General features: G+C 45.8%; 2 protein-coding genes across 2 annotated transcripts; one reads left to right on the forward strand and one right to left on the reverse strand.

The window, feature by feature from the left end:
* The first annotated feature begins 18,863 nt into the window (after positions 1–18,863).
* On the forward strand, positions 18,864–55,658 carry LOC104379846 (store-operated calcium entry regulator STIMATE). The gene is made up of 8 exons (XM_086610828.1): positions 18,864–18,972; positions 33,440–33,488; positions 34,440–34,535; positions 36,587–36,708; positions 46,526–46,638; positions 47,737–47,820; positions 48,961–49,077; positions 55,545–55,658. The coding sequence occupies exons 1-8, from the start codon at positions 18,864–18,866 to the stop codon at positions 55,656–55,658; spliced, it is 804 nt and encodes a 267-aa protein (XP_086466954.1).
* A 5,240-nt stretch (positions 55,659–60,898) lies between these two features.
* Positions 60,899–112,494, reverse strand: ITIH5 (inter-alpha-trypsin inhibitor heavy chain 5). Its single transcript, XM_086610276.1, has 14 exons — positions 112,375–112,494; positions 108,236–108,280; positions 104,096–104,259; positions 102,770–102,877; positions 100,514–100,764; positions 91,139–91,308; positions 90,451–90,567; positions 72,735–72,906; positions 69,702–70,011; positions 66,427–66,980; positions 65,996–66,046; positions 64,905–65,021; positions 62,504–62,881; positions 60,899–61,197 (listed from the first exon to the last, which is right to left on the reverse strand). Exons 1-14 carry the CDS (start codon positions 112,492–112,494, stop codon positions 60,899–60,901), a joined length of 2,856 nt encoding a protein of 951 aa, XP_086466402.1.
* Positions 112,495–114,380: the final 1,886 nt, after the last annotated feature.

A 114,380-nucleotide genomic window follows, 5' to 3' on the forward strand; every position in this document is an offset into this window, starting at 1 on the left:
GTATGTCTTTGCCTGGAAGAGCTGTCTAGACAACAAGATTAAGCTAGACGGCCAGCTTCTCCTGGCTAACACTCAGTAAGAGTCCCCCAGTGTCATTGTAGTGCCTATAAGGTGAGGTTTTGGTTTGGAGTGGACTCAAGCCCCCTGTCCCTATGCTGCAATCCTTTGCTGTGTATCTGTGAGTCCAAGATTGCCAGAAGGAGTGAGTTACAAGAAGAAAAGCCAATGATATTTCAGTTCCATTGTGATGAACAAGTTCCTCTTATTTCTCCCTGTGTTCCATTTTTTTCATCCCTGTTTAATTCTTCAATAAAGCACAATTTATGTCTAATTTCAGGAATTTGAGTCAGTTCTGAACCTCGCTGCCCAATATTATTTCTCCCCTGTGCTGACTTGCGGATATCTGTGATTGCAAGCAGATGTCTTCTGGCCTTTGGAAATTCCTGGGCATTCAGAGGTTTGTGCTTCAGTTATAACAACGAGAAGTGAAGAGGTGGGAGGACAAGAACATATGTTCTATGTCAGCATTAAGTTAACAGGTCACCTACTACAACAGTGGCTTTTTATTAGGGCGAGGGTGAAAGCAGAAGAAATGGAAGAAGAAGAAGAAAGTAGAAACACCAGTTAGGGTGAGTCTGAAATAAGCATTGAATTCAAGAATAATGAATGGTATGTAATGGTATGTAATAACAGACCTATTCCCAGGCAAAGAGGAAAAAAAATCTGTTTTGAGACTCTACCTTAAGCTATATCAAGAGCTAAGATCTCAGCAGAGGTCATGTGGGGACAGATGGCAAAAGTCACTAGGCACAGATCTGCTTGCAAAAAATTAGGTTTCCAGCCTGTAGAGTTACTATTCTGGTGCAACGAGTAAAATTTAGGTCAGTCAAAGCCTTGTTTTCAACTGCATGTACCACAGGAAGGTGGTTGGAAAACTTCACCCCTTCACTGATGCAGCACCATCAGAAAAACTTTGATAGAACAGACCTGGTCTCAGACACATACATAGCGACAGGGGATTTGTAAATCACTCTGACAAACGTGAATTTTCTATCACTTTTTGCTATTAAAAGAGCTTCTTGCTCTGTTACGCTGTGGTAAGTATGTTCAGGTTTTTCCTTCTGAACCAACTATGGGAAAAAACACCTTGTGAAGTTTATGAAAAGCCTATGGGCATCTTTCCATGGGTGAGCATGTGCAAGCTCAAGGACCTAATTATGGTCCTGAATGAACCACTCTGGCAATAAACCTGATTTACCTACAGACACTTTTCAGCTTCCAAGAGCCGTATGTCAAAGCAGTCCCTAAATAGAATAAACTTTACTCAGCTTCCCCAGGGAGCAAACACTGGATCAGAAAATCAATGTCTGTTTGTCACCAACTGGCAGAGCCCAGAAGCGTTTGCTGGAGAGCAGTGAGTGTTGGTACAGAACCGCTTACCTATTGCATGGTTGTCTTCAAGCAAAGGTCCCTCGTGGCTTAGATAGGACGTTGAGAAGAAAATACTACATCTTCCTTGTTCAAATACCAAGCAAATAAATAAATAAAAGAAATTCTCATTAGAAACACCTCATCATATTGTAAAATAAGCATTTCAGTTCTGAGGGAAGCTTTGTTTTTGTCCTTCTTTCACAATGAAGGGAAAGACATCCTCTGCCTCAAGGTTTTACCCATCCTTTCTAGCCTTGGACAATTCATCTATTCCTGGAAGCTGTGTAGAGCTCCAGGAACTGTATGACCAAGGCTCCCACCGAAGCGTAGAGGAGGCCACCGCCCTCACTCCGAAAGCAGTGCTATTTCCCACGCTGTGAGAGATCATGGCCATCTAATATTGAACACCTCATTGGAGCAGAGAATGAAAAGCTACTGAAGGAAGAGGAAGCAGATGAGATGCACAGATATAAGAGCTGGAGCAACAATACAAGCTGAAGTTGCGAAGTGGTTCAAGTCCTGTTTTTCAGAGAGTCTAACCAAAATACATCAGGGACGTGGGTCTGCAGTGCAAACAGGCAGCTGCTGGAAAGGAATGGACTGGGACTGCTAGTCAAAGAAAAAGCAGAGCACAGGCTGTGGTTCTTCTCAACTAAATACAGCCATTTAGGAGTAAGGTGTCTAGGTCCAGCGGAGGGAGATCACACTGACAGCAATTCATCTCACTATTTCAGACAGCAGGATTAAGAGGAGATGAATCTTCTTTAAAGAACTCTATTTCCCTCTGTGGGTGCTGGAGAGAGCTCAGATAGCTAACTTAGACAACAGTCTAACTTTGGACAGCTAAATTTGACTGAGACAAATCCTAACCCACCGATACCGGGCTCTGAGTGAGAGAAGAGTACTTAACAGTCTTGGACATCAAAAAAACCCAGAGCAAAGGTGCTGCAGTCTCCTTAGGGGCACCAAGTGAATGTACTGAGCCTTCTTTGTTATAACTGCCACCGCCTTAGCTCTCTCTTTTCTTATTTGCATTTTTTCAGCTTTGATTTGGCATCAAATTTTTCAGCAGAATCAACATTTTTTAATCATGATAGGTTCTTGGTGGTAATACTCTTTTCAGAGGGAAATTGGTCTTTAAATATGTATATATATACACACCCCTATATTTCAAGTTTAACTTTCTCTATGTAGATGTTATCTACACCCTTCCCAGGATGCCCTTACGTTGTTTTAACTCCTTCAATGAGAATTAGGGTAGGATTCAATCGATCAAATGCAGCTACCCAAGGATTATGTCTCTAATTTAAGATTGTGGTCCAGGCTCCTATAGTAGTCAGTAGAGAGAGATGGACACTTACAGAGGGCAGTTCAGATCCCATCTGCCTCAGGGTAGGTGGACTGCATGGTGAGAGTGCTCCTTTCTCCCCTTGCAAGTCTAAGCTGGTTGTCCACAGGCAAGGTTAGGTGAGATAGATGGTACCTCTAATATTTGTGCATCGTTGATCTGAATATAGGTATTCTATTACCTGCAGGACTTCCACTTCCCACGTTTCCTCATCACCTCAGTGGTGCTAGTTTTTGATCTTAAGCTACTGTTATGTTTTTTTTCCATCCAAAACTCACAGTCTTCCCTGGCTATGTTCCGCAGCCTAGCAAATTCTGGTTGTTTTTTTTAAGTTTAAATCAGGATATTTTCATTAGCTCCTTCTGAGATTGCCTGTTTTTTTTGGAGTGCCTATTCTCCTTCACAGCTAGTCTCAAGTAATAGATTCCACTAGTTCTCTGAAATTGCACCTTTAATTCAGAAAACACGGTTTCTTCACACATTTCTCAAACCTTCTCCCTGGTTCAGTATTCACCGATGCATGCGACATCCTTCCAGAACTTCATTCCTTGTAGAAGTGCCAAACCCTGCAGCATTGATTCAGACTCAGTCCTAGCATCTGAAAGAGCTGCTTCCATTTAAAAATCTTCCACAGCGACATCAAATGCAAAGCTTGGCATGAACATTACGAGGTCTGTAACAGCACTGAAGATCTGGAGTAGGAACTGTATTCAGGAGACACCACCCCGAAAAACATTCAGGGAAACATAGGAGTTTGTACAGCTCATTAACACAGATGCTTTCCCGTTGTAAAGAACAAACTTTCCTTTTATTTCTGCTCTTCATGTTGTGGGTTTTTTTCACCATGATCTCAGTCCAGGTCCCAAGTTTGGGTATGTTGCTGTCATTAATAAAAAGCAGGCAGTGCTGTGAGCGATCATCCTGACTTCAACCACCAAGGCTTTGCAAGCCCAGCCCACTCACACAACAATGTCTCATCAGTCTCATTGCCTGGCATTGATGGGTCTGGAACCTACCTCACCTCCAGCAGCAACACAGCGATAACGCTCTGCAGCTGAGGTATCTCATCTAAGCCATTCACCCAGGCTCTCCCTGAGGTCAGGAGGGTGAGGAATTGCTACCCCAAGAGGCCTCCCATTGACTGGAGGAACCCCAAGTGAGTAGCTTAAATTAGAGAAGGATTAGTTTGGATTAGATTTGACGTTTAGGTGACTAAAGATCATAGAATCATAGAATGGTTAGGGTTGGAAGGGATCTTAAAGATCGTCTAGTTCCAACTCTCCTGCCATAGGCAGGGACATCTTCCACTAGATCAGGTTGCCCAAAGCCTCATCCAACCTGGCCTTGAACACTGCCAGGGATGGGGCATCTACAACTTCTCTGGGCAACCTGTTCCAGTGCCTCACCACCCTCATTATAAAAAATTTCTTCCTTATATCTAATCGAAATCTCCCATCTTCCAGTCTAAAGCCATTGCCTCTTGTCCTATCACTACACACCCTTGTAAAAAGGTCACCTGCAAAAAAAAAGGTAACCTGTAAAAAGTTTACAAAGGCTCTTTGTAAAAAGATAGGTCACTGCAAGTGTCTTGCCCACTGCTGTGAGCCAGTGCTCAGAAATAAACACAGCCCTAGCTTTCATCAAGGCACTGGAGGTTTTTTTTTCCATCTTACACAGTCTGAACCATTAAGGTTCAAGATAGTTGCAGATGTACCTTCTGTCCTTGCCTTGCTGATGAGGGAACAAGCTTGGTCCTGTTTGTTCTGGGAAACCTTTGCAGGAAAGATCCTTGCAGACACTGTTAAAAAAAAAAAAAATGACCATACATAATAAAATAAATCAAAGATCTTAAATATAATGAATTCTGCAGCTAACTCTGGAAAGTATTTCAGGCAGTTATGGAAAGCAAGAGCAGGGCTGCAGGGTGGGATGAATTTACATGATCATCTGCAGCAGGAGCTGTCCTGCTCCTTCAAATATTTTTCTCTTCTCCTGCTAAAGATGGAAATGCAGTAAAAAACCCTGACTCCTCTGGGATACAGCTTCTCTGGACAGCTGCTGGGCATTTTGGATAGTTTTGCATCCACATAGTGCAGGGCTTTGGAATCAGAGAAAGAAACACAGCTGGTCTGCGAGCTGTGCTTTTCTGGTTGAGCAGCAGAACTCCCCTGTAAACAGGTTCAAGGATCCTTTCATCCATTGCAGATGCTAAATTCAAACACGGGGTAAGGAGAAACAACTTGAGAAAGCCTAGAAAGCCAGCTTTGACTGCAGGTCTACATGCCAGAGACCTTAGGTTCTTCAAAAACAGTACATCCGATGCCCTGCAGTCACAGCCTCCCCTCCAAAATCGAAGGAGACTGAGTTCAATGTGCTGACATATTTATGTTGTAAGATTTCTGCATAAGAGAAGTTGTATGTTGGCTGTTTGTGGCATGGGTCCAGTGTTTGGGAACTAGGATGTGAAAACACATCTCTAGTAAATGGACTCATTCAACCGAAATTGTTTTGGATCAGATCTTGTCTAAGGGTGTGATTTACAGATCTCATCTAATGCCAACCGGAGCCAGGATGAAGATTCTCCTTGAATTCAAAAAGCACAGGACTAATCTGAGTCACCTCATCATGTGCTCATTGCTCTGGAAAACCACTGGATATCATAGTGAATGAAAAATAATAACAGTAAAGTTATTATTTTAAACAAAGTGCATATTTTACAGCAACTTGCTTTACTAACCACCACCAGATTTCAGGTTACCTGTCGCAGGAGAGACAAGAAATTCCCTCCTTGATGTTTTCTTTGCGACTTTTGTGTCTTGCTTAAACAGAGGAATTCACTAAGCAGAGATTCAACCCAAAATCGAGATCCCAAGACTAAGTCCTCCAGGAAGAACTGGCTCAAGTTAATCAGTTCTTCTGCCTTTTGCAACATTTGCCTTTTACAGCACAAAACCAATGTTTGCATGTTGGATGATGTATTGGGCTGCAACTCACACTGTCTGGTTTCCTGGGTAGGATCCTAAGAAAAAGTAACACAAGTCTTACGGCTTTTATTCCTCCCTCCCATTGAATTTCCAGTATAATCATTATGGACTCTCTTGTGTATCTCTTGAAGCGACCAAGAACTTGGCAGTCTCTGCACTTGACTTTTATCCCGAAGAAAGAGTGTGCATGTTTCTCATGAGAGACCAGCTCAGAGAGCAACAAAAAACTTTTAAGACAGTTGTTTTTTAGCAATCTTTGGGAAGAAACACTGTAGGTTAGCACAGGGGCAGATTTTACTGAGTTTTCCAGGCTAAAGTCAAGCTTCTTCCTGAATCCTAAGAAGGTTTATTTGCTGCAATACTCATTGCATTATTTTTAATCCCAACACCCCTTTTCCTGCACACCCAAGTGTTTTTCTGGAAGGAAACACCTCCATTAATCCAGAGTCAAACATAGCCAGAGGATCAAGCCCTCTTCTGAAGTTTTTTTTGTACCTGTGAGGCTAAATCATGCTCCTAACCTGTAGTTCTGCAGCTGAGATTGTGTCATAAATCGGAAACAGAGTCCTCGAGACGGTTATTAGCTTAAAGTTAGGTAGCATTTGCGGTTCCAGAAACATCCCAGGAGAGGCAACTGAGGTCTCTTTTAGGATGACTGTCTGCAGCCTGAATCGAAATAATATCTCTACTGCAGCTGTAAAAAATGCATTAAAGGAAGTAGAAATGATGTCTTAGCTATAACATTTATAAAACATCAAGGATGCCTTGTGAAGGAACCTGTGGTTTTCCAATGCTAATGGAAGAAAGGCTCAGGAGCGGTGAATATTCACCAGATCTTGGCAAATTAGCATTTTATTTCAAGACTTTCAATGAGCGACAGAACTCGGGAAAATAATCAAGGTCCTGTCTGGTTCATGCTACATGAATTTAGTGAATATTTAACATTTCACCAATCGGGTAGGTCTCCATTTCCTAACTGATCTTTTTGCATAAATAGTTATCCAGGCAGTCAGATTCCTACATCCAGCAAAAGATCTGAAAGGACTCATCCAAACTCATGACCGTGCAGAAAAAAAGGCTTCCTTTTCCCTGGGGAAATCTCAGAGAGATGGAAGAGTGATACAGAACAAAACCAGATTTGATTTGATTTTTTTTTCCCTCTTTACTCTTTTTTTGTTTTTTTTTCCTGAGGAGGAGTCTGATCCCCCTGAAGTGGAAAGGTGTGAGAGGTGGAAAGGCAAGAGCTGCTGCCTCAACACCATCCTTGCCTGAAATAAGTCCAAGTTGGGTCTGGCCTCAAAGGTCAGTGAGAGGATAGTGGAGTAACCACGTTTCAATGATCAGCAGAAATTGATTGACAAGCCAAAACATTCTAAGCAGTGCCTCCAAAGCAAGGTTAGGAGTCAGATCTCTGAAAGCCTAAGGCTAGGACACTGCCTGTCTGTCCAATAAATAACGGTGTATCACATGGAGACACTGGAGATACAGGAGGGGTAAAAAAAAAAAAGCATAGTAGCCCAGAAAATGTAGTTCATGGAGAACTCAGGAAATCAACTCCTCCGTCTTAGAATTTAGGAGATCAATTCATCCATCCTCCCACCCTAGAGAAGAAACTACCTAGTTGTCCTTTAGAGAAGACTATCTAAAAAGATGGATGTTCTTAAAATCCCCCAGTGGCAGAATTTCTCCCTCTGCCCCCAGAAACTTATTGCATCTCTTAACCATCCTTATGCCTGGAAACGGTGTCCTGATGCCAACCCAAATCCACTCTGTTGCAATTCACATCTCGGGAGTTCTGCCCAGGTTGCAATGGCCACAAATTCAAACATCATCTCAAGTTTAAAGGAACTTGGATCTGGCCATCCCATTCTTACCAAAGATGTGCCCAAGCCACAAATCTGAACATAGTATGCTCCAAAGTTCAGCCTCGTGCTACAGAAAACAACTTGAAATTGTACTGTAATTTGGTTTACGATTTGAGAAGAAAGTTCAATTTTCAAGAAAGAAATTGATCTGAAAAGCAAATTTTGAGTCTTTCAGTCAGTTCTACTCTTGTCTAAATAGCCACAAACCTGAGGATCATCGTACCCCCCCAAACACCATGTTTCAGGTGTAAACTGCTGGTGTGATGACTGTCCCACTTGCATAGCACCCACAAGAGAACTCTGATCTCAGGTGGGGTCTCCTGGCATTGCAGTGTTACAAATAATAATTGAATATCCTAATAAAATGGACCCACTCAGGAAATCTAGAGCTGCCTCTAAGTATGCTTAGGCAGTTGCTTGTACTCCAGTTAGATGTTCCTTGATTGGCTTTCTCCTGTCATCTGTCAGGACACAGCTATATGGGATACCTCCATTTCAGTAGCAAAGTTGATTCAAGAAACACCTATCTCTTGCCCCAGCTCTGCAGTTCACCACCCTCATCAGTTGTACCAGGTCAATGGAGTTCCCCTAGACACAAGATCAGCAAAGTTAAAGGTGCACCAAACTATGCTGGTAATTACTTGCAGGGCTGCTGCCCCTTCTGGGCATGGTTATAAGGTGTCCTCAAAATGTGAAGAATTGAAAGATTTGCAGTTGTCCTCCAGTTTACTCAGAGGAAGAGCAAAATGATTTATTGACTGACCCATGGTAATGTTCAAGTACCGTAGCAAAGTCAGCCACTGAAACTGGAGTTTCAGCCCGCTTTCTTAATCATTAAGTCATCCTTCCATTAAGCTGGAGTCCCACCAGTGGTACATGAACTGTTTGGTCTAAGATGGGATCCCACTCCAGGGGATCAGCAAGGTAGAAAGGCAATTTCTCAGCTGTCGTGAGCTCTGTGCAGTCTGAGGAGTGGGGTCTGGCCTCCTCTTCCTACCACTGGTAAGGATGAACTCCCCTGCCATGAATTAAGTCTGTAGCTGCTGAGATGGTGATGGTGTAGAACCATCATCTCTGTAGGGATGTAGGGTGACAATATGAGCCTGTGAGGGTCAGCCCTGATGTAGGACAGCCATCCCCATAGGGATGGTGGCACGTGTAGGAGGTTCCTTTGTGGTGCTGTAGGACTCTCTACTTTTGCCTTCTACCATAGGGACAACCATGCAGGGCAAATGGAATGTACTCAAAGGGCTGATTTGCACAGCTGAGATGTTCTGAATGAGGGGAGGGAAAAACGAAGGCTGAGATTTGCCTCTTTCTGCATATCAACACAGCTTGGCACAGACCTGAAAGCCACTGTCACCTGCCTCTTTGGCTTAAAGGGCTGGGGGTGAGCTGGGCAAGCGACGTTTGAGAGCCTCAGCTTCAAGCCAGACACAGCATGCTAACAATAACACAGGCCCTGTAAGGTCTGAGATTGTTCCCATTCAGAGCAAGACATCGGACATCTCATAATAACACAGCTAAAACACTTACTGAAAACACAGAAGAGTTATCTCGACAATTACTCCTTGGAGTATCCTACAATACAAAGTCTTGGCTGATATAAAAATTGGTGCTGACCTCTTGCTTTGAATATAACCTAGAACTGACTGTTAAATGTGCTAGGCCTTGCAAAAATGGACAATTCAGCAAGGATAAGGTCTATCTACTATTCATTCAGCAGGGATCATTGCTGCTGGCAGCAGGAATAAAGCCTGTTCCAAGTTAAAGGAGGTTTTCTCAAGAGACCTTGTTTTCATAAGCAATGTCTCCATCAGATGAGAAATAAAATCAGATGAAGAGTTTACATGAGTGACATCCTGGAAAGGGCAGTTTCCTGAGCCCCCCTCCAACTTACCACAACAACCATCTGCAGACCTACCACTGCCCACTCTTCATCCCTACCATCACACTGGAGACCTTGGGGGTACAAAACATCTGAGCACTTATGGGGCAAGTGAGTTGAAGAGAACGATGTTGTGCTGTTGTAAAAATCAGCGTACATGATTTTGTGACTCTTTTGTGACACGTGGGGCCATGACTGACCTGCCTGCCGATGGACCAGACATACTTCATCTGCTGGCTGACCAGAATGGGTCAGAGGAAGATGTCCTTCAGGAGGCTACTTCTCTCCAATGGCTGTGAAAGGAGCCAAGAGACAACTCAACAAGGAACACCTGAAGCCAGGTGAGATGGATCCCACCCAAGAGTAGCTTATACGGGGCATGGACAGGCTTTTTCATCCTGCGATTGTACCAGGACTACTCTAAGGGCATCCAAGGCCATGGCAACACTACAAAAAAAAGTAACAGACCTAAAAAAAGAATAATACTTGGGCTTTGGACGTGGAGAGGAATGCTGTTTCCTGCACTATTATTTCCTTCTTAGCTCGGTGCAAGGAGCAGCAAATGCAAATAAGCTGGAGTGCCATGTATCCCACCTGATCCTGAGCCAGCAACTCTTCAGAGCTACTTGAAAAACGTGTCCTCCCTCCAGGTCTGTTTTGAAATCAGAGCTCCACCACACCGAGGGCTCTGCTTGTAACCAGTGCCTCAGACATCTCAGCCAGCTGCGGGTGGGAAGGGTGACATAGAATCATAGAATGGTTAGGGTTAGAAGGGACCTTAAAGATCATCTAGTTCCAACCCCCCTGCCATGGGCAGGGAAACCCTTCACTACACCAGGTTGCCCAAAGCCTCATCCAACCTGGCCTTGAACACTTCCAGGGATGAGGCATCTACAACTTCTCTGGGCAACCTGTTCCACTGCCTCACCACTCTCAGAGTGAAAAATTTCGTTCTTATATCTAACCTAAATCTGCCCTCTTTCAGTTTAAATCCATTGCTCTTTGTCCTGTCACTACACACCCTTGTAAAAAGTCCCTCTCCAGCTTTCCTGTAGGCCCCCTTTAGGTACTGGAAGGCTGCAATAAGATCACCCCGGAGCCTTCTCTTCTCCAGGCTGAACAGTCCCAACTCTCTCAGCCTGTCTCAATAGCAGAGGTGCTCCAGCCCTCGGATCGTCTTCGTGGCCTCCTCTGGACTCGTTCCAGCAGCTCCATGTCCTTCTTGTGTTGGGGACCCCAGAGCTGAACGCAGTATTCCAGATGGGGTCTCACAAGAGCAGAGTAGAGGGGCAGAATCCCCTCCCTCAACCTGCTGCCCACGCTCATTTTGTTACAGCCCAGGACACGGTTGGCTTTCTGGGCTGCCAGCGCACATTGCCGGCTCATGTTGAGCTTCTCATCCACCAGCACTCCCAAGTCCTTCTCCTCAGGGCTGCTCTCAATCCATTCTCCACCCAGCCTGTACTTGTGCTTGGGATTGCCCCGACCCACGTGCAGGACCTTGCACTTGGATGACATGCAGATGGTTGTCATCAGCCATTGCAATGGGCTGGACAATTCCCAGTGCTGCAAAACACCCTTTTTTGTAACAAAAAAAAATGATTTTTCAAGCAAAGACAAAAAAAAAAAAAAGAGGCATATTGTCCTCAAGGAATATGGACAGCCTTTTGCAATGGAAAAGAAGTACCGAAGGTCAGGAAGAAAATGAATGGGGTCTCAACACTCATGAGGTAAACCAAAGCAGGATTACTGGGAAAAAAAATAAAAAAGCACTCTAATCTATCTCAGCGTCATGATTCTATGTTCATGCACTTATTTTACATGTTTTCTGGCATCCACCACTGCTGATTTCTCTAACCACATCTGTCTAGCCCAAAATGCTTGCGCTGATCCGTGGTGCTACTTTTACTGCTGCTGCTCTTCAATGATGTGTTGGGCCCACATGCCACACCCAAACAACATAGGAATGGCACAGAAGATGCTCTGGTATCCCAGCTGTGATATCCGCAGTCAAGGTTAGGCTTTAAGGACTAATGAGATGTCCTCGCCTGCCCTGACTTCAGTGGTGATGGGCTCCACCACTGCTACAACATGAGTGAATGAAAAAACTCTCTTTGACCCCAAAATGAACATCTGATTTTCTCAATCACTGTCTTGTCAGCCAGAAAAGATGCATAAATAGCTCATAATGGTGCCATCCTTTTGAGAAACAAACAAGTAGATGTGAAGAAGAACTTTCTCTGACTTTTTTTCTAATAATATTTCTAATTTCTAAAACTTTCTCTGTGCTGGAATAGTTTTGCTACAATCCTTGTCCCTCCAATGACACCTATTATTCCTGTGGGGTTTTCTGAGGGAAAAAATATCCCTTTTCCTTTCTAATTCTATTTTCTCAAATGCCTTTCATTCTTCTTGCCTTTCTCCAGGCTCCAGCATGTGTACATCTTTGTGCAATAGCAAAACTGCCCTGAGCTCAGCAACTACCCCAAATTTTCTATAAAACACTCCAGATAACCTCCCAGAACAGGACGTGCTTTCCTCACAACATCTTTTTTGCTATTGACTCACATTTATCTGCAGGCCATTTACATTTCCTGATCCTTTTTCCAGCCAGGTATGCCACCTGCTGCCTCCTTTCCCCCCTATCACTCATTGCATTTCGTTCTATCGACTTTGGAACCATCCCTTCAGTCGAACAAAATAATTTCTAATTCTCACCCTGACCTCACAAATGTTTGCAAACTCTTCTAGCTTGATATCCTCAACTGTCACCTAAGGGTGTGATTTATCTTAACCAACCTTAGGTGCTGTCATGGTTTAGGCCGATCTGGCAACTAAACTCCACACGACCGCTCTCTCACTCCTTCCGCTGTGAAGCGGAGAGGAGAAAAATGTAATAAAAGGACTGAGGGTGGAGACAAGAACAGAGAAACGGCCACACCGACACCAGGTCAGTGAAGATGGAACGGGACGAGGTGCTGGAGCTGAGTTTCCCCTGCAACCGGTGGCAAGACGGCAGGTGGCCCCCCTGCAGCCAGGGATGGACTCGGTGGAGCAGAGACCCACTCGCGGCCCGTGGAGAAGCCACGTTGGAGAAGAGATGCCTGAGCCTGAGAGAGGTTGTGGAGCAGGGGATGCACGACAAGGTAGAGACGTATCTAGAGTCCATGTGACGACCCACGCCGGAGCGAGTGGCAACAGCTCTCTAAGAATCCGAGGCTGCGGTAAAGCCCACACTGGAGCGATCCTATGGGGAAGGATTGCATCCTGCATTTCTCTCAGATCTCTCAGATCTGTCCACTGGAGCAAGGGAAAAAGGGTGTAAGGACTCCTCCTCCTTTAAGAAAACCAGTTACTTGAGAGGATAAAAAAGAAAACAAAGCCAGATCTTAAAAACAACACCTCCCCACCCCCCTTTCCTTTTCTTCCCGGCTCTACCTCCTCCCCCAGTGGCGTAGGGGGCAGGGAATGGGGGAGTGCAGGTCAGTTCATCCCATGTCGTTACTGTCGCTCCCTCCCCTCTCCTCACTCCCAGGCAAAGCACCTTTTCCGGTTCCTTTGTCCCAACTTAAACAGGGCAATTTGCAGAGGTTCGGACTGGCTCAACCCCAAGGGGGATGGGAGTCCGATCTGGTGGCCAGAACCGGGTCTGACCCGGTTCCGAAACGAGGGAAATCACAGGGCGCAAATCCCCTCTCCTGCTGCCAGAACCCCTTCACACGAACCCAGCACAGGTGCCAGCCTCAGAGCTGTTGCACCTCTTCTCATGCAGCAGTAAACAGCTTTTTGAGCAGCTGGGGGGTTGTCAGGAGGCAGTGCTGCTGCAGAGCTCACATGAGTTATATATTCCCTGCTTATTTATGAGACAGTCACCGGGGAAGCAAGAAAACCCTTCCTCAAGTCAAGATACAGCTGGTCTCCTACCTCCTCCTACCCAGCAGGCCAGCTGTCCTCTCAAAGTAGAGAATGAAACTGGCTTGACATGATTTGTTCTTGTCAGATCCACGTTAGCTGGTTTTTATTACCTTATTGTCCTCTAGGTGCTTATAAAGGGAATGTTTGGTCATTTTTAATAGTATCTTCCTGGCTATCAGAATAAAGCTGGTCAGTCTCTGATTCCCCAGGCTCTTATTCCTGTCCTTATCACAGACAGGGACAGTGGTTGCCCTTCTCCAGTCTTCCAAAAACTCCTCGCCAAGTCCTCTGGCATAACCCCTGAGGAGTCAGGCTTTACTCTGCTCATTCCACAGCTCCTCTTGCACAGGTTTCTTCAGGTCTTTGGATGCATCAAACTTGCCTCCCGTCATCTTTTAACCTGTTCTTGCCCTGCTCCATCTCTGCTCCTGCTGTTTCAAATTAACTTCACTTCCTAGCTGGGCACAGCTAATCCTTTTTTTGAAGGGGGGAAAAAAAAAAAAAAGGAGGTATTTTCTGTGGTTTCCATTATTTGTTTTTTCACCCTCTGAGAACTGACAGATTTACTCCGTCCTTCATTTTCCTCTTGTTTTCACTCATGTACAGAATTGCCTGGATTGGTTTTTGTGTCCTTTGTTACTTGAAACTGTTTTGGTGTCTTGGCTTTTCTGATTTTAAGCTTACACAAATGGCCTAATATTTAAATTACATTTTCTTGGATCTTTATTTTCTTTAATGACTCCTTTATCAATTCCTAGCTCTTAGGAAATCTCTTGCATAACTGCTTACTTGGTTTCCTTTTTCTTACTTCGCTGTTTTGTCAAATGTCATCAATATTTCTCACCAATATTTCTGTCAGATCACAAGGATCAAGGGATAGATTGAAGTAAATCAGCACAAATTTACCAATGCACTGTGACCTCTCCGGACGTTTGTCCAACCAAGGTTAAGGAAAAAGAGAAGGATCTCAGCACTTACCTTCTCTTTTCTGCCATCGCATCTCTGAACAAATAAGGGAGCATATTTACTCTCTGAACTTTCCCACTTGGAAAATAGCTTTGCACCCACTCAGGATAAAATCCACAGCCCTAAAGGAAAATTTCCTTAAGGAAAATGAAGTGTTGAGCTGTGGCACCTGAGGGCACTGACTCAAGATTTGGGTTTAGCTGCCCTGATAGTCACAGCTCACGTTGTATCTTGCCCAGTTTGCAGCTTGCATCATTTGTGACGGGGGGATGCACGCTTTGGGAATGGTGCTGAGTATAAACAGGATCCAGTACATCCCTGGGCATTTGCATAGAGATGGAAAACCCTGGGGAACAAAGCAGGGAGATAGCTGTGGGTATCTTAATGGCCAAAATAATATAGCAGAATTTAGTAGCCAGAGCTTCCAGGCTCCACCTCGGATACAGCCGAGCCTTCTAAGGGCTTTTTGCAGTCAAAATCTGAATATTTTGAAGTGCAAATCATGCTTTTGGTAAAGAAAAGCTGTGATTTCACAGTGGAGTGTGGAGCAGCAGTATCTGCTAAAGCATGTCTGCCTCTTCCTGCAACGAGGGGTGAAATCAAGAGGGTTTTTTTTCTTTATTACCCTCTTATAGCCTGAGTGTTTTCACACATGTGAAGTACTGTGCTCTCTTGTAAATGTATCAGCGCTTGAAAATAGGGCCTCAGATCACTTTGCACTGCTGAATGCAGCAGCAGGGAGAAATCACCGTTAATTGGGCTAACAGGAAAAGGGAGGAGACACAACTGGTTTGAAGAAACCCTTAGGAAAACTTTCCCCTTGTGCCCACAAATGCAACCCACCAATGCCACCTCTTACAGATAATTTGCAGGTTATTCATAGAAAATGAAATTTTGTTTAAGAAATACCGATCTGGTTTAAATGTCTTTTTTTTTTTTTTCCCCCCCTGTGTGTTCACCAATTGCTGTGCTGTACCTGTGCAAATAGAGTCTGAGGCAATTCCCGGGTGGAAAATTACCATCCAGCAACCAATTCTTGAAAGTGGTTCTTTAGCAGCAGCCTAGGAAATTTGAGAAAATACAAAGTGTTAGAGCCTGAGTAAATCTGTGTTAAGTTAGGTATTTGCTTAATAGGGGCTTCCACATACAGTCTGTTGAACTGGCTCATGTAAGAGTACCAACTTGAATATTTGATTTAGAATTTAATATAAAGGCAACTGATTGCAAAACACAAACAGATTTACTAACCCAGGAGAATCAACCTTTTTATGAAACTAACAATTACACATATAAAATCAGCTGAAAACAAGTTAGCAAGATCAAACCTCCAGCCTGCTGGCTGCGCTCATGATTAAACCATGATCACAGTCGGTGAGCTAAACAAACATCTATCAACCTAAAATTCAATTCACCCTCGAGAAAGGGAGGGAGTATTTCTGACGGGGGTTATTTCAGTGGTGTGGAGTCAGCATGTTGGTACCAGGGGATGCACTGGCTCAGCTGAGGGGCTGGAGAAATTCAGCACAGGCACCAACGGGCAGCTGGAGGAGCAAGAAGCCTCCATCCAGCCTGTCTGGCCAGGGCTAACGTCTGCCCAAACTGCCTGGCACCAATGACCACACCAGGACAGGGGATTCCCAAGCCCATATATAACACAATTCCCTCCTGTGTTGTAATCAGGATCTGCTTGGGAAGCAGGCCAGCTCCTGTGGTTTTCTTAAGTGTCTCATAACATTTACTGCTGTTTTTCAGGCCATCGCTCAGAGTCATATGACATGATGAGATTTGCAGCCCGTTTTTGTAACTAAATGCAGGCTCCTACCTCTCTAAGACAAGGAGGAAAACTCGGGTGCGTGACCTCAGTGCTCCCTAAAGACAGCCTCAGATATACTGAAAAGAGAGTGAAAATGAAGCCCGCCCTCTGGCAAAGAGGCTGTAAAGGAGGATGGGTCCAGTATAACACAGAGCAGCAAAAAAAACAGGTTTGAGGCTGCAGTTTGAGGTTCTGACCCCATCAGCAGACTCTGCAATGTCTCAGATCATCTTGCCACAGACCACAGGAATAGGAGCGTAGGGTAATTTGGGTTGGAAAGGACCTGGGGAGGTGTCTGGTCCAGCTTCCTACTTAAAGTAGGGTCAGCTCTGAAATCAGATCAAAGATGCTCAGAGTTTAATCCAGTCTTGAAAACCATCCCTGGAAGTGTTCACGGCCAGGTTGGATGAGGCTTTGGGCAACCTGGTGTAGTGGAGGGTGTCCCTGCCCATGGCAGGGGGGTTGGAACTAGATGATCTTTGAGATCCCTTCCAACCCAAACCATTCTATGGTTCTATGATCTCCAACGACAGAGCCTGTTCAGCCTCGCTGGGCAGCCTGTGTCACTGCTGTCCCAGAGAAAAAGTTTTTCCTGACATTCAGCCAGATCCTCTCTTGTTTCAATTGGTGCCCATTGTTCCTTGTCCTCCCACCATGTACCGCTGGAAGCACCTGGCTCTGTCTTCCTGATGTCCTCCTCAAAGGGATGAGCAGGCTGCCACGGGCTGATCCTAAGCTATCTCATCTCCAACTCCCTCAGCCTCTCTAACCAGGGCAAGTGCTCCATCCCTGAGCATTCTGGGAACTCCCAACCCAGTACTCTCAAACCTCTCAGGGCTGACTCCGTATTCTCCCAGCCCAGCACACCTAAAGCCTTGCTGAGACTATATCTTCACCCCATGCCTGCACCCCGACCCTGCTGTCCGCCCCCACGCCCCAAAACCAGCATCCCCAAAGCCCTGCTGGGGTGATTTCATGTGCCCTCCCCAATTCTCACAAGCCCTGGTGGGACTCACTCCGTCTTCCCCAGCCTAGTACCCCCAGTCCCGCCCGGCAACCCTCCTACCCTTCCTACACTGGTACCCAAAATCCCATCAAGACTACCCCCAGACCAGCATCCCATGCCTTGCCAGGACCCTCTTCAGCTTGGTACCCGAGACTTGCTGGCCCCCTCAATCCAGCCTGGCACCCCAAACCCTGTCAGGACCGCTGCAACATAGCACCCCAAATTCCAGTAGGATCTACCCAACCTAGCATCCCAATACCTGTAAGAATCCCCCATCCCAGCACCCCAAACTTTGCTGGGATTCCCCCAACCCAGCACCTCAAACACTTCCAGGACCCCCTCAGCCCAGCATCCAAAACCCCACCAGGACCCCCACTCACCCTCCCCAGCCCTGCACACCAAACCTCACTGGGACACCCCCAGCCTGGCATCAAAAACCTGGACAGGACCTTCCCATCAGGGCATTCCAAACCCTGCCAGGACTCCCCCAACCTGGCACTCCAAACCTCACCAGGATTTCCCCCAGCCTGGCACCCCAAACCCTGCTGGGACTCTCCCAACCCTGCATCCCAAACCCTGCCAGGACTTCTCCAGCCAGGGCACCCCAAACCCTGCTGGGACTCTCCCAACCCTGCATCCCAAACCTTGCCAGGACTTCTCCAGCCAGGGCACCCCAAACCCTGCTGGGACTTCCCCATCCTGGCACTCCAAGCACCTCTGGACTCCCCCGGCCCAGCATCCCAAACCCCAACAGGACCCTCACCCATCCGGCTCATCACCCTTACCTCCAACTGGACTTCTCCACCCCAGCACCCCAAACCTTACCACAACTTCCCCAACCCGACACCTCAGTCCCCGATGGGACCCCCCCATCCCCATCCCCATCCTCATCCTCAGTCCCATCCCCATCCTCATCCTCATTCCCATCCCCATCCTCATCCTCATTCCCATCCCCATCCTCATACTCAACCCCATCCTCATTCCCATCCCCATCCTCGCACTTAGCCTCGTCCCCATCCTCATCCTCATCCCATCCTCACTCCCATCCCCATCCTCGCACTTAGCCCCATCCTCATCCTCATCCTCACACTCAACCCCATCCCCATCCTCACACTCAACCCCGTCCCCATCCTCACACTCAACCCCGTCCCCATCCTCATCCTCATCCCATCCTCATCCTCACACTCAACCCTATCCTCATCCCCATCCTCATCCTCACACTCACCCTAATCCCCATCCTCATCCTAATCCTCAACCCCATCCCCATTCCCATCTGCACACTCACACTCAACTCCATCCCCAATCCCAACCCCAACCCCAATCCTAATCCCAATTCCAACCCCAATCCCAATCTCAATCTCAATCCCAATCCCAACCCCAATCCCAACCCCAACCCCATCCCCAGTCCCAATCCCAACCCCAACCCCAACCCCAATCCCAATCCCAATCCCAATCCCAACCCCAACCCCAACCCCAACCCCAACCCCAACCCACCCCTGCCGGGCCCACCCCCGCCCCGCCCCGCCCCGCCCCTGCCCCCGGGTGTGGCCGCCGCCGGCGGGGGGCGGGCGGGGGGAGGCGGCGGCTCGGGGCCGCCTTTGTGCGCTGCGGGGCCGCCGACCTCCGCTCCGCTCCGCTCCCCCCGCCATGGCCGCCCCCCGCCCGGCGCACGGCTGCGGCAGCGGCGCGTTGCTGGGGCGCTTCGGCGTGTTGCTGCAGGCGCTGCTCGCCCTCTGCGCCTTCAGCACCCTCATGCGTGAGTACCGGGGGGTGCGCGGCCGGCCGGGGGCCTCTGCCCGCGGGGGTGGCCGCTGGGCACCGCCGTTACCTGCGGCGGGCTCCGGCCAGCGCTGCGCGGGGCTTCGGGCACCCGGTTACTTACGGGCGCCCAGTTCTGTGGGACCGACCTGTAGGATTTGGGGCGGTGGGTGCCGCGGTCCTGAGCCGGCGGTTGAGGCGCCAGATGCTCCTTCCTCAAACTCGTGTTGCCAGCCTTAATTAATCTGGGGATAACGAAGCACCGCGGAACCGCAGCTCTCGTCTGTTCAAACTGGTGCCGCTTCCACCCGCTTCGAAATTGCCGTGGAGAGTGAAAACTGGTGGTGGAACCCGGGGATTTATGAGGAAGAAGCTGCCGAAAATGGATGGGGCGGGTGTTGGCTCCAGCGCTGCTTGGTTGGAGCGGTAGTGCCCTTAGTTGCGTGGTGGTGTTTTGTTTGACTTTGCCCAAGCTGTAAAGTTTTGAGAGGCTGGGGAAGGGAGGCTACTGGGAGAATGTGTTTTGCTGGTGACTGCGAAGGGGTGGTAGTGAGAGAAAGGAGCTGAGAAAAAGTGGGGAACACTAATACTGAAAGATTCGAGAAAACCGACTGTTTTGTGCTGCAGCTGCCTTTTACTCGGAGCATCGTGTGTGTTGCTTCTCCTTAGGGTGAAGGGGCTCAACACGAGTTGAGTAACATGCCAGGACTTGATCTGTTTTCCTTGTTTAAAAGCCTGTGGCGACGGTGAACTAAAACTTCCAAGTTTTCTTGCTAAGTAGCTGCAGATTTTGAGGCTCACTTGTCCCTCTCTGCCTGCTGGAAACCACTTACAAAGGCTCCAGTGCTGCGGTTAAATCCGAGCTGCCAGGGAAAACTGCAACAAGTTCTTCCCGAGATAACTGATAGCTTTTTTCCAGCTGGAGCAGCCCAGTTGCAACACTTGACTGCTTGTGTTTCACCAAATACTGGCAGTAAGACTAGATTCATTTTGTGTGTCTGTTCCCCTTAGTGATGTCCACATCTGAGTTAATTGTCCCATAAAATTAAGGACATCAGTTAATCCTATCAAAATACTTCTGTGGATGAAGGCTGAGTAACCCCTGCTAGCAAATCATCAGCCCTGGGCCAACTGTTCTCCCTCTGGTGCAAGGGCTAATGTTTCCTTGAACATTGACAACCTCTTGGTTAATGAGGAGAAACCGAAAGCTGATCCTGTGTGGTTTCGTTGTGAATCCACTCAATGACTAAAGCTGTGAAGGAAACCACTGGCTGGGACCCCAAAAGCAGACGTGTTTACAGTTCTGGGACCTCAACCGCAGGACCTTCTCTGGCTGCAGCTGGGCTGGTGGTCTCTAATTCACTCCAGCTGTTGCTTATCTGTGCCCCCATTCACACACTCCCAGCTGGAGGCTTCCTCAGATCTGCTCTTGGGGCTGTTTCTATGCAGACTTCTAACCCACGACGGTTGTGGTGGGCTTACGAATGACTTCACGTTAGGCAGTAACTTGTTTTGAAGCGGCTTTTGGGCTATTCTTGATAGAACAAGAGGAAATGGGCATAAGCTTAGTCAGGGGAGATTCAGGTTGGATGTTAGGAAGCATTTCTTCCCTGAAAGGGTTGTCAGCCACTGGAATAGGCTGCCCAGGGAGGTGGTTGAGTCCCCATCCCTGGATGTGTTTAAGAATAGGGTGGATGATCTACTTGAGAATATGGTTTAATGGGGATTAGGGATGGTTGGACTCGATGATCTCTAAGGTCTTTTCCAACCTAGAAATCTATGAAATCTATGAAATCTATTCGTGCGGCCAGTTCAGTTGGCAGCCTCCTGGGGGGAAAAATGTTCCAGCAGCTGGGAGGTGTGGGAACCTCTACAGCTGGTGGTAATGTGTATGTAGAGTCAGAAACGTTCCTGAGAACCTTGATCACATCTTCACTCCATCCAGCCAAGCGTCAAGTTGGGCAATCCCAGCTGGATGACTACCTCATCTAGATCTTGGAGCACTACTGTCACTGGAGTCAGCATCAGCCTTTCTTTGGTACTTCTTCCTTCAGTGCTGTGACATTCCTGAGTGTGTATTTCTGTCGTTGGTATGTCTGTGATTTCTGTTTTAATGGGATGTTGCAGGCCACCTTGCTCAGTCTTAGAGGTCAATATGTGGAAATTCAATTCCTATCTGAACCCAAGACCAATACACCTTAGCTATAGGAGCATTCGAATTTGAATAGATAAGATTTCCAGATTGTGCAGACACTGCTGAGCACTTGGAAACATCTAGAAGAACTTGGACTAACAGTAATGTGGTGTTCTGCAAAGTTTCGCAGATGCGTGTGCATGGGATGTGCTCACAGAGTATGTACATCCACCATATAGGTCCTGAGTAAGGCCCATTGCAGGAAGGATAATGTATATGTTGTTATCAGAAGAGTTTGTGTCCTTGAATTTCTCTCTCTTGGAGCTGTGAAAAGACTGTCTCCTGCCAATCTGGTGGGAGAACCCAACAGAGGAGGAAGTCAGTCTTGGATGGTTGTCTGAGTTGATGCTCCATGTCCAGCGTGTGTCTGGGTTGTAGGAAGCACAGCTCATATGCAGTCCTGGAAGAGAATATAGTGGCAAAATGGAGCTGTCACCTATGGTTTCAAGTTTTATTGCAACAGCCCACTAGGTTTCTTGAGGCCAGTTTAGCCTGTTGAAAAGACTACAAAAAAGGTCAATTTAGAGCAAAAGTTTAGGGCAGCAGAGGGAATACTTGTTTCCCTGTAATGGGATGAGTGGGATGGTTGCTCCCCATTGCTGTGGGGTACATGAAATGGGTCTTTCATGTGATGAAAACAGAATGATAGAATGGTTTGGATTGGAAGTGATCTTAAAGATCAACTGGTTCCAACACCCTTTAGTGTGGTTATGTTAGTCTGGCCCATTACCATGAGTAATAATGATGACAGAGTTCGTTTGAGCCTCCAAATCTTGCATTTCCAGCAAGAAGGTCTTTATGGCTGTAGTTGAGCCTAACTCCAGTGTGGTCCAGGCTTTGCTCTGGGTGCAGCTTTACCTCGTTTGGTAATCAAATGAAAATGGTTTGTTATCCTTCCCACCTGTCTGCAGCGGCTTTGGAGGTGCTTTGGCTGTAAGGAAGTTGCTCCAAGAACTAAGACACACTTGAAAGAAGAGACCGTAAAGCCCAGCAGCTCTGTGCGTGTGGCAATCCAGTTTCCAGTGCAAGAACTTGCCCTTGGGGAGGTCACGAGGTGGAGGAGCGTGAATGATTGTGCAGTCCCATCTGAAGCAGTTTTTAATGCTCTGCCTTGATCATCACTCAGCTGAGTGGAAAAAGCACGTTCCAGTTATCTCAGCTGCAGATGCTGGGTGTGATTTGGGGTTGAGTCCCTGTTGTTGCTGCTATTGAAGTTTAAAACTCTTTTTTTTTTTTTTTTTTTTAGGTTGTAGACTAGCAAAACTTATCCAGATTTGCAACCTGGATGGCAAAACCCTTTGATATGGGGGAGATCTTGTGTAGAAATTTTAGCTGTAGCCACACTTGTGGATTAACTGGAGTAAAAGAGAAACAGGTTTTGGGAGTTAAAGGGTCTTTTTCTCCACTGTAAATAGAAAAAACTTTTCTTGAAGCTAGTATACTTGTTTTCTACCCCACCACAAACAGTGTGGAGGACATCTAAGAACATTTATTTCTCTTCCAACTTCCCCTCCTCCTGAAACTCTCTTGGCAGCCTTCTGAGCTCCTGGGTGAGAGGTTTTGTGGCACTTGTGCTGCAGATGTCAAAATAGACTTAGCTCTTGGAGAGAGTTCGTACTGCCAGGCAAGGAGTCTTTACTGGGCTGAGCTCCATAGCACTCTTCACACAGTGAAACCTGGTTTCCAGCTTGACTTTTGAAAAATATCTTGATCCTGCCTCATATGACAGCAGCATCCCTTGATCTCCTCTTCCTCATCGCTGCTGGATGTGTTTTTCCAGCACATCTTGCCTTGAGCTTAGCTTAAGAAGGCAGAGCTGTTTGTGGTTGGGATGCTGGTGCTGACCCTGCAGGCAGGGCTCGGTGATGGAGGTGTACTGTTAGCAAGCAGGGTGATTGTTTTATGCTCTAGTCCAAGTAGCTTGTCCTGAGGCAGGACCACAGAATAGGAATTTGCCAGATTGACTGTAGAAGAAGTGGTGGCTCTTGACTGTGGTGGAAAATCCATGGTAAAGAATAGAAGTATCGCCACATTGCTGGTGTTTTCCTGGTCCCCATGGACTTAAACACCTGACCTTCCAGTACATTTTTCTCCAGGATGGTGGGTAATGGGTTAGTGAAAATGGGAAAACAACATCCCAGTGTATGGGAGCATCCGAACTTTGAAAGGGATTGGTGGAAGCTGTGGTACTCACCTCCATCAGATAAATCAAACTTAAGCAACCTTTTGTGACTTTTTAGTAGGCCAGGGGTAATGGTTTTAAACTAAAGGAGAGTAGGTTCAGACTGGATATAAGGAAGATATTTTTTACAATGCAGGTGGTGAGACACTGGCACAGGTTGCCCAGAGAGGTGGTAGATGCCCCGTCCCTGGAAACATTCAAGGTCAGGTTGGATGGGGCTCTGAACAACCTGATCTAGTTGCAGATGGCCCTCCTCATGGCACAGGTCTTGGACTAAATGACCTTTAAAGGTCCCTTCCAACCCAAACCACTCTATGATGCTGCCCCAGTGCTAAGTTCAGTTTTTCTTCTGCTTCAGTACATCTGAAAACTGGCTGAGCTTGAAAACGTACGTTGTGCTTTGTAAGCTGGAGGGTCCGTGCAGCACTTGATGTGCTTTGTTAAGCTGAGCGTGGCTTTCTACAAAGCTTTTGAATTTCAGCTGTTGACTACGTTGACCTCTTCTTGGAAGTCACCTCTTGAACAGCTGAACCGAGCAGTGAAAGCTGTGTGCTAAGCGAGGAGTGTGAGGTTCCTGGCTGCTGAAGGAGCATGTGGGTTGGGTGAGCTGAGAAATGAGCTGGCAAACTAGAACCGCCTGAAAAGTCATCTGTAAGCCCAGGGCTGCGCAGTGCCTTGTGCCTTGCTCAACTGGTTCTGCAACGTGATGAACAATTGATATTCTAGGTGACTTTGTACGAAAAAACTTATAGGGAATCTAGTCTTCTGTAATTAAGAGATGGAGCAAGTAATGCTTCACGGAGGAGTCTGTTAAACTTCCAGCTGTTTGTTTTTTTTAACAGTATTTGTGAGAAAACTGTATGGCAAACAGACTTTCAGTTGAAGTACCAGCCCAGTTGCATGACTTAATTCTTCAGGTGTTGTTCTCTTAGTGCTCTTAAGATAAAGCATTCCTTGTTTAAACTCCATTTTTTCAAAGGAGTGACCTGAAATCTAGTGATGGTTTATGTGGAGAGAGTCACTACTGCCTCCCCCAAGGTGGAGTTAAATAAAATACTCTGCATTTGAGCTAGAGCCTATCCCAAATCCAGGTTTCCTATAAGATCTACTATGTCATCAAATAATACGCCCTGTTCTCCTTGTGTGAAGCATGACTAATGGTTGCTATCTCAAAACTATGGTTTATGACCACCTGGCACTTGGTTATAATGATGCCATGGGCTAGAAATAAGATACACAGCATAGCGTTCAAAACTGAGAACCATACCAAAGTACTGCATGGTGTTCACTCGGACAGTTAACGTGTCCAGATGGATGAATGTTCCATCTGGAGTTCTTGGTATGTCTCTGCAGGGTGGATGATGGGGAAAGTGGTGCTGCTCTGTGGGTTCCAGAGCTTCCCTTGTGTCAGACCTGCAGATGATTCTGGATTTGTAGAGGGAGTGGGAATAGATGGGTTAAGCAACGTCAGGAACTTCACAAGAAAGGGGAGAGGAGCAACTGTTAGGTGGGATCTCAGGAAGGAGGGATCATAGAATCATAGAATGGTTTGAGTTGGAAGGGACCTCAAAGATCAACTAGTTCTAACCCTCCTACCATGGGCAGGGACACCCTCCACTACACCAGGTTGTTCAAAGCCTCACTCAACCTGGCCTTGAACACTTTCAGGGATGGGGCATTCAAAACTCTTCTAGGCAACCTGTTCCAGTGTTTCACCACCCTCAATGTAAAAAATTTTTTTCCTTGGACCTAATCTAAATCTCCCCTCTTTCAGTTTAAAGCCATTGCCCCTTGTCCTATCACTACATGCCCTTGTAAAAAGTCCCTCTCCAGCTTTCTTGTAGGCCCCTTTAGGTACTGGAAGGCTGCTAGAAGGTCTCCCTGGAGCCTTCTGTTCTCGAGGCTGAACAACCCCAACTCTTTCGGCCTGTCTTCATAGCAGAGGTGTTCCAGCCCTCAGATCATCTTTGCGGCCCTCCTCTGGACACTCTCCAGCAGCTCCATGACCTTCTTGTGTTGCAGTCTCCAGAGCTGAACGCAGTACTGCAGGTGAAGTCTCATGAGAGCAGATGTCTAAGTCTTTTTTATTTTTTTTTTGGGGGCTAGGAAAAAACAGAACTATTTCTTTTTCGTGTGATCCACCACCATCAACCTGGGAGCTCGAATGTGTGGCACTGTGAAGGACTTCGCACAGGGCCATTGATCCAGCAGCAGGTTCCTGAGTGCCTGCTGTCCATGTGTGCTCTTCTTGCAACTCAGAGCCCTTGAACCCAGACTAAACTCTTCTTATTTGAAAGACACTACAGAGTAGTCCAGCAGTAGTTGGGTACCTTCAGTAGGAGCTAGTTCAATGGATATACTTCCCTGCTGCCTCGTGTCTTGCAGACCCGGAGGTAACCTAGAGTATGTCCTCCATTCCTATTCCTTCCTTAAAGTGTCCCCTCTGGCAGTCTTGCTACAGGTACTTGTGTTCTTGAAGCATGGATACAAGGGTATTTGGGAGGGAATGACTAAACACACGTCGTGCAGACTAGAGGATGTAAGTCAGTAGCAGTCTGCCTCCTAAAAACCACCGACAGGACTTCTGCTGCTCCTGGAACCGATGGAGCTGTATGTTTTGAGCCTTTCCAGCCCGGGCACGTGCTTGTCTTGCAAGCAGCGTGTTGGCCGCTCTCCGCAAACGGCGGCTGCTGCTTCCTCCCATTGTGTCCCGGGTCGAGCTGTCTGAGTAGCTGCATGCTCGGGCTAAGAATAGTGCAGACCCCAGGGTTTTGGCCTCTGTATCCTGCATCTTGGCTTCTTTCCTGCCTGGGGCTTGGAAAAAGCCTGGGAAAGGGTGTGTCCTTCAAAAAGAGGTTGAAATGTGTTATTGGAGACTATGCTGCCTATAAATAACGTGAAGGTTGGGCAGGGGAAGAGTTTCTCTTTCCTCCCTGGTACAGTAGTTCTGAGTCCTCTTCTGCAAAGGCCAGAAGTAAAGTCCTGACCCTCTTGCTTGTGTGATGGTGCCACAGAGATGCACCTTTCTCTTTAAAGCAGGTGACAGCCTAACTGGTTCTGGGCGTTGAAACCTTTTATTCTTGGTGGACCGTTCATAATTTAGGTGTATTAATGGTGCAGCACCTTCTCTGAGTGCTTCTAATATCTGGTTCGTTTTCAGTATCCACTCTTTAGGACCTGTCGCTGAGCTTGGTGGGGTCAGGCTTGCATCTCCTGTAAATCAAATCATAAAACCTTTGTCCAAGTTGACAACTCACTTCCAAACCTCAACTTTTGAATCCTTTGGTTGATTGCAGTAAGATTTGTCAAGGAGATGGTCTGACTTTCAGACAAGCACACCTAAGCTTCTCCTAGAGATATGTTTCCCCCTTTAATTTCGTAGAAACCTTACTTAGGAGCTTGTTTTGCTAATCAACAGATAGTTGCAACTGCACCTAATTCTGCCTGGATTAAGGTTTTTAATTCCAAATGGGATAAAAGGCACCTGTGCAGACATACACATCTACAGTGGAGCTGTCTGAATGCAACGTAGGGTCAATGGATGCGGGGGAGGACACTGCACATGGGAGTGCTCCACCATGAATGGAGTGAGGAACAGCACAAGGGAATTGGGTGGCTGCTGCCATCCTTGTCTTATTATAATAATCAGAGAATTTGTTTAGAAGCAAAAGTAGACTGTGGGACAGCGTTGCTGCAGACTCGGGTAACTTCAGGGAACTATATGTGACCAGGACAGGCAAAGCTGTCCCCTTTCTGCTGTGTCAAGAAAACACCATAATAAATGTCTGCCTCTTATTAGTATGAAAAAAAAAAGTGAGAATGGCTGTCATTGAGCTTTTATTTTCTAATTTTCTGACTGTTTACAGATCTATAATGAAAGACTCTCCTCCTAAACATTTTAGTATTTTATTTGTTTTTTTTACATTTCACAGGTTCTTATTCAGATGTCCGTCTTCTACCCAGCCTGGTGACCCTCGGGGAATTTCAAGTGTATATGATCTTTATTGTCCTTGACTGAAGAGGAAGGGCCTGGGAGTATTTTGTTTCCTGCCCTGCCCTTTGTCAGCCATGGGCAGGGTATGTCTGTCAAATTGTCACTCATCTTCCTTCTCTTTTGTTTAACTTCATGGCCTTTTGTCTGCAGTAACTGGAGCCAAGTAGGGAGTGGTAACTTAGGAGGACACCAACTCAAAAAGGCAGGCTGTCATCTCAGGGGTGCTTTGCTCCTGTTTAATGGGATAGACCTGGGTCCTCTTCTCCTGACCCTTCTAGAAGCATCTTCTTCCCACCTGCCCAGCCTTTTCCTTGAATGCTTTGGACCACGTGGCAAGTCTAAACGGTCACACGGTGCTTCACCTCCACACAGCGGCATGGCTGTGTGCTTCAGGTTGGGACTTCCTGAGGCTTCCTTTTGTTGTTCTTGAGGACTGTCTTTGAAGCCTTTCTGAAGGGAATGCATTTCTACAGTGTGAACTATTTTACTGCTGACATCCACCTACTTTACTGTTAATTTAAATTTAAACGGAGTAATTCAGGATCAGATTGCAATAGGTTCAGTGCAGGGTTGGGTTCTGCAAGAACCACCTGGATGAGCAGTCTCCATCTCCCTCTGTTTAGCAGCTTTTTTCCATGGTGCTTGCTCTGGCATCCTGCCCTGTTACGAGACCTTCAGCTGTGAACATGGTGTGTTCAGCTTTACTTCACCCAGCATCTCCTGTCCACCTGTGCTGTCTTGTGGCAGCAGTACCCACTGCTGGGTGGTTTTGCGCTGTCAGAGAGGTAGTTGACTTGACACAGCTCCCTCATTTGCTGTTCTTCAGAACACAAGTAGCTCTGCTTTGTGATAAAAGGGACAACTTGGCATGCCATCAACACTAGTTAGGACTCACCTCAAACATGCTGCCAACATACGGCCTTTACACCAGAGGAAAAGTGAGTTGAGGCTGATTTCTCAGGCTTCCCTGCTTGAAGACAACACCGAAGCAATTGTTCCCAACCTGCACTCGGCTTTGAGGTTCATTGCTTCTTTTAGACTTCAAAGATTTTTTTGCAGCCTTCCGGTACTTAAAGGGGGCCTACAGGAAAGCTGAGGAGGGACTTTTTACAAGGGTGTGTAGTGATAGGACAAGGGACAATGGATTTAAACTGAAAGAGGGGAGATTTAGATTAGATCTAAAGAAGAAATTCTTCACTCTGAGGGTGGTGAGGCACTGGAACAGGTTGCCCAGAGAAGTTGTAGATGCCCCATCCCTGGAAGTGTTCAAGGCCAGGTTGGATGAGGCTTTGGGCAACCTGGTGTAGTGGAGGGTTTCCCTGCCCATGGCAGGGGGGTTGGAACTAGATGATCTTTGAGGTCCCTTCCAACTCTAACCATTCTATGATTCTATGATTTGCCCAAAAGTGTGCCTGTACTTCCACTGGTGTTTTCTTCCCCTTAGAAAGATTTGGGGACAGAATCTAAAGGTTCCTGTGACTTTTACTTCATACGTTACCAGGACTAATTTCCTTTTTAGTGATGGTGTCAAGAGGCACGAAGTGAGATTGAGAGACCTTACTGTGTGTGTATAGCATGCTTGCAAAGACTTAGATAGCAGTGACTAGCATGTGGGTCCGTGAGGAGCAAAAGCATGCCAGAAAGGTGGGTGACCTGTGCAGAGTTAAAATAATGAATGCTGTGGCTGGTAGCGCTCTTGGGAAGACAAATTCCTGTTGTCTTCTGGTGTATACCCAGTACATGCTGGTCTTGTTTTTAATCTGGTTGAATGGGCGTTCTCCCCCATTTTGCACAGGTCTGTGTGCACTAAACTGAATTTTTAATTGGTTGTCGGTGCTAGAACTTAAATATCACATTTCTTGTTTGCTTGACACATGCATAAGCCTACACAACTTTTAAAATAAATCTGAAAGGTGGTCTGATCTGTCTGAGCTATGGTAGCAAAACCATGCCTACAGCTGGTGGAAAACTGAGTTGACACCAGTGAGCGGAGACACGTTTTGAGAAGAGCAAGGGAGACTACAGCCTTTTTCCAACCCCAGCCAGCTGAGCTTGTGGCTGTGCGCGCCATGGCTTGGCTTTCTGCAGGGCTTGGAAGAGGAGAGAGACACTTTGCAGTTACCGCTCAGCCTGTTGCTCCAGAGCCCTACTTGTGCTCCCAAAACAAATAAGAAAAAATAAAAACAGTGCTGCTTCAAAGAGGACTTCATCAGATCCTTGAGTTTTCAAAGACCTGGTGCTACTTCTATGAGGATTTAACATCACTCCTAACCTCTGGGTCACAGCTACCAAACCACTCTGCTGCCTGTTTAAGCTCTGGTAATCTTGGCTGGGTTTCTGCTTTAATTTGGAGACAGCCTGCTGCAGCTCTGCACAGTAAATGCCCTATTAAGCAGTTAATTATTTCTCTATAATACTAGCTTTTATCTTTAATACAACAGTTTGACTGTCTCTGATAATTACACAGTCTTGGATAACTCTCTTAAATCTAATGAGGCATGACAAGCTGTGTTCAACAAGGCACCACACCATTAACTTCTTACCTCTTACTTGTCATCTTATCACACTGAATTACTGTATTTCTAGCCTGAGTGGCTGTGGATACATAACATGTCACTTCTTATTAAGACAATAATGAAAATCATCCCTGGTGCTCTCGTGGTTGGGCTAGTGGTCAGCTGGCTGACCTGGTGGCCTGCAGACCTCTCCAACAGCTTCTCTGCAGCATCATGCTCTTTGCCCCATGAGCTGTGCAAGCTTGTTGAGTTCAATTTAAATACTTCTGGCGGTTCAGATAGCTTGGTTGGTCTGTAGGTCTCTTGCTTGGGGGTGGGTGAAGTGCAAATGGCCCTTTGAAGGGTATTGGTGATGACAGACTTTCTTTGTGCTGATGGAAGTCATTGCTGCAGGGATATCTCGTGATGGGATACAGCTGGGTAAGGGAAACCAGGCTGTTTTTCTGGACAGGGATAGGACACAAACTGCTGCAGTAATGCCTGGTGTAACTTAACATGACTGCTGCTTTGTTACTCGTTAACAGCAATAGCAGATCAGGTCTGGTTTTCTGTGGGTTTGAGAGTGGCACCAAAAACTTGCATGTGCCTGACTTGAAGTCCTGGGCTTGCAAGAATCATCTTTTCGTATATCGCCCTGTCGCCTTGCCAGTAAAAGTAGTACAAAGTTGTACTTCTAAGATGTTGAGGCTCCTGGCAGGGAGGTTCTGCTTCCTTCCAGGCTGGACCAGGAAGGTGTTTCCCAGGGGAATGATCCCAGGCTGTCCCTTGGGGCAGATGGTAGGGCTCCAGCTGGCAGGCCGAGTGCTGAAGTACAGCTGGACTGAACAGGTCAGTTAAGTACCGCCTAGAAGCAGAACAGCACAGAGCCCGTTCTTTGGAAATTGGCTGTATTCAGCTAATGTTTGATGTTTGTCAGCCTTTACAGAGCTGACTCTGCTTTTGGAGCTGGGTTTGCCTGCCGATATGTGGAGCTCGTATGAGTTGTGCTGTCAAAGCTGGGTATTTCCCTACTGAGCAGGGGAGGAAAAAGCCTTGTTTCAGCATATAACCTGAGTCGTTCAGATTGCCTGTGGATATTGGATGGGATGCTCATGGGACCAGCTACTGTGGTGTGCCTGGATTAGATCAGTTCGTGACTCCAAAAGGGCAGTTTTTACTTGGACAGAAGCTGTTAGCTTCTCAGCAGCTTCATTAACTGAAAGACTAACCAGCAAGTGGAGTGTAAATGTGGAAAGAGAGCTGGATACCAAGTCGTGTTTAAAATTGTGCTGGCCTTATCAGTGTTAGTGATCTAAAATGGACCAGAGGTATTGCTTGTGCCTTGTTCCTTACCCCACTGGAGAGCAGGCAGAAGCATGAGGCTCTGATGTCTCTGCTGTCATCTGTGGCACTCTGGGTCCCTGTCTTCGTATCCCCAAGTTGCCCTGGGAAGTGTCCTCATGTGCCAAGAACTGTCAGCAGTGAAAAAAGTCCCTTTGTTGGTTGTAAATTCGAAGGCAGTGGCTGATTACCTATAGCTGGAGGGGAATGAAGAAAGAATAGCTTCGACAGGTGGGATGGTGTGTGTCTGTTCTGGCTTTTGGTTGCTTTTTTAAAGGAGCAGAGTAGGCTATAGGGCTCCTAAAGGTGAAGACTTAGTGATGGTAAAATAGATTAACTGATGATCTGTTTGGGCTTCTGCAGTCTGCCTGCTCCTCAGTACTTGTTGCAGTGATCTGCCTGGTATCGGGCACAGCTGGGTTGTGTAGAAGGATTCGGTGATTCATGCTTACAATATGTACTCCTCAGGGATTTCTCTAACAGGGTTGTACATTGCACATCGATTTATACTCATGTGTTGTGCTGCTTTCAGGCTCCTGGTTTCACTAGGTGGCACCACCAAGCAGCTGCTCTGCTTCCATCCCTGGCCGGACTATCAGGGAGGATGCACTAAATCTTTTTTTCCATTTCCCAAAAAAACCAAAAAGTCACAGCTCATTATTTTTCACTCTGAATCCTGCTCAAGCTGGAAGTGTATTGGGAACTGATTGTGGCAGATGTAACCTGCTGTCCATCTTGAGCTCAGCACTGGTGAGGAGGAGAGTGGTTCCAGGGGCCGAGGTGGGGTCGGGGATCTGCACCCCCGGTGTCTCCCAGAGGTCTGGAGGCAGTGTGCTTGGGGCAGCAGATGCAATGATCATGTCTCTGGTTCTAGATGTAGCTGTTGGCAACCTTACTGCAAAGCAAGACAGTGCCACTGAATGCCCTTTACTTTTGTTTTGTTTTTTTTATTTTCCTTCTAATTAGGAAATCTAATGTAGTTCAAAAGTCTTTTCCAGGTCTGCTTGTTTCACAGCATCGGTACCTGTGGGTTTAAAGGGAGAAGAGTTGACCTGGTAGCTGGTGCTTTCTAAAATGGTCTCCTAGCTGGAGTGACAAGAAGACTGTCAAAAATTACTTCTGCATGGGATGTGGTACTTGGTACTTTTCCATTAGCAGCTCCTATTTGCACATGTAAAAGCTGGTGGAACCCAAGGAGAGTATCAAATCTCTGACAAACTAACTGGAACCCTTTGAGATGCTTCTGCAATGCTCAGACCCCACTCTGAGCAAAACTGGTAAAAATCCAGCTTGCTGTTATCTCCAGGTAGTAACAGGAGAAAGCTCAGAGCAGCTACTGCAATAGACACCACTGGAGAACTCCTTAGAGGAGGACAGACCTGAAGGGCTGGAAGGAGCAAACTCGTCTATGGCTGGAGGGACTTCATTTAAAGAATTTTAGAATGGTTTGGATTGGAAGAGACCTTTAAAGGTTATTTGGTCCAACCTTCTTGCAATAAGCAGGAACGTGTTCACCTGGATCAGGTTGCTGAAAGCCACATCCAAACTGACCTTGAATGTTTTCAAGGAAGGAAGAGTTGCTTCAAATATCTGTTGTCAGGCAGTATGGTTGGTGGTACTGAAGCCATGTGTCTCAGACTACTGCTGCACAGCGGTAGCCAGTGGGCATGAAAAATCTTGTGTAATGAAATAATGTCTTAATACTAGCTGGCACGAGCTTGGAGCCATGCCAGCTTGTAGGATTTTTGGGGCTTGGCACTGGTATCTTTATGCTGGAGGTGTGTGCAAGGTCCTGCTTCCTTGAAGGTCTTTTGGTCCTGTTAGCTACAAGGAGGAGATGGCTTTATTGTGCTGCTGTGACTTCAAAGCCTAGCAGACTCTTGGGCCATATCGTTTCACTGCTGCTACCATAATTTCAATTTGCCTGGAAGACTTATCAGAGCTAGTAGGTGGTGGTAAACCCTCTGTAGCTTCCCTCAGGCCACTGCTCATGGTATGAAAATGCTGTTGCTGAAGGACACTAGAAACACACACCTACCACCCAAACACCTCTGCTCTTCATCCTTCTGACCTTGTGGGTGCATGCGTTGCCTCTGATCAGTTTGGAGCCAGGCCCTTTGGATTTACTAAGTTTTAGACTGGCAAACGCTGAGCATCCTCCAGACTTTTTTGACTGCTTTTGCATTGAAGATTGGCACAGACCGCACTCGTGTATCAGTTCAGCTCAGCTGGTTAACATAACTCTAATTTTCTTTGCAGTAAAACGATTCAAGGAACCAAAGGAAGAGAGACGTCCCTGGAGGATATGGTGAGATTTTTAATTTGGAGCTTGAAATGACCATATATATGTAATATTATTTTGTCTTATACTAACAATCTTCTAGGCCCTCTGAGTATCCTACGTGGTATTTAGTCATTAAATGAAATGCTCTGCTGCTGCTTGCCAAGGAAACCTCCATAAAGTAGCTGGTGCTCCTTCGAATGAAAATTCCCTGCCTAGCTCCTCCAGAAAAACTTGATTTTACTGTAGGTGACTGAACCAAGAGGTTAGTCATCTCTCATCTGCTGGCATACCTGTACGTGGGCTATCTCCTAGACAGGGTCAACTTTTGTTCTTAACTTGCATTAATCACTTTGGTGTCCCCTGACACAGCTCAATCATAGAGCAGGCAACATGTTTGGCTGTGTGTTGATGTAAGGTAGCTGGGTATGGCCGTCAGCTTCAGGCACCTCTACAAAGCATCTCTGTACTGTAGGATTTACTGGATGCCAAGAGGTGGGCATATGAGTGGGCTCAGTGTATGGTCGGGCCAGCTTGGCAGCATGGAGCTACCAGCCAACGTTAGTGATGAAAAGCCTGTTAGTCTTCTCAGTTTGGTTCTTCCCCTAAAATAATTAAAGAATTCCATCCAGTTCCCTGTGGACAGGTGCAAAAATTGTAAGTAGCTGGACACTCTCCCTGCACCTACTGCTAGTTGGAGAAACTGAGGCTGAGCACTGGAGGGGGACCTGCCCTTCGCTGCAGGCTAAAACTCAGCAGCAAATCTCCAAGACTGAGCTGCCACGTGCTGAAGCGGTATCTCTTTTATTTGGAGTTGGCCAAACTGTCCCTTTTTTCACCATGTACAAATTCTTTGGTGTGATGAATGCATCTTGGAAGGAAATCAGACCCATGCAGGACCTTCGCTCGGGTGACTGCTCCTGGCTGCTGGTGCTCCAGGGCACAGATCTTTTTCCTTTTTTTTTTTCCTCTCTCCAGGTTTTATGATACCTCTAAGCAAGCAATAGGTGCCCTCTTCATCCACTTTGCCAATGTTTTTCTGTCGGATCTCACCGAAGAGGACCCTTGCTCTCTGTAAGTACACAAGGTGCTCGTGTTTGTGTCCTACATCTGTAAAAGGAAGCAGAAAGCCTGTTGGAAAATGTCATACACGGTGGAAACTGATCCATCTGAAGCACTACATGGGGATAAACCATGCTGAGCTTATTTTCAGGGTCTGGGTTGTCTTCTGGTCTTTGCAGTCTGATGGAGATAAAGTAGTGCAATCATGCTTTTCTGAGGACTAAAAGCACTTTCAAATGTAAGGGCAAAAGGCTGCAGCAATTGCAACTGTTAAACGTGCCCTTTGCTTGCACACCAGACTGTTCAGTTTGGCTGGGCTCAGAGCAGCATTGAGAGCATCCTAAGTGTGTGGGTGAAGCCGTTGTCCAATGTAAGGATATTGTAGTGGAGGGTTTCCCTGCTCATGGCAGGGGGGTTGGAACTAAATGATCTTTGAGGTCCCTTCCAACCCAAACCATTCTGTGATTCTATGATTTTTTTTGGGGAATGTTCATTTGCACCTACCACACGTATTCTCGTAGTCTTGTTTAGGGGCTTTCTAATGCCACCTTTGCTTCAGAGCAGCCACTCTGCAGCTACAAATTTAGCTTCAGAATTAACTTTATCCTGTTTTGAGAAATGTCTCCAGGCTTCAAAATGCTGCTGCAAACCTTCTGGCCCACCTTCTTTTGCTATATATAAAAAATATGTGCTGCACCTCGATATGTTTCTTTAAACAGACACAAGCTTGGCTGGGGCTAAACATAACCTCTAAAATGATTTACTGTTGTTTTTTAAACAGACACTCTTTTAAAATAAACCCTTTCGTGCTTATACTGTGCCCTTTGTTTTTTTTTTTTTTTCTTACTGCATGTTTTACATTTCCCTGTGCTGCCTGACTTGCCATCCTGAACCAGGCAGCTTAAAACTCTACAGCCCTGTCCCAGGGCTTTGAGGCTCATACACTATGTGTCTTGCCCAGTATAAACCACCAGAGCCTCATGTTTGTGGCAGAGTACTCTGATTTCGGCAGCTGAAAACTGTAATAAGTTAGTCTGAGCCTTTGGATGTAGAAAAAACTTAATGCCATGTTTTCAAAGTGGATATCAAAAGCAGATGGTTATTTTCAGTGTCTTTAGTCAGAGGCAGTATCAAGTTCTGGAAAAGGAAATGTTAATTCCTGTAGCTCTGTGCTTGGTATTTTCTTCACGCTGTAGAAATCTGGCTTGATCTGGGAGAAAATATTCCAATAATGGAAAACTGGCCAGAAAACATAAGTCTTGAGTGATGATTTTTTTTTTCCTTCCCCTTTCTCTGGAGTTCGTTAAAATACCAAGCCCTGGATTGGAGCTTGGACCCTGCAGTCCCCAGAAGGTCCCTGTCGGTCTCCTGCCTCTGATGCTCTGTCCAGTGAGGCTTAAACATCCAACGCTGCAGAGCAAGGCCAGATCTCCTGGTGGTGATGGGTTCAGCTTGTGGCTCTGCGATGGGGACCCTGAACCGAAGGCTTTTGGGGACCCCAAGGGTGCCTGCTGTGGAGTCAGGGCTCATCACCTCTCCCAAGACCTTCTGCCTCTCAGTCTGAGTGTCTGCTCATAGAAGCCTCTTGCAACTGCTCAGTAAAATGGACTTTTTGCCCCTTCTGCTGCACAATTTGCAGAGCAGCTGTGGTGTCCAAGAAGGTTTAATTTCCTTGTATGAAATGCAAAAAATGTTTGGTTCTGTTTCCTTGAAACTTGGGATTTCATCCCAATAAGAACTAAAGATGCTGCAAATGGAGAGATTTCTGTTTGGGGTCACTTTTAAGCAAGGCTGGCCTAGGAAGTATTTAATGCTGTATGAATAAATGAGCAATGCCAGAGAGCTGGTGAAGCCTGCTCCCTTCTCTGCTTTTAAACTAAGAAATTGCTGGTAAGGCTCTAGGAAAATCCAATAAAAGAGAAAGGAAGTGAGCCTTGGACTGTTAAGTGGGGATTTTTTTTTAAATCTTGGGGATTTTTTTTTTTATGGGTTCCTATATTGAAATAAAAGACTTTGTTTTTAAGTCTTATTCAACTGAAAACTGAATTTTTCTCTGCTCTTAGCTACCTTATTAATTTCATCCTTGATGCCACGCTGGGGATGCTGCTGATCTGGCTTGGTGTGAAAGTTGTCTCCTGGATCGTGCAGCATAAGAAGTACATGTACCTGGTCTTCGGAGAATATGGTGGGTGTCAACCGTTGGGTGCTTGTTTGCTTCAAGCTGTGAATAGGGAGAAGAAAATGGCAGAAACTACAGTTTGGGGATAAAAAAATATAAGCTTCTGTTATCTCTTCTGCAAGAGCATGGGTAGCGATCAGAGTGTTAAATGGTGGGACATCACTAGGTCACAAGTAACTGCCTGCTGTCCTGCCAAGCACACTTGAGCATAGCAGGTTGGTGATGAAAGTTTTCTTGAGTGGATAATATACCCCAGGACATGTGTACGATAAATTAATGTGCTTGGATGTGGTGGTGGTTTCTGTGGGGTTCTTTTGGGTTTTTTTCCTGGCCTCTCAGTTCAAAACGTGGAGTTGTTCCTGCGTTTGCCTTGAACTATAGTAGGCATCAGCAGGACACAGCCTGGCCCTAAAACTGAGTTCTCAAATGACTTGTAGGTTTGGTTGGTTGGAGTTTTTTCCAACTGATGTTAAAAACCCAAACCAACCACCAAACAATTTTAAGGATGTCCCAGGCTGTCAACCTCTCTACTTCGATTCCTGTCTTGAGGTGAGAAAAACTTTGAGAAAAGCCTTTCTCAGGCAATCCCACTAGAGGGTAGCACTTCTCTTCAGAACGAGCAGAGCCAACTTCCAGTGCTTCTCCGTGGCTGCCAAAAAGGGAAATATTAACCCTTTGCCTATTTCACATTATATCTAATATAAAGACAGATTTCAGTCTTACTTTAGAAAATGCATCCTATTTGTACCAATCACATTCCCACCTTTAAGACCTTAATCATTAAGTCTATTCTGAAGGTAGGGCTTGTTCCTTTGTATTTTTAGTAGCTGGTCTGATGACTGAGCTGGTGAAACTGGGACCAAACTAGTGCTAGTGTGGAGACCCCACTGACTTGTCAGCTTTTACTCAGGCTCACGTTCAGCACGTGTAAATGGGTCATGGCACAGGATAAAGGGGATGGTTGTGTTTGAGACAGCGGAAGCAGCTACAGACTGGGAATGAGATGACAACAGGTGGGTTGAAACGATAGGATGTGGCAGGGCTGGCTGTCATCAAACCTGAGAGTGGCTTTAAAGGCTGCAGTGGTCTCCAGAGCAGGTTCAGCATCCTGACAGCATGTGTTTGGTGGGAAATACCGTTTTTTTCCCTAATGGCTCTTTCTTGAAGAGCAAAGCACTCAAGTCGTTCAGACAAGACAGCAGAGGAATCCAGATATTTCTGGTTCAGGGTCTGGCAACAAGGACTTGAAGCCCAGCAACAGCCATCCCATGGGACAGCTTTCAGCTTCACGCGCCACGTCTGCAGTAGAGCAGCAGCAAGGGAATGTTAAAGTGTATTGACAGCTTGCTTTAGCCTTGCAGGGCTGCAATGAACTTCTGTTGAGCTGTAGCTGGCCCCTCGTGAAGGCTGGCTTAGACTACAGAAACAGCCCACTCCACTGAGGAAATCTTGCTTTCATTAATTAAAAAAAGAAAAAAGTTTGTGCTGTTACTTGAATTTAGCTCTTGAATTGGGGATTAAATATCTCATCCACTGAGCACCGCTGTTGGTGCAGGTCTCTGGCCAAAGTGACCACAATGGAAAAGTTTGGTAGGAGTCAAGTGGCATGTCCAATGCAGTCCTGTTGTAGGGCTAGGGAAGGAAAACACTCCTATCCTCATCTCAGATGTTAAGTAACTTCCAAAACAGTTTGGAAGATGCAAGTGAACTTTGAACGGTTTGCCACAGGCTCCAGAAATATGATTCATTTTCTGATCTAATTGCTCTACCAGACTTTGTTGCTTTCCTCAGCTCTCCTGAGGAGCAAAAGCATCTCTTGTAGTTCTGCAGAGGAGGAAGGGCAGGAAAACACCAAATCCATGTTGCAAACTGTGCTCCAACCATCAGAAAAGAACAGTTGTGTCTTAGTGTACCCATCTACCTGCGTGGTCTTTGAGGACAAAGAAAAAAAAAAAACCCAAAACTGTTGCAGCTGCTTCATTTCTGACCCTCCAGCTCTTGGTTGCATCCTTGCAACTGATGCAAACTGCTGCAGTTATCCTTTGTTTTGTGCTCCAGCAGCTTTTCTGCTCTGCTGTTGGTACATCTGTCTCTGTGGCCCCAGCTGGTTCTCCCTGTGTGACGCAATAGCTGCATTAATGGAGAAGCAAAGAAAAGGGAAGGGAAAGCGCCTAAAATCTACGCTGCTATTTTAAGCATCCAGCTGTCCAGGACTGTTTAGAAAAATCAATTACTTTCGTATTTCAAAAGAACCAGGAGACACCCATTCTGAGATCAGCCTCGCTTGTGCCTGAGCTTTTGGCCAAGGACTGCTCCAGCCAGGAATGACCTGGTTTTTAGCTAGTGGGGAGTCAAAGGCTCCCATATGCTTATGTTCTTCCATCTTTGCCCAGCAGTTCTTGATTACTCTTTGGACTGTATCTAAGCACAGGAAACTGCATTTTAAAAGGCTGCTGTCTCTTCTGCAGATGCTTGGCTCCTGAGGTTAAAGATTGGAGATGTTTATTCTTCATCTTGGTTCAAGCAGACTTTGGAGAGCAATGGGTTGCCTTACACATGATCAAAGCTAAGAAACTCCATGAAGGCTCTGTGCACCATTGCTCCAGCAGGGTGGCAGCAGGCCATGTCTGTAGGTGCTCTCCCTGTAGGAGACTTATGCAGGTAGAAGAGCAGAGTGGAGTTTAAGGCTGTAAAGGACTTGAGAGGTGGTTACCCAAGGTCTTGGAGATGCTACTGAGTCTGTACAGACTGAGCAGGGGAAATGCTGGCTCGAGTCAGAGCATACAGAGATAAAGCCTGGTTCAGCTTTGTGCCCCACCTCCAACCTGCTCCAGCCCTCTTCTCCCTCACCCATTCCCATGGCAGTGAGCAGCTCCCTAGAGAGGGAACCTCTAGATAGCTGCAGTGTTCTGGCATTGTAGTTGTGTCTAATAACTCCGAAGTATTACTTTAGAAACACTGGAGTATTTCTTTCAGGTAAGCAATGCTATGAATTTGCATTAAGAGATGGTTTCTGCCATGTGCAAGTAAAATGCTGAGGAGGAGCATTAAGAAATGATGGGGAGAAAGAGGGTGTTCCTGCTCGAGGATGCCTCTCTGGATGCCCATCTGGATGCTGACTTGTGTATGACTGTGGCTGCGGTCACTGACTGGTCTAAGCTTGATGCCTTGTGCTCATTCACTGTCTGGAAATGGAAAGGCATGTTGCTTGGAGACCTTAAAGTCTGTTTAGCAGCCTGTTGAACTCTGCTGGTCAAATTTAGTTGTAGCAGAATAAGCTTTATGCCAGCTGCTGAGTTTAACTGAGGACCTGTGTAGGCTGCTTTTGGCCCTGTTGTGGTGTTGTAAAAAATTTCCATAACAAATATTCCCACGTCCTGAAGCAGCCAAGGGAGCTGGCTGCTAATGTTTGAGGAAATACTGCTGAAAATAGCTCTAACCTGAGGGGCTGTCCTGTCCTTAGCATGCTTGGCCTTTCCACCCCTAGGACCACAGGGGAGAAGTAAGGAGAGAACTGAGGGTCATCCTGAAATGGTCGAGTGTGTGGTCAGGGTCCCTGCTCTGAGCAGGGGTGCAAACCTTTGGACTTTGTGGATCGGGATGAGAGCAGCAGTGGTGACCTCGCTGTGATAGCAGCATCTCTGGGGACAGAAGACCCAGAACAGTGGTGTGGCACTGCACACTGGGGACTGATTCCAGCTGCACGCCCACTTTCAGTTCAGATGCAGGGTGTGCCAGAGAGGGTCTGGGATGTCCACCAGACCCACCTGGCTGCACTGATGGGCAAGGTCCCAATCTCTGAAAACTGTTCTTGCCCTCAAAGTGAGCACTTCTGTGCAATTCAGGTACTTTACTGCTATTTCTTACCTTCCTCTGTACTTGGCACTGATAACTAGGTCCCTTGGTTTTGGAGGTACTGTTTGAGTATGTCTGAAGAGGTTTTTATTGACTCTTTCTATCCCTGCCATGTCACCCAGTGCAACTTTCAGTGCTTTCAAATATTTGCTTTTCCTCAACCCCACTGAATCCTCTGTTTTGGCTGTGGCTAAGCTTTTTCCTACCTGCTCAGCGCACACAGTCCCCAAAAGACCTTAAATAAAGCTGTCTGGCAGGACCATGTGGGCTGTGCTGACAGCTTGGTACACTAGACAGCCTGGATTAAAACTAATCCTGTTGTGTGGTAACAACTCAAATAGCTCAAGCAGTGCTGCTTTTGCTCTGCGAGCAGTCAGGCTCCCACGCACGAGCGGAGTATGAGACGCGTGTTTGTGTGAGGTTGCTGCAGGCACCAGTGGTCCTAGGTCTTCACCAAGGAAGTTTTGCTGATGGTGGGGAGCACCAGCAATGCTGCTGGAGGAGAACAGTCTAAAGGCAGTGTGTGCGTCCTTTGGGGTGAAGCTGGAGGAGGATATTTATTTCTGTCAGGGTGGGAGGAGGTTATAAGAAGGTTTGAGCAAAGGATGTTTGTTAAGCTAAAAGGAGAGGTTGGTGGTAGAGTCACTGTGTAGAGCTGAGATGTCCTGGGTTACCTTCCAACTAGGACTGGGGACAAGAAACTGGAAGTGTTCAAAGGGAGCTTTGAACATAATCTCCTAACAGGTATGATGTGGAGACTGCAAAGATCTTTGGACCGGTTCTCCACTCTCCTACAAGGAGAGGGAAGCTCTGAACACAACAAAGAGGAAGGCATCTATTTTTTTTTATTATTTTTTTTTTTTAGCCTCCAGGTAGCAGATTGGTTTTTGCTGGCTGGCAATCTTGTGTGGCAGCAACAGTCTTATAGGCACTCACCTAGATTTATGTAATGGAAACACTTCATGAAAGAAAAATCCTCTCCCATCCATGGAGCAGGACACCTCTGGACAGCACTCGATCCATTAAAGACATTAAGTTGTGTCTGAGGATGCCTCTAACCATCTTGCTGCAGGAAGCCAGCACCTAAATGAGGTGCATGGTTAGCTGGGATCAGCTCAAGTTTTCCAGCCCTGTTTCCAAACTGTGGAAGGAGGAGATGTAGCAAATCTCTTTTATGGACTTGTCCAGGGACCACACCAAAGGCTCCCTCTCCCCTGATAAGATGCCAATAAATGGTGACTTGTATGTTACTGGCATTAGTCAGAGTTAGATGAATTAGTGGTAATTAAGACTTGGATAATGGTCACTCTGAGGTGGATCAATGGTCCTTGGATGACTTCAAACCTACTTGAGATAAGGAGCTGAGCTCCTTGGGAAAAGGAAAGGAGCCACTGTCTATTTACAGCTGAAGTTGTCCTTGCAGCCCTGTGGGCCATGTTGCTGTTTCACTTTCATCTCTCTCGTTTTCTTTTGGTACAGAGCAGCCTCCTGTTCTTGGGAGACCAAGATGCAGTAAAAAGTAACTGCAGAGACACCCTCTGATCTTCCTATCAGGGGATGGAAATTGAGTCCTGCCTAATTCTGCGCTCCAGGATGAATTCCTGTACAGAAACATCTCATCCCATAGTCTGAAAATGAAGCTCGGAATGGAAGAGGAGGAGGAAGAGGTTGCAGAACAGTAGCACTCTTGAGCTGCTTAAGGTGATAGAGTAGATGACCAAATCTGGCCTCTGCATAGGTCTGTAGGTCTCTTTCCATATTGTTCCACTGTGGACATGTAAGAAGTGCTGCTGTCCCCCTAACTGTGGAGGAAATTCACAGCATCTTCTCTAAGTGATGCAGAAAAAAGGAGTGAGAAATGTGAGTATTTGAAGCTCCATGCCGTGATGGAGGCACCTTTGACAAAGTGGGCTGTGGTGGGTGGCAAGGGGCGCAGGTCTGTCCTGCTTGGTAGCATAGACTTGCTCTACCACTTGCACATGCCCTGTGCACTTAGCCAGTGAAGCTGGCCCAGGTGGGATAGACCTCTGGTCTCGGAGAGGTGGGGTTCCCTAGGTGGAATCTTGCAGTTGCACAGTAAAAACTGTTCTCTAGCAAAGAGAGAAAAGGTTTTCCTTTTCCAAAGGTTGTCGAACCTCAGGAAAACTCAAGAGCAATTTGATGGCTTTCTTGAGAACTGAAAGTGAAGGGAAAGTTTTTGGGGTGAGGAGCTGTTAACCTTGGAGACATGGGCGAGTCCATGCCTACGGTGGGTTGAGAAGCAGTTGTCTTTTCTAGTGTCTGTGTATCAGCCTGGTTAGCCAAAACCTGGCGAGGGCTGTTGAGTGCACAGTATGCAACACCAAGAACCATAGCTTTTTGTGATGATAAATGGTAGTGACCTCCTATCCCCAAAAGGGTTTGAGAGGGCAGGTATTTGGGAGAGATCTCAAACTCGTTGCTGCTTTTTGGGCAGGCTGAGATGAGAGAACTGTTCCACGAGTGCCATCGTGACTGCAGCGCCGAAGAGCCGACTTGCAAAGGGTGCTGTGGCTGTTAGTCCTGCCTCCCCACGGGGGATGGAGCACAGCTGACAACACAGAGCAAAAAGGAAAGAGTTCAGATGCAGGAAGGACACGATGGATATGTTTGTTTTCCTGTTTTGTTTGTACTTGGAGCTCTGATGGGCGATGGTAACCTGGGGCTTTGTAGGAGAATCGGTTGGTCTTGGGGTATAGGGGCAAAAGCCCTACTGTACCTAACCTGTGCCAAAGACAACTAGGCACCCGAGTCCATCGGGAGAGGCTGTCCATGCTTCAGGAGGATCAAAGCCTCTCTGACACTGCCCTTTAGTTGCCAGCTGCCTGTAACACTGCTCCCGTCTCCTCCCCAGACCACCCATTAAGCCGTTGCCTGCCAGGGAGCGGAGATGTGTGTTTTCCGAAATCCTCTGCGGGCTTTGCTGGTTGTGCTCACACGTCACCTTCCTGGCTCCCTCTTCCTCCCCACCCCTCCATGCAGTTGCCTGCTGGTCTGGCGCGCTCTGCTTGCTGTCCTCGCAGCTCAGCAGCCTCTCTGCACCCCTGGTGTCCCAGTCATTCCCTCTCCCTTCCCTTGCTTCCTTCTCGATCACAGCCTGAGAAATTAAAAAGCTGAGATGCGAGGTGATTGCTCTGAGGTCTCTGGCATGGAGGCATTAGCTGGATAGCTCTTCTTAGCTGTAGCTTTGCAACGAGGCAAATGTTTTGGTACGTTGCTAACAAATGACAGAGTAAGGACAGATACACACGCGAACCTGTTCTGCCCTTGCCGGGAAGCGGATTCCCTTAGCGCTGGGCTTGGTTGGATACCAGCTCTTATTAAATCCTGGTATGCGCTGCTGGTTTCTGTGGCCGGAGGTTTGCATAACGGTTTGGATAAATGTGCTTTTGCAGACTACCAGTGTCGCCTTCCCCTGCCACGTCTCAAGCAGAGTTGTGCTGAGAGAAGCGCGGCAGAGTTCCCAGTCCGCTGCCGGTTGAGCGTCGGCGTCTTGCGGTGGGTTAGGTTCTCTGGCGCAGGTGCAAATCCGAATCCTGGTACAATTACGTTGGAAACACCTATTGCCAGGGGTTGTCTTTTGTATTCGAGTGGCAAGAGGAAATGCTGCAGCTTTCCGAAGCCAGATAGTGTAGCTCAGTTTTGCAGACCCTGAGATGTTCCGATGAGCCTGGGAAGATGATAACCAGCTGGCAGGGTGCTTGCAGAGAGCTGAAGCAAGCACATGTAATGGATACGGCACCGTTATCGTTGTGAACAATACAAATTTGCTTTTACTTATTACTTGGTGAGCGCCCCGTTGGAAACATTCATATTTAATTAGCATCGATCCTTTTTGAGCGACTTGCTCTAAAACCTGGGGCGATGGAGCCCCTGTCTCTTGCTCAGACAGTGAATATCACGTAACCAGCTGTTCACTTCATCAGCAAAAAAAAAACAATAATTCTGTTTAGGACTGAAAGCTTGTGCTTCTTGTATTGAAAATGGTGACCAGGAATTTTCAGGCTGTTGCTGGCAATTGGTTTGGTAAGATATTGCAGGTAATACCTGTAAAGATTGATTTGGTTTTTTTTACAGAGAAGTGTGCAGGATACTGCCTGGTCCTTGTATAGACGAGGGTCAGTCCAGCAGTGTTTTGTCTTGAGGATTGCTATTGGGATTAGTTTTAATTCAAAAAGGATCATCAGTCTGGTGTTCTGGTCAAAAAGGGGCAGGCTTTTGAGAGCGACTCCTACAAGACTCCTAGCCACTGGAAGCAAGGGAAACCTGTCCCTGTACACTTTTCCAGGTTTGCTGAGGTGAAGAGAAATGAAATCTCTGGTACCCTGACAAAAGGGTACTGGACAAGGGACAAACGAAGTGACTGATGCTGCAAAGCAGTGCATGATTGTAAGGAACTATTTGAGTAGGATACTGAGATTTCTGAGCTTTCGATCTTTCCCTATATAAAGGATTTTAGTGGTCTGTCCTTGAAGACATGGGATGCTTGCTCCCTTGCACAAGCAAGGGCTTCCTCCCCTCAAATCCCTGTGTCTAGCTCAAAGTAGCTCAACACCATGGGGAGGATACTGGCAATGCCCATGAGTGACCGAAGGAGAGGGAAAACCTGCGTTTCCAAGGCTATGGATCTTTTCCCCTAAGTGGAGGAAAGCATACATTCATAAAAGTTGATGCAGTCTCCTTAGAGTTACCTGGAATGGCTTTTCCATTAAGCACTTGCAATACTACTGGGCTGTGGCCCTTGAGAGCCCAGAAGTGTCTGCAAGTGCTGGCGTTGCTGGATAAACAGGTTTTCAGGAAGAGCCAGAGCTGTATCTCTCCCCTTTACAGAAGCTGACTGCCTGCCTGCCTTGTAGGATGCTTGTAGGACTTCTGCTCCAGCAAAGCTGTAGATCTAGGAATCCTAGAATCATAGAATGGTTAGGGTTGGAAGGGACCTCAAAGATCATCTAGTTCCAACCCCCCTGCCATGGGCAGGGAAATCCTCCACTACACCAGGTTGCCCAAAGCCTCATCCAACCTGGCCTTGAACACCTCCAGGGATGGGGCATCCACAACTTCACTGGGCAACCTGTTCCAGTACCTCACCACCCTCAATGTAAAGAATTTCTTTCTTATATCTAACCTAAATCTGCCCTTTAAGGAAGGACAGGCAATGAGGGATGAGATGCAAGGCAAAGAAGGTTTTTGGTGGTGTTTTCTCCTCTTGGTGAATTTCAGAGGCAGGTTGGGGGAATGGAGGCAGGTAAATACAGGTCACGTTAGCATCTGCAAGGTAGGTAGGGTTTTCTGAGTCGTGTTTGAAATTTGTTCCTTGCTTGCCCTTCACATTAAGCAGAGGTCTGGTTAATTGCCATCTCCATTTCAGAATCAGTTTCTAGAAGGAAAGGCCAGTGGTGGTAGTCTTGTATGTCATGTCTCGTGTGGGAGAGCTCTCTTGCTTATAGCCAAGTTAATTCAAAAGCACCACGGCAGCATGAAGGCCAAGTAGCTGCCCTGATAAAGGGAGTCTGCACAAACGGAAGCAGGGTGTGTTTTTGCCTTTCTGCACTTTTTTCTCTACATCAATTTGCAAAGATGCAAAATGAGCTGCAACTAGCAAGGGATGCAAGTCTGCTAAATTTTCTCAAGTCAGATTTAATTTTTTTTTTAAACTAGAAATATTTGAGCTTAGATCTTGGTGTGTTTTGATATTCAGTGGAATGATGGCTTGTGTGCCCAGCAGGGACACCAAACTTTTCTGCTCCAGGCGTGTGCTCCTGCAACTATAGATGAAAATCTCTCCATTAATTTTAAGTTTGGTATTGAGTATTCATCTCACTGCAAAACTTGCAATATGGGAGCACTTTCTTGTCCCTCTAATCAGCTCAGGTATCGAGCGTGAGGCAACTTTTCTGCAAGCCTGGCTCCTCCTGTCCTCTGTCTCAGATTTAATGTGCTGTTTTCCCAGGTGACCCACCACAAGCCGCTGCCTGGATTGGCCAGTGTATACTCTACTTGCTGATAATGGTTTTTGAGAAGACTGTGATTAGCCTTGTCCTGCTTATTCCTGGCTGGACAAAGGTAAGTTCCTGAGCTGTATTTTTCTAGCCGCAGCTGTTGTGGCTTGTTTCTTGTCAGCTTTCCCTATTAGTGGTCCCCATCATCATAGGTCTTTAATCCTTACGACTTGTTGACATCCCTCTGTAATCATTAGCTATTACTTAAGTTTGGGGAAACATGACTTTCGTAACAGTTTGGCTTTTGCTACGTTCTCTTGCTAGTCAAAAGCTAGTGGAATAAGATGCTGCTTTAATTTTCTTTTCCATCCTTGGAAGGATGAAATGGGCTGGGCTGGCTTCTTCTGCCAGAAGATTTCTACATTGTCTCGACGAGTCAGTTTGTGTTGGTGATTTGTGATCCCATGCCTAAACTAGGGGGATTCTTAGGGATTAATCTGGAAAGAACTATCCAAGTAGTTTGTCGTCCTTCCCCTGCCCCCAACTGCTTCTGTATGGTAGTTCATGCAATGGTAATTGTGTTGATCACGAGTTTCTCTTTTAAAGTATAAAAATAATAAGTTGTGGCACTTGTAGCCATGTACCTGGTGGCAGATGGGTATAAAAACCAATTCTAGGAGTCAATGGGTAGCTCCAGTCTTGAGTGCATTTACACGTAGTGCCTAGGACCTCACGGGCTGGTGTGACTTGACTGAGGAGTTATTTACAGCAATCTGGGAGTACTTATCTGTTCCTGTTCAGGGCTTGTCCTTCAAACCCAGTAGCCTACAGTGCTCAGACTTGGATGTGAGCATGTTGTTCAGCAGCATGCACTGCTAGATCCAGAGATGCTGCTGGATTCTTCTCCATGCTTATCACGCGTGGCTGGTGTCCTTATTTTGCAGCTAGGCTCCAAGGAGCCAAGGAAAGCCCCACCAGTTGTTGTCGTGGACAGTTACACTGAAGGACTAGCAGTGCTTGTTTCTTGCTCTGTACAAAGTCACGTGTTTGGCAGATGGGCCAAAGGAATAGCCCATGTAATCTTTCTAAGAGCTTGGGCTAAAGCAAAGGCTTGCAGAACCCTAGCTAGGAGATTGCTGGTGTAAGAAGGCAACCAGTTTGCAGCAAAGAACTCGCAACAGAGCTGTTAAAATAATGCTTCTAAACACTTTCTCCTCTGCAGCTTCAGCAGATCCTCTTGGGTTACATCCCAAACCCCCAGCTGGAGCTCGTCCTTGTCATGCTTGTTGTGCCTTTTATAGTCAATGTAAGTGATGCCTCTGCAAGTACTGGGTGGGGTGGTTCAGAAATCATGGTCCCCCCTCAACGGGGAGCATGTACAGGAACTGGTTTGGGCAGCATTGAGTAACTGCAGTGACTGGGACAGGATGGAGGGGAGTGAGAACAAATATATTTGTTGCCACGAATACACAAATCTGTCACTAGTGCCCTGCCATGGTCCTAATTTCTGCTCCCTTGTCCAAGTTGCTAGGTGGCTGACTCTTTAGCTCTTGGAGGGTTTCCCTGCCCTTGGTAGGGGGGTTGGAACTAGATGATCTTTCAGGTTCCTTCCAACCCTAACCATTCTATGATTCTTTGAAGAAAGCTGGGGCTCATTAGCTGAAGGCTGCATCTCAGCAGCAAGTTACAGGCATGAGGGTGCCCCAGAGCCCTTTAAGTTACTGTGGGATGGCTTGTCAGCGATGACCTCTGGCAACTTGTCAATCTAGCCATTTGGCTAGACTTCAGATTGCACTACAGCAAGGCAAGGTGTTCAGGTTACCCAAAACTATTGATCTCCTCAAAACTGGTTTGGCAAAACCTCTTGAAAGCTCAGCTTTTTTCCTGGTGCCCCTGACTCTGGGTAGTCCTTGACCTGCTGCTCAGTTCCTGCTAAGATGGGAAGTGAGAACAAGGTGTTAACATTCAGGTGCCCCCTGGACAAGGAGTGAGTTGGACTCTTTACAACTCATGGCATGAGCATTGCAATGGATGCAGCATTGGCAAAGTTGAGTTTACCTGCTTCTCTGCACCACCTCAGGCTGCGTTTCCTTGTTTGAAAGCAAACTCTGGTTCTCAAAGAACTGACCAGGGAGTGGTGCAGACAGAGCAGATGACCTTGGCTGGAGCTTGGTTCAATGGTTATTTCCTGGTGGAAACTTGTTCTATCATGTTTTTTGTTTTTTTTTTTCTCTGGGTCTTCAACAGCTATGGAATCAATAGGATTTATGAGAAGGGACTCATCCAACCCCTGTGGATGTACTTGATGCAGGGTTAATTTAGGTATTAAATTAGGTTGATTGAGGCTGGATATCTGGAGGAACTAAAAGGAGAAGAAATAGTTGTTATTGAATGACTTTGATCTCTGATCTCTGCAATCTATTCATGTAACTTCTTTCTCCCCAAGGCCATTATGTTCTGGGTTGTGGACAGCTTGATCATGAGGAAATATAAGCAGAAGGACACCCTGGACATCAATGGGTCCATAGAAACTCCTCGGGCTAGGAGAACTGAAGAATCTCAGGTAAGATCAAGGATGTCCTGTGTTTAAGATCAAACTGCAAGTTTGTGGTGTGGTCTGTGTGCTTTACCACAGCCATGCAACGTACCATCACATTGCCTAGACATAGGGTGATGCTTCATGAATGCACATGATGACCCAGCGAAGTCAAACTAACTTTTGGTGCTTGCAGCTGAGGTCAACAGAGGGATGTTTCCTGGCAGGATCTGGCCTTGTCTAACAATAGGCAACATCTCAGCCTACAAAGTGTTGCTGAAATATCGCCCTAAATATGATGACAGTATCTCATGGGGTATGAGCTAGCTTTTGCAGTAACCTGTGTGGGCTTATCAGAGTGGCAGGCTGACTGGTGGGTACCTTTGCACTCTTTCTCAATTTTCCCATTTTTAATTGTAATTAATTTTGGCTTAGGAGAGCTTACTTTCTGTACTGTAATTGGTAGCATCCTTTTAGAGGACAAGGCCTAGCTGGCAATCCTATTTTTGTCAACATTTGGTATTTTTTCAGCCAGATGATGGTCTCTTAGCTGTAGGAAGCTGTATTTTGTGTAGTCTGAGCTTGCCACTTAAAAGTTATGGGGGGGGGGGGGGGAGGGGGAAATGCTCAGTCCCAGCAGATTTTGCTCTTGTTAACGACACATGGTTTGCTGGGCAGGTGGTGTCTGTGGTTCTCATCGGCTTTTGGGCAAAGACCATAACCTGAGTCGCTGGCTTGAATTCCCTTCTTTCCTCTGGCACTCAAACCTGGTTTCAAAGTGCTCTGTGAACAACTGTTGATATCCTGCAGTTCACTGGCAAGACTCACTGAGATAAGATAGCTTCAGGCAGCCACAGGCTGGCTCCTGGAGTGGCTTCTGCCAGGGAATTTAGGATGAACAGAAATAGCTCTAGTGCTCTCGGAGCTCTTTTGTAAAGAGTAACTCAGATCTTGTGCTCATGGGTGGGATGGCCAATGGCTGTGACGTTGCAACACACATGGAGGTAGTGGTGTTTAATGGAGTGCTTGGCATTCTGCACAGCAGCCATGGCTTCTGTGGCTCAAGGGTGCAGTGGAGAAGTGTCAGCCACTCGTGGGGATGCAGGGTCAGAGGAATCCCCCCTCTGGCAGGAAGGCCAGGCAGATGTGAGCAGCTGTTGAGACAAATGAGTCATTCCTCCTGGCCCTGCCTCCAGATAAACAGTTGTAGCTTGGCAAGGTCACTAGAAGCATGCAAGCAGTGTGTCCCAAGGGGTTTCCCAAGTGGTGTGTGTGGTGAGGGCATCCTCCAGAAATGTTTATTGTTTTGGAGAGAGGAGGGGAAAGTGGCCTAAGCTGGGCAGTGCCAGTATGTCTTGATGGTTATGCATCGAAGCTAAGAAGTCAAACCTAGGATGTGAAGGCAGATTAACTCTGGGCATGAACTTGTCCCTGGTTATGGTGCAGTCCTGGTTTCTTGGTGATGACTGATGTTTAAGAGTGGTACTTCCTTAGAAGAGCTAGGTTGGAGGTCTGCTTAAAGTGTAAAGGTGGTGGTAAAGGTCTGCCTTACTGACTAGATGTGCTGGTGTGTTCCTGAAGGTTTAAGATTAATTAAAATTACACCAGCTCAGAAGCAAAGGTAAGGAGGTGACATCAAACTCCTTTCTAGCCTTTTGAACCTAAATTTGCAGCATCTGGTCCCATAGATGGTGGCTTCTTGTAGATACGCAGATGGTGTCATAGTTACTGGTCCTCCATGGAAATGGAGCTGGCCCTCCGCCTTACTCTACTGAAGGTGAGGCAAGTGTTTTGTGGCCTCTAGCTTGGTTTTGGATAATCCGAAGGGAAAATACCTGTTCATCTCCAGAAGCTAGGGAAGACTGTTCTGGTAGCTCAACCTAGACAGGTTGTTTCAAGTGATACAAACAACTCCCACAGTCTCACTCTTGGTGTCAAAGGCTTCTCCCGTCTTCCAAGTGCTGGACTCCTTTTCTCAGACAAATTTTTGGTGAGACTTTCAATGTGCAGGTCATCCGTCCATGTTGAAACCCTCAGATCCATTGCTGCAGTGGAGCTACCAAGGGGACTGGTTTGTACCTGGAGCAGTCTATGGGGACTGCCTCCTTTCTGCTCAGACATGTTCCTGTGCCTCTGGCCCAATAAATAGTTTGGGCAGAGAAGGGAGGATGTGAAGAAATACAGAAGTGGATGACCTGCTTTTCCAATTCTGCGGCTTGGCACTGGGCCTCCAGGTATAGCCATAGGCTCCTGGTTTTATGCATCAACTTTTTAGGCTATAAATTAAAGATGTTGACTGGCTGGGCCCTACAGCTGGATTGGCTGCAATTTTGGCTTGAAAACAGAAAATGAGGGTTTACTGGGCTTGTTGCTGCTAATAACCTGTTCAAGTAGGGGAATTTCTTCCTTCCCTGCTGCCCAGCGGAGGAGGGAGCAGGGGGACTGAGAAGCATCTGCACGGGGCAGAGCTGGCTGAGGCTAATGTGTCCCACGGTTTATCAGGGTTCATCAGGGCTGTCTAGCAGCAGGCGCCACCAGCTCCCCATCATGCTGCCTTCTTGAATTTCAACCCTCTGCCTATCTTGCCAATAGTGTCATTATTTTCACTTGAACTAGCAGTTTGTGTTCAGAAAAGGAAGGAGGGGAGAGAGGAAGGAGAATAGAAAAAGGGGGTTGAAGTTAACCTGTTAAGAACCCACACTCAGTACTTTTTTTTTTTTTTAATAGGGATAGCAGGAAAAGTCAGCTTTGTTCTTGGCTCGGTAGACCAGCTGGGTAGCAAGAAGAAACCCAGCAACCAGCAGTCCTGCCACTGATGTCACTTACTGACTCCATGGCTGCACCGTAGACCAAAAAAACCTGGCAGCCCATTGTGGGTTTAAAGGCTCTTCTGGTGAGCCACAGATGTGATTGTGGGTTCTTGCTTTTAATGGAGCAAATCTTCACATAGTCATCGTCTTGCCCTCTCTCATGGGATGGAAAGAGACCTCTCAAGAGCAGCAGTTTGAATCCAATGCTGTTAGGCTGGGGAAATGCGTTCATCTGCATGCATGGCCCTTATTTCTGCTTTGCACGTGTCCTGCCCTTGACCTGAGTCTCTCTTCCCTTGCCCTTGCAAGTGCCAATAAACTTTAGATCTTATCAGTGATTTCTTTGTTTCCTCCACTCAGGAAAACAAGTCAGTTTTAATAATGTTTTATTTGATCTTTTTTGAGCTTGTTTTTGTTGTTTTGTGAGTTTTTTTCCCCCAAGGGAGGTGAGTGGGTTTCTGCTCCTTTTCTGAAGTCTTAGTTTTCAGAGACGAGCCTTAAAGTCTAATAACAGTGGTACTTGTGAGAACCATTAGTGTGAAACTAAAAGCTAGTTTAAGGTTGGGAGGAAAGTAAATACACTACATGGGGACCTGCCTTTGGTCAGCATGGAGTTCAGCACCTATCCCAATTCCCTTCATAGGAGCTGTGACTTTTGGTAAATCCCTAAGAGAGAAGATGCTGATGAATGCCAGTTCCTACGCTGCTTGCTCTTAAGTATTGGAGAATACTCCAAGACCATGTTTGATTCTTCTGGTTGGTTAACTGAGCTGATTTTTAACTAGCTCAAGGTAAACTAAGGAGCCTGGTACTTATGGGAATGCTAAATGAAGATGGGTATAGAGGTGCCTCTGGAAGGAGGCTCTCCCACCTGTCAGCCCTACCGACTTGTGGGAACTCATCCAAGCTCAGGTGCAGGAGGACAGTGGGATGGTTCTTATCTCTACACCAGGCTGGTGGAGCTTTGGGCAAATGGGTTCCCATAGCTAGCAGAGAAATGCCTCCAGAGCTTCTTTGGTTTACAACCTGTGTCATAGTTCTCATCTGTCTGTGCAATTTCTTTCTCTGCCACTGAGATGGCTTGGTTTTCTGAAGGGTCTGCTTGGATGGAGTGCCAAACCAGTAAGCAGCCTCTTCCCCTAGACAGGAGGGGTTGGCAGAGTGCGTGGGCAGCCCTGTTTCAGTAGTGTGACCTACGTTGTTTTGCAAGCTGCTGACCTCCTGGTGTGGGGAGGAATGCATGAAATATTTGAGGACTGCTGAGTGAGACAGTAGCACATTGTCCCAGGACTGGGAAACTGTGGTCCGTTCCCAGATGTGCCATCGACCCACTGTGATCCTGACCTGGATGCATCTGCTGGGGAAGCGCCTTGTCCAAGTTACGCTGAGAACTCCCAAACTGGAGTTTGGCTTGAAAACTACATCTGAGGGTATGTCCCATGACTGTCATAGCAATAAGGTGCTGTCTTGTGATGAAATTCCCCAGGGAACTGGAAAAGTTACTGGGAGACTGTTTGCTCGAGCAGCTTTGTATGAGCCATACAGTGGGCAGGTAGCAGCCTGAATGGGTCTGGATGTGTAATGCTTAGTGCCTACTCCCTCATCCACGCTTGGCTGCAAGGGGATTTCAGTTTGCAGCTGAAAACTACCAAAATTACCAGTTCATTAGGCCCCAAAACTAGTTTGTGGCAACCTGTCAGAGTTCAGTGAGTTTGTAATGCTGCGTGTGACTAGTTACCCACCTGTTTTTTTCTGGTTCCACAGCATCACGATATTAATATGATAAATAGAGGAAATATTCACTTGGAAGAGATGGAAACTTTCCAGTGCCTGTCTTGAGCTAGAAAAAAAAATTCCTTGAGACCAATGTGGGGGGACAACAAGAGAGCTTAATCTGATCTACTGCTATGCTTTGAGCATCTGACGTGCTGCTGTGAAGATAACAACATCAGATGGAGGGGCTGGACTGTGCACGAGGGTGGGGAGGAAATCTTTCCCTGCGGCTCTTCTCCTCCTTTGAAGTCATTGACTCATTGGAGTTTGGTTTTCCTGTTTAGTTGTTTTGTTGCTGTGGTGACTGGCCCCCCCGTGGCGCTGCCTTAGCGCTAACAAGCGGAGGGCACGTTAATTCACAACTGTGCCTGGAGATAGCCATGGATAAGACTAATTTCCCCATGCTCCTGGTTTTGCCCAAGCTCCAGGACTGGCTGAGCTGTTGGGGACACTGTGGGTGAACGTGCTTGGCTGAAAGCCCATGCACCATCCCTTGGCTCGTGCCTTTGAGCTGGAAGGCTTCGTAGTCCATTGGTTCAGTCTTTGGTGCAAAGTGGGGTCAGATGGGGCTGAGACTTGGGTGGGAGGTCTACACTACCTTGCTGGAGGAAGCGATGTTTGTGGGGGTGGTTGTGGTATCTGCCCCTTTATTCCTGTGTCAGCCAGGAACGAATCAATCTATTTGGGTTCTGCAATGGGCAAGTGGAGGAGGGGGAAAGGGCTGCTGGCATTGCTCATCTAGGAAAATAAAACTGGAGGCCCTTGGCTGTGCTGTTAGGCTTGTGCCCATCTGTAGAGTTGAGGGCTGAGGTACCCAGGACCTGGCCAGGCTTCTGATGTGGATGACCAGTGTTTACCAGAAATCCTATGATTCCACTGAGATCCTGAGTACTGCTGGGCATGGCATAAGCAGTAGCAGAAGGTTTGACTGCACTATAGCACTGCTTGGAGGTAGCCACTGTCAGGGCTAATGACCGTAGGGCTTCTTTTGCCCAAAGCTGGGTGTTTGAGGTGAGGAGAAGAGGTACGATGGGGTTGCGCAGTCTGTCAAGCCATGAATATTACCCGTGCCAACTGCTCATCCATCTGGCTGGCATTGGGTTTCAGCTCTACGGCAGTCAGTGCAGCTATAGCCTAAGTAAAATCCGGCCTTTTTCCTCTTCCAGATAATGTGGCTGGAGGATGCCCCACGCGTGGCTCCGTCTGCATCGTGCAAAACGTCCCGGGCCGGTGGCAGCCAGTTAGCTCAAAACAGCCTGTTGGTAGCTTCAAGTCTGAAGTTAGCAACTGAGAGCGTAGGTGTTCCTGGAGGCAGTGGGTAAAGCTGTGGGCTTTCTTACCCGGAGAGGTACCGGTGAGAGGTGTCAGTGCTCTGTTGTGGCTCCCACAATTCACACCGAGCCAGGAGCTGCTGTGCCAGGTGGAAATAAGATGCTACAAGGCTAGGACACCACTCCTGAGCTTGCTGGCCATGGCTGAAGCTAACCCTGTAGCTCTGCTTGAACTCCTGGCTGAGCTCTGGAGATAGCAAGTAGCTGGGGGCCTGGGAAAAAGTCTACATTTGGTACAGCTGTTTACAAAATATGTGGCCTAGTTTTTGTACATCTCCACTGAGGCTGCAGCCTGGCCTGAACATGCATGTCTGAGTCCTGTCCCATGGTGAACAGAGCTTTTAGCTGCCTGTTCTCTCGAGGTGGGGAGATTGGGACACCAGATCATGGTGTTTGCACCCAAATCCATCTGGCTGTCATTGGAGAGATGGCTGAGGTGACCTTGAGACCTTTCCCATCTGCCAGAGAGGATTAGATCTTCCAGCAGACCCCTCTCAGGGTGCTTGACCCCTTCAGCAAGCAATATCCAGAAGAGCTGAGAACTTCTGCTCCATCAATATCTGTCTGTTCTCCTTTCTAGGTGTTACTCTCTCCAGACATAGATTTTGATCAGTGTGAAAGCGACCAGGATGTTTCAGGACTCCAGGGAACAAACCAGAAGATGAAGCAGCCCAGCTATCAAGTGGTCATATGACAACACTGAGACAAGGGAGGTGGAGGAAAGGAACCAGCACTGTGATCCTTAAGCCAAGGAAGGGCGGGGTGGGGAATGCTAGTTGATCCCTATGGATCTGCAGAGATCCTTTTGCCTGCCTCATCCAGACCTGTCCTTCTGCAGTTGGGATGGTGTCTGTGCATCCTGTAACGGGCTTGAGCAGTATCTGCTTTATGTGTCTGGCCCTAACCTGTACACATGCGGGCACGTCGAGGTTAGGGGTATGGATGTGTATCTCCCCTGGCTGGCCAGCTGGGTGTAACTTTTTGTCAGGAGGGCTGGAAACTGAAATCAAAAGATTGTCTCCTTTTTTTATATATATATAAAAAAAAAATATCTCTACTGTACTACCTGAACTGTGACACTTTTACATGCACAATACTCAAAAGAACTACTTTGCAATATGTATTTAAATGTCTTGAATGGGGAAGATTGAGTGGATCTGGTGCTTTTTACTGTTTTATAAGGAATGCAATAAATATTTGATTTAAAACCGCTTCATAATTGAAACGCCTCCGTGTGCTTAATGTTTTGCAAGACTCTAACGCTGTAAAGGGGAGGAAGGGTATTTCTTGATATCTCTCCTGACCAGTTCCTCACAGGGCAGATTGTCTTTCTGCAGCAGGGCTATCCTAGTAAACCTACAGAAGAAGAGCTGAGCCACAGTGCTCAGTCTCTGTAGGTGGTTTGTATGAGCCACTTCAGTGCAAAGACCTGATGCTGCAACATCAGCCTGTGCTGACTCCAGACCAGTACAGACTCAGAGGTCCATCCCAGTTGCCATCTTACAAGTGAGTGTTTACCAGGAACTAGAAGTTGACTACTTTTCTTTTACCTAGTTTAAAATAAACAGGACCTGACTCAAAAACTACATCTGAAGAGTCAGCTGAAGCCCTGTTAACCAGCCCTGATCTCCTAGGGGTAAGGAAACAGCCTCAAGTACAACCGCTGCAGGAGAAGACCCTTGGGTCATCCCAGATCCGGGCAACTTCTGCAAGTGTGAGGTGCAGGGCTTTGCCCTTGCACTTTTATGAACATACTGTATTCATCTACAAACATACAAAAATGCAAAACACTTCGCAGCTCTCCTGGGGAGAGAGACGGCGTGGAGCAGCTGTGTGATGCAATCCCAGGCTGCGGGCAGATAGACAGCTGTGACGAGACCCATACAGAGTCCAAATGGTGGATAGTCCTCAGAGCAGGGCCTGATCCAGGCTCAAGTGAACCAACAGACCTGGTTGAATCATAAACAGGCTTTGCTCATTGCCAGACAGTCCCCAGAAGCATTGGGCAGGAATTATCTTTTATTTTCCCTCTCTGCCTTGCATTTTTCCCAGGAAAACACTCCTTATTAAGGACTAGAAAATAAAGGATTTGGATATTTTGACTTAGATAGCTTTAGACTTCTAAAAGCTGAGCTGTGTGAAGTTTTTTGATTTTTGTGGGGGTTTTTGGATTTGTGTTTTTTTTTCTGAACTTCAAAGTAGGTTAGAAGCATGAGATGCAAATCAAAGTCTTACGTGCCCTTTAGCCAACTAGACACGCTTGGCTACACTTGCAGCTGCGCAGCCTTATTTTGGAAATTAAGTCCCTCTTTGTTTCTTCCTTATTTAATGAAGGGTCAAAATCCTGCTTGTGCTGGCACATCAAATGGCTTTGGGAACACGTGGCGCACAGCTCTCTGAATGGATCATTTATATTGCTTAGTGAAATCAGCTTCACAATGCCATTTTTGCTTGTCTGGTGGAGTTTTGCACTGGTAAGTGTTGGAATAACTCCTGCACTCTTTAAGATCTTGAAGAAAAACGGATTAAAACAGCGTTGCTGTTAGAAACTTGCTCCCTGTTTTGAGGTGTACTGATATTTTGGGGTTTGTTTTTGCTATAGGGCTGCACAGGGCAATGCTGTGGTATGTGGAGAGTGAAAATTCAGCCACAGCAAAGTCCTTGTCCTAAAATGGGGAGGTGAGTGATGCTATCTTGAGCAGGGAATAAACATGACCCTCTTAGCTCTTGGTTGAGGCTGGCCAAAGAGGCTCGCAGGATATGGGGGAAGGTTGTCCCTCTCGAGCATTGCACAGGCAGTGCCGTTTCAGCAACCCTAAATTCAGGAATCCCGTCCCCTTGTCTGAAATGATGGTGTGCAATTGTTTCCATTGTGCTCCAGAGCGATTGCTCAGCCCTCATTCTGGAGCTGTCTGAGCAGTTTGCAATCTTTAACCGTATTACTGCAAAACAAAGTGCTCTGAGACTCTTGGAGATGAGAACAAACCTGTGCCTGTACGTACAGTTGTTGCAATGCGCTTCCTGGCAGCTCTCTGTGCTATGACAAAGGGCTGTGAGGACCAAGCCTGGACACATTCTCCTTCTGAGAGACCAAAGTGTTGTGATGCCCCCTTTATAGATGGGGAAAGCTGAAGTTTACAGTCCATGACCTGCATTTGCTGTTACTGCTGTTGGGGCAGCAAGAGTACAAACTCTTGTTTCCCATGTCCTGTACTTAAAGGCTGGATCAGTCTTCTCTATGTGCTTAAATTCTCAGTTTAATGTGGGAGTAGAACCCTAGGGTCAGTTCACCTAACACGCTTCTTGCTTCCTACCAAGTGTACAGAGGCTGAAGAACATCATGGACCTTTAATTTTCCACTGAAATTACTTTGATTCCTAACCTGTTGTTAGCTTGTGAGTGGTTCTTTCAGCCATCTGGTAACGTGAGCTTGTCCAGCAGCATAAAACATACATAACCTTAGCTTCAAAGCTCGTTTTGTCTTCGCCAAATGAAAGCTTCACTGCAGTGTTCGCTGTAAAATATTTATTGTGAAATGGATAACTGGAGCCTTAATGAGAACTTGAGTATATTGCTCCAGGTGCTTCATATGGCTGGGAGGTTGGACTTGACCATTGTTCTTTTCAGGCCCTGAAAGAACTATGTTTCCTTGGCTGGAGGAGGAGAAAGAGGAATAATGATGCACCTGAAGCATTAGCAGTATGTGTGTGTGTATATATATATATACATATTTATATACAGGAGAGATGAGACGAGAGAAGAGTCTAAGCCAATTGCTCCCCTTAGCAATACACTTGAACAGTAAAACATAAGAGGAGAGTGAAGATTTCAAGGAAATCTATTTTCAGTAGGACAGCACGAAGATAACAACTACCGAACCCTGGATTGTCTAGAAGTTCATCACGTTGTGCTAATGAAACGCAAGGTTATTCGGAAATGGGCTGTGTGACCTTCCCACTGGCTTCTAGGGTGGAGAAGTCAACTTCACAGATGCTCGTTTTCATTTCATTTCTGGGCCATGAGCACGCTGCAGAGCATTAACCTCTTCGGTTATTGCATGCTCAGGACTGTGCTGAAGGTCTTGCCTTCAGTTCTCCCTTGCAGGAGAAATATTTCTCAAGATAGCTGGGCCCAAAGCAGTAATTTTTTCTTTGTTTTGTTCCAAAGCATGAGCCTTGGCATGAATTTTGCACTAACTGAGCTCTCTGTAAGGATCCAGAGTGCAATTAAATCTGCCTGGTTGCTTTTGGCTGCTTCCCTCTTCCCCACAGCACATGGTGTGAATAAGCAACCGTGCTTGCTACCTGCTCTGCTACCACACTGCCAGCAGTACTGACTTGATGATCAAGCGACTGGAAAATCACTGCCCCACCTCCAGCAGCTGGAGCTCCTACAGCAACAATATGATTTAATTGTTAAATATGCAAAAAATCAGTCAAGATTGAACCTGTTTCTGTAGGTCTCTGGCAACTCTGTTTTCTCCTAACACATGGATGTCATTTAGCTCCTGGAGATGTTTCCACACCCACCCTCCTTCCTTGCAGTTCTGGAAAGGCAAGAGTATACATGAGCTCAATTTGGCCTTGCCATGTAAATGTCTGTAGTTGTCAAAGTCATCTTTGGCCAAGTTCTCTACTAAGCAAAGTCCCCTGTGGCTGATCTATAGCATTATTTGGTGATGCCTCACTTTAAAATAGACCACAGCCTTGCAGTTTGGGTTTGGAGATTTCTTTGCAGAGCAGCACCACCTGCAGTGGGGGTGGCTGGCAGAGCCTTCTGTAACCTCCTGCTGCCAAATTCCTGCTGCGTACAAATTCCTGCAGTGTAAGGAGGGAAAAGGAGCCAGGGAAAATTGGGATGAAAAATTTTTGACAATTTGGAGTAAATAAAGACTTCCTCCCTGATTAGAAAAGCAGCTAGAAATGTCTAGTCTAAATTCAAGAGGCTGCTTCGCAAGATCATAAGCTATCGCAGGTGCTTGTTCATCATCCTTTAGAGAATTTAAATCTCTGCTAAGCAGAAGGGATGCTCTGCTCACGGAGGTGGCAGGTCTGTTGGAAGCTCATGGTGGAACTTTGTTTCTCTCTGAGGGAGTCCAGACTCAAGAAGTCACTTAAACCTGAATTGTTGTTTAAATGAGATGCTTCATGGAATGGGAGCCTGCACCACTCCTGTTGCTGCTGAAGACCGGAGGCGCTTTTTAAGCGTGCAGCCTGTGCACCGAGACAGCAATAAACCACATGAAGGTTTTCGCCACCGTTTTAAGGCTCCATAGTTGTTCAGGGAACATCATGCTTAGTGGCAAATCCAGACCTCATCCCAATAACCAAGAAAGCAATACCCTCTTATGACCTGTTGATTTAAGGTTTCGATTTCTTTGTTACCTCTTCGATGCTAATGGGTCACTGCAGATGAATATCCACCCACCTCTCCTCTCTCTCTCTCTCTCTTTTTTCTTTCCCCAGGGACCATGGCTGGAGCAGGTGCTCTGAGTCACTTCTTTGCAAGGCATATCACCCAAGGTTGTCTCTCTAGATAGGCACTGTGCTATGTGATCTGTTCCTCTCACTGGGTGACTCATCAGCCCCTGGGGGTATTGCACAGATCCCTGCATGGGTTTATTTTAAGACCAGCAGCTCTCTGCACTGTTTGATATGAGTGCTGGCCTGTTTCTCCCTCCCTTCCCACTGGGAGAGCACCAATCATGCCTTTAACCATGTCCTTAACCCTTCCCCCCCGACATCCTCGTCTTCAGGAATTTAATGTACAATGTTCATCTAGCATGAAAGAGAGACAGCTGATTTCCAAGGGCAAAACCCCTTGGTTTCTTTGGCACCAAAAAGTAAAGAAATATTAAGAAGTCGCCTAGCTCTAGAGGCTTCAGAAAGGAACCGCTGTCACACATGCTGCTGTAATGCATTGCTAGGATTGGTCTTAGAGGCTGTTGATCGTCCCAAAGCTGGTCCCTGTGTCGAAAGGATGAGAAGCCAAATAGTCTTTATAGCTCCCATCGATCAGTTTGTCCGCATTGTTTTTGGCAAACCAGCAGTCAACTTCCTGCTGGCCGTTGTAGATCCTCCTCTGCTTCCACACAACAGGAACGAGCCGTCCCTTCACTTTCAGGGTGTTTGTAGGGTTTGGCTTTAATGCTTCAGTTTGATTCTGACCAACCTGCTGATGACTCGTGTTTAGAGATTCCTGAAGAAGTTTAACTTCATGGTTCAAGAACTGACCTGCGAGGCAAGATAAAAATAGAGTCCATGACTGGCTGTTTTGTGCTTGTTTATATGTTGGATGTTGTGGGTTTTTTAATAGGACACGTTTTGAGGATTCTTTGCGTATGGGGTTGTAAAAGGCTCCTCTGCAATAGCAGGATGAATCTAGGTCCTGCAATTATTTTCTAAATCTCACAAACATAGAGATTAGAATAAAACCTTATTTCTTTTTTTCACTCAAGATACATTGGCTGAGCTAAAGAGGTTTTTGAGCTGCTAGTAGTAAGTTCACTTCTGTGGCCATGGTTACTAGAGGATAACCACCCATGCGATGCCCATCAGCAAGCAGAAAGAAGATCTAGGCCTGAAGCTCCAAGTTCTCTTCCCTTGCCTTCTTGGGGGCAAGCTCTCTCAGGCCAAACTGAAACGTAGAGAGGTTTGTGCATGCGGGTGGCCTGAATCCAAAACCCCACTCCTGAGGGATCATCTCCTGCTTAACCTGGGGGTGCCTGAATGTCACAGAAAGTGTGGCTTCAGTCTTAGAGTTCTGCACCTGTATATGGCCATAAACATCACTACTTCTCATTGGCTGAAAGAACCCAACCATCTAGACATTCTCTGAGCCTACCTAAGCCTAGTTGCTTTAAAAATGTGGGAATGCCTCTTCTTTCACTTCACATTTGAAAGAAAGGAGCCACAGAAAGTACCAATGTTTCTCGATCTCAGTCAGACTCAGATGTAAACAACTCAGTCCTGCAAAAAAAAAGACCTGGACATGTACAAGTGCAGTACTTGAGGGCTACGCCAATGATGTCTGGCAATGTGCTAGCTCTGTGACTAGAGCTCTCTTTCAGAATCTGCAAGACCTCCATTGACTATCCTTTCTGCCTAGAGTGATTGAGACCCTACTGTGCCATGTCCCTGAGAGCACGTTAGCAGCTGGGCTATTCTGAATTAGGACTACTGTTAGAGAATCTCTCATTGGTGCCTTTTTCGGGGTTCTTGTGCAATATTGGGAGCATCAAGCATGTCTATTCTAATGACAAACATATTAAACAATCATAAAAAGAGTGGAAATGTGAAAAACAGACACAGCCACATAGCTGGGATAGTGCTGGATAGATAGCTCATACAAAAAAAGGTGGAAGAGGAGTTGGGGATACTAGCAATAGAGAAGTTGTTTGAGAGTGGATGCAGAAGTATCATCTGGGAACCTAATCCCCACCTGCCTTGTTTGTTACCTCCAGTCTCTGTCCTTTAAAACTGTTTGGAAGGATCATTTTTGTCTGTTTTACAGCTCTGAACCTAAGAACCTATTACCTACCCAGTAGCCCATGGGAGTCAGAAGAGAGGCCTTTACTGTTGGAGATGTAGAACCCCAGGTGATTCCTCTGATATGGGGCCGGCTTCTTGTAATGGTGGATGAGTATGACAAAGCTGATCGTGTCTCGTATCGTCACAGTGATGTTGGAATTGGCGGAGATGGACACCTCAAGGCTTCTGCTTCGCACAACAGCACTCCGATCACAGGACAGAAGAAGTCTTTCCCCATCATCCAGGATGATTCTTTTGGGTGTGATCTCTAGGTAAGACCTCTCTGGCTTATTGCTGAGGATAGTGATGGTGCTGAAGTAAGTCCGATGCTTCTTGTGGCCGTTGGGTGGTGCAGGAGCTCCAATTAATTGCCCATTCACAGTTACACCTTGCAGGAAAATAATCAATAAATGAAAGCTGGAACCAAGAATAGGTCTATTGTCTCAAAGATACAAGTCTTGCAAATGAGGACATGCAGATTCACCACCTCATGTTCGATTATTTCCCCAACCATTATTCAAAACATTATAACCAGTCTGTTATAAAATGATTCTCTTATACCACCTCAATTTACCCAACCTCAGAAGTACTGGCCTTCCCAAGAGACAAGTGCCTCCAGCCCCATTAGTCCTAACATTGCATACACAGTGCTACAGGATAGGATCAGCTGCTCCTCAGCACAGCCACTTCCTAAGTTCTGTCCAACTTGAGACCTACCTGTAATCGAGATGATGTGCGGGGATTTTCAGACACATAAGACAAATATTTGTCTTCCTGACTGCTATAGCCCGGCCAATCATGGTATGATTCACCTAGACCACCTATTTGTTGATGTGTAACTCAAACCTGAGCAAACATACTACATCTTGGAGGAGTAGGAAAAGCATCTGACAGGTCTGCTTTTCCTCATATCGCCAACTGGCATAGGGACTGGACTTCTACGAAGAGGACCTGGGTGAATCTGAATGCCGCTGTCTCAGAGGATCTCAGGGTACTAGCCAGTTGCAGTTTGAAGTCCCTCTCTACCTGACTCCCAAGAAAAGAATTAGCCTAGGAATCCACAAAGTAAGGGTTACTACCTTAGCTGACATACTTAAGACCAAGCAGGACCTGTAGAGGGAATATCTTCATATCCCATCATTCCCAGGGAGATCTGTCATTTCTGTCTTCATAGACTCAACTTGCTAGTGCTACAGAGCCTGTTTTCCTCAAGCTCATTCTGCATTTGAGCTACAGAACTGTTTAAGCAATAGCAAAAACATAGTCTGTGAAATAAGTTTGAGGGAAACATTGCCAGGAGATGGATCTTATTGACTAAGGCATGAACACAGAAGTATGGAGGCCAGACCACTGCCACACAGAACAGAATTCTTATAACTTTATTGTGGGGTTATCTTCTTTGTAAAACAAGTCGTGCATTGTCTCTGGTTCGACACCCCTTCCTCCCACTGTTTCTCTGCTCAGGACTTAATCTGCTTATTAGCTGCCCTGCTTAGAATTCCAGATGGGATCAGACCATGGTTTGGCCCCCTGAGGATCAGGCTGGCTTGGGCAAAGCAGATCCTGCATCGTGTGGGTTTTCTCAAGGCTGTCATGACCCAGTAACCAGCTTGGTTACTCTATTCTCAAGCGAACAGTACTGTAAGTAAAGAGTGAAGTTCCAGTAACAGAGCAATTTTGGCAAGTCCAAGTCTTTTATTTGCACGTTGTGACTTTGTAGCTTGAGGCCTGATGAAGTTGCACCATCAAACAGATGTGCTGTCTCTGCATGGAGGTGGCTCACGGCTTATGCAAACACTACATGCAGTATGCAAAGTGCCTGTGGCTCCTCGTTCATGTGGTTGTTGTAGCACTGGCCAAGTGCAACCCCCAGACCATACCAGATCTAATGATCAGGAACTGAGATCTCCAGTCCAGCTGGACTGAAGGGGTACAGTGTGGTCCTCATGCACTGAAGTGGATCCGTTGGCTGTTTACGTGTAATTGCTGTTCTCTTGATTCCAGCCAATGAAGACCTGAACTAGGAAAAGTTTGGATACACGTAGAGGCCAGTTCTCTCTATGGTTAGATCTACTCAGTGATAGTCTACACTTCTGTCGATGAATTGTGTCTGTAACAATAACCAGGCCTCCTCCTTGCTTAGGCTTGCTGTGAATTTACCCATAAGCTATGATAAAGCTGGAGGTCAGCAAGTGCAAGTGAACAGTTTGCCTCCCCTTCTAATCCAGGTGATTAGACCTGGAAGACTGGTGTGCACCAATTCTCCATTGTCTGGCCACAAAAACAACTTTTTCTGATTTCCTGCCACCTTCTTGCCTACGAAGCACTTCGGTATTCTAGTTTTATTGCTAGAGAGCTGGCCTTGCACTTCAGCTTTCCTCTGCAAGCAACTGCTTTGGCTGGCTGCTCACCGGATTCCTTATGATCAGAGACCAGTCGGAGAATGTCCCCTGGTTCTCCATCAATATTGAAGCAGACAGAGAACTTGCTGGAGGGAAAATCAATGACAAAGTGAGGGTCTCCATCAGCTGAGAAGATATGAAAAAAGAGACAAGTGTGAGAGACTTACACAAAACTGCAGTGTCCAAGAATGTAACAAAACCGCTTTTCAAAGTGTGTTTGTTCCTGTTTTTTCTGAGACCTCTCTGTTTGTTGTTTTTAGAGAGTCAGATGGAGTTTGCCAGGAAATGCCAAGTTTCGCTTTGTTTTTCACAAAGATTATTTTATTTTGTTTTGTTTTTCTCACAGAAGAGGTTGGGTTTTCAATGAAAACTCAAAACCCAAAGCAGTCCAGGTGAAAATCAAGATATTTTCTTCCTGGAATATCGTTTCAGTGATTTATGGGAACTGTCACACTGAACCTTCCTCGTCCTCAATGTCAGATTGGAGCAGTCAACAGCAGATTTTAAACAATCCCACGACCTTAATTTTTCAACAGTCCTTGACCATAGGTCACCATCAATTACCGGATAGTTGTTATGAATAATAAGACATGCCAAAATCCTAGTTTTTAAGGTAAATTTGACCTTATCCAGTGAAATTCAAGTCTAAATTCTTGATCTGGGCTTATTCATCAGTGTTTAATGCATGAAAAAGATGTTAAGCAGAGGTGAAGAACCAACAGGGAAGTAGCAAAACACTATAGAATTTTTTTTTTTTCCCTTCAACAACACTTTTTATGTTTCAGCAACATTATTTTATAAAATGTTATTTTTACTAGATCTAGTACAGAGAGAACATGCTTCCTGTTCTCCCCTAATCTACAGAAGTCTCAAACATGAGGATTAGGTGTTGTAGACCATCTGCCTTGATATGTTTCCTCGCACCACTTCTCATTACTGATCCTCTCTGTATTTTGTTTTTGTTTCCATTTTCCTCCCTACCCTGCAGGTCTAGCAAATAGTATTTTGGCTGATCCGTCGGGATGGTTATACCACAGTGGCACGCATCTGAAGTTTCTATAAATCAACTACTATCATTTTGAATTATTAAAGGCACTGACCTGAAGTTTTGGAGATTTTAATTCTTTGTTTATCTTGCTGTCGACGTATACCTAGAAGTGGGGAAGGAAGGCTGTTACAATGACTTACTGAGCAGCAGAAAGAGCCATAGTATAATGATGTTCCCAAAACATTATTCAGCGAGATTATGGGACATAATCCTGCAGCTACTTTAAGCTTCATTTAGAATACCAATTTTTCTTCAAGAGTTTCTGCAGAGCAGTGAGCGCTTCCAGGGGGGTGAGTCAGGTGCCTAAAATGTTTACACAAGGTCACTCAGACCACAGTTTGCAAAACTGATATGAACATCTCAGCTTTCTGTTTACCACCCCTCAGTTCATTGGCTAGGTCATCCCTGTTACCAAAGTCAGCCATGAGACATTACCTATGCAAAAACATTTCTTACCAGCACATGGTTATTTTTCCCTCGTACCTGGTGGTGCCTTGTGTCCCTGCAAGCTCTGCAACTTCTCACCAATGCCATCAGTAGAAGGGCTGATATACTCCTCTTGAGGTGGTTCTGAATGGAGCCCAGCTTCTCTCATCTTCAGAACAGTGAAGGGAGTAACAAAGTTGTACGTCAAGGCCATTGACTTGGCTTTCTCCATCAAATAGTCTCTCTCCCGATCGTCATCACTCTTCAACCGGGAATTAAGCAATTCCTTGATGGTGAGGTAACTCCATGCCCTCTCAATGTAATTTTTGTCACCTTTGCCATCATCCAGGCCGGGGACGCCTCTGATGTCATTCCTGCTCGGCAGGTCAATAGCCACATCTGTTTTGAGGAGAATGTACTTCTTGGAGTTGCTAGCAGTCACCTCCACATGGAGACTATCTGAGGTGTGGTTGATGAGTTTGCCAGCTATTATAATTTCAGAGCCATTGAAGTAGTTAGGGAAGAAGTTCTGGGTGACTTGTTCCACATTGTCTTCAGGGTAGTCAACACGGATATCGGAGAGAAGAGGCGTTCCTATTTCATCATAGAACCTTAAACAAAGACACATTTCTCACCATTAGTACTATTCATCCAAGCGCATGCATGCACTCTTGCACTTACACATGGCCATGGATACAGTCAGACTGTCTAATATGGCTCCTAAGACATTCAAGAGCACTTAGAGCTATGAGGCCCCAGATTTAACTACTGCTTCCATTGTTAATTGGCCCAGAGAGATGGGGGAGTCTCTACCCTCAGAGGTTTTCAAAGCTTAAGTGGACAAGGCCCTGAGAAACCTCACCTAAATTTGAAGTTAGCTCTTCCCTCAGCAGAAGGCTGGATTACATGACCTCCAGAGGTCCTTTTCAACCAAAATTATTCTCTGCCTCATTTTAGTTTTCAGTGTTTCTCAGGGATCTAAACAGAGTCTCTTAAGTATGTTCAAAGCATCCCAGCATGGACTGACAGTCACCTAACTTCCACTATGATTCCAGACCTCTGCAAGGAGGTATTTGGGATCACTTAAGTTTGCTTAAGAGGACCTGTCCATTAAATGTAAATTCTTGGCTTCTCAGGCTCACAGAAAGCATCCTAGTTATTTCAAAATGTACTTAGAGGAGATGCTGTTACTTACAGTTTTCTAGTAGGTTTATGCATGGTATTCCAGGGCCAGAAACTGTAAGACCAAGATGCTAGGTCCTCCAAAGCTGGAGAGATCTGAACCAAGACTTCTGTATCACTGGAAGAGCCCTAGATACTACCATTTGGGATGGTCAGTGTGGGACAGGCAGGAATACAGTTTTCCGAGGCCCGAAGGTGAAAGAAAATAAAAAAGGAATCTCACTATGCCCCCATAAACGAGGACATTTCCAAGGAATGGGGGAATCCTAACTGCTAAATACAGGCAGCCTGGCAGAAGAGAACTCACTGCTATGTCATTGCTGATGTTCTGTTGGACCAAGACATGGCTTTCGTGGAACCAGAGAGCTTAACCCAATAACTGCTTGCTACCATGACCTACCATACTTCTGAGAACACCTCGCACTGGACAGGCCAGAAAGCCTTTCCAAGGGATTAAGACCTAGTTTACAGTACTGTGTTTTCCCTGCAGCCATGTGCTTTTGATGGATCTTTCCAAGCTGCTCCGAGAATGCCATATTTCCCATTTAAATGCCAGACTCCTCATCTCTTGGCAAATCATTTGAGTCTAATTCGGTAAATAAACAAAGAATTGGCCTCAGCCCTTTTTTAGTTCAAGCTGCATTTATTTTTCACATCTGCTTAAACAGATTGTCTGGAAGCTAGAGTCACACTTTCTGTTTTATTATCGCTCCAAGGAAACCCAAAGCCTGAATTGGTTGGATTTATTTCAACGTCTCTCTGAGCACTCACTGTCTGTGATGTAGACACCTCGATGCATTTTAGAACATGAGTGAATTAAACCTGAGAACTTTCTGTGAAATAACTCCTAAGGTATAACAAATAGTGGAGTGATGGATGCAACCTGTCTTATGGAACAATGCAAGGAAGTATCTGTGTAGAAATACAACCCGCTGACCACAAAAATCAGAAATGACATTGGCACCCATGTAGATTTTCCCTCCAACAGAGATTCGAATTGGCCTCCGGCAAATGATTATGCTTTTCTGTGTAAATTTGGCACCAGATGCCAAACAGGTTTGCCATCACTGAGCTTGATAAACAGTGAGCTGTTTATCAGATAGAGGTGTTTGAACAAGAACTTTGAGTACTGGGTTCCTGCAACCCAATCAATCAGAACATCCTTAATTTGCCAAGGAATGCCACTTGCTATCCAAGATGCATATTCTGAGAAGCAAATAACATGGGCGAAGTGGCAGATGGATCTACAAAATCTGGTTTAAAACTAAGACACTCTTGTCCGTGCATAACCACCACAGAAAGAAAAGCTCTAGTGGAAGGTGCACGGTCTCATTGCTCCAGATGAATTAGACACTAGCTAGGCAAGAGGTCTCTGCTCAATGACAGTCTCTTTTTGGTTTCTGAGGTTCAAAACACTAGCATTTGGGGAGTGAAAGCCAAACGTTTTTGCCTGGAAGTACTGACACACTGCCTGACATTTTAGACAGAGCTGTGGTTGAGATATCTTTTTGCTGTTCCTCACTCTGATCTGCCCTTGGACTACAGCTCCCTGATCACAGAAGAGGAACATAATCGTACTAGATGATGAGGATTACAGGAAACTTGTTAGGAGTTTGGGTCACAAAGAATGAGAGAATGAAGTAACTACATGATCCTCTCAGGAATGATGCTTGTGTTATTTTTCAAAGTCAAATATTTTGAAGTTTGGGCATAAGGTTATCTTTGTCAAAAAATAAAGAGATTATTTTCTGCCCTAAACTAGGATCTCAATTCCTGAAACCTTCCATGCTGTTTATGTTGTCAATTTGAAGCGAGCAATGCGTCCTTTCCTCCCTCCGTCCACCTGCGAAGAGGTGGCCCTCATGCCTCCCATCTCTCCAGGTTTACATGCCCAAAACAACAATCTGAATTAGAGAAACAAATGCCTTGTTCTGAAGGGCTGGGAAGCTCCAGTACAGCTCAGGGGTCTGCTAGGAAGGAGACAATTTCTGGGTAGGCATCCTCAGTATCTGAGCATACTCTGCCTCTCTCAACCAGAGTTGAGCCTCAGACTCCCATCCCTTGCAATGTCTCCTTACAGGATTTTCCCTCCCAAAACCCTTGCCCAGAGGACCCAATTCAGATAGAAGCACAGAAAAAGCAGAACAAACCCTTTCAGGTGGCTGGCTGCATCCTCATCCTCCTGGAAATGCCTCGTCATGCCACAGTTCTCCAGTGCCATCCTCTCCAGCAGCTTGTGGTCCACATCATTGCCAATGCCGATGGTGAAGAGGCAGAATTTATCACGGATGGCATCCTTGGTGTTGCTGAGGATTTTGGACGACTGTGTTTCCCCGACAGTGGGCCTCCCGTCCGTGAGGAAGATGATCAGAGAGACACTCCTGGCATCAATGTCGTTTTGAGCGATGTAATCATTTAGCAGCTTTGCACCAGACTGGAGAGCACCGTTAATATTAGTCCCTGGGAAGGCACCAAAATTATTAGCTCGTTTCTGCTTCTAAGAGTGGTACAAATAATTTCCCTAAGCTGCCTTTAGTATGGTGACAGCATGTCTCTCCATCAGGATGTTACTTTTCTCTACATGAGGTTGCACTAGCACTTCAACGCAGTTCAACTCTGTTACTCAGCACCAGTTTGAGACAAGTGTTTATAGTCTTGTGAATTGGATTATGAATTGCAGTTTATTATGTGAAATTGCTGTATCCTTGAGTGTCTCAATGTACAGTAGTCAGTTCTGGTAAGCAGAGTCACAGCACAATACCACCTGCTGGTGCCTACAAAACCAGTTAAACTTAATTAGAGGCTCTCCCAGATGGTATCTGAACTGGGAAAACAAGTTCTGCTCATTTTGTCTGAAGGGCACAAGATTTGAAGAGAGAAAAAAAGCCTTCAAATGGGAAAACAAGTGGTTGGGTTTAGTTCTTCAAACCCCGGGGGCTAACAAATTTTAAAGGGAAGAGAAATGGCTTTGTTAGCTGAGGAATGTGTTTTCACAAAACAACTGGCTTGTGAAGAATGGAGCTGCCTGAAGTAGGGATAGAGGGAGAAAACAGAAAATAAATGAGGGAATAGATGTACTTTAGAAGAATAGCCATGAAAAGGATTCAAACCTACTGCATGTTCAGAAAAAACAAAGCAGGAAAATGAATACAGGTTTCTCCTTGCTCCATGTATTTTTTGTGCTAGTCAGAGCAAAGAGGGATTGGTTGTGAAACCTTTGCAAGATCAGTAGATCTGGGTTAAAAACAGCTCTCGGACAAAAAGCAGGTGAAATGTGTTAAGAGCCATACACAATAGAGTCCTCATAGGGGTCCATAAGAGGACATCTAGGGAGGTTACCAGCAAAGATGTGCTAGTACGTCTGCCAATGCATCATGTACCTAGAAATTTAGTGTGCACAGCTCCAGTGACTGCAGCAAGATGAGGAACAGGAAAGGGGTTAAGACTTCTGAAAAGTCCTCAAAATCCACACTGCATTTTTGCAAAATGGTTTTGAATCAAAACCCTGCACCTAAATTATAGAATCATAGAATGGTTTGGGTTGGAAGAGACCTCAAAGATCATCTAGTTCCAAACCCCCTGCCATGGGCAGGGAAATCCTCCACTACACCAGGTTGCCCAAAGCCTCATCCAACCTGGCCTTGAACACTTCCAGGGATGGGGCATCCACAACTTCTCTGGGCAACCTGTTTTAGTGCCTCACTACCCTCATAGTGAAGAATTTCTTCCTTTTATCTAATCTAAATCTACCCTCATCTCCTAATACTCTCTCAGTCTCTATCCAGATCCAAAATTTCAGAACAATTTTTTTTTCCCTCAGAAACAAAAGAAAATCATTTCATGTGGCAGATAGTGTCATTTCAAATCCAGCCACATCAGATCTACCAAGCACTGAAAACTGCCTTTTGCCACATGCACAGATATTTAGCAGCAATATTTTGTTCCCATTTCTTTGGTGTGTGAGTGTGACACAGCTGTGTAAGCACAGCATGTTCTTCATGTGTGTCATCTATGCACCTGACTATGCTGGCCTGTCGTGGAGAATCACTTCACCTTCCTGTTGAACCTGAGTTAATCATTTCCTTTTACTTTTGTTCTCTGGCAGGTTCATGGGCAAACTGAGCTGGTTCCTGCACAGCTCTTTTGGCACTTGAGGAGTAAAAAGCTTTGTAATCTGAGTTTAGTTCCACTATTGGTAATTGTTTAACTGGGCAGGTCCCTTGACCACTTCCTAAACTCTTCCTCTCACAATACAAACAGTACAGCAAACCATCCTGTTTGCTGTGGTTTTCTATCAGGGGGTTTCCTTTGCTAGGAGTGGTCACTGCTCAAGGGCAGCCATGGGAAGACCCTGTCTGACCTTCAACCAGCTGTGACTGCTTGCATGGGGAAGGATTTGCGTAGGTCGTTCTGCAGCGCTCTGCTTACCTGAGGAGTACTCAGCTAGGATGGGCAGAGCTGCCAGAGTAGGTTGGGTTACAAACCTCACTAGGTTTTTATGTACAAGTGCCCATAGCCTCATAGGACACCACTGAATCAAGTTCAAAATCATGCCTGCACTCTGCCACTGTTCTGAGGTCTCCTCCTCTCCCTGCTTCACTTCTGGCAACAAGGCACAAGCAAAAAGGGACAAGACGTTCTTAAATGTCATTCTGACTGTTCCCTGGTAGAGGCAAGAAGACAGTACTAGGTGAGAAAACAGGTCTTGCAGAAGGCAATCCCACAGCCCACACTGGGTAGTCCATCCCTGGAGTTTCCAGCCCAAACAAAATCACGTGCCAGCTTTTACACAGGCTTTCAGAAACTGTACAAGTACTAACCCTGTGTGTCCTTCACCAGGATATGGTATATTTTCCTATGTCCTCAAGAAATAACCCTGGGAACTTTGCCACTCTGAAGGTCTCACCAGATAAATGGGAGAATGGGCCCAGTTGGCTTTAATAACTATGTCAGGTCATATGACTGGATCTGGGGACACCTTCCCATCATGTACACTGATAAAAGGCACATGTCATTCTGTCACATAACCCTGAATGGAGGCAGGGAAGGGGCCCCCTTGTCCCATGACCTAAGTCCCAATGTCTTTTTATCGCTACATGCTACAGGACCACATTCACCACTCTTCACTCTGGTGTAGTTAGTTGGACAGCAAAATTAATCCCGCTCGTTTCTCTGGATCGTACCTCCAGTAGGCGACATGTTATGAATGTACTTTTTGGCATCTCTTATATTATTTGGAGTAACTGGCACCAGCCGGTCCTGCTGCCAGACCTTTATTCGGTTGGAAAAGCCAATGATATTGAAGTGGTCTTCAGGCCTTAGGTCCTGCAGAATTGTGAAGAGAGCTTCTTTGGTCTAGAAAGAGAAGAGAAAAGAGACCGGTAGGCACAACTGTCACTGCTTCAGCAGGCAGGAATTTAATTCTTAAGATGTTTACTGATCTTACAGATATTTCTACACTGACAGTTTGGCTCATGAAGAAGACTGGGGTGTCCTTCTCTGTCTCAAGGCCTGATCTCTGTGGTGCCAGGTGTAAATATAAGACGAAAGAACAACTCTTGCCCAAAAGATCTTGCAAAGATGTGAGACATGCCTGGATCTAACTAAACTTAAAAATCAGGCATGACAACTAGGACTGAGTGACTGAGAGAACCATGACTTGAACTAAAAGTTACTGAATAACGTTGACTAATACTGAAAGCCTCGTGGATTTCTTCTAAAGCCCTCTAGACTTGCAGTAAGCTGTAAGTGGCATATGGTAAAAAGGTTACTTACAAGTTGAAATACCTCTAAATATGTCAAGGATGCACATGCTCTGTTCGTAATAGATACTGATTGGTATATACATACTCAATGAATAGTTCCAGCAATTAACAAATGTTTAAGCTAATATGTTCAAATGAATAAGCTATAAAAAGGAGCCCTGACTAGACATTGCAGATTCTACCTGCTAGTCTGTTTTATCCCAGGCATGTTGTTTTTCCCGCTGTATACCAGCATTATCCCACCTGGAGTACTGCGTTCAGCCCAGGGGCCCCCAACATAAAGAGGACATGGAGCTGTTGGGGGGAGTCCAGGAGGGCCACGAAGATGATCCGAGGGCTGGAGCACCTCTGCTATGGAGACAGGCTGAGAGAGTTGGGGCTGTTCAGCCTGGAGAAGAGAAGGCTCCGGGGTGATCTTATCGCAGCCTTCCAGTACTTCAAAGGGTCCTACAGGAAAGCTGGAGAGGGACTTTTGACAACGGCATGTAGTGGTAGGACAAGGGGTAATGGATTTAAATTGAAAGAGGGCAGATTTAGATTAGATCTAGGGAAGAAATTCTTCCCTCTGAGGGTGGTGAGGCACTGGCACAGGTTGCCCGGAGAAGTTGTGGATGACCCACTGGAAGTGTTCAAGGCCAGGTTGGATGAGACTTTAAGCAAAATTGGAACTAGATGATCTTTAAGGTCCCTTCCAACCCAAACCATTCTATGATTCTATGACTATATTGCTCTGCTGTTCATCATGCTATGTAAATATAGGCAACTAGAGTGAGGAAAGCTGGTATCAAGCTAAGTTCACAGTGAGAGAGTTTAAGGTTCCTGAGTGACAGGAAAGACAGACCACTGAGGCTAAGTCAACAGGAATAGTGCAGATGTGTCCAGTACTCCCCAGTGTGACCAACTTTGCTTTAGCAGCCATGTAGCTGTGTTCGCATGGAGACAAGCTTCGGCTTAGTAAGACCAGCTGAGAGAAGATGCCCAAGAACAGCCTCTCTCCATGCACACATACCCTATATTGAGATGCAAAACACATGAGAGGAACACAAGGCAATATCTGTAAGCAGCAGGATCAGCACCTTCTCAGCTCTGTGTCATCTTGGCCACCATTAAGACTTCCAGATTCCAAGGAAAGCTAGGCAGGAAATAACATGGTGGACTCATCAACACTTAAAGGTTTCTTTCATGCCTATCAGGGAAATATGTGAAGGGCTTGTCCAGAAAAAAATACAAAAGGTAATCAGCAGTGCTGGAAACCACATGTTTCTAGGCCTGATGTTGCTATGTAAAGACAGTTTGGAAGGGAGCTCAAAGGACTGATCAAGCTGTGTCATCGATATCCCTCTGGATTCTGCATTGAAGCTGATGATGCAGTGATGCAACTGCAAACAAATTACCCACTGCAGTGGAATCTCTAATCCTCCCAGCTGGTGACTTGGCTTCCAGTTCATCTGAAGTAAAAGGGAATATTTCCCATCATTTCAAACATTTTGGAGCCAGGTCTGAAGTCCCTCTCTGCCAGTTTCTGTCCTCTGTATAAACCATTTTCCTCTGTAGGGATCACAGGATTCCTCCTTCCATTTGCTTAGCTGGAACATTGCTCCACATCTCACCACCATGCCTTTTATGACTATTTCATAGATAAGAATACTAAATGAAATGCTGGTGGAAGAGGCTCTGTCAAAGATGAGGAGAGAATCCCACTAGGTTCACATCATGATGTGCACCAAATAGGTGCACAGTACCTGAAGGGGGCCTACAAGAAAGCTGGAGAGGGACTTTCTACAAGGGTATATAGGGATAGGACAAGGGGCAATGGATTTAAACTGAAAGAGGGGACATTTCAATTAGATATAAGGAAGAAATTCTTTACATTGAGGGTGGTGAGGTACTGGAACAGGTTGCCCAGAGAATTTGTGGCTGTACCATCCCTGGAAGTGTTCAAAGCCAGGTTGGATGAGGCTTTGGGCAACCTGGTGTCGTGGAGGGTTTCCCTGCCCATGGCAGGGAGGTTGGAACTAGATGATCTTTGAGGTCCTTTCCAACCCTAACCATTCTATGATTCTATGATAAATAAACCTTCAAGAAGATGAATACTTGCCCCAAACATAAGGCTGTCTCCCCAGTCTAACAGTCCATAGAGAACTTGCTAAGATGAACTAAACAGCCATTATTTGAAAAAGAGAAGGTTTTATACTCTCTCATCTCCTTTTCTACAACAGCCTTTCGTTTTTAAAAATGCATCAGATAATACATGACATCAACCTTCAGAGGGACACTCAAACATTCACAGTCCCATTTTACAGAAGTGAAAACTGAGGTCCAGACTACTTTAGGAATGATGTCAAGGCCACAAACAGAGAGCTTTCCAAAACTTAGAGTTTCCAGCTGTCAATCCAGTAGGCCAGGTCATCTCTCATGCATGCATAGAAGGGCAAAGAAACAATCACACAGTGGAGAAAAGGACTCTTGGGTTTATTAAAAGGACTCAATTTATTTAAAAGGACTCAATTCTAGGGGAAGTTAGGAGGGGGAACACTAAAACGGCCAAGCTGGACTTTGGGAGAGCTGACTTTGGGCTGTTTAGAAGTCTGGTTAACAAAGTCCAATGGGAGACAGCTCTCAAGGGTAAGGGGGCGCAGGAGGGATGGTTACTATTCAAAAAGGAAATTCTGGAGGCACAGGAGCGAGCTGTCCCTGTGTGCCGGAAGTCGAGCCGCCGGGGTAGAAAACCAGCTTGGATAACAAAGGAGATTTGGGAACATCTCAAAAGAAAAAGGGATGTCTACAAGTCTTGGAAGAATGGGCAGGCATCCAGGAATCAATACAGGGAGGAAGTTAGGGCATGTAGGGAGATAATCAGGGAGGCAAAAGCCCAACTGGAACTTAGACTAGCCAGCTCCGTAAGGGACAACAAAAAGTCTTTCTATAAATATATTAATAACAAAAGGAGGACTAAAGATCACCTCCAGCCCCTACTGGACTCAGGGGGTACGTTAGTCACTAGGGATGAAGACAAGGCTGAGGTCCTTAATGCCTTCTTTGCCTCAGTCTTTAATAATAAGGTCAGCAGTTCCCAGGTGAGCTGGCCTTCGGTGTCTGAGTGCAGGGAGGGAGAGCAGATCGAAGCTCCTGTGATCCAAGAGGAACGGGTCAAGGATCTGCTCCTTCGGCTGGATGCCCACAAGTCTATGGGGCCTGATGGTATCCACCCGAGAGTCCTGAGAGAGCTGGCGGATGTCATTGCCAAACCCCTGTCCATTATCTTTGGGCAGTCTTGGCTCACTGGGGAAGTTCCGCTGGACTGGAGGCTGGCGGATGTTACCCCCATTTACAAAAAAGGGCGGAAGGAGGATCCGGGGAACTACAGGCCTGTCAGTCTGACCTCAGTGACAGGCAAAGTCATGGAACAGGTTATCTTGAGTGCTATTAATGAGCACATACAGGTTAACCGGGTGATCAGGCCCAGTCAACATGGGTTTATGAAAGGCAGGTCTTGCCAATCAAACCTGATCACCTTCTATGACAGGGTGACCCGCCTGGTTGACGAGGGAAGGGCTATGGATGTAGTTTTCCTGGACCTCAGTAAAGCCTTTGATACAGTTTCTCATACTGTTCTGGTGGAGAAACTGGTAACTGCTGGCCTGGATAGGTACACCCTCCTTTGGGTTAAAAACTGGCTGGATGGCCGGGCCCAAAGAGTGGTGGTAAATGGGGCTAAATCCGGCTGGAGGCCGGTCACCAGTGGGGTTCCCCAGGGCTCAGTGCTGGGTCCAGTTCTGTTTAACATCTTTATCAGTGACCTGGATGAGAGGATTGAATGTACCCTCAGTAAATTTGCGGACGACGCCAAGCTGGGAGGCTGTGTCGATCTGCTCGAGGGTAGGGAGGCCCTTCAGAGGGATTTGAACAGACTGGATCGTTGGGCTGAGGCCAATGGCATGAGCTTTAATAAGGCCAAGTGCAGAGTCCTTCACTTGGGGTATAAAAACCCCAAGCATCGCTATAGGCTCGGGGAGGAGTGGCTGGAGAGCTGCCTGGCGGAGAAGGACCTGGGGGTGTTGGTTGACTACCGGCTTGATATGAGCCAGCAGTGTGCCCAGGTGGCCAAAAAGGCCAATGGGATACTGGCATGTATCAAGAATAGTGTGACCAGCAGGAGCAGGGAAGTGATCCTGCCCCTGTACTCAGCACTGGTGAGGCCGCACCTGGAATATTGTGTCCAGTTTTGGGCCCCTCGCTTTAAGAGAGATATTGAGCTCCTGGAGCGAGTCCAAAGAAGGGCAACTAAACTGGTCAAGGGGCTGGAAAATAAAACTTATGAGGAGCGGCTGAGGGAGTTGGGGCTGTTTAGCCTGGAGAAGAGGAGGCTGAGGGGAGACCTGATTACGGCCTATAAATACTTGAGAAAAGATGGTGGGGAGTTAGGGGAAGGGCTCTTTACATTAGTGATGGGTGATAGAACAAGAGGAAATGGGCATAAGCTTAGTCAGGGGAGATTCAGGTTGGATGTTAGGAAGTATTTCTTCTCTGAAAGGGTTGTCAGCCACTGGAATAAGCTGCCCAGGGAGGTGGTTGAGTCCCCATCCCTGGATGTGTTTAAGAATAGGGTGGATGATCTACTTGAGGATATGGTTTAATGGGATTAGGGATGGTTGGACTCGATGATCTCTAAGGTCTTTTCCAACCTAGAAATCTATGAATCTATGAATCTATTTCATGATAACAAGTGTAGCCCGTGCATTTATCCCTAAAAAAATGGGATCAAAGTAATCAGAAAGTGAAAATTGAGAAGCTTCTGTCCTGTGTGAGTGCGATCAGGCCTTCTGTCAACCTCTGCTGAAGGAAATTTTGGGCAGGATGTCAAAGCAAGAAATGATGAGACCTCGTCAGCTCCCCATTTGCAACATCCCTCCTTCTCTCCACCCCAGGGTAGGCAAGGGAGAGAAACGAAGCAGCTTAGAAGCAAAGATTTGGAGGAAAACTCCCCCAGTCTCATTATCCATATTGTAGTCCTGATTATATTTAACATCACTTGGCCTCTCCCATTACAAAACACCTCTTTTCAGCTTTTTGCAATTCTGTCAAATTGCACTTTTCTCAGAGGGGTTTATTTGGCCGAAACAGCTCTGTTGTTTCTGAGAACAAGGCAAGAGGAAAAATAATCGTGCTTTGGCCTTCATGCAGAGAGAACACATCTCACCTCCCGCGTGTTCAGAGTTTCCTTTTGACATTCTTGCCTACGTTCAGCTAAAAGAAAAGGAAAACAGAAAGGAAAACAGCAAGGAGAAACAACACAGAGCAGCAGTGCAGTTTGTGTGTACACAGCATCCAAGCTAGAATTGCAGAGGGGTCAGCAGGGAACCAAAGCACTTTCCTAGAAAACACAGCACTTCCCCACATCCTCATACAAGGGCCAAATGTGGGGTTGGGACCATCTCTCTCTCTCCTTCTTTTATTCACTCTTTCCTTTTTGTCTCTTATTTTGTGACAGTGAAGTCATTTCAATATAGTTTGAGTCAGTTTCTCCCAGGAAAAAGTTCTGTCATATTTTAATGCACATCCACAGGCCACCTGGATTCTGGCATCTCTATCATGTGCTTGTCTCTGCAACTTCAAAAAAGGAAAAAAACCCACACACAACTTTGAATTTTTGTAATATGTATACTTACAAACATATGTAAGAGCGTGTGTACGTGCACATGGTTTTGCTCCAAAGCAAACAAAATGAGGAAAACCATATGGTTCATTTTCCTGCAGCTTTTACCTCATCCCCAGTAAAAATGAAGGGTGGGATTCAGCTTTCCCAACTCAGTCATTAGAAAACTGGGCACTGCATCTAATCCCTCTCTAGGCAGGAGAAGACACCTCCAGAGAGTAATCCATCCCATCTGTCTTGGATAGGTTTTAGGATGGGCTGAGTCATTGTCTGGAAGTGCCTGTCTCCCAGCATTGCCTCCAAGAGACTGAGTAGCTCAACTATAGAGAGGTGAGACTCACCTCAAGACCTAATCCTGCCCAGTCCTGAGCATTATAGTCCTTACTGGAGCCAAAAGGAGCTGAACTGGCTCTCCACCTCTCTCAGAGTGCTCTGAATTGCCTGGCTCATCCTATGTGTTTCCATCTCTCCTCCCAGCCCATGAGGACCTCCAGGTTTATCCTAAAGACTGCAGTCCTTATTGGCAACATGCACTTTGCTACCGATATCCCTCACCCATAAATGGTCTGCAAGAGACGTGACTTCCCTCCAGAGGCTTGGATGTGATTCAGGAGCTGGCAGGCAAAAGCAACTTTAAATAAGGAGAATATTTTGGTAAAAGTGCACTGCTTGAAATCCTTAAGTACGCAGCTATGACGGAGTGCTCTTGGTGCCCAGCCCTCTCCTCCAGTCTCCACCAGCCTCCAGGCAAGGATTTGCAGAGCTCTTCCTGCAGAGAGTGCCTGGCAGCGGCTTCAGTCAGGACTCTGCAGCAGGTTTCTCTTTCTGGCCTTGTAAGGCCACAGCTGGAACTTCTCCTGGCTCCAAGGAGCCAAGGGCTGAGGCTGCCGTGGGATTCCCAAGCTGCTCTACTGCTGATGGGGTCTTTGCACTTCTACTCCTTCCTGGCCCCAGTGACTCATTGCACTGAAACTCATGCCAAAGGCGCCCTCCTTCGAGGCAGAAAGTTAACCATTTCTTCCCTGCTGAGGGCCAGATCGTTCCTCCAAGGCTGTGCATACAATACTGATTTATTTTGAGGATAAGCTGGGCACAGATCCAACCCACTTGCACTGAGGAAGCCCAGTTTAAGGGCCCGGCACCCTTGTGCCAGGTGAAACACCTCCCAACCTATCTGCCTGCGTAGATGCATTTTTGTGTGGAGGGTGGAGCAGGGATTAAAGGAGAGGCTGTCAGGAAGTAGCAATACAGAACAGCTGGAAAAAAAATAAATTGCCAGTTGTGAATGGTTTGGAGCTGTCAGAGGCAAGTTTTAAATGAGGATTTAAAGAGGATAACTCAGTGGAAGAAGATTCCTCCATCTCCCCCAAATTAGCATGGATGAAATTGAGCTGAAAAGTGGAGACTGAATTGCCACTCCAGAGCATCTGAGTCGAGGAGCCGTGCTGGTGAATGAGTTGTCAGCACAGCTGGAACCCAGGGCTTGAAACATCCACCACCAGGGCTACAAAAATACCACTCCCCAAATCTGGAGCAGGAGTCATAGTCTACAACTGAGGACTGGTGGGATGACCATAGCTGCCAGGGAGAGATCACAGGTTTTGTGTGTGCTTCAGAAATGAGGAGAAGCTGAAGATGGGCTCATACTGTCTAAATGACCAATGTGCAGATGGTGTGTTCTCAAGCCTGCAAGGTCAGAGACAAGCCAGCTTCCAGATACCACTCCGGTCTTTATTGTCACCTCCAAACTGATACCTGGGCATGCAACACAACTGCTGCTCTTCTGGTTCTTGATTGCTAAGGGCCCTGCATCATGGCCTAGATGATTCAGGGCTGTATGACCTCCAGCAACAGCAGAATGAGAACTCCCTCAGCTACACTCCAGGTCAGCTGTGACCTCACCTATGTACCTGGCCCTTGGGGCTAGCTCTGACAGACCTCACTTTGCTTGAACACCGGTGGAGAAAAGCATGGGAAGAGACACACTGCCATGGGAGAGCTGAGAGCCTTCAGCCCTGTCTTGGGTCAAAGAGCTGCCTCAGAGACATCTGTGATGATGTCAGACCATCTAGGCACCTTTTAGGAGGAATCTGAGTCCTGGTGACATTTCTCTCACAGTCTCTTGTTTGTTTGAGGAGCAGGGTGAGGGCAAAGCCTGGCTACCCTGAAAGCTGTCAGTTCAAAGGGAGACAATGTGTGGTTGTTTGATTCTGTGGCGTTGCCAGACATTGGCCTTGCTATGAAGCAAGGGGGGAATTCACATATCTCATTATAATGCATGTCCCAAGCCCACGTATCCACGCTTTCCATTGCCTAGGAGAACTTGTAAGTGCTTCGTCCTAGGCCCACATGGTCTGTGCTAGCTTCATGCCAGCCCATTGAAAAGAAAAAAAAAAAAAAATCAAAGGACTCTCAGTTCATGCCAACTCTAGTTCTGTATGGATAATGGGTCTCTGCAGCACTGCAATGGAACTCAGCACCTCTTGGAAACAGCTTCCAGACGCAGAGGGAACTCTGTCCCAGCACCCGCCCCGCCGGTGCCTCTGAGATCACTTTTGCCAATCCTCAGCTGCACCCTGCACGCCCAAACACAGCTGGCATCTGCCCTCGCAACGGCTGGGCAGTGAGACATCGACACCAGCGACACAGCCCCTTTCCAGCTTCAGCCAGCTCCAGGGAACTACGTGGGCATGAGATCAGTCAGTCTAAAGAGCATGGCTGGCAGAGGAAAGCATTCTCCACCGAAGCCTTTGGAAAGCAGTACCCATTGGCTGAAAGCGCTGCGCTAGAAGAGTCTGCAGAAAACAGACATGGGACTGTCTGCAACCACATAATGAAGAATGTCACAACTAGAAGGCAAAATTTCAGTGGGCTTTACTTAGTCCTTCCAGATTCCCCATGAGGGACCATATGTGACAAGAAAAGAGATCAGGCACAAGATGTAAGCTCAAAGGGAAGCAGGAGCCCACAGCTCTGACCAAGGGCTCAGAAACCGCATCTCCTACAGTGAGAAGGAGAAAAGAACAAGTAAATATGTTGTTTGGCAAAATGCTGCAAGGAAGCACAGGAAGAAAAAACAGAGGAGCTCCCCCCTCCCCTTCAATATCCTCTATGCTTTGGTTCATATCTTTCCCTTTCCAAACACGCACAGGCAGCTGATGAAAAGCTCCAGAGATAGCTTTTCAAAGCTACCACAGTCATAGCTGGTCACTTCTGCCCACTGTCAGAGGGATTAGTACTGTCCATTCGGGAAAGGCTGGCATCAGTTGCACCTGAAATGGTACTATGGAGGTCTGACAAGGTGCTGCCATAGATGTGGTTTGGGATTCAGTAGCCAAGGGAAAGGTTGCATGAGCTCCTCTGCTGTTTTACAGGGAGGAGCTGAGGTACAGAGAGAGCAAAGCTTTGGGCAGTGTCATTCTTGCTGAGGTTTGAAGCCACATCTTGTGAGTTCTGTCTTCTTCTACAGCCCTGTTTCCTTTCTGCACACACTATGCAGGTCAGATGCCAGTTGCCTGCACAGCACAGGGACTTTTGTACCAAAAATGGGTTTTAACCCAGAAGTATATCCTTGGAATATTTTTGCCTTCCTCCATTCCCCTCTTGGGGAGGACAATCTGCCCTTTCATCTTCTGCCGGAGCGTCATGCAGTTCAGGGACTGCAGCTCACCCTCTCCCTGTCAATGTATCTTTGTACTTTCTTCCTGGCAGACACTGGTGGTGTAACCAAGAAAAACTCCTTCACAATTCTGGACAACAAGCGTTTTGTTTCCCATTGACACTGGCCTGCGATGAGAGGGAGTTTGGTTGTAGAGCTCTGGACAATAAAGGTCTGTCTCCAGTCCATGGTCCAGCCTCTCTCCCCTGAATATCATGGATCCCTTGCTAATAACTTGAACATTGCTGACTCCCTATATGGCCTTAGAAAAAGTTGCTATGCAGTTTCCCTGTCTGCAAAAGAAATTCTCCATCATTTAGAGCAACTGTTTTTATTGCCTTTTCTGAAAAAGATTTTCCGCTCAACATTGAGTAAATCACTTAGCTCCACATTCTTCCAGGGCGTTTAAGCACTGGATTTCTGCTCAGTGGAAGATAAAACTGTTTTCAAGGATGCGGACAAGTTTAGCTATCATTTGGGGTAACTTACTTCTCTAGCACCCAACAGCATGGTGAGGATGAAGACATGAAAAACTGCAAGATGATCTGATTTCTTAGGAACTAGAGTTTCGTGTTCCCAGAGGGCAAAGTAGATGCTCAGTCTTTGCAGTCTCACTGCAGTGTTGAGGACATAAATAAATGCCTGCACAAAGTTTTAAGGAGGCAAGCTCTTATCAGCACCTAGCATCATTACTTCAAGCATTTATCAGCAGTGCAGCATGGATTACGTTTGAAGGAGTAAAGGTTTTTGTACAACAAATCAAAAGGATATTTTAAAGGCTGCCCCACAGTGCCATACTGAAATAACCCTACTGGAAACAACGGTGCTACCCGGGCAGACAGCCAGACTGACACAGCAGTGTAACAAGGCCACGTTCTTGTCTTGTGCTTAGCTCATTTTAAGTGGGACCATATCCCATAACATGCCAGTTGGCCACTCAAACCCCCACCCTGCCGGCATGACAAACAATTTCCATGGAGCTAGTAGCAAAAAGGTCAACACCAAGGGAGAAGTGCCCCATGCCCTCAGTGCAGAGCTTGACATCTCTCCCTCTGCCCTCCTCAGAAGATGAAGTTAGTCCCAGAGCATGAAAACTGTTCCAACAACTCGGGACTTTCATTCTTTATCACACAGATCAGCCGCTGACACAACACTGAGAAGAGGTGATGTGCCCAAGATGTGTCCACAGCACATCCCCTTGATTTCAGCAACCATTAGCTGCTATGCTATGCAGCAGGAGCTGGGCTGAGACATGGGTTGCTATGCATTTCATGTCGATTAGCCTCCATTCTTCATCATGTAGCCACTCTCTCACAGGGTGTGTCTCAGGAGTCAGAAGCCTGCCAGGTTTGCAGCTTTCTAACCCCTTGTCAGAACATCCTACCCGTGTGTGTAACCCGTTAGGAGAGATGTGTTGCTCCTTCACAGAGAGATGTTTCCTCTCCGTGGAGAAAAGCTCTGTGCTATTTCACCAAGGAGAGATTGGACCGTTCCTACTCAGGGAGGAGATGTTATTTCTCCATGAGCGCTGTACTTCCACAGAGATGAAGTATGCTATCCCTCTTCAGAGCCTGTGACTCTGTAGCCACCTCCTCTTGTAGCCCTGGCCCTTTTTCTTTGAACTGTGATACCTCTTACTTTTAAATGCAACTTCTCCATTTTTATCTCCAGTGAGTGACAGACAGTGGTGATGGTTGGTTGGTTGCAGCAAAGGCCCAGCACTTTTGCTCTGGGTTAGCATTAAGCAGTACAAGAGCACCAAGTTGTTCTTTAAAAAAGCAAACTTGCCTGTTTTCCCACCTGAGAGTCTGCCACAGGGCCTTCACAGTCCTCCAACACTTGCTCCTCTTCCCATTTTCCCTATGTCCAAATCCCCTCAGCAACTCCAGAATCCCCACTTCCTCCTATATATTCCTGCCTCCAACCCTTCCCTTGCCCACTTCCATCCCAAGCCACTGCCTCAGACATAAGCACAGGTGAAGTCTTTGCCCAAAACTGTGCAGAGAAGAGAGCAGATGTTTTGGAGAAGATGAAGTCACTACATCAGAGGTAACTATCCAAGCAAAAGCTCTCTCTTCATGAGACGGGGAGTATCATATCCCACATTCTTAAGAGACCTCAAATTACATCATGTGGAACGCAGAGTCAGAAGTGCTTGTGAACACTGTTTGGTGACTTCATACAGTAATATAACATGGAAGACCTCACTCCAGCAGGCTTCCACACAAGGTCCCACAAGCACTTTCGAGCTTCAGCTGCTCTTCACGAGTTAGAAGCAGACTGTCCCAGTTGAGCAATGTGCAATGCACACCCCATATTAGGGCAAAGGGGTATTTACTTGGAAATAGCAGTGTTACAGTAATAGCTGAAGTCTTGGAAAAATCAGATGTCTTTTAAACTTGGGGGATCTTGTACAGTCATAAGCCCAGCCATGGGTTTGCCAGCTAAACAGACAAGACTCTACAAAGAGACAAGCACAGACAAAGAAAATTACCTACCTAAGTTCACATAACAGATCCATGACAAAATTATGAATAGAAGCCAAGTCTGGCTTCCAGATATTGCTCCAGCAACTGGAAAAAACACCATTCCAGCTTGGAAAAGACTATTAAAGAAACCCAGATCTATAGCTTCATAGACTTGCATGTGTATGCCAGGGCCTTGAGCATACTAATGGGCTTTAATGGCTCTGACCAGCCCCACCTGGACCCTCCACACACACACTCCTGCCTATTTAAGCTCCAGCCTGGGCCCTCAGTCCCAGCCTGAGACTCAGGCCAAGAGCTATGCTGGAGCTCTCTATCTCTGTCACAGCTATGCCTGGTTGTAGACCTCAATAATCCTGATTCATGGACTGACTTCCCAGCTTGATTTAGCCCCTTCCCTATCACTATGAACTTGTCTGGTGATCACTGGGCTGTGTCTGTCACTTCAATAGCACCTGTTTTCAGTTTATCCTTTGATGAATTCAGCAAAGGTCCCATTGAAGCCCTTGGGACAACTCTCAGTGTCTTCATTGGGTTTCAGTTCAAGCCTCAGCAGTGTTTCCATGCCAAACTCTGCACTTTCCTTTGCGTCCTATTTACTCTGAACCCCCTTAAGGAACTTTATATTTACAGGTGGGCTGGTGTTTTCCTGGGAAATTTTGTCTCTACTTCTGCTGCCTTGTTATGGAGCAAATCAGCTGAGGGCATGCTGGCTGTTAGTCCTGAGTCCAGAAGTAGATGCTCTCTGTCCTGAACATCTCAGGGTATCTTGCTCTGAAGGTTACTTGTTTCTCTGTATAACCCTGTCATTATTTATAAGTTTTAGAGTTTGGGGAAGGCAGATTATTTTGCTGTATGACAGGTACTTGCACCTTTCTTGGAAGCTGGGCAATTAAGGTCTATATGGATCTGACATCTTATTTACTGGAGTAGTTCCTATATTCCATATTCACATCTACAAAGAGGACTGAGCTGACACAGCTGTTGTGTATTTCCAAGTAGGAGGCAGCTGCATGAAGTTGTCAGTGCCAGAGATGCTGCATACAGTTCTTCTACGTTTGATCAAGTTGTTGCTTTGCAGTAGAAGTGGAAAGCTGACAAATCTTTCCTCTTTGCAGTAGCTTTGAACTCACTAAAGGCTGTAATTAGAATTACCATTTTTTCCAAAGTCCCCTGATGATTTAAGGTAGTTCTCCTGGGCAGCAGCCATTATTTGGACTAGTGGTCAACAGGCCCGCAGCCAGCTCTGCAGCAACCAGCAGAAGTCAGTGGCATTTAGAGTGAGAGCATCAAGAGTTCAGGTGCTTGTCTGCTCTCTTGCCACCCTGAAACTACTCGGAGGGAGTCTGTGTGCTGAGACACAGAGGTTTAGGGATATGTATATATAAGGCACTCAAGCCCTCAGAAGGGCTCAGATAGTGTGGGTCACAGATCAAGGGTGACCATCCATCCAACAGTGTCCCTTGGATGGATGCAGGCAAATAAACTGAACACACAGCAGGTCTCAGCTTCGGTTGAGTTCCTCCTAGCTCAATTAACCTCAAAGGAAATAACGGTCTGGCACACTACCACTGACAAGTTGCCAGGCTTGCGGTGTAGCCAACTGTTTAACTGAGTGTGTGGGCATTTATTGCCTGTGGGAAAGGTAAAGTGAAATGAATCCGTGGTTGAAACAACTACATCTCACTGCATCACACTGCATGTGATGTTGGCAAAACATCTGCAAATCCATCCTCTTGTGGATATATTCATAGCTTAGAATATTCTTGGTCTATACCACTGAATTGCAGGCTGATAAAGGTCCTTTTCCACCATGTTTAGTGAAGCTGGGATAATCTTGGTAATCATAAAGTGGTGAACCTATAATTGGCCCCTCTTTCTCCTAGTTATACCGAAGTAAAACTGCTGTGTCCCCCTCAACCTGGCCAAAGCTACCATAAAAATCAGCAGGTCACACTGCTCAAAGGGCAAATAACTTTGCTTCCCAATAAACCCTGCAGATATAACCTGTTCCCGGGCTCTTCTGGCTCCTGTTAAAAGCAACTATTCTGCACAGGGCTCACTGTTTCTTTGCAAATGAAGGAACAAAGCTCATGAGGACAAAACCAGTGTTTTCCTCACCAGTGGGACAGCAATAATCACGTGTAAAGGCTTGAACACATGAAGAATTTTTTTATCATCATGCTCAAGAGTTTTCCTGAACTTAATCTCTCTGCCAGGACTAGAAGGTGACTGTCACAAAGGTCCAGATCCTCAGTGGAGGTGGGCTGCTGTAACACATCTGAGTCTGCAAGACATAACCAGAACTCAGCGGCTGTGAAAACGGCAGGAGGAATATGCACATTAGCTGATCTTCCCCATAAAGCTAATATTTGTCTCGGTGATATGGGGGGAATGTCTCAAAGCTCCTAATGATTTGATTTAAGCTGATCAACCAGTCCCACTGTATGTGTTTGAAACTGAATCTGGACCTCTTGGTGCTTCAAAGACTGAGATATCTTAGGAAGAATCATGGCACAAACAGATGAAAATTCATGTAGGAAAACCTTGGGAGAGGAAAAGAGAAATTATTCTCAATTAGATTGTGGGAACTGCAGGATGCATGAAATCCGGACCACATTTGAGTCACTTTGCCATTAACTTAATGAAAGCAGTTGAGTGAAGAGCACAAAATCTCCTCGAGTTACTACAGAAAAGGGTGCACAGCTGATGAGTCTCATCCTTGCTTATACAACCCCAAAAACTGTCCTTTGTCAAAGTTACCACAGCTGACCTGCAAGAGCCCTCTTTACAAGTGCTGACTGTATTTTTAGCTGATCTTGCATGTGACTCAGTAGAGAGAAATGAGGAAAGGCAGTCCTGTGGGAATTCCCAGCTCTACACACCACCATAGATCACCACATCTGCAAGAGTCTGAGAGAAAAGGAGGCATTTCCTCTGCTCAGATGTATCCTGCCACCAGGGGACGTGTCTGTAATTTAACAAACATCTTAGTAACAACAACAATTGGGTAAAAAGGCCACTGAGCAGACACGGGTTGTGGCTGTAACTGATCACACTTTCTTAGGGTACCAAAAGAGGCATATTATTCAGCCAGTCCTAGCTTTTGGTCTTTCCTTGACTAATCTGTGTGGGTTTTTTATGATTTAGGTCATAATCCCATGAAGTTCTATTTTCTGGAGCAGTTGAAATCAGAGGAAGATTAATGCTTCCCGCACCTATCACTCCTCCATAACATACCAGTGGTTCTCCATCAAAAAGAGTATAACTGAGATAACAGGGTAAAAAAATTGGGTACACTCTCAATAAAGGTTCTGGCTAGACATTTCTCTCATGTCAGGCTCAAGAGGCACTTATTTGTAGCTAATTAGCCTGAGGGTCATGTATGTTTAGCAGTAGGAGCTGGCTAGGCTATGAAGTAGACCTTCACGGGTTAATCCCTGGCCATGTTGTTCTAGTAAGTAAATGCAAAAGAAACACTAATACGCTCAGGAGGAGAATAAAAGCTTTCATAGCACAAGGTTAATCTGCTGACCCAAGGCAGTACTTGCACAGCTCATGCTAGCACCAAAGCCCTTCGGAGTCTTAATCTCCCTGGTTCAGCGCTGTGTCGCTGACTGTCTGCTTTCAGCACGCAGGGCTGGGTGCATTTGTGCAGTATCTGCTCATTCTGCGAGGCAAGGCAGAGATTTCTCAGCAGAAGGATAACAGAAAGCCAAGAGCCAGGCTCTATCCACGGGAATTTGCAATGATTCAAAGGCATCTTCATTCAAGATCTCATTCGGCATGGTACTAGGTATGTTTGTTAACAATTCTCTGTTTGCTACTCCTGCCACTGGGGAAGATAATCAGTGGCCATAAAAGTCATATTCCATTTTAGTTCACAGTGGAGATAATCGATTTAATAGGGAACACAGCTTCTAAATTAAGATTTATGATCACCATTGAAACCAGACAGTAAAGATTTTAGCAGAAAGAGAAAGGAATATATACCCCCAATGTCCTTGTTCAATGTCAGAGACTGACCGTGGTCTGTGTTGTCAAGGACATTTGGGCTAGTGTTGATGGCCAAGGGGAAAAAAAAGGGTCTCAGATAACCATACTTTCTAGAAATATCAACATGTTCCAGGCAGGCAACCAAAGAGTCTGAATGGACTAATTAGAACTCCTTAACTGGCCAAGATACAAGTCCAAGCCATTGGCCTTCAGTCATTTTAGTAGGGTTACAACATCATACCATCCATACAAGCTGCAACTGCCCCGTATTGGTGTCAACCTATGTGCAAAGTGTCACTTTCCGCTGTCATTAGCTTGGCTGTGGTAAGAAAGTAGAAGGTAAAGATGTGTCCATTCAACAGAGAGAAGCCAACTAGTTTCTCCATATCTCATGCCTGTGGGGCAAGTCTTCAAATAGAAGGAAACAATACTAACCCTACCACGAATTTTCTCCTTTTGCACACAGATATATAAGATGGAAGCTGGACTTACTTCTCCATTGTGAGTGCAGACCTAAGATACATCTGTCAAATCATTCAGAACAGAATTGAAGTCTTAATTCATCTCTGCTTCCAGTTTAGACTGATAATATTGTGTTGAGAGAGTGTGTTTCCCAAGACAGAGTCTGCTTCCGGTTTAGACTGGTAACACTGTGCTGAGAGGAAGAGTATATTCCCTCGGGCACAGTGCCCTTCCAAGCCAACTACTTGGCTCCTGAACTGGAGATGACTTCCATCTGTCCAGCTCAGAGAACTGAAGAAGCAAAAACATTTAGGCACCAGCCTGAACCCTCCATGTCAAAGGTCAATTTTAAGCATTGGTGATGTGCCCTTCAGCTTGGTATGTTGGCTCGTGGCAAGATATGTGCCCTGGAAAAATGTCTGAGATTTGTGCTGAAAGACTCAGATTCTCAAATAGGACAAATTGACCTTTCTTTCAACAGAACCCGTTGAGTTACATATTGCTAATGTTTTGGCAAGGTAATTTAAAGACAGCAATATGTTTTCTTTGCTGTTAAGCTGGATACGATGGTCTGATGAATGCACTGTGCTGAGAATTCTCCCTATTCTGCTTCTCTTCAAACTGCCCAAAACAGAACAGCCCAGGATAATCCTATCTGTAGCATCCTAGCTCGGTCTTGACACAGTGATACATTCCTACTAACACTAAATTTCTCATTGCAGGTAGATCACCTCACCTTGAGGTTTCTTCAGAGCCTCCTCTCACCTCAGACACAGCACAGATTTTGCAGAAGAACCCATGTGGTGAGACAAAGTATGAACCAAGCTCTCTGCAACCTGACAGCCAACCAGTCTATAATAAATGCAAGGACCTCACCTGTTTCAGTTTTGTTCCCACCATGGAAGCACTGCTGTCAAGCACAAATACAACGTTCTTTGGCAGCGGCGGAAGATCTGTGGGGGCGAAGTAGTGCACGAAATACCCGTTCAGAATCTGTGGAAGAGTAAAGAAATCAGGAATCGAAGGTAGATCACGATGCAATGTTCCACACACATCATTGTGGGATATTTGGTTGGGCACAGCTGGTCCTGCTTTCAATGTCTGTGTCTACACTGGAGGATATGGGTGCTCCTTGGTATCCCTCTTAATCCTGGTTGCTTGTTTATCCAGACTGGGGGAGCCTACTGGAGCTCTCCATATCTCCTTTCATGGTGGACATTGGGGTTTTCTTCCAAATGCAGTAAGAATATAACATATGTACCCAGGGATCAGAACCACAACATGCATTTGAGGAACTGGCCTTGTATCCAGATATATACGGGCAGTATATTGATAAACTAAAAAGAAGATACAAAAAAAAGAAACTCAATTAAGTAGGTACCTGTGGTTTTTAAGTACATCTTGTGGCTGCCAACTGACTGGCTTTATTTTGGATAGTTCTTATATGATGGAGAAGTAGCCTTCACTTGGAAAACATTTTCCAGGACATCTGGAGCATGCAAGACAATTGAACCACCTCAGGTACAGTTAATAAAACAGAAAAGATGAGTCACGTGTACAGTACCTGAACATCCCCAACACTCAGCTCCCTGTTGACATCATATCTAATTATGAAGTCTCCCAAAATGCCATTTCGGGCAATCCTGGTTTGCTCGACAACACTGGGATTGAATGTAACTTTGGCTAAGGTTTTGGTATGTCCAACTACAGTAGAAGGAGGAGGAGAAACATCACCTGTTGAGATAAACCCACAATATTACAAGCTTTTGCTGTCGTCTTACAGATGCCTAAGCACAGCACACGCACTATTACCGTGGAGTCAGGTCATCTAGCACAGTCACATACTGAGATTAGAGATTCAGCTCACCAGTGATAAAATAAGAACTTAACAACCTCTCCCTCTGATTCAAAACTGAAACCAACAGTGCAATGCTGCCAGAGATGTAATGTTTAGGCAAAATTCCTGTGCACACTTCTATTTGGAGGTCACTGAACTCAAAGGACAGATATTCTCTGTATGACTGTTAATTGCTTACTGTAAATAATGAACACACAACTTCAGACATGTATTTGGTATTCATTCCAGCCAACTGTGGACATCTAGAATGCAGATCCTATACCTGAGATCCTGCCAGTCAATGCAAGTGTGATTCATTTGACCTGTTTAAACATTTCCCTTAGGATTAGATGAATCATACTGCAGATTTCTCCCTATTGATTTTAGAGCTCTTGAGATAGAATCATAGAATCATAGAATGGTTAGGGTTGGAAGGGACCTTAAAGATCATCTAGTTCCAATCCCCCTGCCATGGGCAGGGAAACCCTCCACTACACCAGGTTGCCCAAAGCCTCGTCCAACCTGGCCTTGAACACTGCCAGGGATGGGGCAGCCACAACTTCTCTGGGCAACCTGTTCCACTGCCTCACCACTCTCAGAGTGAAAAATTTCTTTCTTATATCTAACCTAAATCTCCCCTCTTTCAGTTTAAATCCATTGCCCCTTGTCCTATCACTACACACACTTGTAAAAAGTTCCTCTCCAGCTTTCTTGTAGGCCCCCTTTAGGTACTGGAAAGCTGCTATAAGATCACCCCGGAGCCTTCTCTTCTCCAGGCTGAAAAGTCCCAACTCTCTCAGCCTGTCTTCATAGCAGAGGTGCTCCAGCCCTCTGATCATCTTCGTGGCCCTCCTCTGGACTCGTTCCAGTAGCTCCATGTCCTTCTTGTGTTGGGGACTCCAGAGCTGAACACAGTATTCCAGGTGGGGTCTCATGAGAGCAGAGCAGAGGGGCAGAATCACTTCCCTCGACCTGCTGGCCACGCTCCTTTTGATACAGCCCAGGACACGGCTGGCTTTCTGGGCTGCCAGCGCACATTGCTGGCTCATGTTGAGCTCATGTTGAAATGACTTGTTCAGGTGTACTGTAGATATGTGAGGTGGGACTGATCTGACTAATTGATCGCTTCATCTGACAAGTGTCTTATGTGTAATGTCCACATCTGAACAAGTCAGCTGCCTTTATGTTCAGCAGAGTTATCAGTATAGTTGCCACAATTTGAGTCCTACTGATTGAGACAAAATCCAACACTTGCTAGTGCAGTCATGCGAACTGCATCCCTGAGATGTACCTCACCCTAATCTCTGAGACCCCTTCCTGAGTTCAGTGAAGAGATATGTGCCTTTCAGAGGGCATCTCAGAGAAAGACAATAATTTAGGTCTGAGTCATCCTGAAGGAACCTCTGCTTGTCTTGTTAGCTGTGTTCATTTTCTAAAGTTGAGGGATACGGAGGTTCCTTGTTGTCTGTCTGTGTAGCCAAAATCCCACCCTACTCTCTTTTGTGTGCCAACTGTTCGTTCCCTCTGAAGTCCATAAGGATCCTTACATGAGATGGACCAAAGGTCAGATTCTGCAGATTTTGAGGGCTTTCCCCTAGCTATTGAAAACACCAAAACAGATCCTCAACTGATGTTCTTCTTGAGAGCTTCAACTCTTGAAGTGATTATTCCAACACTCCTCTGAGGCACAGAAGTTCTATTATATCTGCTTATGTGCTGATTAAAATTGGTGGGAACAAGCTGCTTAATTTTACTGTGAGTGAGAGTCTCAAATGTTTGTCAAAGATGGCCCAAGAAGTCTGTGGAATGGCAGGGAAAAGAAAAGATGGGTGAGATTCAGTTCCAGCTTAGGCATTCACAATGCAAGTACCTACACCTGAGCTCATTTTCTAGGCTCCCATTATGCTCAATGGAGATCAAGTCAAGAGTGTCAGTGAAGATTAAGGTGTGATACATCCAGCCAGACATAGACATCTGCTTCAGGATAGTTTTAATTATGTGCTATACCCCATTAACAATACTGATGACAATGACAAGGTGGAGGCAGCCTTGGAAAGCTCTTCTCCAGGGGTTCCAGTAATGCTATGTAATGAGGAGTGGCACTTCTCCACCTTTGTAAAGTGCTTTGTGCAGCATTAGAGGAATGCAATGTGACATCTATATGCCACGTTGAACACAATCCACCTCATATCCAGATCCCACAGTGATTTACAAAATCCGATACATATGATTATGTCCATTTAACAAGCAGGAAAACAGAGGCATGGAGTGGTTACTTAACTCCCCTGACTTCCCACAGGCCAAAGTCAACAGAATTGCCAGGACTACGGTTCTTGTGGATTTATAAAATGATTAGCCAAAACCGTAACGTTTACTCTAAAGTGCTATGTATGATCTAGACTCCTCTAGGCAAAGGAATGAAAGTGAGAACCGTAAATCAATCGCACTCCAGGATGTTGCTTCCATGTTGATTTGGCTTTACTTTTATAGCTGTCCTGTGGATGCATTTGAATAGACAAGGCACGAGAGTGTTCTATTGAGGCAGGGAAGAGTTTTCTCATAGACCCAACTTCTACACAAATAAATTATAGTTGGAGGACTTGGAATGTGAAACAAACTCATCAGCAAAAGTCTTGACCAAGGAGGCTGAATGACAGATATTACTCAATTCCACTAAAGTCAAGAATTGACCCTGTGTCATGGCTTCTCTGACTATCCCAATTCCAATCCATCCATCCTGACAGAAACAGAGAGGTCCCAGTTAGTACATTGAAATCACTTAAGGACACTAGTGTTGGATCTTAAAGGGGGCTTACAAAATGATTACCCAGAGCTTTGACATTTTTTCTAAAATCTGTGTACAGTTCAGATTTCTCCTGGCAAATAAAAGCCATAAATCAATAGCTCTATAAGATTTTACCTCCATCTTGACTTGTTTTTACTTCTATAGCTGCTCTTTGATCTGATGAATCAACAGATGTAATATGTTTTTAATACACAATGCATCAGTTTTGCTTCTATTGGCCTTCCTGGATTTTCCATCTGTCTTCGATCACTTCCAAAATCCCAGTGTGTGGGAAATGTCCAGAATTCATAGAAATGGCTTAGCAGTTCATTTTTATTTTCTGATCTATTTGAGACTTTCACATTACTCCTCTTCAACTGCTGAAAAGCAAGCATTGTCATCAGCTAGGCTGCCTGGCCATATCACATCAGCGTCAGTGAAAGTCAGTCTCACACTGGAAACAGATACTTACACCTTCTGCACATATACATCTGTGGCTGTGGTCTTTGCACTTCACTTCTGTGTTTCTCTGCCATAAGTACATTGGTGGGTGAGCACAATATGCTGTGTGCCACAACAGCATGAGTTCCAGTCCTGGCATTTCTATGGACTCTGATGATCTGAAATTAGCTGAGGTAGGTAGGCACTCCATGCCTCAGTTTCCCCACCTGTTAAATGGGCATAATCACATGTATCTAGTTTTGTAAAGCACTGTGGAATCTAGACGGGATCATGTAGATCATGTTGCATTCCTCTATTACTCCTCAAAGTACTCTTTGGAGGTGAGAATTGTCATCCCCCGTAACACAGACATTGCTTTAGGAACCCCTGGGGACTAAGTTTCCAAGGCTGCCTCACATAGCCATTGTCAGTGATGAGAATAGCTGGGGAAACTCTCCCACCTTCTTTATAGGCACTCATCTCCCATCTCCAAGATGGAGATTAAAAACAAAAAATGATTTGATAGAAAAGGTCCAAAATAACTTTTTTTATTTTTCCCCTGGAATAATAGAAATCAGGTCTGGAAGGCAGGTTATCAAAGTCATCCTCTATTCCCCGGGACCGAAACTCTTCCTACTTGGTTTTATGACATGGTCTGGAAACACTCCAGACCTCTAGTAATGGAAACTGAGTGCCTGCCCTTGCCAGTCCTTTCCAGAGCTTCACTTTTCCACTGTTTATGCATTTTCAATGTCTAATTTACATTTTTCTTTCTGGATTATAAAGCCATGACTTCTTGTTCTTTCTGTTATTGACACAGAAACCACAGTATTCTTCTCCTCCTTGCAACAGCCTTTTATCTATTTGAATACCATTACTACGTCTTCCCCCAGGTTTCTTTTTTAGGTAGCACTTGATATCTGGATTGCAATTACTCTCCTCTGTTTATTGGCCCGGTTCTTTTCAAACAAGTGACTGAGAGAGGAGAATTTATGAGATATTGCAGGATACAGAGCATGGATGAGCTCCAAAGACTTGAGCTGGACTATGCTCACTCTGAGGCAGTTAATCGAGCCTTTAGACAAACTTTCCACCAAATTCAGCTAAAGAAGTAAATAGAGCAGGGAAAAGCATTTTTCATATTGAACTGTAGTCCTCACATCATGAACAGTTAAACCTAAATTATTTGGGAGACTGGCAGAGTCAGGATTAGAGCTCAAATGCAAAGTTCATCCTCAGCTAACACATGGAAACTTCTAGATAACTGTGATAAGAAATAAAAAGTTTTTTGAGACCTATGACTTTGATTCATAGATTCATAGATTCATAGATTTCTAGGTTGGAAAAGACCTTAGAGATCATCGAGTCCAACCGTCCCTAATCCCCATTAAACCATATCGCTAAGTAGATCATCCACCCTATTCTTAAACACATCCAGGGATGGGGACTCAACCACCTCCCTGGGCAGCCTAAGAGAAGGCTCTTTCTTTTGAAAAGAAATAGTCTCTAGTGTCTCCCTGCCTAAGTCCATGACTAGTATTCACACCACTGTGCTGGAGGAAAAGGATGAGGATGTTCAGAAAATGATTCCATTCTGAGGTCACCAGAGAAGGCCAGGATCATCTGCCTCAATGTCTCCTGTTTTAGGGTTTGTATGTGGCAGAAGACAACACCTGCACATGCCAAGAGATCACTTTCCAAAACTCACATGCCTAATATCTTCCTTTGGGAAAAATACAACTCCCAGGTGGAGCTGTGTGCACAGCAATCACTGACAAAGGAAATATCCTGGAAGGACCTGTCATCCCATTGTCTCTGCTCCATATTCAGAGAGGATGTACGCAGGACTTTCCAAGAGCCTCTATCTATAGCAAAGTACAGCTTTACTTTTCATAAATCACTAGAAGTTTGTGGAACCAAGTCCAATCTTTGTATCTTAGGCCCCTACAGTCATAAACAGGCAGAATTGGATTCTTTACTGCTTCTACTCCTGTGATTTATATGCTGTTTTATAAACGGCAAAAAATGTATCCTTCACCCTTTCCCATCAAGGGACATCTTCTGTCTATAGGTCTCTGGGTTCTACCTCTTCTGTTCATCGCAGACTGTATGGATACTAGCAGTTTGGCTGGAGTCAAGAGTGCAAGTCCTGAATGACCATTAAACAAAGAGATTGTTTTTTCCACTAGGCTTCCTGCATGGTACATTGACTCTATCACTCCAGGTGAGGAGTACTGGACACAGTACTCACCTGGAGTACTGCGTCCAGTTCTGGAGCCCCCAACATAAGAAGGACATGGACCAGTTGGAGAGGGTCCAGAGGAGGGCCACGAAGATGATAAGAGGGCTGGAGCACCTTTCCTATGAGGACAGGCTGAAAGAGTTGGGGCTGTTCAGCCTGGAGAAGAGGAGGCTCCGGGGTGACCTTATAGCGGTCTTCCAGTACCTCAAGGGGGCCTACCAGAAAGATGGGGAGAGGCTGTTCAAGAGGGCCAGTTGTGATAGGACAAGGGGTAATGGTTTTAAAATAGAGGGAGGTAGATTCAGATTGGATATTAGGAAAAAATTTTTTACCATGAGAGTTGTAGAACACTGGAACAGGTTGCCCAGAGAGGTGGTGGATGCTCCATCCCTGGAGACGTTCAAGGCCCGGTTGGATGAGGCCCTGAGCAACCTGATCTAGTTGGAGATATCCCTGTTCCTTGCAGGGGGGTTGGACTAGATGACCTTTGAAGGTCCCTTCCAGCCCTAACCATTCTATGATTCTATGATTCTATGGATAGCATGTAGAAAGCACCACAAATGTAATAGAATTGGTCCACGAAATAAAGCCAGATCAGCCATTCCTCCACTTTTGGTCATCTAAACTAGTGGCGTTGTTTTTTTCATTAGTTTCACTAACAGTGTTTATTACCAGAACAGGTTGTCATCTCAGTTAAGAACATCAATCACTGCTGATGCTCATCGTCTGGAGCTGTGGATGACTCCAAAGCTAAACATACTTGATTTTCAACTTAATTTGCCTATTCTACACTGGATCTTCAGGATCTGTATACAGAAAAAAACGTAATTTCTTATGCAGGTCAGTCAGAGTCAAAAGTATTTAAATGACTTGTGAAGCTACATCCCATCCTCAACAATGGTTTCAGGTTGGTGACGCTTTGAATATATTGCTTAGAATGCCATTCAACTGATAACTTGATATTACAATACATTTTTCCCCCAGTACTCTCAAGGTAATTTATTAATACTTATCAAAATCTGTGCTGGTTTGTGTGGTGGGGTTTTGGTAGCAGGCTTCCCCTGAAGCCTGTAGTGAGATGACAGGCTGCCCCTCAAAACAGTGGAGAAGAGATCCACCCACAGCCCGTGGGAGAGGAACCCACACTGGCGCTGAGGTGCCTGCACCCGAAAGAGTTCATAGAGGACTGTCTCTGTGGTAAAGGATCCCCCACGTTGCTGGAGATTGACAATGGAGCAGAGATGCATCTGCAGTCTGTGAGAAGGGACCCCACGCTGGTGCGGGTGTCTGTGCCCTAAGATTTGCAAGGAAGATCTAATGACTCAGATGTTTCGCTTTTCGGACCAAACTTGAGAGATGACAGCCGACGGGAATACAGTGGATTTTCAGTAGAAATGGTCTTTGCCTTGGCCTTGCCCTCCCTAGGAGCATTCTTGTGATTTCTATTTGTGTTTAGGAAGGCAGGAAGTTCCTGTTGTCTGTTCCGAGTGTGATTGATCTTGTTGCCCAGAAGAGGTGACAAGTAATAAATCCCTCCTGTCCAAAACAAGCTGGCTGTCTCTGCAACCTATATTAGGCCCTTCTGCCAATTCTATTTTTTTTGTTGTTCTGGCTGCTGATAATGTCCTCATCTCCTCATCTTGCTTTAGATCAGAAAGAAGCTCAGCAAACCTACTGAATTCATTAACCCTCATCTCAGTGGCACACACCTGAGTACCAAAGAAGACTTGGTCTGGCAGAGACACAACCCATTCATGACTGCCCATGATGGACTCTGAAACTGTGGTTGCCATTTCAATGACTTCCATATCAGTGATTTCATCACAGCAAACAGTGTTCCACCAACTACATAGGGTGATTCCATGGCCTGTAAGTGAGTTCTGAGCAAGGATAAAGCACAGTGAATTTGAGTTTCAGTTGCTTTACCCATCCTGAAATGGGACATCTTTTATACACATTTTATTGGCTGGGGAGGATTATGGAATCTTAGACCTTGGGCCCTGTTTTATATGAGCTGTTTTAAATCTGAAACCTAGTGCCAAGAATGATCAGTGCTCATAGATTGCCATTTGGAGAGCAAGTTCCGAGTGTTTTTCCTGTATGTCATTTACGTATAGGAATTTCCATACTGCATTAGACCGACAGTGTGTCTACTCTGCTTAGTCTGTCGCTAACCTTGATTAATGCCAGATGTTTTGCAGGAAACCATATACCACAATGCACTACGATACTCTCTGATAGGTGAAAAAGGTTTCCTGTCCCTCCTGATGAGGGCCAGAGCACATTTATCACACAGTCCATGGATGTACGGCAGAGAGACTAATTGGTTGTATAAGGCTTGACCTGAAGCTACTCCAAGACACTGACAGCCTCGATTTCAACGTGATTTGGATGAAATCAGTAGGATCACACTGAGCAATCAGTTTAACTCCATGCTCACATGCTTTAGAGTCTTCACCTGGCAGACATGAACAGCTCCACTGATTTTGTTGGCATTATGTCACCTGGAGTCACTGAGGATCAAGTCCCACAAGACTCCACGTCCCGCTTCCAGCTCACTCTCTTTTTTTTGGTGAGAGTTTTTTGTCAACACGTAGCAATCACTGTATCCTGTGCTCCTCGCTGTCAGTTTACACTAGAAAAATTACCTTTCTGCCATCTGAACAGCAAGCGAGGACAGTTGGAGGTAAGAGTAGATACTCGGACCGCACTTAGTGCTTTGGCAAAACATGGATTTTCCTCTTGGAATTTCCCATGTTCTAAACCACAGGATTTCCTATCTGTTTTGGCATGGATGGATGGAAAAAACAACTCACTTGAAATAAACAGTTCCCAGGAGATGTGGAGCCAGGGAAGAGCCTGCTAAATGCTGAACACAGGGCCTGAAGGCCCAGTTCAAAGCTTGTCAAGACAATAGAAAAACAAAAAATCCTACTGAGTTGGATGGGATCAGCTCTATATTCAGTAAGCTTCAAAGTTCTCACATGCTTATGCAGATACCACATCCACACAGTCATCTACAGAAAACAGAACAAAAGCCATCAGCCTTTGTGATAAGACTGAATTCCCACCACCGAACCTCACGGAGTTCATAATCCTGAAATCCCTTTCACGTTGTAGCCATTATACCAGCTTTCATGAACCTGGAGATTGCCCTGCCAGTGAAGGAAAGAGACATCTCTAAATAGGAATTGCAGATGGTCTGCAATGCTTAGACACTTTCTTGTCACTGAAATGCAGCCACCTCTGCGGTGGAACGTATCTGTCATACAGTGAGTGCAGCAAGAATTAAGGAGGGAAAGTTAAAAATTTATCTTTCTAAATAAAGTGATAGTTGGAATTTGCCAGAGTAATTTATGCCTAACGAGCTCCTAGCACTGATTTTTCTTGTTGTCTTCATGAGATGTGTCCTCTAGTTTCTAATACCGTCTTGACTCTAGACAATGCTGCTTTAACACAATGTTGAGGGTTTGTTTAATGACTTATTTGGAGCAGAGGGAAAGGGAATGAAACACTGGTCTGCACAATGATCCAAGATTGCCTTGGAGAACTCCCAACACTTCCAGTTCAGTTCTCGAGAAGTGATTAAGGCCCCACGAGTAACAGAACGATGGGTCATAAAATCTCTCCTTACCTTCAGCTTTCCCATTGCCTTTATGCTTGCTGTTTCGAAGGGGAGGCACTTCCAGTGAAACTATGCCTGAGTTCTCCAGGATGTTCACTTCCACTCGTAACCTCCCCACCAGCTGCTGGGGTCGGATGCTGACTGTATACTCATATTTTCCCAGTCGCCTTTGCAAAAGCTCTTCATAATGCAGTAGGAACTTGGCCTGCATCTTGCGAGGGATGAAGACAGAAGCTTTGAATGTCTCATAGCCATTCTCCCTGGAAGGAAAATCCAAAGACACCTTCACACGCCATACACATCACACACCACCTCCTGCAGTGAATGATGAATCTGGATTTTTTTTTGTCAAATAAAATATTTCCTATCAATGAGTATGTGAAATCAGCAAGCAAGAAAACATCGTAATGCTTCCCAAAACATTTGGCACATAGGAGGTTTCCATAGGAGAAAAGATCTTAAAAGATGAGATGACTTCTTATGGAGAGGAATATGACAAACATGTATAACGTGGAGCAGAGCCAGATGAAAAGCTGTCTCTTGGTTTGTTACACAGAAGATTTGCAAGACTCATATTTAATTCTTGACTTTGCCACTGCTGACTCCTTGCAGTACCTTAAGCAAAATAGAAATTAATTCTCTTCCCTAATATTAGCTGTTTATAGATACATACTCAATGAGGAGAAATAGGACCCTTGAGACAATTCCACCACTGGACACCTCTCTAAATGGACTCTTCTATTCCGATTGACCAGAGTGAGCCATCAGTCACCCAGCATACAACTGACAGGTTTCTGTTCGCTAATTTAAGTGAGATGAATTCCCACCTTTAGCCTTTATTGGCTTCGGCTGCCCTTCTGTTGAACAGAGACAACTTAAGATGCTCCACCTCCCGTACAGTGCACTGCAGTGTCCAGCTATCAGGCACTGATATTATGTCAGGCACTACTATTTGTGAAGGGAAAATAAAAAAGCTACATAACAAGAATGGAAATTTTTAATGCCATGTAGAGGTAACTTCAGAACTCACTCGTGAAATTTTGGTGATGCCCACAATTCAGTGAGTATTGAAAAGGATTTGAGATTTTGATTTCTCTAACACATATAAAAAGATTTTTTTTTTAATGTTAGCCCTTAGGACAGTTGGAATGACATCTTGGGTTCATATCAGTGGTCTAACAATGACAGATAGTGATCACCTGCAGAAGAGGATGCAACAGGGCAGGAGAAGAGAAGTATTGTGCTTCAAGAGAAATATAGAACTGTTTCAGGTTCTGCCAGTCTTGTCTGGATTCTGAGACAACATCCTTTCTAAAGGTTTCTGATGGATTTTTCCTACCAAAAATTGATCTAGTCACTTTTTGAACCCACATTAAATTTAGCATCCAAAATTTCTGGTGGCGAGAAACACAATTTATGTGAAGAATACTTTATTTTGGCCATTTTGAACCTGGCATCTGAATGTAATGATTTAATTCAATTTTCCCTAGTTTTCCTATGAAAGACAGAAAATAAAAATTCCTTATTCTCCTTCCACACACCATTCAAGAGTTCAGATGTCTGTCAGACCTCTCTGTCTCCACAGTTTATCGTTTCTCTGATCTGAAAAATCATCATCTATTCAGGCGTTCTTGACCATATGTGCATATTGGAATAGCGTTACTGTCCCAGGTAACTGGGAATAGTGCACAATTTTCCAGAGCAGCAAAATCCATCCAATGGTGCATATCCGTGAGAACTATTTGAGTGAAATTAGAAGGGGGAAAATACCCCATAGTGCTGCTGAAGATGTATATTCAGGTGAACATATAGGTTTTGAGATTTTTAAAGAGATGAGACTTCTTCCAGTGCTTGGCCAAGAGGACTAAACACAGCCAAGCACTGAGAAGAGGACGAGTAAGCATGACTGCAAAAGGCTACCTGTAGATCTACCACTGACTAACTTTGTGGTCTTAAAGTTTTAATTCATTGAATTTCTGCGTGCCTTAATTTTCCTGCCTGTTATTCTGGATGTAACAAGATTTCTTTCCCTCTCAAGTATATCCTGGAGCATCTTGGATGTGAAAATGTCGTGTAACAGGATAGAAAGGCCATATGAAATTTTACATGACTTGGAGCATGGGAATGACACCAAGCAATGTGAATATCATTGTATTTAGTTCTTTCTTCTTATAAATGCGTGGATGGGTATGCCAAAGCCACCAAAATAAAGATGAGAGGAGAGTATGTCACTTCCCAGAACACAGCCAAAGGCACAACACTTACCTTCCATCCGTGGGGCTGGGAGGTTTCTTTTGCCTTGCTTTGTCATCGCTGCTATGTTTCTTTTCTTTCCCTGTGACCTCCCCATAATAAGTCTTGTTGCCGATGCTCCTGGAGAGACCAGAGATGTCAGCATGACCACTCTGCACCCATATACAGTGAAATTGTACAGCTTGCTGTAGAAGGGTTCACAGACTGTGCACATGTGAATAGGCTAAGTGTGCTGCTGGTGGAACTCTCCTGGAGTCCACTTGAGTCACTGAGTCAGAAGCCGACTTAGAAGTTCCCTGGTTGGTTGCAGAGTACGTTTTTAGTCCAGTAGTTTACCTCTCTAAAATACCAGTTCAGTAGGTAATCTCCAAAGCATAAGGATGCAAAACAGAAAGCAAAGCAAGTGCCAAGAATCCCCACAAGCACTTTTTTTGGTCTGGTCTCAGATCCACCATCTGTGTCAAAACACATGGTGATATTCAGGATGACTGCTCTCAAGTAGCTGCCACCCTGACTAAAATGCTTCTCCTTGGGAATGGGTTACAGGGCAATGGATTCCATAAGGAAATAGCCCTTAACAAACATTTTGACTGGCCAATAGCAAAAGACTGGTTTTCCTCCTCTTCAGCCCAAATGGAAGCCCTTCTAAAAGAGTTGGCCTCTATCTACAATGATCAGATTTGAAGTTGTGGCCCCAATATCCATCCATAAGGAGGATCTGAGCATGACCAAACCAAATATGTTTTGAAACCAAGAGCTTAATTTAGTCCTTAGTGAGTCGTTTCAGTATGAGCTTGGTTGCCCTCTGCTTGCTCTGTTATACACAGAGAATGACTAGCACCTCCAGCAGCAAGTCTACCTATCTTCTAGCTGGAGTTGACTCTCCTCCTACATTGATGGTATGGAAAACCTGGAACAAGAAGCTTCTTAGGCACCACTGTCAGAGTTAGGTGAGATGACTATGATGTGCCAGTGTTGCTGAAACTTTCATTGGCAAGGTTTGTGAGGGCTAGGAGAGATTTTTCTGGTTCAAATTAGAGAGAGAGGAGGAGAAGGAAGTTAAGAGACACTCAGATGGGAAATAGAATGCACACTGTCCTCGTGTACACTGAGGACTTGAATCTTAGCAGCTTGTCATCCAATGACTTGCTCTGTGCTTTGGGGCCACGACCAGTCTCAAATGGAGTATATCATGTGTGTGGTTTTATTTTTCCCAAAGAAACGCAAAAAAGCCTTGATACAATCCTACTGCAGATTAGCCAGTTTTTGAAATCTCAGAGAGCTGTCTATGGAATAGCAGAACTATTGTCCGCCTACCTGTCAGCATTGCTTACTTACATGGTAAAGTTAGAGATGAAGGCTGCAGCTGGGATCTGCATCTCAAACACACCTTCTCGTGCCTCAGAGCCACTGTTCACCATTGTGCACGACACCGTGGTGAAAGCATACCGAGAAATGATTGTGGATTTCACATTGAATTCAGACATCCGAGGCCTGGTTTCCTGTAGGTATCAAAAAGTTATCTATTAACACTGAGGGCTCGATAGCTCACCCCTTCAGTATCTCACTGGGTTTAATATTTCATATGCTCAAGCAAATAACCACCAAATAACAGTCAACAGCAGGCAAGGTGGGCTTAGCCTCAAAACTTCAGGTGAGCTGCAAAAGGCAAACCAGGAACATGGCTCTGCCTTTCTTCACACACAAGGGCAAAGGCCATAGTCATTCCCCAATGCTTGGGAAGGGTTCGGGAAGGACGAGAGCTCTGATTATGCCAGCCTTTGTGTTGTGAAACACACTAACAAAATCCACATGTATCCTAAAATGCACCCTTCAACTCTGACTGTGTGAGAGGATCAGGATTAGTCCCTTATGGCCTGGGAAGACAAGCCCAAAATATGTCCCCTTTGAGTCCAGAACCGACGTCAGAGAAACTGCCCTGCAGACTGCACACAAGAGCAGATGTAAGACCTCTTGAAAGACTGAGATCACTGTGTATGAAGCAGCATCTTCAAATTCACACCATCAGATCCGTAAGTTATGTAAACAGAAAAGCTGCTGTCAATGGAGTAGGTTGAGTACTCCTCTGCTGAGAATCCATCCTGAAGGTCTCAGCCAATGGATGGAATAGACTTAATAAGAAACATTGACACCGTGACATCTCAAGCAAAATATTTTAAGCCTTTCAGCCCCCACTGGATTTCTTCCAGCAGAGAAGCAGCAGAGACTTCAGTGAATGACACATGATGTAGCAATGGAAGCTGAAAGCCAATTTCTGCTTCTTGGGAATGTGTTTTTGTGCGCAAGTCCTGGGTCGGAGCATTTGTCCAGTCTAACGTGTTTTTTCACAGCAACGTCTCCATGGAGCTCAACAGTTTTCTTCCTGGAAGACTTCAGTGTATTTAACTGTAAGAAGCCCATGAAAAAAAAATAAAATCTGTACGTTGCCTTAAACAAAGACTGAACTCTTACAAGCAGAAGAAAGCTAAAGAGTAAAAAATTGCAAATTTTTTTAGATTAGAGCAACCTCACTTAGAGCAACCTCACTAAGCCAAACACAGCGAGACTCTTCCTATTGAGGTTGATAAAAAGTCACATCAGGCTTGTGAAGACAAGAACATGCTCTTCTGCTGCACTTCCAGGCCTTTTTATCTGAACACAAATAATTTTGACAAACGGCTTGACAACGGGAGCTAGTGTTTGCATAAATATGTAACAAGAAGATTTCTGTAGTAGCTGACGGCATCAGAAGCATTACTACTGAGCATCCAACCAACCACGCTGCTGGGCTAGCGAATTCCAGGCAAATGGAAGAAACTGGAAACAAACACAAAACTGTCAATAGACTCGGAATAAAGATCCTGCACTTTCACTTGGAAAGACTCTGATAAATGTGTCTCAGACGAACCTAATCGTGACAGATAACTTTAACAGTAGGGGAACATGTGATGTATTCCGTGTCCACGATCATCCTGCTTAGCACAGGCTCAGCTCCCATGGAGCACAATGGCAATAAATTAGCACTTTTAGGGTGCGATGGTCTCACAGATTTCAGACAGCTCAGTGAGATGGATCTAGACTAGAACACATCTGCTCAGATCTAATATCCCCACTTTAGGCCACTGGTGGCTTTTCCTCAATCACCGTTGATTAGAACTAGGTTCTGCTGTTCTTAGGACCTTCCCTGATACATGGGCATGGCTTTCCAGTCTCATTATCGTGATGGTGAAAAAGATAGGGAGTTTTGATCAGAAGCAATGTTGTAGGAACGTTTCCAGATACAACAAGCTGATGTTTCATTCAGTCTTCCATACCACTAGTTGCCTGTGGCATACCAAGAGATATAGAGCATTTCATAACAGAAGTAAAAGAAAGAATCTGAAACTACAGCAAATTCTTTGGTTACAGATCTGCATCCACTCCCACGTTCTGCATTTCATCATAAGCTGTAGGTTCAAACATAGTTGACAGCTCAGGAGCAAAAAAGGATCAAGCCCTTTGCCTTTTACTTGAGGTACAAGTGGTTCTGCAGTGACAGATCTGACACTGAGCCTAGCAATGTGAATGCAATGATGGATTCATCTGAAGTCAGAAAGTGTTTAGAATATGACAGAGGACATGGGCTTGCTCTTGTTATGACAAGAACATCAGAGTGGTTGTACTAGGTGAGAACAAAAGCAATTCTAACCCTATAGCCTACCACTGGCGGAGATCAATAGTACATGCTAAGAGAAGAGTGTAAAATCAGTTCAACCTGCACTGATACTACCCAGAAATATTCTCTCACTTTTCAGTAACTTGTGGCTGAAGGAACTCCTGAACCAAGGGTGGTATTTTTGTGCTTAGCAAACCTCTGTGGATTTTTCTTCTGTGGCTTTACACAGCTGCATTTTCAATCCCTGTAAACTTTTTGCATCCGCGACGTCTTGCAGCAAGGAATTCCACAGCTTAATGATATTTTGCATGAAGAACCACAGCACTTAGGGTTTTTTTCTAAATCTACTGTTTGCTGGCTTCAACTGATCTCTGTCATATCTCTCTATCTCACTGAACAAGCTCCAGCTCCGATACCCTCACAGACTGAGCAACAGCAAAAACAAATGAAAAGGCGGCATCCAACACCTCTCCCTCTTCCTGGTGGTTAGGAGTTGCTGCTGAAGAAAGCAAACACTGAACAAGGGCATCACATGCAACCGAAGATGAAAGAACTGATTCATCTTCCCATCCCTGGAAGGGATCTGCCATTCCTTGCATATAAAGATATAAACGGTGGGGCAGAGGCAGCTTCCAAACAGGTTGCTCAGTCGGGCTTGGCGCGCAGCCCAAGTTCCAGTCGGTGATGCGTGTGCGTTCCCTGGAGCTCTTGCACAATCCATCAGCTCCTGGTGCTCTGACTTACAGCTGCACAAATGCCTGTTTGTTTTCTTCATTTTTTATTAAGGCTTTCAGAATGTAAGAGGCAGCGCAAAGGAAAAAACACAACAAACCATTTGTTTAATATTATTATTACTGCAATTTATTATCCCTATTAAAAATAAAGCTAGGGAACTCCAAGGCAGCAGATTAGCACACTGCTATGAGGCAGGTTGGCTGGATGCTTTATGAAGGTGTCCTGGTGATTATGATGAACTGGGAGCTGAAATTTTCTTGCCAAACGAATGATTTTATGCTTGTTTACATCAAATGTTGGGAAAGACAGCAGACAGCCGAAGATCAATGAAATACACTGCATGTTTTTACCTTTATCAGTTGCTTTCATCAAAACAAATCGATGGTATCTCAGATCAGAAGTAATAAACTGGTAATAAGATGGAGAGTTGCTCTCCTCTAGGCTGTTGATCCAAATCTGCCCAAGATCAAAGGAACCAGAAGCTACTAACACGTGATGGCTGCTCAATGTGTGAAATGAGTTCCACCAGTTCTCAACTGGGAAGCCCCTATACCTCAGAAAAGCCAGAGAAATAACCAGCCGTGAACAGCAATTTCACTGACTGCTTCTTCAGCTAAAGTTTTGATCTAAACCATGCAACTTCCAACATAGAAATATAGCCAGATCTCACAGATTTGCTGTACATCTCACAGCTGAAGGTAAGCATCTTAAAGCTTCGGTTCCCCTTCCTTCCTTTCTTCAGTAATTTTTGGCCTCTGCACCAACAAAGAACAAGAGATCTTCAAATTTCAAAGCAAATTCTCCCCTTCTCTTCAAAGGTAATGGGAGTTCACCAGGCTTATGTTCACTTTGTGGCTGAGGTCTGTAAAGTTGGACGTTCTCTCTCCAAATCTGGAGTTAAGAAGATGAATCAGGAAGATTCAGAAAAACCCGTACTTGTTGCATGAAGATTTTTTTAACCTAGAATCTCACCCTACAGTCACTCAGTGACATGGCTTTTTCCTGGGCACAGGGATGCACACACACATACACAACTAGAGCAAGTGTAATTCCCATGAGGTAAAATAAAGACACAGGGTGATACATACCAGTCTCTGCAAAAATTTGGCCTGTCTTGGAACACGGCGTGCAACCTGCAAAGAGTTAAGGGAGTTAATGGAGCCTAGTCAACTTATAGAAGACATGTCACTTGCTTAAATTCAGACATGGGTTTGTGTAACTGATCACCCATGGCCGGGTTCAAATGTTCCTCTGGTTAAAATTAAAACCTAAATCTTTTCTATATTAACAGACCCATTGATCAAAGCTCAGCAGTGGAATGCAGCTCTTGCAGGCCAGGAGGTACTCTGTGTTTTGCAAATGCTACTGGTCAAGAGACCCTCTATATGAAGACAGGAACCTCAGCCCTTAGCCCCAGCCCTGGACACTATGTCTTTGCCCTGGAAGTGTATTCCATTATAGCTTCCTATGGAATCACCCAGAGGCTCTATGTCTCTGTTCTTGCCCTGTTGCATGGTATACAGCACATGAGAACAAAAGGCTGCTAAATGGTCCACAGCGCTCACCAAGTGTCATGCAGGACCCACCTACGTCCCGAGGTGAGTAAAAGCCAAAGCCCATTCCTCAGTCCAGAAGTGGTCCACATCCGTGCAAGAGCACTCAGCACTCATCATGGGTTATGGACATTGGGCAGGAAGAGGGCTGAGGGCACCACAAGCCCCACCACCTGAGGCTGTCCTCAGCTCAGCACGCTATGGCTACTTCGAGCTTGAGCAGTGATCAGGTTAAAACCTAGTACTCAGGTGGTGGAGCTGAGCAAGCATAACCCCGTTCTGCTGTACGTGTGGACCTGCTCCAAGGGAGGACTTGTGTAAATTAATGTTACAGCTTCAGCTTTACTGATATTACCTCAACAGCAGATCTGTTGCCCAAAAACTCTCCACAGGTACTGTGGATTTATTGCATAGTGACAGACAAGCACTAGTTATGTGAAAAAAGGGAATAAAGATAATTAAACTCAGCCACAGGTTTTATTATGAAACAAAGTGTTTCACCTATGACAACGTGATCACACTCATTGTATCATCCTTCACAACAACAACTGCTCTGACTTCTTCCCTTCACGTGGTGTAAGTCTCAGCTTAGCAACATTTCCAAACCAAATCCTTTCCAAAACAGAAAGTACAAGTCTCTTGTCAATGAGAGAAGCCAAGTGACTTCTCAAAATGTCGGTGAAACTCCAGAGAGCAGAGGAATGCAATGGTATTTTTTTACCTAATTTGCCCTTTCTGTTGATTTACACTGAAATAACGGCACTCCTTGCCAAGAAATAATTTTATGTCTGTTTATATCGTGCACTGCAAAGCTAAGGAAAGCCCAACGGAGAAAATAAAGTGTCCTCTGCTAGAATCCTTATTATTTCCTTCTTCTTTATTTTAACCGACGTCTTGTAAAATTAGAACCAAGGAAATACAACTCCCTTGGGAAAAAGGAGAGAGGAGAGGAGAGGAGAGGAGAGGAGAGGAGAGGAGAGGAGAGGAGAGGAGAGGAGAGGAGAGGAGAGGAGAGGAGAGGAGAGGAGAGGAGAGGAGAGGAGAGGAGAGGAGAGGAGAGGAGAGGAGAGGAGAGGAGAGGAGAGGAGAGGAGAGGAGAGGAGAGGAGAGGAGAGGAGAGGAGGAGAGGAGAGGAGAGGAGAGGAGAGGAGAGGAGAGGAGAGGAGAGGAGAGGAGAGGAGAGGAGAGGAGAGGAGAGGAGAGGAGAGGAGAGGAAACTCTCTTCAGTTTAAATTTTAGAAGAAGCTTTCTGTCTGGGTATATTATCTCAGGCAAGTAAAGCACCTCAGGAGTCTACTGTGAGAGACTGCAGAGTCTCCATCACTGCAGGTTCTTCATCAAGAGCCAGACAAATGTCTATGAAGTTGATCCTGCTTGGAGCAGAGGCAGGGATGAGAGATCAGTGATCCTCAGTGCTTTTTGTACTAAAGGATTACCTTTTGGAACAAATCCACCTGTTGTCCTGCATGGAACGGTCACAATGGTTTTTACTGACTAATCAGTGAAACTGGCATTTTGATTACTGATTTTATCTTCCCCCACCACACACCCGTTTTGTTTACTTGTTGATTTGCATAATAAGGTGCTGTATGACTTGGCTCCTTCAAAAGCTACCTTCTTTTGCCAAGAAAGGTTGGACCAGATGATCCTCGAGGTCCCTTCCAACCTAGTTTTCTGTGATTCTATAATTCTATGATTCTGAAGTCTTGAGGATAGCCAGCAGACATCGATGAGTAGCTAAGGATCACTAGATAACAGTATTCTGTTTGCTAGGACTTCATGACTACTGCCAAAGCACTACTGCGGGGTTTGTGATACTGATCAGTCCACCAAAGTGTTTTGAACCAGACAGCTTCACTAGCATCATCTAATGGAACAATTTCCAAGTTCCTATTAGCCTTTACATTTAAGGCCTTCCAAAGCACTCCTAAAGTCCAATAATTGCTAGTCGTGACACCATAGCTGTTGCCATCTGCAAGTCTTAGCATGGTATACAGAGAATAAACTGGGCAGTAGCAACCCAGCTGTCCAGAACTACCTCTAGCACAACAGTAATAACTAGCAACCTTGTCAACTAGCAGAGTGGTCAATCACTGGATGAGTCAACAAGTAATTCACACTCATTGCAAACACTACAAGCCAGCAAAGACGTGTGTCTGTGTTTGCTTTTGTGCAGGAAGATCTTCCCAGGATGTTACAGTTAAATGCAGCCCTACACACTCTCCAGAATGTCAGAGGTTTGTTTACAGTGTAGTATGTTGATCTGTGGAAGCACCTGCCTCCTGTTCTTAGCCTGGCTCATGTGTTCAGTGAGGACGGACAGATGTCCTTTTCTAGATCTGGCTGTCCCAGGAGACTAGGTCACCACCTGCATTTATACATCACGGCTTTTCTGTTGGAAGTTATCTGCCAGCAACAGAGCTCCTGTGAAAACACCCTCATCTGCCTCAAGCAAGATCAGGCAGGTTATTTCAATGCTGTGAGTTGCTTGAGCTTCACAACTGGTTTTGCCCCTAAACCAGATAAATGAGCATTCCCAGTCATCACTCCACAGGCAAGACAGTGGTGCAGATATGCTCTCCCACTTGGACAGGTGGGTCTGCAAGACAATATTGGTTTGTGGGTGGATTCCCCAAGAGGAATACATGTTCACAGTAATCAGGATCCACAATGAAGTTGCTGAGGTTCTTACAGTGGAGAGACATGGGCACTTCTTGAGAGATTCTTCCCATTCTAGGTGGGATGAGCAACTGAATGACCAACTCTGAAATGGGTACAGATACACATGAGGAGTCTCACTCTCCCTGCTTACTGTAAGACAGAAGATGCCAAATACAGGCATTCACTGATGTTTTAGACATGCTAGGGTATCCTGTCTGGCCTCCAGCAAGGCACAGGTCTTCCATAGGTCCTGCTTTGTATCTGCCAGTCCCACATGGGTGTCTCAAAAACTACAGAGCCTCTCAGATCTGTTCAATTTTAGATAACTGATTGATGCCCTAAGTGACTCAAAGTCACACATGATAGCTGGTATGGACCTGAAGGACGTGAGCACAGATCTGAAGCTCAGCCTTTTAAATCTCAATATCTCCAAGTGCATTGCCCTTTTCAGCCCTATTTGCTTGGAGAATCTAAGCCGCACAATACCACAACATAGCAGCCTTCACTTGCAAAAATATATTTTTTTTCTCTCCTGGTCAAGAAGCATTTTACAAGCTGAAGCTCAAGCGGTTCATTTCATCCAGCATGAGTTAAAAACCAGGCACAGTACAACTGAGACCACAGGCAGAAAAACTTTCCTCCGAGCCTGGAATACTCCGAATTACTCCGACTGGCACGCGGCCAGGACACTGCGTTCGCTCCCCTGTCCCTGCGAAATGCCTTGTTAGCACAGCTCTCAGGATGTCAGCTTCGAACCCATCCCAGGGCAGCAGCACCCAGCACAGGAAGGCTCCTGGTGCTTTCCCAGCTTAGCACCTCCAACAACCTCCTTGCTTGGTGGTAGCAGCCTCCCACTGACCTGAAGCCAGCATGCCATTGCCACGCTGCAGGGATGGGTGCCATAAATGTGGTTTTTTAGCAAACTGCCCTGCGTGTTAATGCTGATGTTTCAGAGGGGACAAGCCAGCCCCGGCCACCAGATCCTCCCGAACGACGACCGCCTTAAAACCTACTTGCTCCATGATGCTGTAGTCTGCCATCAGCTCCTCTTCCAGGTACCTCGCCATCAGCTCCGAGTCGGGCTGCCCGGCCGAGGCGGAGAAGCCCCAGCAAAGCCACAGCCAGAGGATCATGGTGGTGGGCAGCGCCAGCCGGGGCTCCGCGCCCCGCGGGAGGGAGGAACGTCGCGCTGCGCTGCCGCGGCGGCTGCCGGCGCTGCCGGGCGGGCTGCGGGGAGGCTGACAGCAGGCGAGACGATCCACCGATCCACCCTCTTCTCCTCCTTCCCAGCTCGGGACCGGCCCCTTTTCCACTCCTTCCCGTGCTGCCAGGGGCGTTCTCCCCGGGCACGGCTGTGCCAACTGGCACGCACCGGGCACGTCTCATGCCCAGGCGTTCAGGATCTTGCATCTGCAACGCTCACCTAACCCCAAACCAGACACATTTACTTCTGCATTTTTTGATCCCAGTAGTAACTTCTTAAATCCAGCAAACCCAAATTTCCTCTGTTTGTGAGAGTTTTTTTGCAGGTGCTACGTGCTGCATGTGCCAACCTGCCAGGCTTCGAACCATTGTGTTTTCTTTTTCCTTTCCAGCTCTGGGTCATCAGGGGCTGAAGCTGGATTCCTTCAGCTCCAGTCCATGATAGAGACAATCCAGTGAGTGGCTCAATGTCTCTCCAGCCTTGCTGGGATGTATGAACACCCCCTTGGGCCACCAGAATTTCTCCTTCTGGACAGACACATGTGCACCCACCTGAAAGTATATATCCACTAAAAGCATATGTCTTGGGAGCATTATGTCCTCCAAGTCTAGCATGTGTAATGGAGGAGCAGGAAGGTGTTTGCTTGCCATTCAGAAGGGAGGAGGGGAACTGGAGATGGAGTAAAGGGACAGGACAGCAAGGTCAAAACCTTTGGAGATCCCCATTAGCAAATCGGTGGCCCAGACTTAGACTGAGGCCGCAACATGTTCGCACACACAGGCTCCTTGTGTCATTGCCAGCAGGAAGCAAGGAATCAAAAGCCTGGCCAGACCCTCTCCCACTGTGATCAGTACACCACTGGCAAGTACAAGAGCATCTGGAGTGGCCACATCCACAATGGGAGATGCAGAGCTGAGCAGCACTGCCGGGGATGACCAACAGCTTACGCTGCTGGAGAAGAGAAAATGGTGGGAGAAAGCTGGAGAGAGGCTGGGGCAGGATGCTTCAGCATCCCAGAGACACCTCAAATGGTTGCTGTGCTGATCTAGTCCCTGCCATGGTCAAGGCATTATCTTCAGCTCTTCAGCATTTCAAAGGGAGATGGAAGAGGGCTCAACCATCCAGCTGTGAATCAAGAAAGACTTCAAAGCAGTGGTTCACACTGAGACCTGATTTAAGGACATGTAAAAAATGGTTTGAAGTATTTTTCAGCTGGGTCAAGTTTATTTTTGCTTCTGCATATCTAGTTCAGCTCAGACATAGAAGAATGAGCACACTCCTGAGCTACAGATGAGGAGTGGGATGAGAAGCAGGGTTGCAGCCTCCTGTGCCCTCTCTGCTGACATTAGGGTGTGCTGCTCCTCAATCTGCTCTGACCATGTTTCACTAATTGAAGGCCATGGCTGTATAAAAGTCTTCCAGCTCTCCGGCACATGCTTAGAAATGTTGGAAAGAGATATTTAAAACAATACATATAGGATGATTTTCCTACTGTTTTGGAAAACCTAGAGGAAACCAAGGCACCTCTGTAAAAGCAAGTCAAAACTACCCTGCTAATTCTAGAGGTATCAGTAGTGCCTGGGCAGGATGGGGAGATGTTTACCAGTTTGAAATAACCATTGGGCAGTCAGGAGACATTTGGAAAAGAACTCCAAATCCCACCAGCTATCACTTTTTCTCCCCTGATCAGTATTCATCTTGTTTCTACAGCCACTCTGCTTCTCTCTTTGCACAGGTGAGGAGCTGAGGGCCAGAGCAAATCAAAACAGGGAGGCAGTGCAAAGATATTGCAAAAAGCTGATCCTAAGCACATCT

Source organism: Tauraco erythrolophus, chromosome 4 (assembly GCF_009769465.1).
Source record: "Tauraco erythrolophus isolate bTauEry1 chromosome 4, bTauEry1.pri, whole genome shotgun sequence".
In the NCBI taxonomy this organism is placed as follows: Eukaryota; Metazoa; Chordata; class Aves; order Musophagiformes; family Musophagidae; genus Tauraco; species Tauraco erythrolophus.

Coding starts and splice junctions, on each gene's coding strand:
- LOC104379846 (XM_086610828.1), top strand. CDS start 18,864: ATGGCCGCCCCCCGCCCGGCGCACGGCTGCGGCAGCGGCGCGTTGCTG. Junction 33,489..34,439: donor AGACGTCCCTGGAGGATATG/GTGAGATTTTTA, acceptor TCCTCTCTCCAG/GTTTTATGATACCTCTAAGC. Junction 47,821..48,960: donor TTGTGCCTTTTATAGTCAAT/GTAAGTGATGCC, acceptor TTTCTCCCCAAG/GCCATTATGTTCTGGGTTGT.
- ITIH5 (XM_086610276.1), bottom strand. CDS start 112,494: ATGATCCTCTGGCTGTGGCTTTGCTGGGGCTTCTCCGCCTCGGCCGGG. Junction 65,022..65,995: donor TAAAATCTCCAAAACTTCAG/GTCAGTGCCTTT, acceptor ATATCTTCTCAG/CTGATGGAGACCCTCACTTT. Junction 62,882..64,904: donor CTCTGATCATAAGGAATCCG/GTGAGCAGCCAG, acceptor TTTTCCTGCAAG/GTGTAACTGTGAATGGGCAA.